A 144179-nucleotide genomic window follows, 5' to 3' on the forward strand; every position below is an offset into this window, starting at 1 on the left:
TTCTCAGTGTTCTCATTTAACAGGTACTGATGGTTCTTCTGTGAGTGGAAAATCAAAGCAGTCCATGGGACATCCTTTCTTTGGGGGGGGCATAAGGGCATGAAAAGAGACTGTCACTGTCATGAAAACTTATTTGAATACCATAAAATGCAAATATTCAATAACAGTAAAAAAAAAAATGCAACTAAGAGTAAAAAAATAATGTGCAACATTTAACTCAGTGCAAAATGTCACTTTAGAGTTTCTCTGTGTTTTCTTTGCAAGGCAACAAAAATAATGTACTACTCTACTGTTTTTCCTCACCAACCACTAGTATCAGAGAGAACAGGGCCTTAGTCATGTGCTTTTGATCACAAGAGGGATATTAGCAGTTGAAATAGTTGACAGAAGAAGGTGACTTAATATACAACCTTGATACCGGGCAAGAAACCAAAATGGAATTTTTGTAGAATTATTTTGATAAAATTAAATTTGGAAATACATATGATCCACATAAGGAGGGTAATGTAAGGAAGGCTTAAAAATGTTGTTCATCATTTAAACATGAATTCCAAACTATTTTTATGTAACGTGGTATTGTTAAACAGGTAATAGTATTCAGGACATATACTTTCTATCACATTTCTTAAATGAGGGTACTTCATATTTCATCAAAAATGTGCATGTTAACAGATGTAGTTTTAGCCTTTGTCGAAAGACATGCAAGTATTTAGTATTTACATTAAATGGTTTGCCTCAGAAATGCTGAATCCATGATATGCTCCCTTAAAAAGTAAAAAATATTTATTTGTAAGGTTAACTACAGTATCGGTATCTTCTGATATTTTAGATAGGATTAGTATTTTTGGACCTCTATTGGTTTCCACTCTATCATGCAAATTCTGGCTTGCTTTAGCACAATAGTCCAATTTCCATTGGCTATATAATAGGGTATACACATTTTAATTGCTCTTTTTGAAAATATCACCAGGCAGTTCAGAATACCTTTTATTGATAATATCGTGACAGTCAAGGACCTTAATATCAGCCAATGATAACAATATGGAATAGGGCATAATTGAATAATGGAATGTATGAGATTGTCATTTTCATTCAATCTTGAACAATTGGAAAATGTTTTCTATTCAAGCTATATATTTTAGATAAGCACAGTTAGATATAGATATCACTAATGTAGAAAAAAACCACTTCTTTTAAGCTCAGAATTCCTTAGGACTAAATGTTAATCAATACACGTTTTATATATAATATGTACAGGCTTTGTAACCAAGTGCCACGCAACTAGGGCACACATATTAGTTACCTTGGTTTTCAAAGGTTATGTGTCAACTCTGCATATTATGTGCCAAGGAGATACTATCAACATTATTTTTTGCATAATGTGCAAGTATTATATGGCCACAGAGTGTAAGACAAATTAGTGGCAAAGTGCTGAGGGAAGGAATCCATGACAGATTCAGATGCACAAGGTTGAATATTACCCGTAAACTACCTGACTCTGCTAAGGTCTTAACAGCACGAAGCACTATGTCATGCCCATCTTTTAAAAAGTCTCTGAAATACATGGACACAGTGAAGTCTGTTCAAGGAATTTTACCACAGTCTCTGGCAACACTGGGACTGGTATAAGCCATACATGACGTTGGGGGAGCCATGTGGAAGGTAACTCAGACAAACCTCTTGCAAAATGCGCCATCTTCCCTGAAAACAATTTTGCTCACTCCATCATGACCGTCATTGTTTATACACATGTGCTTTTTCTTTTTTTGGTTTAAAAAGTCATATTAGCAAGATGATGCTGCTTGAGTTAAAGGGTCTAAGTGAGAATTTTATTAGTATTGTCATGTTGATTTCTTACACACACTCAGCAACTCATTGAAAATGTTATTTCCAAAGAAGTTAGGAGGTTACTGGGAATGAGAAAATCTTATTCGCAACCCAAATTCTCCTTCTAAATGTTATTAAATCTCTGACACCTTATATTAGGTGTTGTGCTGGTGTAGGAAAAAAAAACAAACAAACTACCCTCTGCTCTAGGTTTTCCCTTTAAACTCAGAGAAAAGAAAGAAGATAGGTTGCTTTACTTTAAGCTTCCTGGCATATTATTTTATTTAATTATTATTTTTAATACACACTATCTAGTTTCTATTTTACCTCAAATTTCTTTTGCTTAAATGATTTTCTGAACCCTAGTAATAAGCAAGAATATTTCAAAGTTGTTCTCTCATTTAATGAATTGAAAACTTTTCCAATATAATTTTAAGTTTACAGCAAACCAGGTGCCTTTGAAGTAGTTCAGCTGTGCTTCAAAAGTAAATAGTAAATTTGAAAGCTGAATTGGGAGTTTTCAGCGATCCCATTTTATTTTCTTAAGTTCAGCATTAAAGCAGTCCAGTTACCCGCCGATGGGCTCATCAGGGCCCAGGGAAAAGATGGGCAGGAAGAGAGTGGGCAATTTCAGAAGCAAAGGAAAACAGACACCTGCTAACAAGTAGGAAATCTTAAAAAGCAGCAGCAAAAGATAAAGTGAATACGAAAAAAAAATAACCAAAAACTGGAACACTGGCCCCAATCCTTTTCATGACCATTAGCACACCTCACTTTATATCTTGGAGTTTACTAAGTTTTATGTTGCAAGAATTTTGAAGTGCGTGTTTCAATTCCAGGCATGTTATTCTTATTTTCTTCATGGAGGTCTTATAGTTATGACATACACAACCAAATGAGCTCAGAGTTATTAAGTTATATTCCATTTACAACTAAAAAAAAAATACATTGCTTACTAAGGAGTTTTTAAACAGAAGGTCCATTTTTTCCCCTACTTATGTTACTATTAATGGCCTTTAAAAATATTCATACATCAGCTTAAAAAAAGTGTCGCCATGATGGAAGTATTGTGAAGTAAATGCAGATGAATCCATTCTAAGCACCTATCTGCTAGAGACTGAATTGATGTCTTTGTTGGTGAGTCTTTTGACCATCCTCCTATCTCTGTTTATTAAGTAATATGTTAACCAAAAACAGGTTATCATCTTCATTGTTAAACTTAAAAAATGAGCATGTGTTTGTGATTTAAATATACAGTGTTTCAAGTGACTTTTCAATTGCTCTTTTTCAGATCTGTAAAATATCAAGAAAGTATTAACATGCATCTAACTGAGAGGGCTGTCTTGGACTCTGTAAGTTACTTCACATAAGCAGACAAACCCTACCATGTCATACCATACAAACAATTTTAATTGTGTAGTTACAGTCAATAACCACTCCTAATCAGAACATTTCTGCATAAAGAAAATTGTGATACACTTATAAAAACAGCCAGCTGTAACAAAATAGCTGGTGTTTTCATAGCCATAAACTCATAAAAAAGAAATAACACCTTTATACAGAAATTTTATACAGATGTAGCTTTAAAATTGATTGTAAACCAAAGGAAGACACATTGCAAACATCAATTATTTTCACATTAATTGCATAATTTTCTAAGGTGATCTATTAGTTTTATTTACCTAAGCTTATTTGCATGATAGTAAAAATTGCATACAACAATAAGAGTGAAGCTTATAGTATGAATTGCTTGGATAACATAGAGCACTTTTTATAGGCAACTGTGTAAAGCACATTTTATCTATTTAAAACTTTTAAGACACTTTGTTTTACTGCCCATCAAAATACATTTATAAATAGAAAAGAATCAGTATGGTAACAAGAGAAGGAATTTTACATTTAACGGAAACTTCCAAAAAATTAATTACAACATGATGCTGCAGGATCTACAAATAAATAATGAGGACTAAACTGTGTTTCACATTTTCTTTTCATTTTTTAAAAAATCATGTAACAATGAGAATGAAAAAAAATTACAGTGAACTTTTATTTCCAAAATAAAAACAAATTTGAATTACGGCAGTGCCATATAATACAAGGCATTTGTTGGCATATGTCATCTTTTAACTGCATTCCACAGTCTATAGTTCTTTTGTAACATACAATAGAGTAACAAACTCTTTTTTTTTTTTCTTTTTAAAACAAGGGGCGAGTTTCCAAAGATCAGTGTGAAGTGTTACAGAAATAATTAAAGGAAGGAAATAATAATCACAGAAGTTATAATGCTTGTTTGAGGCTCCAGAATAATAATTAAAAAAAAAAAATCACTGGTATCATGCTTACGGGGTACACACCTGGGTGTGTTTCGTGAACACAAATTTTCATTTTTAATACCAAACAATCCGATGCTTCACCTGGGGCTGCCAAGCAGTTTGTAAAAGAGCAAAACGCTTAGTGCAGTCTGTATCATCCTTTCTCGATTTTCCTGTTTGTGCAAGTTTCTGAAGATTCATTGGCCAAACAATGGACAACACGGTTTGCTGAGCGAGTACAGGGGTGGACCTTCCGTGTCGTTAAGTCAATTTCACTGGTGCTGATGGAGGAAAAGAAGACTTTCATCTCAGTCTTTGACGTCGGCGTTAATGTCTGTGTTCCCTTCCACCGCCAGCTCGTCTTCTAGTTTCACCGAGAAAAGGGTGTTAGCATTTTTGTCTTGGACACTCTCCTCCAAATCCTTAAGCAACTCCTCTTCCTTGTACTCGGCCACGTCCACCTCCAGGCCCGAGTTGTCCTTCAGCTTGCCGTGATGTTTGAGATAGTACCGCTGGTTCTGAAAGAACTTGATGATGGTGTACTTGGGCAGGTCCAGCTGAGCGGACAGAGTCTGGATGGCCTCCTCGTCCGGGTACAGGCCCACGTCCTGGATGAAGCTCTGCAGGATGCCCAGCGCCTCCACCGAGATCTTGGTCCGCGGCCGCGCCTTCTGCCGGCTCTCGTCCTCCGCCTCGGCGGGCGCGGCCACGGTGGGCTGCCGCGGGGGTAGCCGGGGCCCGGCCGGAGGCTGCTGCACCTGCGCCTGCGCGGGGGGCGGCGCCGGCTGCGGCTGCGCCTGCGGCTGCTGCAGGAAAGAAACAAGCACAGGGTCAGCGGCGCGCTCGGCCACCGCGCATGCAGGCTCGGCCACTGCGCTGCGGCCTCTCCCACTGCGCATGCGGCCTCCCAACGAGCGAGCACGTGGTCAGGCATCCCACATGCACCTGCCTGGACCGGGACGGGGACAGGGATCCTGGGCGGAAAGGCAAGCCAGCTAAACGGCCCACAGTACTAGGAAGAAAGTCAAAATGATCACCAGGACGGGAGGAATTAAGAGGGCTTGGGGGGGCTCCTGGGCTTCCTCGTCAGAGGTCAGGCTAGCTCACGGTAGCTGGAACTCAGCGCTCTGAAAATGTGAGCCATAAACTTCACCAGAAGGATACGCATCAGAGTCGAAGACAGCAAAGCAAATTATGATGTCAATAATGGACAAAGATTTTAAATGAAGATTGGGAAGTAAGGATTTCAAAGGCATTTTCGAAAGGTGAGCTGTGGAGCCGTGGGGAAGGAAATGTGTGTTTTGTCCCATTTCATTGGATGGGTAAAACGTTGAGCAAGCATATGCATACAAAGTCTTATTTTCGTTGCAAATAAAATGGGTAAGCCTCTGCTCTTCTGCAGCATAGCCCTTGTGAATCCAAAGGGTTTTTGAGATTCCCACGTGTGAATGTCCTACTACACAGTTTCAATCTAACAGACACACAGATTTCTTACAAAATTGCACTGGGCTGACACTGCAAGTTTTTTTTTTTACCGAAAAATAAAGGTTCCATCCATCCCACAACGGCTAGCAAATTGTTTTGTCTATACTAAACTCAGATGTGATTAGGATTTAAATTTAGTGTATACAGACACTTTTTCATAATTACTATCTGTATATGTGCTGTAATTTCCATACACAATCATACATAACAAACGTGTGACACATGCACATAATATACACACTCCATATCCAAAATTCTTATCAGCAAAGCAAATCAACCCGAGGAAGCCCAAAATACTAGAACGTTTGTACTGTGCCCTAAGCATTTCCTTAATCCCCCTAAGAAGCAATTTTATTAAAAACAATTTACATTTTCAAACAAGTACTATTTTTTTTAACTTATTTTTTTGTTTGTTTTTGCTAAACAGCAAATTTTTTAGGCTTTCGCGATTATTTTAGTGCTTGATACCCTAAGGGATTCTCTTTTTCAATTTATCTTTAATATACAGTCAAAGGTGTTTTTTCCTTAGTGGATGGATAACGCTATTATTGTGTACATATGTGTGTGTGTGTATGCCTCCCCTTCCCGCGGCCCCTCCCCCCAATAGCAATACCAAGAAATAATATGCAGGTGATTCAACAAAGAGAGCATAGAATTTTAGGGCTCTGGAAGGCAGTGGCATTTTCCCTGAAAGGGGAAAGCTAAAAGCGTCCCCTTAGATTTAACACAAATAATTTGTACAGCTCAAGTTCAATTTCAACACACTTCCTAAGCAATGGAGGCCAACGACGACCTGGACCCAGAGCTTCCCAATCTGAATTCACTGGGGATGAAGTTAGTGGATCCACTCAGTGGATGAGTGGACACAGGTCGCAGGACGTGACAAGCTGAGCCCAAGGCTGACTCTGCCGGCACAGTGATCTTCGGCCAGTGCCACGGTTAGCATGGCCTTCGCAAGGCTGAGCATCCTGACCAAGAGAGCAGGTCTTGGCGCCACCCTCTCTGCGTGTCCCTCTCTTGCTGGCATAGGTAGCTTGTGCCCGCTCACCTGCGGAGCAGCACCACGCCACGGTGCAGGGGTCGGCAGGCCTGGCAAGAAAACGCCTCTAGACTCTCCTTTCCCAGGGGTCTTGGGAGAGGGGCTCTAAAGGAAAGACAGACAGACGTGACTCACCCCTAACCTGTGCTCCCTAAGGCTGTGAGGATAGAGCTACAAAGTGAAGGCAGGGCCAGGGAGTCAGAAGCCAGAAGCCAGTTTAGTTTCCCTCCCCTCCTCTCTTTTGGACAGAATCCAAGGTATACAGTTGTGGTCCTATAAACTTCCTGTACAGAAACAGCAGTCATGCCTTTCCTCGGGGACAGTATTGGTACTCATTAAAAAAGAGGTGGCATTCTAAAAATTCTGATTTTTCAAAAGTGACAACAAAATTCTTAAGCTCTCACACAACAAAACAACCCAATTCTAACAAAGACAGACTTCCAAATAAGTGTAGAAGGGGGTTCCACCGCTCTGGGGGAGGGGAGATGAGAGGAGAGGAACACAATACACATGTTGGAAAACGTGTGTTCACTTCCCTTTTCTCCCCCTGAGTGAGCTGGCAGGGTATTGTTATCTCTTGCTCAGAAGCCTATGTTTAGACTGGCGGGAAGAAGAGAAACGCTCGTTTCCCTGCTAAGTTGAAACCTCTATTTACCGAGTGTTATATTGAATTGGCCAAGGTAAACGAACCTGAATCTGCTCTGCGGGCACGTGGATAATGTGGGGCGGCCGGTCGCCATGGTGATGCACCGCGTTGCTCTCCTGTTCATAAATGGCATCGCGTTCAGGCTGAGGGAGACTGAGGAACCTTCGGATCATGGAGAGGTTCTCCCACAGGGTCCTGTTTTCTGGAGAAGGATCTTCTTTCCAGCGTAATAGCTCACACAGCCACCCCTTAGAGACAAGGGCATAACAGGTCAGTTCAGGCTGATGGCAGGGGGAGGTGGGGGCGGGTGGCTAACATTTTCCATTAGGAGCTAAAAAGGAAGGACCCTGTGAAGTTAACTTTTTTCACAAGCTAAAAACACTCCAGGACTTTCCCTAGTGGCGCAGTGATTAAGAATCCGCCTGCCAAAGCAGGGAACACGGGTTAGAGCCCTGGAAGATCTCACATGCCACGGAGCAACGAAGCCCGTGCGCCACGACTACTGAGTCTGCGCTCTAGAGCCTCCAAGCCACAACTACTGAGCCCACGTGCCACAACTACTGAAGCCCACACACCTAGAGCCCATGCTCCGCAACAAGAGAAGCCACCGCAATGAGAAGCCCGCACACCGCAACGAAGAGTAGCCCCTGCTCTCCGCAACTAGAGAAAGCAACTACGTGCAGCAACGAAGACCCAACGCAGCTAAAAATAAACAAGTAAATTAATTAATAAAAATAAAATAAAATAAAAACACTCCAATTTGTTTAAAAAAATTTTTTTTTAACCTGTTAAGAGAATAGCTGTGGCTATCGCGGAAGCAGGCTCTGTTTCTAATACATGTTCAGATTTGCATCTTAAAGGAGGGTCCTATTTTTCAGACTCCAAGGGCAAGACCCATTTACCATGGAGTCTGCAGAATGTGTCAGAGGAGAAAAGCAAGGCTGAGTGTGCTTCTTGTCTGATGAGTGGCCATCTGAGGTTCTGAAGGTATTTAAGAAGGGCTAAGACAGGCTTTTAGAATAATTTTTTTTTCTAAAAGGATTCCCTAAGTTTATAATTTTTGTATTAGAAAGGCAACTCTGTGTGAACATGTGTGTGTGTGAGTGTGTAGGAAAGGGAGAGAAAGGACGTGTGCAGTTATGTGAGCAAGAATGTTGTCCAAGGTAAGGCACTGTATTTAGAATGAGCATTAGAAGAATTCTCCAAGATGGAACTTTCCAGAAAGACACCTCAGAGTCCTGCCTGCTGCTATGTACACACACATGTGGTTCATCAAGTGAGCATTTTAATAGAATTCCTGGGCTAAGAGACAAGGAAATGTCCAACGAATGCCAAAACCTGAACCTCTCTGATGCCTCCTAAGGCCCAGCTTCTTTTTTTTTGTTTTTTTAACATCTTTATTGGAGTATAATTGCTTTACAATGGTGTGTTAGTTTCTGCTTTGTAACAAAGTGAATCAGTTATACATACACATATGTTCCCATATCTCTTCCCTCTTGCATCTCCCTCCCTCCCACCCTCCCTATCCCACCCCTCTAGGTGGTCACAAAAGCACCGAGCTGATCTCCCTGTGCTATGCGGCTGTTTCCCACTAGCTATCTATTTTACATTTGGTAGTGTATATATGTCCATGCCACTCTCTCACTTTGTCACAGCTTACCCAGTTTCTGATCCTCAGATTCTCAAGAACCGAGTGGTCCAACAGAGTACGCTGTCTCACATTCTCATGTCTCACATTCTCTAATCATCATCTCAAACCTTCTTTATCTTGGCCGCCATGATGGACACTAAGCAATGGGGTGGATTGCAACGGGGTGGGCAGGAAGAGGGAAGAGGTCCCACCCACACCCCCCCCTTGACCAGCCAAGGCAACCAGCCCCAGCTGCCGTGCTGCCTGTCGTCGGCTCACAACCACACTCTTTTCTGGAGAAACGTCTTGGTGCCATCGCACCTGGAGATGCCCGGATGCTTACTCCACCCCCTCACCAGCCCCTTCACCCTGGCGTGACCAGTGGCCTCGCTCACCCACCCTCTTGCCCCACAGTGACGACTCACTCTACCCTTTAGAGATGGCCAGAGATGGCCCTCCCCCATCTTCTCACTGCCTTTCCCCATCAATACGGACTTTACCTGAGACCACATTCTTTCCTGACCTCTTCCTCTTTCTTGTCCTCCTGAACGCCTGCCGGGTCCCTCACCAAATCATGAGCCCCTGATTCCTTATCTTAGCCTCTGTTTTAGGGAACTCGACCTAAGACAAAGAGGTTTCTTGGAAATTCTAAGTAAAATGAGTTGGATGGGAATGGAAAGAGTACAGTTTAGTATCTGATTTTTAGAACTGGCCAAAGGGAGTTGCTTTTTTGTTGTTGTTACTTCTGGGTGACATCAGAAAATGGTGTGACTTTCCTTTCCTTCTTCTCAAACTGAACCACTGGAGAAATTCTCTTCTAACTGTAATCTACAGTGGGAGGAAGCAAGGCCTATTCTCCCGGAAATGGCCTATTTGAAACATTTTAAAAGGAAAGATGGAGACTGATAACACTAGCTTCCCAAGGCACACCTACCGCCCAGTCAAGGGTGACAGCTGCTAAACCTCATGACATCTACTAACCTTAACACTAACTAAGAGGCCTTTGATTCTCCATTCAACTCGCTGTTTAATTAAACAAATAATTAACCTACAGACGGTCACGTAGTCATGCACTCATTTGATGCTACTGAATGCATAATTCCAGGCTAAGAGAACAGACAGTAAACTGAAGATTTACCTGAAAGAATATTAGCTCAATAAAATATAAAAGTAATTGTGATGACGGTGTCACTGAACGTGCTTCTCTTCTAACCATGGCAGTTCTATGCTTCTTTCTGGAATCATATGGTGACATGTCACATTTCAGCTCTATTTATGTGACTGGAACATGAACTACAAAACTGTATTTGAGTATTTGAAATAGTTGAGACCCACTTGCATATGGTGCCCCAGAGATGTTTATTTAGCTCTTACTGACAAATATTTGCTCTCTCGATTAAGCCATGAAAATATTTTATATTTTCCTACATCTAAGCTATTTCTTTACACTTTACCTCTATGTTTCAAGGCAGGGCAGGTTTTAGATCTGTTTTCCTGAAGGCTTGAATATTAACTATGGTTAAGATTACCCCCCCCCCCAACCCTTGTCTCCATTCTTCAGCTATGGCAATTGACAGGCCCCCATGCCTAAACACAGCAAACTGCTACAATTTTATTTACCGTTCAAGAGATGTCAGAAGGTTCATCAAGAACAGAACAGTTTTTTTTTTCCTTTACTTAGCTAGAATTATACTATTGCAATAAGTGCTTAACATTGAGCATGTCTTTTTTTTTTTTTTTAGCAATAAATGCTTGTAACTAAAAATTGCTAAAAGTTAAATTAAGAACGATTCATGTAAGAAAATCTTCTCAGAGAAAGCTGAAGAACTCCAATAATTTTTCGAATCCTTTTAGAAACTTTTAAAAGTAACACAGAGATCAGTTAGCACTTGCATATATGTGGAAAAAAAAACAAACATGTGGGTCACAGATGTTCTTTGGAAAAGAAAATCATTAGTTCTTTTAAAATGGCTAATAATGATAGTTAATTCCTAAACAATCACACTCATGCTGGTTTCACAAATATTTCAGAGAAAGAGCCCTGACTCATTCAACAAATATTTTGCTCATATTGTCACTTCTTTGTCTCTATACTTATGAGACGGATTCTTATTTTTATTAATTGCGCATGACTAACATAACATTTCCAGTAGTTTGCTATTAACCTCTGCCCTTAAATAATACTTCTAATTCCTTATCTAAAAATAATGTGATGAATTATAAATCTGAAGCATGTCTCCGCTAGCCTTTCAAGAGACGTGATGATTTTAAGAGACTGAAATCAGATGCTTCTTAGAAAAATATTTAACGGTGCGTGCAGCTGGGAACTGTTAGTTCTACAAGGGTATTCCAAAAAACAAAAACGGGGGGAGGAGTGGTGTGCTGTGCGTCGCCCTCAACAAATAACGGAAAACAGATATTCTGACAGGCTAGTTCTTTGTCAGCAGAGAAATCAACTGGCTCATTCCCAATTTACACTGGCAAAAAGAAGATCAATTTATTATAATACCATTTAAACATGTCGGAATATTCTGACGCCCTCAAATCCTATCGATCGAGACTCTATTAATGATGACAGTAATCTGATCTATGCTTTGCAGAAAGTGATGAAAAAAGCCAAATGCTTTCTAATTCCCTAATACCTTTTCCTAGGTCACTTCTCCATAAGCCATATTATTAGGGCAAATAAAGACAATGATATGTCAGAATACTGGTAATATGTAACAAATAAAAATAATGATTTCCCTATGTACTAGATTGGCTTTTTAAATGATACATGCGTAGATTTACTGGGTGGAGGAGGTGAATAAGGTGCAGCACTTTGTTGCAAAATGTGAACATAATTACCTTTTGAGCCAGGTCTCTGGGACTTAAAATATCATAAGACCATAGGCGGGGGTAGGGAACTGCTCTGACAATTAAATTAGATCACAACTGTTCTGAACAGTAGAAAAGACAGGAGACTAACAGCCTTAAAATAATGAGACTGATCTATTCTCAGAAAACTAAAATGGCACAAGGAACAACCTAAACTTTAAATGTAGTAAATTTGCCAAGCAACATTACGCTGCATATAAAGAGGGCAAAATATAAACAGTAGCCACATGTAAATAAATAAGTAAAACTTTCAGGATGTTCCTACTTTTGAAACTGACAAAGTTGAACTTGACACCTTCTGTTCTAAACCCTTTGTTTCTATTCAAAGTCACGCCTTGAGCTCTTGCTATCAATCACAGCACTTCCCCTATTACTTAAAAAAACTGGCATGGACCCTGAACAAGCTGAAAATGCCATGCAGATGAATTCTGAGATAATATGTTCAAACCTGTTATATACAACACAAATCCTGTAAAGTTATGTATTGTAAAACCTACATTTATTGAGAACTAAAAGTCTTGAATCCATCTGCCACAGAGGAAATCCTGTTATGTACTTTATAGGAACCAAGAACCATCTGTAAATGTCTTGCCATTGTAAGCAAGAAAATGGTCAAGATGCTAAACCTCAGACTATATGAAATCAATAACATTCTTTGGACTGGTTTTGGTTAGGGAATCTATGAAAGACATGGAAGATCAGAGGGGGAGAAAAAGGAAAAGAGAAAATGCAGAACGACTGCCAAACCAGTAGTGAAAAAAAGCAAAACAAACTCAATGACAACACAATGGCAATTTATCATGGTCCATGAAACACATGACTGTACGCTCATTTTAAAGGAAAAATTAGCAGTTCTAAACTCAGTATTCTAATGATGTGCTTTACCGACAGAATCTTGTTGTACCACATTGAAATAAAAATCCTGGCACCTTCATCTCTCAGCTGCTTAATTTCCACCCAAACTCAATCTCTGATTTCCACTCCACTCTTTTTAGAACAGTTAATTCAAGTCAATTCACTGCTTCTATCATTTTAACAGATAAGGGGTGCACAGTGATTTTTAACTGAGTCAGGAAAGCAACCTCGTTTCACGAATGAATTTATTGTACCTAGGAAGCCTCACACACATAAAAAGAGAACCCTTACAAGGCCTGGTCTGTGACAGAGCTGGGAGCACGTAACACAACTAGTTTTCCAGGGGAAAAGAGACTTCAATGTTCTCTGAGAGAAAAAAAAAAGTCACTTAATACAATATACAGATATGTATATATTATCGTTATGTACATATACATTTTAAACCCAAGAGCTATAAAAAGAGAAAGAAAATGACAAATAATTCTCCCTGCAACTAAGAAGGAAAAAACATTAAAAAAAAAAAAAACAGAATGGGTAATTTGAGTTCTAAAAACCAAAACATTTCACAGTCTGTATTTATTCTCCCACCCCTTACCCTCACCTTTCATGTGTTATTTGCAGGAGTATTTTGTTCCAATCTCTGGGGCATATAGTATAATAATATATGATATTAAAAGAAATCAATCTAAATAGGAAGGTATTTGATACAAACATTCTAGTGGAAAGCTTGAATTACATTTTAGCAAGTAGTAGGAACAGGATTAAGTACATAATCCATTAAATAGTACTTCTCACACAAAAAAATTTCAGTATTGTAGACTAAACTACACCAGGCATTTTGAATGAGTACATTTTCAACAACAACTAACTAGAGAACTAGCAATTTATCATTCAGCAAATAATTTTCTACTTTTAAAAGAATCTGTTACTTATGTTAATGAAGACAGTTTTTAATTTGCCCACAAACATGCTAATAGAGGGCAATTTTTTTTTTTTTTAATTTACAAAGCTATCTGCGCTCATGGGTAATTTCATATCAATGTCCTATAAGCTGGGGTGGGGGGGAAATGGGTTCTAATTGTCAGAGCTACTGAATCTTTTACCCCAACATAAAGGTTGAAAGATATCACAAAAGATGCAAAGTGACTAATGATGTTTTAAACCACCCCTTGAACGTTCCAGAAGGGTTCCATTTTCACACTTTTTGTGCTTTATACACACTCTGCCTCAAATAGGATTAAAACATATTACTTCTTCCAGGCCCCTAATGCAGAGACACACAAGGCCTGATGGGGGTACCATCCCACTTCTGGGTGTGAGGCCTGTATCCTTCCTTCACACACCAACTTTAAACCTTTTTTCAAGAACAATCATAACACTTTGAACAGTGAGAAACAAAACAGCAGCAAAGCACTACTGAAAGCATTTTCAATTATTTACTAGGTTAAAAGGGTGAAATGATACTTTAAATACATCAGATTTCATCGTCTGGGCCATTTTTTGGTGGCAAAGTGGTATTGATCTTTCCAAATGCTGAAAATTAACTATTTTCCAGAAGGTCATTATTTGATTAAAGGCATTAAAGTTGAGGGCAAAGAAGCGATGCGCTTTTTTCTCCCCATTCAAATCATCATATAATTTAATAAAAACCATCCCATCATGTCCTGTAATAAAAACGCTTATCTTAAGATATTGTTCTTTACCTAACATATTAACCTTTAAATGTTATGAAGTTCTTGAGGAGAAAAACCTTTGCTAAAGCAGATTATTCTATAACATAATGAGAGGTCCCCACCATTAACATTAATAAAGATACATGTTCTCTATGGAATTAGCAGGAAATACATGAATCTTCCTTCCCAGTTTACTAATATCTACTTTGTGTAAAGAGAATTTCAGCAGGCACTACAAGTAACTTTTTCCTGCTAAGTTAACATTGGTCAGATTCAAGAAAACATGGGAAATAAATTTGAAGAGAGGCGCAGCAATAAATGCATTTGCCATTCGAAAAGTAGCATATTATACTCGCTTTATTCAAAGATGGGTTTTAAAAAGAAACATACTTAAATGGAATATATGTATATGTGTGTGTATCCCCAAATATATTTTATTTTCAAGGTATGGTTTCTGATGCTTGTATTTTTGCTGGGGAAAAAAAAACCCAATCATACTAGTTTTTTAAATTATTACTATTTTAAACGTCTAAACTGTTACTGTTTTAAACTCTCTCCAGACTCTACAGTTTATTTAAGGGACTCAATATCTTAGCCAAAAATCTGTGGGTTTCCATACTGCGGTAGTAATAGGACATAAAATGGCTACCCATAAATTTCTCACTTGAGTAAATCTTTGCCACTTTGTCTTTAAGAGGTTAATAAGCACATCTAGCAGAGTTCCTGGAGGTTTGGCATTTGCAAAATGTTTCTACAATCTAGGGGAAGCTCACATTAAAATTTAGTGAATTTAGAAGGAATATTCAGAATCACTGCTAAATGATTTTTATTTTTCAATTTTGCTTAAAATTTAACCAAGCCAAAAAAAAAAAAAAAAGACATCATTTGTTTTCTGTGGTTTGATTGTTCACCTCTTTTTTACCTTCTCAAAGCCACTGACTTGAGGGAACACGTAAATATGGTGTTTTATTTCTTTTCCTATAGATTGTTCGGTTCGTAGCAAGATTATCAGATGGCCAGGGTAGATAAAACCATAAAAATGGTTCTCACTTAAGACTGTCAGGAAAGTTTTAAAGAATATTTTCAAGAAGAATCTGAGAAGGAGAAAAAGGAGGACTGAAGATAAAACTATGAAATTCTAGACAACATATTAAACTAGCTGGCAAGAAGATAATCTCTTAATTCGACTGAAACAGAATTTCCAAAGAAAGCCTTCATTTTACTTTTAAAAAAGTATATATGGAAGATATCTAATTTACAGATTATTTTTTTCATAGGCTTCAAAGCTGCTTTCAGGATGGTTTCTTCAAAGTTTAAATGAAACAAATAAAAATCTAGCTTACATGTCCGATACTTGAATACAGACTTTGAAAAAGAATTTGTTTTTCCCTCTCAATCCAGGATGTATTTTTGACATTACATAAGTTTCAGTGATATGGTTTGGCTCTTGTTTAACATTTATACTCTCTGTCTTAAAAATCTTAAGGGAGGGGAGGGATAAATTAGGAGTTTGACATTAACATGCACACACTACTATATATTAAACAGATAACCAACAAGGACCTACTGTATAGCACAGGGAACTATAGTTAATGTCTTGTAATAACCTATAATGGAAAAAAATCAGAAAAAAGAATAGATATATAGATATTAAACTGAATCACTCTGCTGTACACTTGAAACACAACATTGTAAATTAACTATACTTCAGTTTAAAGAATCCAAAAAAATAAAAAATAAAATACCGCATCTGTTTGTTTAAAAAAAAATCTTAAGTTCTTATTCTCTCCTCACTCTTCACAGCAAGTGTCATTAAAAGACAGAAAACACCATACCCCCAAGGGTCATGCTGTAATACTTGGCAACAATTTTCACCTCTGTTTCTACCATAAAGAATCGTCTGCTCCTTTCCATTCTGCCCACCACTAACTTGTCAGCGCTGGGGTACATTTTCCTTGAATGATACTCTTAGGTACCAAACACTCTTTTTAATTATGTCCAATGGACAATTATCTTAATTTCTGAACAAAATAGCCTTTAAGTAATCACTCCTTTTCCTCTCTTAACTTAGGGGAAGTTAATGAAGACTAGAGCTTTGGGGAAGAATGAGAAAACAAGGGTTATCATAGAGAGTTGTGATCTCTACAAGAAGCAAATAAATACGATGTTTGACTTGGCCTGTGCAACTTCCTGATAGGTAAATACACAGGTTTAATTAAGCTTTCTTGAATCCCCTTAGTCCTCTTTGAGATGCCCTTGGAAAAGGGAGGCTGGGATGAAAATCACTGCTCTGGTCTTTGCTTTCAAACGACCCAAAGTTATCCTACTGGCTCAAAATGACCTTCAAAGCTTCCCAAGACAGAGAAAAAGGTCACCCTCCCTAGAGGTCACTGAAGGGTCCTTCAATCACACTTAGGTCCTAATTCATTGGACCATTTATTAACTGTTGCCCATTTCCCCACATTCTACTCCCATTCCCTATACTGTTCTCTCGAACAGGAAAGCGCTCTCCCCTTTTTTTCTGCCCATCCAAATACTAACACTCCTTCCAGCTACTCTCAATCACCTCAGTGTACCAGTTAAGGGTTACATCCTGTTATAGGCATTTACGTATGCAACCTTGAGCAAATTACCTCTCTGAGCCCCAGATCCTCCTCTACAAAGTGCAGATAATAATGGTATTCATCTCACAAGACTGCGGCTGGTACAAATGAAATAGGATACGTTTAGCCCAGTGCCCGGTCCCTGATAACTACAAAAAGGTCTGATGGACTTAACCAAAAACATTTCCCTCAAATGGCTCACAGTACATTTGGGAAGAGGCGACATTCAAAAATAACTACTAGAGCAAGGCAGTATGCAGTGAATGTCAGTGAGGGGCAGACATCCAGTGGGAACCAAGAGGAGAGGAAGGAGAGATGCACTGGGGTGGTCAAGGAAGTCTTTGCTGATGTAGAGTCATGTTGGTTTGGCTTTTAAGAATGGGCAGTATTTAGAGTGGGAAGAATAATGAAAAAAAAAAAGAGATGAATTAGCAATACGCTAGGAAAAATAGGTAGACTAGTTGCTTTGGAATCCATTCTTTCGCCATTGCTTTTTACCATACTTTCTTGAGGATGCAACTTAATTACTGTGACTTCATCTCCTCTTTATAATGTACTTCTAAGATCTATTTGTTAAGAAAGCCTGGATTTTCATTTTAACACCTATTCTACTACTGACTAGCCCTGTGACCTTGGTCAAGTTCCTTGAGTTCTCTAGACCTCAATTTTCTCCTCTGTAAAATGGGGGTAATGTTACCACCACTCACAGTGTTGTAAGAATTAGTGAGATAATTCACGCAGGGGGCTTGGCACACAGTAACAGTATGATGAATGTCAGCGGTTATTATTTTTATTACTGTTGTCATTATCACAAAGATAATGCAAAGGAATGTGAAATATCTAGGGAGTTAATGAAAATAATTCAGCTACCACATCCCAACCTGAACCCACTATCTTCCTCCCACAAACGAGGCTCCTCCTATATAGCTTAACTCAATTAACCGCATCACCACTCACCCAGTCACCTGGGCTGAAAGGCTGTGATTTGAAGTATAAATTGGTATATACTTTCTGAAGCATAAGGTAGAAATGTTGAACGTAGAAATGACTAGCAATTACCTTTAAAACACAAATGCCTTTTTTGATCCAATAATTCTACTTCTGAGAATTAATCATAAGGAAATAATAAAGATGTATACAAATATTTAACTATAATAATGTTCACATTAGCATTATTTGTGACAGCAAAAGTTGAATACAACTTAAATATACCTCAATAGGGAATTAAAAGGTGGGTATAGCATATGAATGAATGAAAGGCATATATATGCGCACACACATGTGCACGCACGTATATGTGTATACATACATGATATGTATACATACATGCATACACACATACACGTATGTGTATATGCAAAGAACATAAATCAGGTTATCACTAGTTAATTAGGATTATGGTTATTTCTTATGTTCTTTCCTCCTTTATGCTTGCATTAAAATTTTTTTTCTAAATTGGCTAGTACTGTTTTTTAATAAAAAAAAAAAAATAGCAAACGGCTTCAATTTAAAAATGTGATTTTTCTTCTTTGCTTCCTCCATAAGCAACAATCATGAATTCCTGTCAATTCTACTCCTTCAGAAGGCGTCTTGAATTTGTTCCTTCTTTTCCATTCCTACTGCTCTGGTTCAGGCCCTCAGCATTTCTTCCACGAACTAAGGCTGATGGGTTTCTTTATTCCAATCCACCCCCATCTCTGTTACCTGAGTTACATTTATCATAAACAAATGTCAATGCAAAGAGCCCCCTGAACAGCATACTCTACACTTTCCTTCACCCAAGGGGCTTGGAGACGCTTTAAGGCTCACACTTGAGTGAGTGAGTGTAAAAATATAGCAAAAGATTTCCTGCAACACTGAAGTGGCAGTAAGCTGGGGGATCAGAGGAAAACAGAAAAATGGCACAGTCTGGGACATTTAGTTAGTGGCAAAAAACTGTATACACCTCTACAATTCCTGAGGGCATTGTGTATTGTAGCAAAGTCCAACAACTTACATTCATAATAATGTTGCATTTCAAAGGAATAAGATTCAAAGCGAGCTGAAACTAGTAGGTTTAAGAGGCAGAGAAGCACTATTAAAGGCTTCTATCAAAGGCAAATACATTAGACTGTTTAAAGCAGAAGCTTCCTGGGAAACTTACCTTTTCCCAAATCCCTTGACCCCAATAAATATGTGTTCTTATACTGTAATATTAGGAAGCGAATTTCTTATCATGTTGCATTCTTAAGTCACTACTAAAAATTTACAATATTTTTCTCTTCAAAATTATGATAATCACTAAGAAAAACTGTTGCTGAATATCTGTATATGCCATGTGCAAAAAAAAAACTATAAAAATATGAACCCATAAAATGAACAGTTTTTAGGTTATGATTGACTCGATACACTGGTTTGTTTGCTGACAAAAATAATCTATTGTCAGGTTAATTTAAACAAATATTTCTGCCACTGCATTTTTAATTGATTTATATAAAACTTTTCAATATTGCAGATATCTCCTCAGATGAGCTATACTTCCCATTATGCATACTGAGGGGCTGGGAATTAAAAATTTAAATCTTCCCTCTTTGATATTTCAGGAGAGATAACAAAAGAATTTTTAAAACCAGGGGAAGGCAATTCGGGATTGTAAAAGTTATGGGGCTCATATCTTAGAGGAACAATCAAGCGGGCAGGGTCATTACAAGCTCCCAAGTTGCTTATGATTTTGCTGATAGAGTAACACCCATTTTGTGGCCAAAAACCGCATCATTTTACCCATTATGCACACCGACTCATCAGAAGTCAGCTTAATTGAGGGACTCAAATTTTGGGATTCACAAGTAGGCTTTAAAAAAAGAAAGCGTAAATATTTCTAGAAGCATCGTGGGGGTCCCAGTGATAAAGGGCAGGTTAGAAATTTACCAATGACAGGAGACAAGGGAGGCTGGGGCCACTCAGGTCGGCAGTTACGCCTCACAACCACTGGTCCCGTGCTACACTGGGGAGAGCAAGTCCAGAGAGGGGCCGGGGGTAGAAGGACAGGGGTGGAGTCTGGCCTTATCCTGTCTTTCTGAGCACAGGGTCCCCCCTTGCTGGGACTACCTTAGGAATATGCCCACTTTTGTGAGGGCAAAATTGTGATCCAATGAATTTGCTTCTGAATCATTCCATCCTTCTACAAAAAACTACAAAGCGCCATCTACGTGCCATCTACTGTGAGGCTAAGAGATGCGGGGGCAGACATAATAGGGAATTATTTCTCCCAGCACTTACTGTCCAGTGAGGTCAGAACAGCCTGAACTTCATGTGTAAGCTGATAGCAAAGGTGTAGTTTACCTGGCAAAAAGTTTCTAGCCTAAGGGCAAAGGTACTCTCTCCTCGAATTCCAGCACTATATGTGGGCATCAGAATGCTGGAGAAAGGTGGCCTGTAAGGTTTTTGTTGTTTGAAATGTCATTGCAATGATCTGATCATAACCCCTGCTTACACGCTCTGGAGTGAAGGGCACTTGAAAAATAAGCATCGAAAAAGTAATAAACAAATAACAATTCTTTCCCAGGCAAATTCAAGAATTCCTCAGCTAATGTGTTAAAAAAATATATAATTTTTTCTTCCAACACACAACTTATCTAATCATTGGTCTCATCTCTTTTTTGCCATGGACCCTTCTGGCAGTCTGGTAAAGCCCATTGTTTTCAGAAAAATGTTCTTATGTGCCTGAAATAAAATGCATAAAATTATGAAGAAAACCAACTGTACTGAAATACAGTCATCCAAATTGTATCATACAGTAATATATGTGCTTCTTTATTAACGTACCAAATAGCAAGATCTAGGAACAGATCTAATAACTACCGTAATTTCAGAGTGATGAGCAAAAATAGTATTTTGAGATATCTGCAATAAAAATGTGATATGAAAATATTTGTGATTTTTATTGGTGACAAATTCATACGTATTGCTAATACTACTGTGACTTGTTGCCTATATTGATAATTAAATAAAATGTCAAATTTCAGTAAGACATTAGTGAAAATAAAGTTTTTTTATTCTATTCAAGTTCATGCATGGACCCCCTGGGGGAAGATGGGACACAGGTTAAGAACTCCTGAAGAGGGTGCCCCCTGCAATATATATGTGTCTGTATACATACGTAGATACATACACACATATATTTCAAATATTATTCCAGAACTATCTTATATAAGCTCCTAGTAGATTACAAAACTTTGGTATTTATAAGTTCTTGGAACAGATTTGCTTATCATGTTTGTTTGTTTATTTGTTTTTTGTCACTAAAGGACCATGCCTCTTAGAGATGGGTTGGAGGGAAACAGTTAATCACTAGTTAATGGTTCCCAGACTGCGTCCTGAGGAGCCCCAGCTTTCCACCAGGGGTGTTTCAGCAGTGCCCTGGTTGTGTGTGTACGTAGGGTGGGGTGTTGACGAGAACGCCCCGCCCCCAACCAATCCTCAAGTCAATCAGAACGGGGGAAGACTTTTATCCCATTTATGTATTTCAGTTCTGGATGAGCTTTTGTTCATAAAACAACAGTTTTACAGCTTGAAATTTCTTGATTGACAATTGCACTAGCACATATATATTCCTCACTGTTTTTCCCTGGTCCTGTTACAAACTCAGTAAATGGGTTTACCACCTCTGAATAAAGAAAGCATGCATACTCTGACGTAGTTAACTAACGTCATACCACCCCAATAACTATAAAGGTAAGCAAGATTAGTAGATTATCCTTTGAGAAATGTCTGTATGTGCCAGGAGAGGAACACTATCAATTTTCCAAAGACACCTGGGTTTCCCAAATAGAAGAGGATAAAGTAGCAGGGCAGATACAGGATGCAGGCGGGGAAAGGAATGGAATTAAGGCAGGTGCTTGCTGTTGGGGGGTGGAGGTAGAGGGGGGAAGGCTTACAAATCAAACAATGGTTGATCTTTCCTCTCATCACCTCTTCAAAGAGCAAATGGTCACAAAGGACACGCCTTTAAGATTTGAGAACAGGGCAGAAGGAAGCTAGTCAAAGGATTAAAGAAAGAAAAGAAAGTGAGCAGGAAAGAGGGTAAAGGAAGTGGGGATAGGTAGAAAATGAGCACATTACCATCGCATCACTTTATATTATATATAACGCAATGCTAAGTTTATCCAAAAATATAAACACAACTTTCTGCCTAGAAATTAAGCTTGATGGATAAGGCTTTAGTCCTTATGGTTACCCAGGGTCCAAGTTATTTAGTCTCTTTAATCAAAATACTAAAATAAAATCATTACCCATTAGGCTATTACCCTTCCCCCAATCTCCAAACACACAAGCAAAAATTAATTGCAAGCCCGGAAGAAAGAAGGCAATTTAGACAGTAACAGCTTGGCATAGACTGAGCTGGATTTTCTAATAGCATTTGTCTGTTTGTGAATGTATATTTTATTTATAGCCTTCACTTTCTTGACCATATTGAAAGTAATTTATTTTTACCTAATCTGCATTGCATTTAAACCACCAAATACTCCATCAATGAACCCAGCCAAGTAACACCCTGACAAGTAGCCTAGTGTTGGTACCAGAAGTAAAATGGGTAAATATTTAAAGGAGACACTTGGGGACGGGCACTCCTCAGCAGCTATTAAACGCTTGTTACAGGTACCAAGTTACAAGCTGCAAATATGGGCTTCAAGATGTTCCTTCACATCAGCAGCCATTCCCTGCCTCCTCCTCCTGGTTTACTCTCCATTTCACGAACCTCTTCCAAACCTGTGATTTCTCACGGACTGAGTCTATTTTTTCCTCTTTGATGTGCTATCCTGCCCTGAAGAACTTTCATTAATCCCCCAAAATGAGAAGTTAAAGGTGGACTTCCAGGCATCAGTTAAAAACCCAAAAAAGACATGTTAAAGGGGGAAACTCTTTAGCAATCTCTAAGCCATATGGTGTTGGCAACCACTGTTTCACCACATAGTAAGCCAAGCCCACGCCCAACTGAATGAAGCTCACCTCCTCTCTATAGTGTCCTGACTTTGCTAGGTCCCTGATGAGAGAGGGGGATCTTCCAGTTTTCTAGCAACAAGTCTCAGATGAGATCGTATCAATCTTGAGCTCATCTCACACTGTATAACATGGAGTTCATACCCTGGATTCCAAACAATCAGTTCTCCTCACTATATGCCACTCATAAATAATCCTTTTGGGCTATAGACCTCAAAATAGCACTTTGTCCCCACAAACTAAGCCCTTCCATTATTCAAAACCTTGCCTCCTTTGTGACTCATTCCCAGACTAACACACCTGTCAGCAGGACCTTCAGTCAAAAGAGCATCCTTTTTCACACTTGGGCACCTGTTTCAGCAACAAACTCACAGAACCTGGAACTGCCTGGGACATTACAGAGTCCGACCCAATCTATGTCACCTTCCTGAAGGGAAAGTTAGAAGCCTGAAAGGTCAAGCAACTTGCCCAGGGGAATCCACAACATGGTAGACAGGAAATTGGGACCCCCCCCCCTCAACTCTCTGTAATCCTCAATGCTTTCTCTGAAAGATGCAGTTTATGTACAAGTTGTTATATAAACCATGTGTGACTTTATGGACAATCCTATTTCTGATGTAGATAATCAGGAACCATGCCCTCCCCACTTCCTTTCAGCTTGGAATAGAAACGTGAGCTACACTAATAGACGATATTGATGACTTCGACAATGCTGATGGAAAATGCAGACAGTGGGTCCAAAAGAAAACAGCAGAAAGTATTCAAAGAAACTAATTCTCCTTCCTGTACATTTTCCTAAGGATCTGAGGGCAGTGGAGAAGAGCAACTGCAGAGTGGCTGAAGAAGGGGGACTGAGCTGAAAGGCAGGATCAAGTCTATAAATTCCTTTTCAACCCAATCTTCAACCGGCACTTGCTAACAGATACATGAAAACTGTCCTTTCGTTAGACGGGGACCCAGCAGGGTCCGTAAAGAAAATTACAATATTTTCTTTGAATAATGAGATTCTTGTAGTCTCATTAAATTTAATGGAAAGACATGCTCTTCCCTCATACTCAAAATATTGAATATTCTCAAACTTCACACATACCCCAGCTTCCCTAAACAGCAATTCTTTTTTTTTTTTGGGTTCTCTTTCCTCTTCCCTTTTGTATCTACAGGTGTGCTTAGACACAAAGAAATCCTAACACATGAAAACTAAAGTTTGCAAATGTGGAAAGCCAGGGATGATTTTTCAGATTATAAATGAAATCTTTCACTTGCAAAAAAAACAAGGCAAGTTTCCTTTAAGTGGCGAGTTTTACCAATGACTGCAAAATGTGATTCAATTTGCATGCTGGCTAACCTATCTCGAAGTAGCTATGCAAAATCTTCAGGGTCATTAAAGCAAGGTGAGGAGCAATGAAGTCATAAGCTGTACTTTTTCTTAACCTCTACTTTTCTTATTTCTTGGACTCATTCCCATACAACTATATATATCAAACCTCTTCTTGGGAATCCTACATAAAAAGTGACAGCAAGCCATTGTGGGTGGATCTCACTGATTAGTAACAGGTGCTTTCACTTCTGTGCTAAGAAGGATTCTGAGGTTATATCTGTACACAACAGCGATGTGACAGGTAATGTGAGGCTTGAATCAAATCTTCCACAATAACTGTACCTTGCAAAATGATTATAAAGGTAGATTAAGACTGTCCAAAGAAACTGACCTAATAATTTGGTATTAACCATGTAAACTGCTTAGCAGCTGAGATGGAAGAGGGATTGTAACTAAAACGAAAATACCTTCTTTTCCTCTAAAGTGATATGAGGCCAGAAGAAAGTATGAATAGGCAGAAAAATGCTACATTTCAAAGTTGGAAGATATTATGGAGCAAACTCTAAGCAAACAGTGAAAACTTGGGAAGTTTTTTTTTTAATGTGAGGAAATAAGGAAGAGGGAAAAATGGTTAAGGAAAGGAAATAAAGGGGAAAAATCCACTATTCTATGGGAAACGGTACCTCTTATCAGTAATAGGAATCACCATGGAACTTTAGGAAGCTTCCAAACGAGGCTCGTAACTTTAGTAGTAAAACAAAAATAAAGATAAAAAGAGAGAGTGTATTTTATTTGGCATTAAAAGACACTTCACTATCTTGATCTATGTTTTAAATGTTCTCTAAAGGGAATGGTTGTGAGCCTTCTCTAGAGGTACGATTCTAAATCACCACTGATCCTATTCCTTTCTCCTCTCTTAATTTTAGTTTTCCACCAGCTTATTTGCCTTCTTATGGCTCCAATACTTTAATTTTCTTATGGCTGAATTCTTCTGAGACAGGTGATAACTTTGGCCTTATAATGGTTACCCTGCACCTGCACTTTCTGCCAGGGTATCTCCACTATTTCTGCAGCAACAGAATTCACTGGTTTTCAACTCTACCTTTCAAACTGATTCTTCAAATTAACACACCTAGATAGGAAATAAATTTTTTGATTGGGTCCATTTTTGTTTTGGGATTGTCTGGGATATGACCAGCACGCCTAAACTAACAACGTTTCATTAACAAAAATAAGGGAAACCGTCCATTAAAAAACTGCATATGCCCACTGTAGAAATTCTTTCAAAATTTATGTTCAAATAAAAGGCTTAACACTGACAAAATAAAAAAAGGCAGAGACTCCAAGGATATTATCCCTCCTATACAAAAAAAAAAAAAAAAAAAAAAAGAGAGAGAGAAAGAAAATAAAAGAAAAATTGTACCAAAAAAAGGAAACGGAGAGTACCATTCTTTTTCCCATTCGAGTTTTGGCAAAAGTGAAAACATGGAATTTGATGATGGTTTTCATAAAATCACCTGGAAAAAAACTAGGCAACTTCTCCATTTTTCTAGACACTTCATTCCACTGCATTTTATTTTTATTTAAGCACATCTCCAACACACACACATACAGACCCCAACTCTTAAAAAAAAAAAAAAGGGCCTGAAATTTTAGTTACACCACATGTGGTTTTCATTTGTGAAAAATGAACAAGCTGTTTGTGGTTAAACTGTCTAATCGCCTGTTATCAATCTAGCGCTGCATTCAAGATTTACAGGACCCATCAGCTTCTGTGCTACATTAGCTGTAAATTGAGGGCGGGGGGGCGGGGGGGAGGAAGGAAAAGAGGAGGAGGAGAGAGTTTATCCTGAGGAATAATATTTCCAATGCAGCCACACTCGCACTACATCTGGTTGTGCTGGTAGCGGCAGTTAAATTGAAATATTTCACAGCGTGTGTCAGAAACATGCAGAATGGTAATTATGACAGATCTGATTAAGCCCGAGTGCCACAAGCTCCCTGGCCAGCGCCGGTTGTGCAGGTGTGACCTTGTGCGTGCCTGCGTGTGTAAATAAAATTAATTACAAGCGAGAGGGTGAAGGCTTCGGTGACATCACAAAGCGGAGGAACTCCCAAGGGGGAGACCTAATGGAATATTTTCCCTCAGTCTAATAATACAGTTCATATTGACTTGAGGTAATTAGTGGGATCATTAAAGCAGTTTTCCCGGCGTATTTGGCTGCCTCATCAGATTAGTGAAAATGTTCTTCAGAACAAGCCCTGTGTGGTCTGCCAGAGAAGAGGAAATAAAAAGCAACAAAGCATATTTTGGAATGATAAGCAGCGCTGGACTTGTACTCTAGCAAAAAAAAAAAAAAAAAAAAAAAATCTCCACTTCTCTCTGGAGCCTACAGATCTAACATCCTGTCCGTCTTCACTCTGCTATTCAACTTGCGTATTCCTAGACACGCTCTCAACTATTCCTTTCGTTCCCCCTCTCTCTCTGCTAAATCTGACTGCTCCATCATGATGAGCCAGCCCAACTCCCCAACAAATCTCTTTTAAACAAGGCAATTTGAAAATTGGGGGAATCAGTAATCGCCTTACTGACGATATGGGGCCATTGGGAGAGACAAAAAAAAGCCCAAGGGAAGGAATGCCACTTAAAATTCACCTGCTAAACAAAAGACTCCTCTCTTTTGTAACATATAACAGAGGTTTAAATATTTCTTGCCCTTTGGATCTCAAAATGGGTTTTGGCGTAGGCTGAAGTTGGGGCAAACATTCTGGAGTTGAACAGAACACAGAGCCCTCGTCAAGAAAAGGGCCATTTGTTTGAAACTAGTCTATTGAGCGTGCTCTACCTTGCCACCGGAATACGCCAAGCGCTGTCACAGATGGCAGGCTCTGACAGTTCCCACCCGTAGCATCAAGACTCGACAGTTCAGCACAAGATCAGTGACATTCTGTCTCATTAGAACCACGCTAATTATCACAGCTAGTTTCAGGGGAAACCATGTGTTGCAATGGTCAATTTGAAGGAGCCTGTGCATCAACAAACTGGTAATAAGGATCAGACACCTTATTATACGACAGCATGCTGCCTATGATCTGATTTACGGAATCAGAGGCACCGAGGCAGCCGAGGAGGCTGGCGGTTTATGAAACAGTGTGTTTCAACCCAATTCCTGAGGCATACGGGTTGAAAAGGGGATTGTTTAAAAAAAAAAAAAAAAATTACACAAAAGGCCACTGGAATGGTTGAAGCAAGAAATCGAAGGAGAACAGATTCTCTATGACCAGACAACAGAAGTAGATTAAGTCTTAGAAAAAGGACAACTTCATCAATTTAGCGATTGTATGGCGACGCCACCAGCAGATTGGAGCTTATATTTTTACAAGGTATTTAATGATAAATTATAAAGTGGCTATATTTCTAGTAATCTCTAAAATATATATATATTTTATATATATAAAATATACATATATATTTTATATTTATATATGATATATAAATATATTTATTTGTTTTATGTATTTATATTTATATATATATTTATAAATATGTTTATAAATATATTTATATATATAACATTTTTAATATGTATATTTTATATATTTTTTTTTAATATATAAATGGATGGTCTATGATTTAGTTGTGTCATTTTGTCACGCAAAAGAACTACATGTGCAAAAGCCTAACAACTATAGTTATAAAAATGAATAATCTCAAAAGTTACTTTTTAAGGTGCAGGTCTTGCAAGGCCAAAAAATTCTACATCAGATTCCTATTACCAACATAAGTTCTTCCATCCTTCTTTTAGTACCTTTCACTGATGTGAAAGTTTAACAGTGCAGTTTCTTCCAGAGCTATTTTTCTATTGTCATTTTGCATAAATGCATTTTTAGAGCTCATTCGTTTCACGGGGCTTTTATTTTCATTTCTCATATGAGGGAAAAAGAAGATAAAGCTAAAATAAAACCTACCTTTACTACCCAAACCATAAAAGACAACTGTTGAGACTTCTGAGAAAACACTTTGTCTTTTCACTTGGTAGTTTGTGAAAGAACGAAATCAGTGATATAATTATGTGTGAAGTTTAACTGAATGATATTCCGTTTTGAAATTCATTCCTACTTAAGAGTTAAAACCCCATGGGTTTGGTCTCTTCCCTACTCCCATTTTGTAGATACTGGATCCTGTCCTGAAGAACTTTAACTCTTCAATTGTCAAAGATGATTATAGAAGGGCTTCCAAAAAGAGGAACTTGTAGGATATTTTGAGTCCACACTTTTCAATTTATACTACATTTTACGACAAAAGGTGGCCTTAGATTAAAGCAGATTCTACGAATATGTACTTGCTATACTCATGCTTTAGAATGCATTACACTGGCCTGCTTCAAAGTGGACCACTCCTGTGGTCACCTTCCTGGAACTTCCTCATGTGATGATCCTCTTTAGAGAGTTGGCTCAATATTCACAAATTGCTTCTTTTCAAATCTTGACTAATATTTTCCTATGACATTTTTTGAAAGATGGAGAAACTGGGCTTAATGAGTTTTGACTATACTTGTTACAGTGAACTTATTAAATGGGAGAATGAGGAAGATGCATTTGTATCACTCTAGTTACCGCATTTTAAATTTTAGAGGAAAAGAAATTTTTAAATGATTTGAAGGTGGCAACAAGATAAACCAAGAAGTTTCCGACTTGCTGCAATAGACAATATCAAGTGCCTTGGGGAAAAACACCCCTTTACGTGATTTTTTTTAGCCCAAAATATGATCGGCAAGTAAGTGTTCTATTTAATAATTCTGAACCTCCTTGATCAAACCCTAGATTAATTAAAACATATGCTTGTTTTTATAACACAGAAACGTGGAAAGGGCTCATATTCAGATTCACAAATTTAGGTCTTAAAACATCGTATAACATACAATCATGTACCTTTAAACTGCCAGATTATGTCAATGTTTATGTATTTAAAGCCATTAATTTCAAAAGTCCTGTTGAGCAACCACTAGGGACATAAAGATAGGTCTACACTGTAGAAAACTAAATCCAATATGGATTCCCAATATTTAGACAGAAGGGATTTTTAGAGATGGCTCCCACAGAACAGCTGAAATAGGAGATGGACGGGACTCCAGGTCCTTATCAAGAAGGCAGCACCGGGCCCTCCCCAAATGTGGGTTAACCTGAATACAGGCAGGTCCTGAGATGCTACACGCTGGGCTGTCTTACTTCTCTTCTCCCTTCAAGCATTCCTCTGGCCTCTTCCGTCTTCCCGGAAGCTGATCCAGGGAAACCTAACCTGTATCTCCCCAGGATCTCCTCCCACCCAGTGTAAAAAATAAATAAATAAATGAATAAAGTAAAATAAAATAAGGCACTAGATGGAAAATGTATGAAGAGGCAGTTCTCTCCTTAGATGCTGGCTGAAGGCAACTCTATTAGCCCAAGAGAAGGGGCTCTGAGGACACGATGTAAAGATCTTCCCACAGGCTGCTAGAAAAGCATGTGGCACCAGAAAGAACCGGAACCGTGACTCGCAAATCTGCAGGGGCCTCCTGTGGATCTGAAACAGGAGGTTACACAGGTGAAATCGTGTTGCAGCGAAGTCTGTTATGTGAACATTCCAAAAGCATGAATCAGCACAGGGCTTCAAAGTGTAGTTTCCGTGAAGTGTAATTTGATGCTAACAAAATAAAAGATGCCTTCGCTGACATGTTAGAATACACAATGCAGTCATGGTGCCGTGATTTTTTTTTTCCTGGATTTTATCACTGTAGATTCCTATAACCAGCAATGAAAATGACATTCTTAGCCCTATTTCTACCTCTAATGATTTGTGACATATCATGTCTTACTCGTATTTAAGGCATTCCAATCACCATCTAAGAATTACCAAATCTGAAGATGCTTTTTTCTTTTTTTACCTACAAGCCCAAAGAGCACTAAAGCTTTCTTCTTTCTCCTTCACTCTCCCCTCTCTCTCCCATCCTAGAGGTCTTGAATCTCAATGACAAAAGTGTCTGAAAAGTAGATGGAAGAAAGCAAAAGGCTTCGAATTATTTGGTCTCTTCTACTGGTCGTGCTATCTTCACAGAGGCAGAAATTCTTTTTTTAGTGCAAAAAACCACACCTATCAAGCAGTCGAAGTTGTTGCAGCCAAAGACTCCAGTAACTACAGGACTGGTAGGTAGAGATTGCAAAAGATTCTACTGAAAAGCATGTTCAGTCAAATAGAATTTCCATCATCTAGTTGCTTTACCTAAAAGAAATACCCTGTTCAATAAAGCACTAGAGAGAAATCATTTTCTAAACGCAAGTGGGGATGCAGCCGCTCTGGAAAAGCCCTTTATTCTGACTGCATTACTGTATCTGCAAGCTCCACCTCTGCAAACATGAAAATCAATGTAACAATTCGACGTACAAGGCAAGGCCTACGGCACTGCTAATGTCCCCTTGCTGGACACACACCTTAAGTCTCGGAGCTCTCAGGAGGTTTGCTGTGGAATAAAATTAGATTCCAACATCTGCCACCATTAAGGAAAAAATTCCATTTCCGTCTCCCATATGAAAACACTATAACCACTGAACAGTAACTGAACCTTGATACTGTAATGGTTATTACCCAAATCAACTATTTTTTTTTTTAAACAGTAAAATTAGCGAATTCTGCTCTCATAATTATTTGAATGTTATCAGACTAAATGTTTGATAAAATTCTAGTATGATTCATTTGGAAAAACGGCTGCTTATTTGAATACCCAGAATATACAGTGTATTCATTTGTAGCTATTCACATTATGTTTAAAGCATATCATCTTTTTAAAGTTTGCATTAGCCTGCTTTCCTACCCAAGCACAAAAAGTGGCCTACCTTCAGTTTGCACTTGCATACTTTACCCAGACATTTCTATTAACGTTAAAAACAATCTCATTTCTATTACTCATCGAAGAGAAAGTATAATACATGCGAAATGGTGGGATCTGAAAAGTTGGTTTCTTTTCCTGAAAATACTTTGTGCGTTAGTCATTGCAGACCACAGCTACACATGTCTGGTTCCACCACATTCTGGGGCTGTACTATCTTTTCAAAATAATTCTGCTGCCTGCACATGACAGCATGGGACCTCCTCCCATGTTAAAAGAAATCTTGGGCTCAAAAAGGTTAAATCATTTCCCAATACCAGAACAGCCTGGACCATAGCCTCCTTTGAGTCTTCCACCATGTACCCTTCCCTACGCCCCAACCCCAAACAGACATGAAAAAGCTTGGCTTCTAAGGGCTCTATGTTGGCAAGAACCCATATACCATGAATATGTCAATGAAGAAAGGAAAGCCCCTCCCATTTCCACTATCAATTAGTCCAGCATCCTTAATTCCTCTTTCCTTTGGTCCTGATGCTGCCTGGAACCCTGAAGAGACACTAAAATAGTGATGCAGAGATGCAGAGAATTTGGGGTTGGCTCTCCTACTTTTTAGTCAAGTAACCCTCGTGTAAAATGAGGAAATCAATGTTACGGCCCACAGGGTTACTGAGAACTAAATGCAGATAATATATAATGCATGACGGGGTCTAGCACAAAAAAGGTAATGAATGTTAGGTCAACACAGAGAATCAGGGCGAGATACAGAAGCAGATGGGGCTGGACCGGCTGAGATAAAATTGGCTCCAGCACATCCCTCTGTACACGTGCTTCATTTGGGAGGACCTCTGCCCATGCTGACAAGCCTTGGCACCTATCTCCGAGGCATAAACAAGTCTTGCACAAGTTAAGAATTCTGACCATGAGAAAGGTCCGTCGGATTTGAAGATTTTTTTTTGGTTTTGGTTTGTTTTCTAGTTTTTCTATTTCCTTCACAAAAAATCATGGCAGGTGAACAGAACTTAAGTCAATGGACTACCTGCCCTTGTTAAGTCAGATCTCTTCTCTTAGGGATATATACAGTTTTTGGACTGTCTTATTTTTCAGTAATCATCAACTTTTAGATTTTCATCAAGAGGGCAGTGCTAACATCTAAACTGAACAGCTAAGAGAAAGCTACAGAAACGCTTTTTAACGAAGTTCCAGTAAATTAGTAGTTAGGAATAACTATGTGAGGGAATGAAAGTTAACAGTCTGCTGGACCCCAGTAGTCTACAACTGGCCCCTTGGATTCTCTTTCAACCAGGAATGAGCTAGCAGCTTTGGGGGTTCTGGGGAACACACCATCATGGCAGATACACAGAAGTTGGCAACTGACATCTTTGCAAGTGACTCACAAGGAGCTTCGTAGGACAGGAATCCAAAGAGAAAAGATGTTAAAAAACCCCCTAGAACATCACTCACATGACATTATCAATCCATTGCTACCACTGTCTGAATAGCTCCAAAATCAGAGCTCAGGCCAGGAGGGGAGAATTGGGGATATCATGTAAAAGAAAGAAAGAATGAAGGTAGCAAAAACGCCGCTAGCCAGAAGGAGCTATGCTCTCGTCAGAAAGGAGAGGGAGGGTGGTGGTGATTATATGACAGATGCCAACTTACCAAAAAGTTTTAATATTCTATTTTTGTTTGTTGGTTTTAAGGCTGCCCCTTATCACAATAATGCATGTTTAGTTTCTCTGTTTATCTATTCTGGAGATTGGGGGAAAGTGTTTGGCCTTGTAAGAAGACAGTCTGTTATTCTTGATAATTTAATTGGGAAGGTCAGAAGAGATGCAGAATCAGAAAGAAAAGCAGGATAAACTATGTTGAAATATGAGATCCTCATCCTAATTAGACTAAATAGCCAAAAGAAGACGGTGCAGGGTGGGTGGGTGAGGGGCGACGTGCGAACAGGACATTTCTCCTTAATGCCTAGTCTTGGCATGTAAATGAAGACATCTGAAGAAGCACACAGGTTTGAAGCGGCTCTGACATTCTATCATAATTAGAAACATTTCAAGAGCCCTGTAATTTCCAATCAAAATTACAGTAATTTCCGATATACAAGCCATGATTCATGACAGAATTTTACATTCCATGAGAGATTACAGTGGCCTGATGTATGACACGCCGAGTATGGCACTAACATAAACAATTCAGTTTAATGTTTAAACAGCACTTGATGTTTAGAATCTCACAATAAAAGAAACATATTATTGTAGAAATTATCACTTTGACAGTGATTGAAGGGTACGCAGGCATGTGGCCTATAAAGCTATAATTTTTACAGTCCACAGCTTGAGTTTAATCATTTTTATATAACATTTCCAAGATATCCCTTACGTATTTCCAGCCAGCCTATAACTTAAACAAGAACAACCTTTTCTCAAGCAAAACTCCCAGCAAGGACCACTATTAATGTCGCTAGAGTGAAATTTCAGAAAAACCTAATAATGAAAGTACTGTATTGTAAATACATCATATTGTAAATAGTCTCAGGACTGTATAATTTTATCAGAGGCTGACAGCAGACAGGCTGTTTTACAAAGGAGAGTCCATTAATGATAATGAAATATATTTGTCTAAAATTTCCTTGATTGCCTCTCAATCTCACTTTGATAGTGTTATCAAATCTTTCTGCGAAGGGGACAAGACTTATACTGGACAAGACCAGTATTCTTCTGGTCCTTTAAAAAGTATTCCTGGCCTTGAACAAGGGTTTGTAGATAACTGTGAGCTTGTTCATGTAGATGACTCTACTTCTGATGAACATAAATTATCAATATATGACAAAAAGACTGCATTATCTATTCTTCGTTATGTCTTGTAGGGATTTGTCACTTTCCCCATTCAATTCGATTCATTTATAATTCAAAAGAGTTAGACAATTTTTCTAAGTGTAACTAAATTTGTGTGTCATATATAGGTATCCATATATATATATATATATATATATATATATATATATATATAAACTAAAATCATTACTTGGCAAAGCTGTCTGTGTGTGTGTGTGTGTGTGTGTCAGTTTGTTTTAATAAGCACACCTAACAGTTGTAGATGCCTGAGTTGGAACAGAAAAAAACTACAATGCTCGTAGTATTTTAGGATGGAAATCAAGGTCACCTACGTACTAATGAAATAATAATAATTCAAGTTATTTGTTCCATTACAATAGACCAGATGGAGAAACCTCCTATACATTACAGTACTCTTCTGGAAACAACTATTAACTGACTCAGGGATTTCCTGAGAAATCTGTGGTCTGGACAGTAGATGTTGGAGGAAACACAACCAAGTGTCTCTGTTCCCTGAATCTGAACCCTCTGTTTCATCATGAGCTCTGTCAATAATCCTGGAAACCGCGACCTCTCAGGGATGCAAGTTCAACTTGCAAATAGACATCCCTTCGAATGAACTTTCACAGGCATCACAGATAAACATTCTCCATGCCTAACAGAGGCTCTTACCTGGCTTTTGGTTGCTGCCACCTTTGCAAACAGAGCTTGGGAAACTTTAGCGCGCTTCATTTCCTGCTGAATCTCGTCGTAAATGGAAGCATTAATGTTCATGGTATTGTTCTCTGGTTTCCCATTCCTCTCAGTGGCAATGGTAGCTGTTTTCACCTACAAAACATTTTGAACATGCCTGTCATTTTCCACTGGCCAAACTGTTTTGAAGCTTCTCAGGCTCGGCATCCAAACTGGACATTGTTGCTCCTTTTATGATCAAGGTGATCAACAATGCGGTCATTCAACATGAGTTCTTAGCTGGAGATCAGATTGCTTAAGTTAAGGAAGTCATACTGTCACAGGTGACTGCAGCTGTAATAAGACAGCAACTGCCAGCTGACAACCAGGAATTATAATGCCATAAAGTAAGTTTTCTGGAAAACAGAATAGTTTCAAAGACTTGAAAACCCTAAACTAATTGTTTCCCAATTACCTTCCATTGCAATTCTAACAAAGGAAATTCACAATTAAAATCATAATGTACAGTGCTGTATCCTCGCTGGGTACCCGATGTCTAAGAGACAATTGCATCACTAATAGCTATTACATACTACGGCCTTTTTAATTTTAGACTCTTTTTTTTTAATGCCTTTTCCTCTTATGTTTCATTTAAAAAATCTTCCATAACAAACCCATTTGCAGAGCTGCACATTTAAATCTTCTATCCATCCATGAAACAGGTAGAGTGCCTTGCTTAATTATCATAAAGGCTGGTTGCATTTTACACATGCATGTCCAAGCTGTTCTGTATAATTATTTCATCATTTCCTGGCACCGCTGTATATAACTCTTTCCTTTTGACTGGTGGAACCAGACAATAAGAAAATAATAAGAAAATGTTTCACAATATTTAATAGAACATGACTGCAAGTTACACAAAATATATAAACAGTAACTTACAAATATATTCAAAATGTATAATCTTGAGTGAGAAATTAATAATGGTAATAATGATAAGCAGATATCTGCAGAAAAATGCCACAAAATTTAGGGGGAAAATCAACCTCAAAATTTACTGATATCATGATTAATCTTCAAAACTTAAAAACAATCTTTAAAACTTTAAATGTTTAAAATAAAAATTTGATCTTTATTGAGCATTTATAGGAACCAACCAGCCTGGGAAATTCACATATGAACCATGTAGCTGCTTTTTACTGGGAAACTGATGAAAACATAAATGAAAAGTTGTCCAGATGCAGGACCACATTTCTCCCAGCAAAGTGATTCATCAAGGACCACGTTTCTTAGGGTCCTTTACAGAATCCAGGTTTTCCTTCTCTAGAAACTTACCATCTTGGACCATTTCTCTCATCCACTAGGAACAATAGAAAATGAAGCTCATTTTAAGATAAACAAATGATTTTGGGGCACTAAATGACATACCTTCCTAGTCATACAGTAAGTCTTCTAATGTTTATTTCACCCTGCCCCCAAATATTTGGTATCAAAAGAGGGGCAGAGGTTATCCTAAGCCATTTAATCCCCTGCACTTAGTAAAGCTGAGTCTCCTTTACAACGTGCCTTCTGACTCGTAACTTCTAGCTGGTGAGCAAAATAACTCACCTCTGGAGGATGCAGCTAGACTCTCCCACCTGGACACTACCCTTGGGAGCACGGAAAGGATAATGCTGGGAAACGGTTGGACCACAGGCCCCCAGTGAGGACACAGAAGGTGAGGCAGGACAAGGGACCCACCGGCTGGCCTCAATGGCCTCTCCTAAAGCATAATCCGCAGACAGAAACGGCAAGAGCAGAGGCTGGATTTCCAGCCTTCCCCTGCCAGCTCTGGACTCCAGTAAGCAAGGGCACTAACTCACCGAGGCATCTTAAGGACTGGGGGTCACTAGGCACAGACACAGGGCTTTGAAGCAGTAATCTGCTAAACACCACTTTAGGAGCCAGAAGAGTTAATGCATTACCATAAATTGCCTACAAAGTTGCTTTGCTGAGATTCGCAACTTTGCTCTGGGGTGGTCTTGCTTTGAGGCAGAAGGATAGATTTGATCACCACATGGGGTCCCTTTTAACACCTATTTTTTTCACTGCTTAAATGAAAGAGAAAAGAAAAGCCATTTCAATCGCTTTGAACATTGAATGTTATGGAAATGGAGGCACGAAGTCCAGGGCATTGGAAGAAACAGTTCCTTGGTATCATCTGCTTAGCAACAGTTAAGAGGGCAGGCTTTGGAAACTTGGTGTTTCAGTGTGTTTTGAAAATAATTTTCATTCTTTTGTAAAAATGATGTTTAAGAATTTATCTTCGAGGTGGGTTATAATCATTTGTTTCAACCCTGTGATTTTGTTTCTAAAAATTTCTTTGGTTTAATTTTTCTTTTTTTAATAAAGCAATTACAACTTGAACCAAAAAGCAAACATTTTAAATCATAAAAAAAAATCAAATAACCATTTCCTAGTAGCCAACACAATCAAAAGTTGAAAAGAAGTACTTTAAAAAAAAAAAAAGTACTTTTTAAAAAAGTTCTTTTTAGAAGTTCTTTTTTTAAAAAAGTGAGAGCAACAACTTTTAAAAATATTAAGAAACTGTATTACTCATTTAAAAAATATTTAGAAAAGCTCTTCCTTACCATCTTGTTGGCTCAGATATGCATCTTATTAGAGATAAGCTATTAGAATTCTGGAACCACATTTTTCTCTAAACACAAGTTATTGCTTAAGGGGAACTGACTTGGACAGCTTTTCAAAAATATGAAAGCTGAAATTTTTCCCCAGGTAAAAATGGAAACAAAAATCTTTTATACCTCACTCTACTAAGTACTATTTTAGCTTAGCACAAAAAAAATCTTTAATCCTGGTTTAGCTTTTAATATTATATCACACATTAAAATTCATAAAGTAGTTCATTCCAGGCAAAACAAACTACTCTTCAGCGCTTCTCTGCAAATAGCACAGGAGGTAAAATAAATGCAGTTGCTTTCTGAATAGCATTTATCAAGGTAGCGTGTACCACTCCATCATTACGGTGACACCAGGGAAGTAGTTAAGAATTGGAGCTTCTGCTATTTACCCTCCCACATGGGGAGAGGGTGTAGCACTAGGGTGTGCTTTTTATTTTACTACAATTGTGCAGTAGAACACAAATTTTTCATGAGAATTTTTTGCTCCTTTACCGCTGCTGAATTCATCAACCCATACTACAAAATGAACTATATAAACTACATACATACTACATATGTACTACATACAAGCTACACAAAATGGACTCTGCTGTGGTCCTGATTGGTGTCTGTGCTCTTCCTTGATGCAAGTGGAATTGCCTGCAAGCTCATACTGCACACATGCATGAGGGCATGCCTATATGCAATTAAAGTTTGATGTAGTTTTAATAATAATTATAATAAAAGAGACTCACATTTATTAGTTGTTTATTATGAGCTGGGCCTTGTGTTAACATACATTAACCTGCATAATAGCCCTGAGTAGGTAACGTCACATTACTGCCCCATTTTTAAATTGAGAAAGCTAACAAAGAGGTTAAGTAATTTGTCCACAGGGCAAGGCTGAGAACTGAACTTAAGTCTAATACCAATGCTTATCTTAGAAATCACTGCAATACACTGAGTACCGGTATGATGTTATATAGGACTTCTTTATTTGGAAAAATTCTTGTTTTTTAAGACGTGCTGTACCTGCTTTTTGGTGGCCCTTTGTTAAATCTAGCTCATGAATGTCTACTTTTTAGTAGTGAATGGTTTTATCATTAGTTTAAAAAATCCGTGCTATTTTGAGGAATTCCTAATTGGTGATAGAAAACAGTCCCCATTTTCATGTTTTTATATATTAACACTGTTTTGAGTATCATGGTTCTATCTTTTTACACTTTTCTTCCTTTTATAGAAACAATATTAGTTATTTTCCAGATCTGGACTTTCAAAAGTCCTCTAGCTTTTAAAAGATGACCAAGAATGAGAAGCGTTTTCCAAGCACATACGTGATCTTAAAATTAAGCTGGTCAAGGGATTCATAACAAATAAAACTTTTATCAAGTGTGAAGTTCCTGCCCATAACTGAACCTATGTTTCATTATACTATAGAAGAATGTGTTGTAAAGAGACATAAGTGTGCAGCTACCAGATTAACTTAATTATATATCGCTCCTATTGATATAAACTTTGTACATTTTCTAAAACATTGTTATAAAATGTCCCATCTTCAGAAGAAACCAAAGAATGCCATAAAGAGATGTTAAAAAAAGAAAAAATATTATATAATTCATGTAAAAGTTATAACTTGGTAATTGTAGGCTTTCAAATGGTCCTTATGAAGACAGAAATTGCTAATTTAACTCCACAAGTCACACATCTTAAAACACACAAATAACTCCGTAATAAGTGCACACCTAAATAGAAACCATCAACTTAAAATGGATATGTTTAGTGCAACAGACAACTTCCAGAAAATAATAATTAATTACTATTAGTAAGATTCATCTTGTAAACTCATCTGGAAAATTTGCTAAGCGATAGTCAGAAAAGAAATCTTTAAGGCCATGGAGCTTTGGAGGGACTGGTTTCTCCCAGATACTCCTACTACCAAAGTTTGGAAAGGGCTCTTTCCTCTACAATCTCAGAAATGCCCAACTGTCTAAAGTCTTCCAACGTGGATCATTTGTCAAATATTCAATGTATTCTATCAGAAGAATATTTCACATGTGTTCCTCTTTCTAACCTAACAAGAAAACTTCTCATCCTCTCTGACAAACAGAAAGAGTCCCCAGGTTTCATTCTCTCCTTTCTAAAATGTCTGTCTTCTGGGAAGTGGCTTGAGGTAGGGGAAAGAGTATCAGACTGAATAGGGGATTTGAAAACTTAAGTATTTGACTTTTCTCATTTTTCTCCTACCAAAAGGTTAGTCTAATGATTCCATGAATTCATGTACGTGAAGGTGCTTAGAAAACTGTGAATCATTATCAAGTGCAAGGTATTCATATTTCTTGAATTAGAGCATGTATATTGTGAAAATATGCTTTCAACAAACAGGTCTGGCCTGGAGCCTACTGCCCCAGCCAGAAGACAAAGCCCCTGGTGTGGTTACCCCTACCGAAGCGTGAGGCACAGGACCCATCTCGCCTAGGTAGAGCCAGCCGAGAGCTTCTTGAGGCTGGTCTAGGTTTTCCCTGGTGAGGTTCTCCGAAGAATAACACCCGGGGCCTGAAGGAAGCCCCTTCTTGAAGATGATTTATAATCTGAGTTCCTCAATGGTTTAGGTCCTTGGTCTGGCAGGACCCAGGGACATCCCAATCATCTTCCATATGACCTAAACTCTTCAGAGAAGCTGTTAGATAATCCAGTCTCTCAGGCCTAAAGGTGTCCTGGGTCTTCAGCGAGCCCCAAGGGACCTCTGCCTTCAACAAGCATTAGAAAGAAATCCTGTTCGGGTCCAACCCAAGCCAAAGACTAGTCTCAAAACAGATTTCGAGTATCTTCATTTGGCAGGGGGGGGCGGGGAGGGGGTGGAAATGAAACACACAGTGATTTCACACAGATTCCTCTCTGGCAAAATATAAAATTTAAAAAGACAAAATCCTGCAGTCCTTTTCTATACCTGTGGTCTCCTCCTTTATTCCCCTTCCATTTTAGTCATTTGTAAATAAGCACATGAAAACCTTATGTGTGGTATACTGGTTCCAGGTTAAGCGCTGGATTTCAACTGCTGCAAAACAGTACTAACTCAACTGCTCTGTAACCCGTTTTTCCAAATCCTAAGTACTCATTTTACATTGATAATACATTTAATACATTAAAAAGTCCCTAAAATTTAATTCATTGAATCACTGTCAAAGGGTAAAAGGTGAACAAACTGGTTGTGAGCTCTGTTATGATAAAATTAAGGAATGCAAAGGGATTCTCTATGAAGCAGTGAAATAAAATTATTCACACATATCAGATAATCATTTCAGAATGTGGTTAGATGGCCAATAGTATTGTGTTAATAGAAACTTCTTTTCTTTGAAATAGCTTCACTAAGAATCTACAGTATCTAAGTACATTCAACATTGGCTAAATATCCGAGCTAAAGGCTTGGTCTCAACCCCCTCTTGAGAACAAACACATACAGCTGAGGGTGGCTCAACCAGTTTATCAGTAATTCAGGCCAAAATAAATTATATTTTCTACCCCAACTTATCAGCAGGTATAGTCTTTAGACATACATATAGGAAAGCAACCCAGAGTATCTTAATAGTATACAAAAATAAATATCACAATTAAGAATTAATGTAATTTTGGCTAAAAAAAACAACAAAAAACTTGATGAGTAAGGAAAGCAGAATCATATCTGGAAAACAAATAAAAGCATTAAAATCCTAGAAAAATTAGAAAACAAAAGCTATATTAAGGAACTACTAAGTCAAATATTTGGATAGATTAAAACAAAAAAAAAGAAGCAGCTCAAAGCTTAAATTCACACTGGTCTTAAGTAAGCCCTTCTTTTGTTAGTATTGCAAGATTAAGTGATAAGTAAAATAACTCTGCCCAGAGGCTTTCCAATGATGACTGCAACAGCAAAATTAACTAATGATGGTACATATGATAACTCTAAACAACACAAACTCAGTGTTCAATCAAGTCCAAGTACAGTATTTTTTGTTTCATCACTCTTACAAAAGTCATATATGTATATAAAGAGTTCCTCATTCTTTTTGGTAAGAAATATTGTATTGAAGGCTTAACAGATCAAATTCAGTTAAGTGTGTGTGTTGGCAGATGGATACGTATGCATGTATTTGGGTGCCATTCTTTTCTGCTAGAGAAACATGTCCTTCTTACAATTATAGCAATGCCTTCCTTATTGTCTGCTCCTATAGACATCAAGACTTAATTGATTTTCATTGAATAAAATGGAGAAAATGGACCTTTGGGATGTTTCTAAACAATAAATCATTTCAGAACATTACAATATGCAGTTTAAGACCCTCCACAAGTGGCTGTATATTATGTCTATTTCTTATTTATGGAGTATCTATGGCAGTTTCATTTTTAGTGTTGAGTTATAGCTCTATACTTGGAAATGGATGACCATTTTTTACTATTGATGAAACTAACATTAAGAGATAATTTCATTATGACATTATGTTACATAAGCACTTTTAATTAGTATTCCATATTTACTTTCCATCGTTTTAGCTGACCTCATTTTTAAGAGTTGCACAGGCCACAAATTAAATGTGTAAAAAATATATTTGCTTGTGGATCTTACATCTAATCCACTCTCAAATTTGTATCTAATAGTTGTACTGAAAATTAACTTCTCAATTCTTATAATAGTTATGAGGCTACCTTTTAAACTTGATTAAAAAAAAAATACAGATGCGCATACACAGAACTACCTGGCAGATGACTTTTGTCCTTCCTAAAAAGTGCAAAAATTTGGAAAATAGAAAATGTGCCCATTTCTGGGAATATGGATGGAATTCCTTATCAGCCCCATTTAAAGCTGCCTTCAAGGATTGTATTAAACTTAATTATGAAAGATTACAAACGAGATGATGTGTAATTGGTACCAGCTGCAGTTGGTATTGGAAAGCATAAATACAAATGGAATTATTTATTTTTATTTATTTACTATTCAAATGGTGGTTCTAAAACACGCAGGGATAAAATGGACTTCATTACTTTTTTTTTTCCTATTGAGTTTAAAATAACTTTTTACTTAATAGTAGTAGAGCCAAGTATCCCATTTAAAGATGACTTTTCACCCCCAAAGAACCCCCCAAATGAAGCACTACAAAGCAATTTTTTTCCCTCTATCTAATTAGTAGCTGCTTGTTTTTATATCAGAATTAGTGAGCTGGGACCAAATTCTCCTCAAGCAAGTCTGTGAATTACTATCAAAAAAAAAAAAAATCCCTATCCATCTACCTTTCTCATGCTTGTTGAGATTCTTCCTTAGACTTTTTCTTTTTAAAAAAAACAAAAACAAAAAGCAGAAAGGTGAGGAAGAAAAAGAGACTTCACCTGGGGAGGGCGGCTGGGCGGTGTGCTTATCAGGGGGGCAGGACCCATCGCTGAGGCTGCATTCAAGCTCCTTTCCCTTTCATCCTGGTAAATTCGATCTCTCTCAGCTTCCGGTAACTGCAAGAAATTCTGCATAGCCCGAAGGTTTACCAGCAAAGACTGGGATGCAGTCTTGGGGTCCTCTTCCTTTCGTAGGATTTCTGAAAGCAAGCCCTGCAGGGAATAAAAGGCACAGGATAAGCTTGCCCCCATGCTCTGCCCAGCCCACGGTGATCCTTTCCTTTTCTTCCCCACTCTGTTCAGAAAATGAACAGTCAGAAGCATTAATTCCACATAGGAATATATTAGTTACAATTGAAGTGGTAGAGAAGAGAGCCTCAATTGTATTCTTAATTTTATTAAGCGTCTGCTTTACATATAACATAAACTGCAACTGCCTAATTGGTCTCCTTCCTTTGAGTAGCTTAACTTGCCATGAAATCTCACAGAGAGAGGATTGAGGCAAGTTAAGAATAAATGAAATGCTCATAATACGACAGCACTGAACTGTATAGTTCTCAAGCTGCCTAGACAAAGGCAGTGGAATGCCAACAGCCCAATATGTAAAGATACAAAGCCATTTCGAGAGAAGTAGGATTTACAAAGAAAATACTCGAAAATGAATAGTAACATACTAGGAAAAAGAGTATCACTAAAGCATCATCTAAGATTTATGCTATGTTTTTGCAGGCAATATTTTACATTATTCCTTGGTTTTCAAATTATTGGAGTCAATGACGAGTGATTCTTTCTATTTACCGCTTAAGGAAACTATACTGCATTGCTTGCTATACAATACCTCTGAGTAAAAGGTTGAAAATTTGAACTTCAGAAACCATCCTTTAAATTTGAAATACATAACCCCTTTTCCACACTGCAAAAATCCATCGTAGCATGCCAAGAAAAAGAATATTATCAAATTCTGTAATAATCAAATTTCTTGAGGAATCAACATTTTTAATAGTGTTAGAAGAAATTCACAAACCATTAGTAAACTTCTTTATGGTGTTCCTCCCCAAATAACAGAGAATTGTTAACTACTTCTTTAATTTTTGGAAGAATGCATTTTAAAAATGGGTGTTTCTCCACAATTTTGTTTAAGAGCTTATATGAAATACAAGGATTAGAAACATTTTCTGCCCATTTGATAAGGACTGAGCAGGCCTTACCTCTTCAACCTTCTGCATGAAAAAATGCCTGGAATGCCAAGACATGTTTGCTTTCTACATTTCAGTTTATCACAATATGGCTCAGAATAAAATGTTGTGGAGATCTCTATATCATTTGCAAATTTCACTTTCTAATAACCCTGCAGAAATGGCAACAGGGTACATTTAGGAAAGGGAGGTAAAGTGTCATGTCAAAACAACCAAGCCCCAATGTTATAACATTGGGGTTTTTTCATGGTTTCCTGGAAGCACAAACCTGGCTTTGTTCCCAATTCCTCAAGGAAAATGTAGCATATTGCCCCAAGATAACAGTTGGGTACAGACAATATAAAAGCAGTGTCCACTTCAAAAATGATCTATATAGGCTGCTATTAAAAAAGATCCTCCAATAGGCTCGGGGGCTTAAGAGTACATTTTAGTTTCTCATTTGGTCTATGCAAGGGAAGCCAGTTTCACCCTAAGAAATGTGACTGAAGAATGAAGGGTACTTGTCCTTTCATTTATAATACTGACAAATAATGTTGCAACTGTGTTTATACATGAGCAAAACATCCAGTCAATTTAACTAAAATTCAGTCAAACAGGCAGTCAATCACCCAGCTATTTAATCTGCACAAGGCCAACTAATTAGATTGACTGTGTTTTTGATGTGTCACGTTGCAACCAAGAAATAGAGGTCTCAGAAACAATGTTTGAAAATAGGTGTAAAAAAAATAGCCCTTGCTCTATACTCTTCCCCATCAAATGGGGATAACAAATTTTTAAAGATATTAAAAGATGTATTTCGCAAAGCAATGTATCTTAACTCTACAGAAAGAGATAGAAACATACAGTACACATAAATACATTATAAATTCCTTGAGTAGAATAGTCTAATATTCTTTTTTGTCATCCCAGCACAATGCCTACCATGTAAGTGTTTGATAAATATTTACGAAATGGATTATGTGTATTCAGACCATAGAAGGAAAAAATTCCAAATGGGTGACAGAAACTTAACAACAAGATATGCCCCCCATGGAAAAATTCTAATGGTAATTAATAATGTACTCAAGGTGAGCCTTCAGTGAAAAGTTGTGTGGCACTTTGTAAGACGTTTATCTACACTAATTGTTCAGTAACTAAAAAAAAATTTTTTGCAGCAACATGGATGGACCTAGGGATTATCATACTAAGTGAAGTAAGTCTGACAGAGAAAGACAAGTATCATGTATCACTTATATGTGGAATCTAAAAAAATATACAAATGAACTTATTTACAAAACAGAAATAGACACACAGACACAGAAAACAAACTTATGGTTACCAAAGAGGAAGGGGGGGGAGGGATAAAACAGGAGTGTGGGATTAACACATACACACTACTATCAATATACATAAAATAGATAATCAACAAGGACCTACTGTATAGCACAGGAAACTATACTCAATATTTTATAATAACCTATAAGGGAAAAGAATCTGAAAAAACATATGAGAATATATATATATATAAACTGAATTACTGTGCTGTACACCTGAAGCTAACATAACATTGTAAATCAACTATACTTCAATAAAAAAAACAAAACACTTTAGGTCAAAAGAGATCCTATAAACAGATGTTATTATATTTGGGAAATTTGAAACTAGACATTCAGAGATCTCAGATAACAAAATATCATCTCTTTCCATTAGAAATGTTTCCCAAGACAGCAAAGAACTACAGTGAGAAAGCCAACACATGAAAAAATACATAATGATATCAAGTGTTGCTAACATGAGACTGAGTCATTCCTGTATGGCTTAAAGTAACAGATAGAAGGTCACTTGGGAGAGAATTTAGCAATTTCTCTACTCATATTTTGACGTTAGCATGACGTCCCATTTGAGCATATGAAATGTTTTCTGGGCAAAGCATTTTATTTCCACTTAATTATTCTAACTAGAGCAAGTGCAGGTTTTCTGCCTGGGATGTGTTAAAGGTCTAGACTGATATTTCAAATCCTGGGACACTCACAGAGCTCGAAAGCAGACAGTGTAGACAGTCTCAGGTGTTTTACAAACCTTTGGGTTTTTGTGGGGTTTTTTTTTTTTGGCCCAGGCTTTCAATGAGGGGAGTGCCCCCTGGTGGAAATGCTTGAAAATATTATTAGAAAATGTTTTGATTAGAATGTGTTAATTACTTTTTTAAAGAGAATGATGTCACTTGAGAAAATTCTGGATGCGAAATGACTGGCATTAGAATCCGGATATGGGAATGCACGTTTTGGTCCTGTTTGGGCTGTTATTTGAGTAGCTACATTTATGGATTCAAGATGTATGTGGCCCTTGTTTCCCATTTTCCATGACTGAAAATCCAGTTAAGACTTGCCAAGTTAGGTCAAGGTCATTTGTAGTAATCCCCCATGGTGGACAGTAAGAGAGCTCTCTTACCAAAAACTTTTCTTCATGCTAAAAAATAACATGTCAAGGTCATCATGTACCATACTTGCTATCGCTGAAATACCAGGACTAAAATATTTACCAATATTATGCCCCATAGGTGCTCAATAAATTTGATGAATGAAATTAAACAAAATTATTAGTCATTTTTGTTTCCAAAAAGAACTTGCGATTTTGTATATTATGTAGTATGTTACCAGCACCTCATGGATATCAATTTTATGGGAAACGAGAAGCTGCTTTTCATGGCACTTCACATCTTCAAATTGTTCAATATGTGCTCTATACATGAAAACGTAAAGTTATTCTGCATCGCCGTTCCATAGTGGTTGTGAGATTTCTAATGTTTTCAATTAAAGAGTGAACTTGCTGATGAATTCCTAAACCTTTTTTACATTCCAGAAAGAGTTTACAAGTAAAATTCATTAGTATTGGAAAAGAAAGAAAAACCTTCAATAAATATTATCAGTACTTCCAAAAGCTAATTATGAATTCTTTAAAACAGCAGATAAGCGAAAGAGACTGCCAATATGAACAAAAAGCCTGTCTGGCCTCCCGTTTGTCTCCTCTTTGAACATAATCACTGATTCAAATAGATTTTTATCAGCTTCATGGAACTTCAAAGCCCTCAGAAGGAGAATATGATTTGATGAAACCTCCCTCTGAAAATAAAACATGTAGAAGATTCTTCAAGGCTACCTGCCTCTTGTTTGGTGAATTTTTAATCACACGTCCAGGTGAAAGACTACTTTCAAACTCCACCTCCTACCTTGGACTCAGGCCAAGCAAGTTATAAGCAGACACATTTATCTCTGTCGGTTGGGAGGCCAAACAAGAGCTGTCACGTTGGGGTAATAGCACCTTTTTACCTTTTATTCAATAGTGATATGGAGAGTGGACTTTTCTTAAATTACACGGTGAAGAATTATAGGAACACAGTAACAATTTCTGTTATACTTAAGCAGGCAAATTTCTCTCCACCACATAATTTACAGAACTCAAATTCAATAAAACATTACATGATGGTCCATTACTGTTATCAGTTTTGAATAATCCATCTTCATTCTTTATTTTACTGGAAAATAAAGTGTGCCAAAGACAAGAGGAGGGGTGAGAAAAAAGGGGAAAAAGCCACAGAATGGGATCAGAGTTAAACTATGGGATTTATTTTAAAAAGGGGGGGGGCAGCACTAAAGAATATATTTTCTTCTATCATGACCTTTAAATAGCAATAATACAGAGGAGTGAATTGAAAAGTATAAACCTAGAAGCTTCAGCAATTAATTTTAGCCATGGGTTTCCATTAAAAAGACATCAAGTAGGCATAACTGAATGAATGACAGATGCTAAAAGCTGGTACCTTCCGTAGCAATTAAAGAACATATGCCCATCAATTCAGAAGGGGGAAACATCCTTAAAGCAAGGAATTATATAAATTTCATCACAAACTTTCAGAAAAGGTAGACTTTTTTTTCATCTTTTTGTTTTCTTTTGTTTTCAACTTTTTTTAAAAAAATAGTGATACAGGAATGTCTTAAAAGAGAGGGTATGTTTTAATTCAGGAGACCCAATTAAGCTGATGAGAAAATTCTCCAATGAAGAGTTGAAAGATGAGACCCAGGATTTTAAAGTTATACAGAGCTGTCGATATTCTCAACTCACAACAGCACTATCTATTACATGAATGTTTTAACATACTGTTTATAGGATGCCAGTGTCTTTATCCGATCACATCAGAGAACTTTGCATTTGTATGTACATATTTTACATTAATTTTTTTAAAACCTGGAGCCGGAATTGCACACTGTAATAAGTACACACAAATGTGTCTGTGCGGTTTAACTCTGCAGAGCTCCTGCTCTATACATATGCATTAGCATGTGTATTTTCACCCTCCACACTCACACCATACACTCTCACGATGCACCTGCTTTTATTGAAATGCATACAGTTTGAAATAAGCATACTACATACATGTATATGAATGTATAATCATTAAAATAAATGCAGCTGTGTGTGTACGTGTGAGTGTGCACAGCGTTTTGGTATGACCACCGAAAAGGCATGCATGCTTGCGTGTTCCAAAGTGAATTCTCCCAAAGTGAACTCTTAAATATACATACACAGACAATGACTCTCATTGAAATCAGACATCTTCAAACATGGCCCATCATCCACTTCGACGGAGGAGTCCCAATTACCTCTATACAGGTTTAAAACCAAACCCCTCTGTCATCCGGGGCTCCAGACAATTTTTCGGTAATGACTCTTTCTCAACTGGCTATTATTAATAAAGAGATGGGTATCAAGCTGCACCCGGGTTTCATTCTCCTCTCTCCCTTGAAAACATTAAGTCACTGTTTTCAATGTTAACCACAGAGATAACCATCTTTTTGAAGAGATTGATAGTGTATAAAATAGAGAACTCTTGTCTTTTTTCCAGTAACAAATCCTATTGATATCTGTGGAATCTGTCCACGTGAAAACCCAAGGACAACAAATGGTCACTCTCCAGGGTGATGCCTGGGACATTACAGCCCCACAGAAGAAAAAACACACTGATGGGTCGTGACCTTACCCTTTTCACCTTCAGCTGGACTCTCTTTACTACCTAAAACACATTTTCCTTGGTCCTTTAAGAAATAACAATTTGCTCAATTTCCAAAATGCTTTCCACTGAATCTGTGAGTCATTTGTGTCCATGTCAATGCTTGTCTTTGTGGGCTTTCAATTCAGTTCAACAAGCAACTTTTAGGCAGAGACCTGCCTAGTTTTTGCCCAGTACTGAGAACTACTGGTAGTTACTGCTAGTTACAAAAACAAAGGATGTTGCCAGAAACAGGAGTAGCTAGAAGGCTGACTTGATTCTTTCATCCATTCATTTTTAAAATTTTTTTAAAATAACGACCCTCCAACTGAATAGGGGTGTCATATTAAATTTACCAGCTAATAATGAACACATTTTTAAGTTGTAAAGATATATTAATAAAACTAGGTAAAACCATACAATTTTAACCTGAGAAATAACTTTGCAACCACCCTTTTAAACACAGACAAATGATGTACAAAAAACAGTTAAAGAAACTGAAAACACTGAGTTAAAGGCTTTGTAAGGCCTCCTAAGTTTCAATCCAGTGAAGGCAAGCCAAAAATAAGTCACAGCTGGGATTCTCCTAGGTATGGAAACTCTGCCAGCAAGGAATTAATACTAGATATTTTTGTACCCGGATTTTATTCTTATAATCATGTAATAAACAAAATGATTTAAATACGAAAGGAAAGTATGAGTCAGGCCAAAAAAAAAAAAAAATTGACAGAAGAAAGAACAGTGGTAAAACAAGAAAGTTAAAAGGACATAATGTCCTCATTCTAATCAAAGTTACATGTTCTTCTGGGGTTTTTCTGGTGTGTGTGTGTGTGTGTGTGTAATAAACGCCATGTACATATCATACTAGTTTCCAAAAAAAGACATTTAAAAAAAATCCTCTCATTCAGTGTTTAATGGAATCAATTTTTTTAGGGCTTTTCAGATGTCTTTATCTTAGGTCTTCTCCTGTATATCACCCTTTCTCCACATCCTGCTAAACATCTTCCTTGCTGATAATATCTTCACAGGAATTTGCCCAGGAGGACAAAGGTGTGAACACAAAGGGTATATGCAAATCTCAGTGAGAAGTCTCAAGCTAAGGCCTCCAAGGCCAAGCCTACCCCAGGGCCTGTTTTGTAAAAAGTTTTATTGAAACACCATATCCACACCATGCATTTCTGTCTATGGCTGCTATGGCCCTCAAAGACTAAAATACTTACTATCTGGCCTATTACAGAAAAGGTCTACTGATCTCTGGTCTAGGAAAGGTGGATAGTGGGCTAGAAGCCTGGAGCCCTACCAACGGCCTTGACCAAGTCCTGAAACCTTTCTCAATCTGCTACTAACAGTCTATAATTCCATTATATAAAAGCATAGGTAATGTCAGTTTGAAATATTTTCAATATTTATTCTTTCAAGGCCCCTGAATCAGGATTGATTTGTACACAGCTTCCTCTTGGTAGAAGAGGTTTACGATAAGGAGAGAAATGATAAAATGTAGGCACCCCCAGATACAGAAAATATGACCACAGGGAGAGAAGGAAAAAAATGTTAGTACAAAGTAAGAGCATAAACATCAGTATAGATGGGATGAAAGAAGGAAGAGAAGAAGAGAGAGAGGAACCATTTACACATAAAACAAAACTGACCTGAGTTCTGTTAAAAGCCACACGTGCAAATACTGCCTGGGAGATTCCTGCCCGTTTCAGTTCGTCACGTACCCACTGGTAGATTTCGGAAGACACCTCTGTGTTGGTGGAAACCTGTTGCTCCAAAGGCTTATTCATAGATCTACTGACAGGGGGAGGGTGGTTCAAGTACTGTTGGTTTAAGGACTGCTGGGCTAGAAGTCTGTTCACTGCATACTGCTGGTTCAGCAGCTGAGCCATCACCAGCTGCTGGTTGACCAACTGAGGACTGATGGGCGTTGACACGAGCCCAGGGTGCAGGTTGGGAAGAGGGGTCCGGACAGAGGGTTGGCTGCTGTGGGAGAGCTGCGCGGGGGATGGGGGCTGCTCCGCGGTGTTCCCTGGGACCGGCTGCTGGCCAAAGTTGACGTGGTTGGCACCTTGCTGGGACAGTTCAGAGAGAGTATCCATTTCCACTGAAGTGGACGAGAAGGAAAATCACATTGAGCCAACAATGATCTGCATTGATAAGGATCTCCCATCATTCCCTAATACAGACAGAAGGCACAGGGCACACCCAAGGTCCGAGGAAACTAAGAACATCTCAAGATGGAATGCAACTGGCTATGTTTTTACTTTTGTCTTCTGCACCATGGCACAAACTTTGAAAGGGGGATAACACTTTCTAGTTTGATAATGTGGTTTACATTTAAGGCCGGAAATCAATTATTTTCAAATTCTAATGTGACTAGTTTGGGGGTCAAACGATTATTCACTCTTACTTCTTATAAGGCAACATTTATTTTAAAACAGCTTCTAGGGAATTCCCTGGCAGTCCAGTGGTTAGGACTTGGCGTTTTCACTGCTGAGGACCTGGGTTCGATCCCTGGTCGGGGACCTAAGATCCTGCAAGCCACGTGGTGCATGCGGCCCAAAAAAAAAAAAAAGTCGCTTCTAGAAGAACACTATTTGCTTAATGGCAACTAGAAAGAGTGAGCGGAGCTAGGAAAAGATCATATGCAACTGTAGGAAAAAGAAATATGCAAGTATTTTCTCATAATATATACATTAACCGTTACTACTCTAGGCAAAAAGTTTGCAAGAAAAAAGAGTACACAAATGTTACTTATGTTCAATTTTAACCTAGCCGTTAATATAAAAAAGTAATCAATATAATAAATAATAAAAGTGGTCATAATGATCAGTAATGATAACTCAGTGCACGCTGAACACTGGGCTGGGTATCTTATACGTCCTGTTTTGCTGAATTCTAACTATCATGTTAGATGACGGGTATAGCTGCAAATATTTCTTAGAATGAAGCAAAGCACTTAATGTACTGCAAGCCAGCATACCCAGTGTTGCTAAGACCCAAATGCTTCTTGAAGAAGCTGTGACCATCACCAGATGCTATGACAATCTTTCAAGGAAGGGGTGGGGAGTCACTCTGATGCAATGGTGATACTGTCACCATCTTGCAATTTATTAGCACCCACACAGGACGAACATTTCTGCCTTGGCTAGATCCCTCACAGGGACTGGCTGAGAGTGAACAGTAAGTGTGTCAACTGCTTTCCTGCTACAAGGAAGAGACTGCTTTGATGCTCTTGACCTGAAAGGCTGAGGATGGTCAGTAGGTGAGTCTTTCTAAATAGTACACCATGGGAATTCCCTGGCGGTCCAGTGGTTAAGACTCCGCACTTTCACTGCTGTGGGGTCCGGGTTTGACCCCTCGCTGGGGAACTAAGATCCCACAAGCCATGCGGTGCGGCCAATAAATAAATAAATAGTACACCATGCTTCCCATGTGTGGACTCTGGGTTGATTTTAATCATCATTTCTCTTTTTATTAAATATTCAGGCTTTATATTTAGAGGAACTTATCATATTGCTATAGTCACTGATACATGCAAAATATAACTAAGCATTGGGGAAGAAACCTTCCATTTCTACCAGTGATATCAGCCCAAGTGGGCCATTCATAGGGAATAGTAATTCAAGCAATTATTCCAAAAAATGATGCATTGTCTTCATTACAGCTCTAAGCTATAAACGGCAAAGAATCTGTTTTGGTAGATGGATGGTTTTGCTTCAAATATTAAAAGCTAAAACAGGCTCAAAATTCAGGTTCTCTTGCCTCTTAAAATCTTCAGGAGAAGTTATTATTGTTTTACTAAATGAATGTAATGGACGTAAACAGAAACAGACTTAAAACACAACATAATGCTATGCATATTAAACATCCCATTCCTATATTATTTGAAAATATTTTATTTGGAAGGTATAAGTATGTGAAAGAAAACCTTAATAGAAATGAAAACATTAACCTTAATCACAGTGTTTGCTTTAACGAACACTAACAAATTCAACAGGGAGAAATGGCATAATCTAAATGCTAGGGTACAACACACAACTTTTATCTATCACTTCACACTGCAGATAATTTTAATGTATTTCCTGCGTAACAAATATTGACCTAAAGTTACATGTTAAGATAGGATGCCATGGCATTGAGAGTCTAGAAGTGATGCAATGGTTCTTTGGTTACGGATGGTAAAGCAGTAGCTCAGCAAAGTGCCTGTCTGGGGGGGCTGGAGACTATAGCTGTAAACATCACTTGATTTCAACTGTGGAGACTATAAATACAATTGGATACCCTCAAAAATTGGGTGTAAAAATTGGCACTTCCCCTTTCTCTCAAACAAAACTCAAAAAAACATAAAAGCATGATTTATCTCCGAGAGAACCCACAGCCAATATTAGTTATTCAAGGCCTGGTTAGGTCTTCACTGAGATGTTAAAAAATGACAGCTCCCCCCGCCCCGCCTCGCCTCCATCTCCTGCATGTCTGACAACCAAGTCAGTTGGGCTGATTTAAACACAAACATTTATTGAATTTAATTATCTCATTATACTCAGACCCACTCCCCACCCTCCAAGAAACATTCTAAATTGATCTCTAATTGGGCAATCACAAGACCTGGCTTTACATGCAACTTGGATAAACCCCCAAATGACACGTAATGGTATGTACCCACCGCTGCAACGGTTTTCTGCTTACCCATCATATCTTTTGTCTTCTTGAAATGTTTGTACCACCTTCCAAATTCTTGACATTTTGCTGCTGAGACATTTGCATAGTAAGTGCTGTTCACAATGGAAGAAATCATACTCTGCATGAAGAGGGGGGATGGAAACAGTTGTAATACACAGCGGCACAAGACAGAACACAGACATGATTTCAATTGTGGAAACTGTAACTTATTTTTCATCCACTGAGTACCAATACATTTTTGTTTCACACTGTAGCCTAAAGCCATGACTTCTTCAAAGTCAATAAGTAGAGCATCAAATGCTTTAAGTAGAAAGCAACAGTCCACTGAGACTGGTATAAAATGATCACACCCACAGACTTTGTTCTAGTATGTATGGGACCTACACCAATGTCATCTGTTCCAGGGCGGACAAACTTCAAACTTCCACCGATCCCAATAAATCCAAATACTTGGAGACGACTTTCTGATTGTAATTCATAAATAAATGCCACTTTGTGGTTTCGTGACTAAATTCTCCATCCTTGCAACTCCCAGGATGGCCCAGGGACCATAATATCAGCATCATCTGGAAGCTTATTAGAAATGCAGAATATTGGGTCCTACCCCAGACCTGGTCAAGCAGCATCTGCATTTTAATCAGATCCCCGGGGATTCGCGTGCCCACTAAAGTTTGGGAAACACCCCTTGCACTTTCCACTCACAGTATCTGGGTTTCACTTGGAGGTAAACTAACACTGTTGCAAGCCTGACTGACCACATTTAAGAAGAGAAAAACTATTCACAAAGATCCTCTAACAGAAGAAAAAAATATGCTGCAATCTTATTGCTAGCTTCATATATAGTAAAGCTTGGGTTTTGAATTTCAAACTAACTGTATCATTTTTAAAAATACGCATTTCATGGTGACTCATCTCTCAAGGATACCACAAAAAAGAAAACGCCCTATTTTGTCATTTGTCTGAATACTGCTTCTAATAACAAAAGCTTGGAAAATGGAGTCAACAGTTTAACATAGAAAAATGAAGAAAGACAATGATTTTGATGTATTACTAGTTTTGTTTTTTTTTTTTAACTCATTTTCAACAAAGAAAAGTATTTCTTCCCAGGAAATTTTGGTTCTGGTCATTTCAGTGACTTGATCATAGTTACTTCCAGCCACAACACTCATTCTCTAGTAGCGGCTAAATTAATTTCCAATTGAGTCGTAGGAATAATTAGACTTTGCAGAGCCAATCTGTCCTCCACTCCTGTGTGTAGAAACATGAGAACTTACATTTCAGACTTCAGGTGGTCTATGGTGAAACGGTTTACAGAAGGCGGGGAACAACCAGAAAAGCCAGTTTGGGGACAAAAGGATTTTTACATCGTTATCTTCTTTAAGCTACTTCTAATGTAGAGCTCTTTTGATTTTCATTCTCCTGACATCCGGCATCAGTGTTAATTTTATAACATGCACACATTCCCGTAATATGTAAACCTTGGGGATCTTTGAAGAACTTCCAATGAAGGATAAGCTGGAGTTACATTACTGATGTAAAACATGGCTATCTTTCCTAAGAGGCACTATGATTATCTTTTTTTTTTTTTTGACACTTTCTACTACATAGTCATTTTTACATTTCTCTAAAAAGACATTCTTAATGTGCTCACGATACTCTGCCGTTAATCCAGACCTAAGAGAGTCCCTCAGTCCAAGGTACAAAAAGATACTTAGCAAGGTTGCCAAAACCAGACCCAGAAGATTACCTGATCCAGTTAACAATCCGTCAGCTTCAATCACACTTACTCTATTGTAACGATGGATCAATAACGTCAGACACTAACAAAACTACTGAGATGGCTGATGGATCACTGTGATTCTGCAAATGGGTGAGAGCCCATGTTCTTCTACTTTGGTCCAATTTTTTAAAAATTATTACTCTTCAACTTAGACATGCTGGCAGATTCTTAAATGTTAACATAATAGTACATGTAAATTTTAGATGTAGCTTATGTCTTAGTTTCCAGAAAAGTCTGAAATATCAAAATTTTGCTGAGGTTTCTGACAAATGTCCAGGCTACCTGACTTTGCCAATGGTTCCATCTATGAGATTTGCTCTTTGCTGCGCACCTACTACGTCCCTGGCTGGTACTAGGGATACAAGGGCAGATAAGATACAGCCTCTGCCTACAAGAAGTTTACCGTCTATTAGGAAGACATATGTAAACAGATCATTTCAATTTAATGGGATTCAGTAGAGCAAGAGTGGAAAATATATGGGGGTGGGGGAGGAAGAAAAATATACAATGTGTGGGAAAAAGAAAAAAAAAACATCTGAAATATTTTTATAAAACTAGAGCCCATATGTAACAGTGCTATGTAGTTCATTATTACCCATATGTGGAAAATAATATCCATATGTGCGTGTTCATCAAAGCTTCCCCCTGCCCTCGTTTAACCCTAAATTGGTAGGCTCTGTCCTTAAGTGACTTTCTGGATGCTTTCTTCTCTGTCAAGTGGTGTGTGCTTAGGGAAACTCTGAATAACGTAAATATTAGCCTAAGTGAGACATAAGTCAAAAGCTAATCCACAGGTTATGACGCATGCCAAAGCAACTTTCTAGATTCTCTATCTTTCTGTGCTTTTAGGGGGCCGGGAAATAGTCCATAATTCAGGTAACTTGGGGTCACCTCTATTTTTACTGGAACAATATGCAGTGATATGTCCAACTAAACTGCTCAGACAGCCACTGCATGAGACATTTTTTTTCCCTGTGGTAAAATCCCCACTGAAGGCTTAGGCATGGCATCTAACTAGGTCTATGAGTTTTAAAGGCAGGGAAGAGAGATTTCAGAATCTTGGGAGGCACATGGTATTTGAAAGATCACATTCAGTCCTGTATCTTAAATTTGGAAAATCATAAAGAAACACCTCTTGTTTTGATAATACAAAGAAGAGAAAGTCAAGATTGATAATACTTTCCTACAGGCTGAGGATGGATGGGGGTAGGTAAACAAAGATCTATGTTTCTGAGAAAGAGGCTTGGGATTCTTCTGTCAATCAAAAGGAGACACTATGTAGTTTAAAAAGATCACTAACTAAAAAGATTACTCACTAAGCTATGAGTCCATGCAGGTCTGGGGCTCTGTATTACTTTCCAGCCCAAATGCCTGGCATGTATTAAATACACACTAAATGTTCATTTGATGAAGCAGAATCAGCTAAACCTGCATTCAAGTCCAAGATGTATCACATACTGGTAGTGTGACCTCGGTCAGATTAATTGACCACTATGACAATTCCCAGTAATAAACGGGAATGTCAGCAGCAGTCACCTCTTGGGGCTGTTCTGAGAACCTATTCATATGGGCATTTTTTTTTTTTTTTCACTCATCCAGCAAATATCTATGGAACTCCTGCTATGTGCCTGGAACTCAACAAGTCACTAGAAAAATAATGACTTGAAGAGACATACTATCTCCACTTGGACTGACAATAAATAAAACAATGAATGTGATACAATTAGCACAGAGCCTGGAACATACGGAGTATGGACTTAAGAGAAGTTAATTACTATGACAACCCTCCGCCTCCCTCTTCATTGGCTTTTATTATGTGATCACATTTCAGATCAGTCGAAAGACTATGCTTTAAATAACATATGAGTCTTAGATACAATTTTCAAATGATGTATTTTAAGTCAAAGAAATTTTCTTATGAAAGAACAAAGAGGATACAAATTAAATGATTCAATAACAAGTCGGGTCAAGGGATAACAAGGGAAAACATCAATGAAAAAGAGCACTTCCATTTGTTTCAATATTGCAATTTGGTGGTATCTTCCAAAGCTGGCCAGTAGGTACCAGGTGGTGGCTGACATCAGGAAGATACACACCACTCCTCTGACTTATTTGATCCATGCCCTCTTCCATCTCTAGCTAACAGCTGCTCACCCAGGATACAATTTCAGTGCGGACTCCTGCAAGGCTCTTCCTGACAGCCCAAACATCCCGTACATAGAACCTCTATGGCACCCATCACGCTGTTTATTTCCTACTAGGTGGGTGAGCCCTGGGGCTTATTTCCATATAGCCTGGACCTATCACAGGGCTGGGCACCTATTTGGTGATCGATAAAAGGTCACTGAAATAAGTCATTACTGCAGGCTACCAGAAAGTCCTCCTCTCTGTTTTCTTAAAGGTCAAAGGTAATGTTAGATTAATTGTCACAGGGAATCTTTTCGATCCATCAGTTTTAGCCGTCAAGCTCCAACTCAAAGAGTTTGAAGAACCTTTGTTCTTGAATTTGCAAGAGCTCCCTTCCAGGTTTTTGAAGCTACTTCCTCACAGATGTCTTGGAAGTCACCGAGCTCTCGGTGCTCGTGTTCTCCCAGATCTCTGGGTGTCTATTTATACGAGCTTCTCCAAAGCACTGGGAAAAGGGCACGGCTTGCCTGGCAAGTCTTCTTATTTGGTGGCCAGTCTGTGGAAAGCATCCATGTTCAGGGACTAAAATAACCAGGCTGATAAAACTCCTTCGGTTTAAATCCCAAGTTCAAACGCTACCCAGGAACACAAACCAAGGAAGAGGCCCCAGCTTCCAGCGTCAGGAAATACAGTTTGGAAGTCGGCAGAAATTGGCTGTGGGTCTCCTAACCCCAGTGTGACACAATATTCTCATCCCAGGAGCCAAGTTGTAAGCTTTTCTAAGATCCATAAAGCACATGTCTGCGCCCTATGAGGAGCTCCGGCTCTTTCTGAGAGTCTGCTCGAGTTCCGATCTGAAAGAATGCCATCTTCACAGAAACCCTGGTTCTCTAGAATGATACCATCTGCCACAGGCTGAGCTTCCTTTTCAGCCAAATACATTATTTATAACCTTTCTAATTGTGAAAAGGTAAGGGTGGAATTTTTCTACAGCCTGACTTCGATATGGTTAGAACATTCTGAACCTTTGCTCTCAAATACTGCAGGTCTTTGCATTTGAAAAACAAAAAAACAACCCCCAAACCCATAAGGAATTGGTGAAGGTTACATAATTTTTTTCAAAATATTCTATCCTGTCAACTCCCCGCTAGAATAGGACGTACACTGTTAAGTATGTATTTATAACACACTTAGAAAACCGAAGGAAGAGAGTTTTTTATTTCTCTCCTTGGTCATCTTAGGAGCCAAGGAAGAGGTTGGGGGAGAGGTGAGCCCTTCTGAAAAAAAGGTTCATAACTGGGGAAAGAGAGTGATCTGATTACCCTTATAGTTGCTTTGCTGTGCCTTCAACATCAACAAAAAAACCCACCCCCAAACAATGCTAATCAGGTTATTCAATCATTTAAACCAAAACTGTTCATGCTTTTCTGCCAAATCAACCAACCACAGCAAAATCTGTTATCTCTGATTGCTCAGCTTCCAGTCAAAAAACCAGTTAACCCCGACTATACCAAAAGTTTTCCAAAATACCCTCAAAGCGCTGCGTGCTCATGGAGAAGAAAGAGAAAGCCATGCCATCTTTAAAGGGTAATTGGAGCGCTGGACCCTACTTGCATATTACAGTATACTCTAATAAAACTACACAGCCTGTACCGGAAGCCGGCAGCTCCCTAGCATTCATGTGATCTCCATACAGGCTTTCCGTGCACAAATTTTTTTTTTTTTTTTTTGTAACAGGACTGTGATATCATGATCAAAACTTACTAAAGACTTGTGGATGGTCTGACTGAGGTGGGAAGAGGCGCCAGGGCCTCTACAAAATAGTGGTTCACCCAAGTTTAAAGCTTTCGGGCTCCATCAGCAGAGAGGGCAAAAGCTACAACATCTTATTTACACAATTATCTAAATACGATTAAACAGCTGATGGACAAATATTAAACTGGAAAATGTACAGTCATTTCAGCTTAATGTAATCCTCTTTCTGTAAACACCCAAGATGATTTTTTTTCAACCAGAACAGTCCTGACATCTCATAAGCCTAAGGGTGAATAGCAAGAGATTGTTTTTGATAGTTATAAATATTCAAAAGACATGCAGACCATCTGCTTTCATAATACAGGTAAAGCAAGACTGAAATGGGGACTGCTGTATAAAAATGATTCTTTTAACAAAGTCTTCCTCTCCTCGAAAACTATAAAGACAGATGTCAAAAACTGTTTACACAGAGCAATCAGGAGCGTGCAAAATGTAATATTCCTTTTACACACAGTGCTTGCTAAAGAGATTTTTTTTTTCCTTTTTCTTCCCATCTGTGTGTTGCAACACATTTCTACAAGTTAAAAACATTTTTTTTTTTTCAAACAGAGATCTCATGAATACCCAAAAACATGCTATCTGGTTTCTGAATGCTAATTAATTTCAACTAAGGAATCTGAATATCTTCTTCTGTAGGAAGGAATGTATGTTTTGAATCGGAATACTCCAGAGACACAAGGGAAATCATCTTGCACAGGTTTAATTCTGTAAGGCGATTTTTCATGGTTCTACCTTGTCTGTAATATATATCTGGTACATCCATGTCTTAAATGAAAGCACATCACTGCTAATGTCTTTGGCATGAAGTCTAAAATAATTGTTTTCTGAAATAAATGTCTGTGCGTGCAGAATGTATATACAGAAACCTTTAACTTCTCGGGCGACACACAGTGATGCTTTATAAAGCCCCGCAGTTAATTTTCAGGGCTGGAACACTAATCTTGACAGTAACCTTTTTATGTATTGTATTAATGGCACAGAGACATTAAGCACCTTTTTATAATTTTCAATAAAATGAGCATTTACTGAACAATCTGTCAAACTGCTGGCTCTCTATTCCTTTACATTTTTATCTTTTGACAAGTGTAACTTCACACACTCAGCTGGCCCTCCCCTTTCTCTAGGTCCGGCCTGCCTATGGCCTGAATTTTCACAGCAGGGTTTTAGATGCGCGTGGGAAACTTAAAAGGTCAAATTTTAACTTCAGGTCAAATGGAATCAACTCCACATTCAAATACTGTTTTAATAGGGATTCTCAGAAAATGGGGTTTTCTTTTCATCCCAAAGGATATCAAATACTACAAACAAGGCATCATAGGAGATGGTGACATGGAACGAATTTGTTGAAAATTCACAGGTAGTCCCCATCTGGTATTGAGGGAGGGGTGGGGAGGGGAGGAAGGGAATCAGGTTTCAATTTATGGGAAGCAAATGGCAGGATTTCTAAGTGTCATATTCTGTTTGTGATGTTAGCTTATGTTCCCCAAATCTTTCCCTCTGGATCCTTTATTGCTTTCTAAGCTATTCTCTTGGGAGATACAACTGGGGCATATTCGGCATCTCAATTTGTTGAGAAGAGACTAATCACTTCTAAATTTTACTTAAACTCCAGTTGTCATAGTTATGGCTCTTGCCATCTTGATCAATCCCGGTGCCTGAAAATGGCATCATCACACAAAGTCACCCTAGTATCGTGCTAAAAATAGAAACTCGGTACAAAGCTCCAAAGGAATACAAAAGGAAGCACAAAGAGAACCTGGGCAATTCTGTTTTAATTCTCTTACTACATTTCCTAAAGATGAAAATGTGACCGTTTCGAAGCACAGGAATTTTATGTAATGGTTTAAATAGCCAATTCATCATTTTTAAACGAAATGCTGGCTCACAGTTCGTATGGCTTTTCCGCATAATTAAAGTAATTTTACATAAGGCCCAGATAATATCTTTTGACCAGATTCTCTATTCTTTTTGTGTAAGTATCCGTCTAGATCGTTCTTAATGCTACTGAAACCTCCTTATTCAAACGAATTGAATACGTTGGTAAAGAGCTTAAATTAGAAAATATTTGCTAAGAAGTGTACTGTTACTAAGGGCATGTAATATTTCAAATTAACTGCACATAGAGGCTTAGGTTTGCTCATCTGCAATATGAAGGGAAATGAACTAGATAATCTGCAAGGTCCCTTTTAACAGCTTGAAGATTCCATGAGATCTGTATGCATTCCCAGACACAGGTCCTACAGGGTCTTCTTTAGTGACTAAAGAAGATGCGATTGTAATACCCATCATCCATTCACTGTTCAGACATCCCCAACTACAGTTTTATTTTTTAGGAAGGTTGGAGTCCCTTGGTATCTTGCTTATAATATGATTATTAAAAATATACTCACTATCATTAAACATTATGCTACTCCAAATAGAATTTTCACAAGTTTTTCATTAGATAAATCTAAATCTAATGAGTTTTATTTGATTTTATAGCAAAAATCATTTCCTAAGATTCTAAATCTTGAGTGCTGGGAATGCTTGCTTCTTCTTGCTCTGATGGCCCTTGTGTGGTTAAATCTCCCATTCTCTATGGAGATTAAAATTTCTCATATCTGTACTTAGAAATAGCAGGAAAAGATACCAAATTTGTATTAAATTCCAGAGGTCCTAAATAAAGCATTTTGAGAAACTTCAAACCACAGAGTGAAAAAAAGAACTAAAGTAGTTTGAACAATCCATTTTTCCAAAAGTAAATACTAGAATTAGACTCCGTAACTCTTCACAGATTTTATATTCCTTCCTTCCTTGTATGAACGCTATTAGATTTTTAAGCCACACTGCCTAAAAATTGGGGAGAAAAGTAAGACTGCTTTTTAGCTTTTTATGGGGCCAAAGACTTTCTTTGGGAGTCTCATGAAACCGATGGAAGCTCTCCCCACATATATACTCCCCAAAAGAGGCTTGGAAATTCTGGGTCTGCACAAACCCTTGGGAGCCCACTGCGTGGGCAGTGGATCACACCCAGATCTGATCCAAGATTTCACAGGAGACTGAGGGCTAAATCATGTCCTTGATTTCTGTGTTTTATTAGTTGTTAGTTGTTAGCCAAGATTTCCCACGTCTACTGAATATAAACCAATGTCACCTCTGGATGAGGTCACAGAGAAAAATCAAATTAACCTAGCTCACCTCTATCAGTATTATGAAAATGCTTTACAGTTTAGGAAAATGCCATATACTGGTAATCACCTCTTTGGGAGTTACGGTGAAATGGTAAAAAGAATGTGCTGGATGGGCTGTCCGTCATGAAGTAAGGAGCTCCGTCCATCACCGGGGGCGTGAGAGCCAGGCTGAGCTGGTGCTCCTGCAGAAGGGTGGACAAACCAAGCCCCTGAGGCCTGTTCTGGAATGGCTCAACACTTATCTCCACTTGCAGCTCTCTCTAAATTCAGGTGATTCTGGACCTTCACACAGCTGACTTTTACACATTATATATTTATAGCCCCAAACGGAGTCTCCAATGCCAAATGTGGCCTCTGGAACCTCAGCTGAGGGAGGGACATTGTGAGCTAACACGGGGTGGTACTAACTGCTGGCATTTCCAGCTTGGCGGTATCAGCATCTTGGTCTATAAATCATTTGATTCTGCTATTGGTATTCCCCCCGCTTTTTTTTTTTTTTTAAACTATGAGAAATAGACAAACATAAATAAATAGACTAGTAGTAAAAAAGCATGGATCTCAAATATAACGCAATTGAGACAAAATGAAACCTATTAGCCAAGCTGAAATATATAGTTGATTATAAAAGAAAAATTTTAAAATGTGCACAGAAATATGTTGTTAAAGAGTGTGCTTAACAGTGACGTATAATTAGGTCTTTTATAGCAGTTTTTAGATCTCTGGGTCCCTTGTACCTCCCAAGCCTATTGTCTGCTTACAAACATAGAAGTTTTGTACATATACTCAAGAACATTAACAATATAAGCAAAAGTATGGGACAGCTTGGAATATCAGTAGGTTTTCTTAGAGGAAAATGTAGAAGTAATTTGCTCTTGGTAAGGTAAATTAAAAATTCAGAATTAAGAGTAATAGGAAAAATATTTTGTGAAGTAGGATATTATAGATAAGACTACATATAAAATACTACTAATAAAACTACTGACATAGTTTATAGGTTCACAAAATAAACATGATGAAAATTCTATGAGGCTGTTTAGGTCTGACAAATATTCCTGAGATCCTACTATGTGTCAGATCCCTGAATGTGATGATGAATAAAACTTAGTCCCTTTGTGACCATCAATTACAGTGTACTCAGAGAACGGAGTTAGTCCACAGATAATTACAAAACAAATTGGAAAGTGCTATTGGGGGGGGCATAAAGGAGGGACAGAGCCTTGGATGTAGGGAGGGGGGGGTCAAGGGTAGTTAAAGGAAGGAACACTGGGAAAACTCACATCCAGAGGACAGTCCCCATCAGGCATCTTTGACACTATCCAGTCTAAGATACCACATCTGCTTAACTTGCAAATGTGCTTATTTAAAGCATCATGCTTGCGTCTTCCCCCACTTGCATTTTAAGATGCATCAGACCTTTACACTGACTCTAAGGACGGCGCTAAAAGCATTCCTTAAAGGTGAGAATGAGTTATAAAACAGCCCTTTAATTTTTTCACAAATGAAAAGTTCTTGGTTGTTTCCATAAAAAAGTGACACTTGTATCAAAATCTTCTATGTTAGCAACAAAGTTTCTTAGACCCGCAAGTGCCATTTCAAACTCTCAATCCCCACGCTGTAGAAAAACAAGTAACGTTATACTGTACTTTAGAACTGAGCGCTGTTCTAAATGCTTTACGAGTATTAACTCATGTAATTCTCCAAACAATCCTGAAAAATTGGTACTATTATCTTGCTACTTTATAGATTTAAAAAATGAGGCATGGAGAGTCACTTGCCTGAATGTACAGAGCGGTAACGACAGAGCTCACATTCTTGACTCCCATGGAACGAATGCTATTAGCTTACTAATTATGTGATGGCAAACAGCAGTTGCTGATGAAATATATCACTTCCAAAGATAGTTCCATTAAGAAATAAAAAGAAAATGAGATCAAGCACTGCCCTTTGTTACCATAACCGAGGAGATTCAATACATTTGGGGAAATATTTATTGTGACGTTTCATAAAGTTAATACTCGTTTTGGTTTGCTCCACGTTTTTCACTTGCATAGGAATAAGCGCTGGATTGATAGTAAAATGGGACAAGCCTAGGACAGTCGGGTGGCACCCAATGAGGAAATACCCTGTCTTGTCATCTAGATAAGAATGTGATCTCAAACGGTGCTAACAATTAAAGCTTTAATCGTTCTTAACTTTCAACACATCATTTGCCTCTTTAACCTCTTTGAGTAAACTAAATTAGACTAGCATTTTCATGGGGAAATACTGCCATACAAGAGAACAGTCTTTTGAAAAGGAGAAAGAAAAAGATGATGACTAAAGAGGATGAAGTTTTAGAGTAAGAATGAGAGAAAGGAAAAAGATTCTTAAGTCAGCCACTTTCTCTACAATGCGGAATTCTGCAGCCTCCTGAATTGTCCAGAATGGAACTCCAGCACCCCATAATAATACTGCATATTAGAACCCACTACAATCTTACATTTCTGTAGCGCCCTTCATGCAAGGATCCCAGGGTGCTTTACAATCATTATGAGTTAAAATTAAAACTAAAGCACATACAATTCCTAATAGAACCATTTTAAAAATGCTAAGCAGAACAAATAACTTTTAAGTCTAGATTTAAAAGTCCCAACAGCAAGAGCGTTCCTTATTTCAACTGGCAATGAACTGCGGAGCCTGGCTGATGCTCTCTCCTGTTATGTTAAAGCCTCTGTTATGTTTTTTAATACTCAGAGCACCTTACTATCAAGCAGTTTCCAAAGAAAGAGGAAAAAATCGGGTGCGTGTAGTATCTGTTTTGATTATTCTGAATTTACGGTTTTCTGTTTGTTTGTTTATGAGTTTGTTTGGGACCAAAATCTGACATGAAATAGAACAGGTTTAAAAAGCGAATCCAGATAAAGCCCAACTTGAAATTTACGTAGTCATTCCGACAAAAGACACTCCAAAAGCACTTTAAAACTAGCTCTGTTTGAGCAAGAAAATCTGATTGATTAGCATGATTTGGTTAACTTTTTAAAAGAATTAGAAAATAGCATTTAATAGGCTTTCTCTCAGGCCATGTCTTCTCCTAAGCCTTGGCAGTATTTATTATTCTGCAAATCAGAAAAAAATAGGGGAAATGCACTCATGATATGGTAATTTTCCTTGCATTAGTGATTTTGAGGTCAGAGGAAACTTGTTCAGATCTAAAACAAAGCATAGGTAAAAATCTATTAAGTGAAAATGAAGTGCTTACACATTATCAAAGCACCCTCTAAATTGGCATGGCTTAAACTCTTTTATGTTTTACTCTTGTGAAAAGATAGTGGCCATAAAATATCTGAGATCAATCCATTTGAAGTTAGATGCTTTATTAAGTTTGGCTTTTTTGAAAGGTTACAGGGAACTAATATCAAGCTACAGTAAAACCCTTATGTATATAAACTGGCTAAAAATGAGCCTGATAGATGAGACACAAAAAAGAAAATTTGCAATTTGAAGGACACGTCTATCGTAGATGCTACGTTATTACATTATTAACACAGTACAGATATCTCACTGTCTAATCTGAGAGAGGTACTAGAGTGAAGTAATAACTGGTTCAAAAAAGGAGACAGAAAAAGTAATCTGATGTAAGTTTAGCAATTCACACAACTGCCCATATAAGACTGGTTTATCATTTCCTTTATGGATCTCGCCATTAATACAATTGCTGAAAGTGGTAATAAAATCCAATTAGTATCAAGTACTTCCATGCCTGGCAAAGCAGATATTCATAACCTCGGACTCCCTTGGGCAGTAGGGTAAAAACTGGGAGAAGTTTTGTCATTTAAAAGAGGAAAGAAAAGCTCCTACATGGAGCTTTTCCTCAAAATATATGATATTTAACGACAAGATTTACAATAGATTTACAATATTATGCTAGGAAGGGGCAGGTACAAAATCCTACAAGCACATCTCAAACAGGAGACTTTAAATAGAGCTGCCAGTTATACCCTTGGTCATCACACTGAGCCAGTGAATGACTAAGGTCTATATTTTCACATAGACTCGAGAAATTGCCCACCGTTTCCCATGCAAATATCTAACATTGTCTTGGGGGTCAAAACAAAGGGCTATTAGCGCAATTATACCTACTGATCCAGACAGGATGTAAGGACGGGGAGAAGTGACTGCCAACAGAGTTCTTACAGTCAAACTTTTTGGAACCTCCCAAATACCAGATTATCCCAGGAATCAGTCCCCGTGGTCTAAATCACCCTCGAATACTCTAAATTAGGGGCATGACGGTATTTTTAAAGCAAGTCAATGTAAGAATGACAAAATCAAAGATACAAAACCAAAACATACGTTAAAGAAAAATTTCAGCAGTAAGAATAAATACAGTTGGAAAACTGTAAGTAGTTATCAGTACTTCAGAGAAATCTATTTTATAAAACATCAAATTAGTTGGAGAAAGGTTTTTTAAAAAGGTCTCTGTCTCTATCTATCTATCTATCATCTATCTATCTATCTTTCCTTCCATCCATCTATCCATCCGAGAATACTTGATTAAGCTCACAGGGTCTGGGTATGAATTCTCGCCCCTCTGCTTCACCTGCTCTGTAACCATGGGACTTGCTTAAACATTCCATGGCTTGGGTTCCTTAACTGAAAATAGGGATATAAAACCATCTACCACTTAGGGTGATAGACACACTCTTGATACTGTAAAAGTACTAAATGAAAGTTACTATTATTTCAACTACTAAGATGTGTCACCCTTATTACTCCATAGGAAATAGAATGCCTGTCACACAGCAGACTGTCAGTACATATTTCTGAATGAATAAGTATGTGAATATGTGAATAAGTTTCATAGGTTAGACTCTCATGTGAAATACAATATTTGAATACTGATGTTGGATATTCTCTGGAGAAAATGTGATTATTGTTTATTGGAATTTTTTTAGAAACGTCATTTTGGTCCAAAAATTATGGAAAAAATAACATAAAGTGCAGTTAAAAAATATATATATCTACAGCCTAACAGATAGAGATTTTTTAAATTGGTGCTTTGTATAATACAGACTGAATACCAGCTGAACACAGGGGTTTATTAATGTCTATGGAAATGATTGTCAAGTTTCAGAGAATGGGCACGGTTAAATGCCAAGCTTCAGCAGGGAAAGGTGGCTTCTTTTTTCGCCTGTTTTGCCAGTACCTAATGAAAAGTCTGACACATTCTACATCCCTAGATGCTGTCAGAAAAAGGAAAACCAAAATATCATTTTTTTCCACGTTACTTCTAAATGGAATGTTCAAATTTAAATTCATTTTATGTATCTTTTGCTACTTGAAAATAAAAATGACAGTTCCCACTTTATGGAGGGCTCAGGCTTGGAGCTACTTTTCCCAGGTGAGAAATGAAACAGAAAGAACCAGCACCTTAAAAATATGAAAGTGGTAATGTGTGAGTGTTAGTGTGTTTGTGTACACAAATGTGAATGTGTGTGTGGTGGGGAAGGGTGGTAAAAATGCACATATATCAGATTAAAATCCCTTAGGAATATGTGACCTAAACATTTTTAGAAGGAAGACACTAGTCTGGCAGAAGTAATAACTGACCTTTTACTTATGATACTTTTAACAAAATGAATCTATCCTTGTACTGAATGTATATATATTTATCTAATGTTCAAGTTCAATTTCTAAAACTTCAGGGGAAACTTAAATCCAAATGAAATGTATTTTTATTGTACATCAAAATATTTACTTTTTCAAATCCCAATTTACCTTCCAAATCCATACCCTCCAAGTTCCCACGACGATAAGCTTTCTTATCCCCACCTCAGACTTTATCCTCCCTTCCTTACTTGCAGGTCAGAATACAACACCCACCTTACCTAACTACATCCACTGAAAAAAGCAAGAGTAACAACACAGCACCCAACCTCAGATCCATAATGAGCTACGGGTTTCTTATGCCTCAGAACAGTTTACAAAAATAAACAAACACGTGGTAGAAAAAAAACAATAAATGGATGTCAGTCTATTTGGGCAGATTTATGATAGGAAATCAGTCACAGAAATAAAGGTCTGAGTTATAAATCAAACCCCACGCCCACTCATGGAATTTCCGCGGCTAGAGAAAACCTTGCAAAGATTATCCAAGAAAACATTACTGCAGCAAAACCTAAGTCTTCATTTTAAAATCAACATGTTAAAACGCATCCTTGGGAAAGGACTTTGGGGTCAGTCACTAACCAGCATTTTGACTTTAATCTCTGGGAAAGATAACATCTTCTGGTTCTAAGATTGGAAGTGCAAACTGGACTTGCTCTTTTCAAGTAGGGGACAACCCTCCTGGGAGCACTGGAGGCGTGGCCTGCCAGACGCCACAGGCAAATTCCTGGGGCTGCCCCTCCCCTTCCCTCCTGGCCGCTCCTCAGTAAAGGGAATCTCCTTGCCCACAGGGTGGACATTCTTTCTGCCCAGCTTATCATTAAGGGACCCAATGGCCATATTCAAGACTGCGCTATTTCACCATATTAAACAAAACCAAACCCTTACTGTACAGCAAAATGGGCATGCTGAATTCTATGCTAAAAGTTCTCACGTGAATGAATCAAAACTCCACAGGAGGGGAAAAAGTCTTAAGCTGTAGCATTTCTTGGGGTTAGGTCCCATTTTGTACAAGACTGAGGCCGTATTTATTTGCTAGGCATTTTTCACCACAGCACCTTCATCACCGAATCTCACCAGGGAGGAAGAAAAGAGCAGTTTTACCAAGCTCAGCATATATTTGGGGCTGAGGCCTCAGAGTGCCTGCATTTCCTCTAACTAATAACTTCTGACAGAAGAGAAAATAAAGAAGCAAATGGAAAACAGTCCATAATTAAAACATTCCGAATTGAGTATCAGATTCACGAATTCATTCTAGAGAAATAGAAGATGATGCAGCAGAATACAAAATAACCCCCTCATTTAGAGAACAAGTTGCGCTTTTTCATAATATTAAATATTAAATTAATTTCAAATAGTTGCTGCCACTGCTGAACGATGTATACTTTTTTTTCAAATTTTTTTTTTTTTTTAAAGAAAGGAAGATTGTAATTATAACTGATGTTGAAGTTACAGCCTAGTTTCACCACTTAAGGATGACAGCAGGGTCCCCAGCTACCCAGGCCCACATGTTCCTCTCGAGGCCTCTCTATAGAAATTCACCCATGTCTGACTCCAAAACCAAGTCCTGAATTTCATTTTGTCAATTCTGTTTAACATTATAATAGTCTGTATTCAATTCATTTCCCATGATAACATTAAGTAAACTCACAATTGTATTTATAAGCTATAGTGAGGTAGAGTTTATTGGCTGAATGTTGATGTCATTTAACAATTAGTTTTCACTGCCTGTTTCAATAAATACTTATGCTAGCATCCTCTTCTCCGGCTCACAGTAAATGCCTTAAATCTCTGCCTTCCCAAATCAATGGGACACTTAGTAACATGAAGATACATGAGATTCCTATACTGGGTATTTATACATATTTTAACGCTGAGTTAAACGAACAAACCAACCAACCAGCCTTTAATTCTAGGACATTTCAAATTTTCAAATGCTGAAACCAAGTGACAGACTATCTGGAGTTGTCTGCAAAATCCAAAGCCCCAGAGGTTAAGAGTCACCTGCTTCATTATATCATCCTATTGATTTAACTGTGTTTAATTAATTTAAATTACTTTTATTCGATGGTTATAAATTCACATCCTCCCTACTCCAAGGGTGAGAGAGAGAGAGAAGAGAAGATCAGCTAAAATGACAAAAAGACTTTGCTCTGATTTTCAAGAAACGGACACTTAACACCAGAGAATATTTTACCTGTGGCCATAGCTTACCTTAAAAGAATAAAAAAAGCCATCATTAATTGTAAACTTAATTCATTTGCTTCATTCCTATAATTGCTAACAAATAACAAAGTAAAGCTGAGGGACTGTAATGCAGCACACCTGCAATGCATGGAGTTTCCATGAAACGGCGGCACAAAAGGCCACAACCTTCCTTCCTAAGGTACCCATGTATCTTCAAGGCCATCACATTAGAAACACATTTTGAGAATATCTCAGTTGCAGAAATGTTTACAGCACTCATACAGTTCAAGTCCAAATGACTGACAGACGAACATTCACACTTACATTTTAAACTTGCATTGAAAGAAAAACATTAAAAATTTAGTAAAAATCTAGTTAGACCAGCACTTCAACTATACGCTATGGTGGCATGACCTTCACTGGTGTGGGCACTGAGAGATGGCATTACAACACAGTTACGTCGTGACCACAGGAGCAGCCCATGAAGAGCGGGTTCACGGCATCCTTTCTTTTTTATTTGAATCAGCTCTGCATCATCAAAAGTGATGTTTGGCTTTACATTTAGAAACAGAGGCAATCTCTCAGTAGAGTTTTAATTGCCCCTCTACCAAAATTCATTCTATAAACTCGAGTACAATAATAATAAATCTTTGTCTCATTTCAAAAATCCCTGATGGTATGACAGGCGTCTCAGAGGAAAACATATGATCCCACTAAAAAAAAAAAAAAAGCTGGGGCGGGGGGTAAACCAATGCCATAAAACTGGTGACAAAATCCTGATGAATAGTAACTATTTAACCTTTAGTTACAGGGAAGAGATTTCTGTTTTCTGTTCTTACTTAAAAAATTTTTTTTTTACTAAATGCTATTTTTTTTTTTTTTTGGTAATGAACAAAGTATCCAAAAACTATACTATACTCTTGTTTTATTGAGGTAGCATGGTGCAGTTTTCAACATTAACACTTCCAATGCCCTTCCCACTCACCTAGGGGTGCCTGGAAGTTATACCACCTTTATTGCCTTAAATAAGGGCTCTCAGGACAATGTAGCTTCCAAGCTCAGAGCACTCAGAGGAGGAATCGACAATCGAGCTAGTGTAGAGTTCTGCTGAGTTGTTTTTCCTCCGCTCTTTTCCCCAAGGGAGAAAAAGTGTAAAGGCTCTGTTCAGGACGAAGAGGGCATATTTTTGAAAGTCACCAGTGGTCAAGTCACTTGGCCTTTTGGGGAGATTCTTGCTTCCGATGCCAGTTGCTTTAGACTATGGAACCCTATTACACCTTCAACTAGGGCTTCCCACAATGTCCTATCATTTAGGACGGGCAATGCCAAGTACCTGTGAGAGGGGGCACTCCTTGGCCAAGGAACTCTGATTCATATCCTTCAGTAAGTCCTTCAGCGCGTTCCTGACGGTGGTGTGGGACCACTGTTCCGGAGGCAGGTCTTCTAGTTTGGGGCAACTATTGGACACACAGATTAAAAAGGGGATTATGACCAGATCGCATCCTGCTGCAGAACGTTCCTTTAAGACAGACAGATTTCATTTTGCGCATCAAACAGATGCATCTGGAGATTGCTCTCGGTCTCCTGATTGTTCCGATTAGTTAATTACTTTATACAACACATCTGCTGTATCGATGCATGAATTATACATCAGCTGCCTGTGGTGGCTATTTTTTCACGTTACTTCTACCTTCCTGCTCTGATGTGCTTGGGAAGACAATTTAAGGTGTGCTGCTTTCTCATGAGCTATGGTGAAAAACGGGAACGTGGGAACACTTTCCTTTCAGGACTCTGTTCATACGAGTTAAAATGGTAAAAAAAAAAAAAAAAAAAAAAATACATAAATGAAGAAGAGCTCGGCAATAGCGAATAAGGCATTCTTTCACAAAATGTACACAGATGGCACTGTTCAAGATATGCAAAAATATTTTTCTCTTAAGTAAACTTTATGTAAAATGCCTTCTTGTCATGCATCATTTAATCCACTGCACATACAAAGTCTTGTCATCTGATAACCTGCACAGATCGATGCATTTGGGGGGAAGGCTGCTTTTTAATGATAGATTGAAGTTAGGAAAATAAAGCAGAAGGGGTAAGGTAACAAAATCAATCTGGGTTAACCTTCCTGAAACACAGAGTAAATCACAACTGAAGGGTGACCAGAGATGCTTTATTTCAGATGATCAGGTGAGTAGAATGTTCTGCCCTATAGTTGCTGTCCTGACTCACCTGTGTAACTGAATTTTCAATGTGACCACATGATACACGTCTTGAAGCATATCTGCTACCGTAGCATCAGGGGCATCAGTCACATAAGACAGTGGGACTGGATTCCACTTTCCAACCTGGATTAGCCCTATTCCAGATAAAGAGAATATGTCACTAACTATTTTACCCTTCAAATAACATACCTAGTAGAAGGTATGTTCTTTTTCTTTTTTAACTGCCCCCACCACAAGCAATATTGTTATTTGTCTGAATGATTCCCTTCCCTCTAAAAGGCAGGTCAATGAAAATATTCACAGCTTAGCTTTCCAAATTGTGAAATTATGTAAATGACGGTGGGGGTTGTTTATTATTTTGGAAATAAAACCCCATCAATAAAACCTAGGCAGAGGCCACATTTTCCTAACTTGCAGGAAGTTCTAATAAGACATAGCTGAACCAGTTGTAAACGGCTTTACGATTTAGATAAGATTCTCTACTGCAATGGGAATCAGCATTGAAAAATACTTTACAGCCCATAAAACCATCAGAAACAGAATAAAAGAAACAGAACTAGATATTCAGTCATAAATGCAAATTGACTCTCAACAGTCCATCTGTTCAAATACGCTCCTCACTTCCTTGTGGGTCCTCAGTGGAGCAGATTATTAAGGTCAATAAGCATACTAATGATTCAGCTGAAGTAATTTAAAAAAAAAAAAAAATCTACCTCGACATTCCACACGAGCAAAATGTGTGTTAACTAAACCAAACTGAATTAAGCCAATTTTTCAAAGCCACAGTCTAGAAGGAACCCATGTAACACACAGGCTACAGTTCTTTGAATGAAAATATTCAGTTGCTTTCTCTGCAAGGTAAACAAAGGATGCCAAGCAATTTTTCCAACCCCACATCTGCATTATTTACCTTTGGCCTGGGCAGCAGAGCTATGCGAATAACCCAGAGACAGCAAGGCCATTTCAATCAGCTGGTTGAAAAGCATATCCTTCCTCACCAACACAAATTCTGCATGCTCCTCCTTGCAATCGTACTCAATGGCATTTTCATAATGTTCCACCACGCAGAAAACCGGTAGCATGGTTCCTATCAAGGACACAGAGGAAAAAGAGACGCAAACCAACGATCTTCAGAAATACAGTCTGGGGGGAGGAAAAACGAAGCCGTGAAAATAAATCTTCAACACAGTGAGAGAATGGGGTGGCTGTGTTTCCAAGGCAGACAGGGCACAGAGATCCAGGTGCGCACACACACACACACACATACACCTGCCTTTATTTTTATTTTTTTAAGTTGTAAGAGAAATATTGAAATAGAATGTGAACTTGGCCCTGAGGTAACTTGGGCTCTGCTTTAATTTTAACAGCGCGTTTCCCCACATCAATTAATGCAGAACTACCTTTTTGATCAAACCGTAAGGCTGATGAGAGAGGAGCCAGGGTCTCGTCTGATCTGCTGAGAGTGGTACCCGGTGTGCAAACGCAATTCACTACACTTGTCCTCGAAAGAACCCACCTTTGTGCTTCCTACACACTTTTGTTAACATTAAATGTTCATTGTCTGTATCCAAACAAATTATATTTGATGATAAAATTATTAGCATTTTCCTCCTTTTTTAAGACCTTGACTCTAACGAGTCCATAGAAGAAACATAAAACTTAACCAAACTGATGTTCAAAACACACGATTTCAATATGTGCATAATGTAGATGAGTAAGATTTTACTCTGATGGCTACTCATTTAATCTACCTGACTAAAAAGATATCACAGTAACCACATGTCTTTAAAATGAACCATCTTTGCTATGGCAAATGGGATAAAAATGAGAGGAAAGGAAACTGGCCTCATCAGGGCATCTTAGGATACAGGAATCTGCATAGACTTGAGGTGTTCTCTATTTACTGTAATCCCACGTAATAACTCAGTAGCCAGATGATTAATAAACACAGGCCACACCACTGTTAGCAAAGAGGCTTCTAGAAACAGAAATCACGGGACGTGGTAGTACTCGAGGTGTTTACGCAGCACACTGTCAAGACGTCCAGTGATAAACGGAAAAGGGTTAAAAGCAGATGCATCTGAACTGTACTGTGGCAAGCTGCCAGGAGGGTATCATCTTTAGCATAAATGATGACTAGGGTTACTTTAACAGGGCACCCAGGATCCCCAATTACTCCTATCACATTAATGCCTCTATAAGCTCTGCCCTCTGGACTCACAGAATCCAACTAACTTCTGAAGGTGTCGAGTGCCTGCCAGGCAGAGATAAAAATCAGGATTTCCTCCTGACACTAGGGATGCCCTTTAAAAACGCCCTCTTTGCTTGTTGCTGCTGAACAAAGCCGGCAGTAAAAGCAGCTACATTTTTCTACGTGTGCATCTACACCACAGCTTCAGTGAACTGTTCACAAGAGATTCTAGCTCTGACAAATAAACCCCTTTAGGTTTACTTAGAAAGGCTCGCAAACTCATTTGGAGGGACCCAACAGGCTAGGGATGAAAAAACAAGCTGCGGAGCTTGCCAATATTCATGTCACTCATTCGGCTGTTTTATACCAGAGAGAGAACCCGTCAGGGATCAGAAAGAGACTGGGGGAGACCACAGCAAAAACAGCAGTATGCAAACTGGTGATTTCTTCCTTGGCTGGAAGGTACTTTGGCAAAACCTTCTAAACAAATAAACAAAAACCTCCAACCCCTTTTCTTAAGGTGTGCTTTCTCATCCCGGCCCCACTTTTTATCTAGCACCTGTCAAACAGAAACCCTGCACTTGAAAAAGAAGATTAAAAAAAATACTACCACCACCACCAAAAGGCTGTAGGAATTTTTGTTGCTTGAAGTAAGCAGAGAAACTTCTACAATTAAACTGCAATTTTAAAATGTCACTATGAATGCAATGCTTAAAAAAAAAAAAAAAAAAAAAAGCACTTGAGCAGGAAGTGAAATTACTGTACTTTGGTTTCTCCTCCCCCCTGTCCTGAGGTCTTCAAAGAATTGGGTTACTAATACAACAAAAACATACACATTGATTTCTCCTCTTGTAGAATGATACAGACCTGTTCTGCTCTTTGCTTCTCCTGAGACCTATGAAATAATTGTAGGTTTTTCAAACTGTTGAAATATATGAGAGTTGTTTTGGACTTTATTTAGAGGGACCCTGTAAGATCATTAAGGTGGCTATTGATAAAGCGACAACAGCAGCCTTTAATTCCCAATCTAGCTGCTGAATCTTCCAGCAAACTGTCACACTGTCCTCCTGATGCTGGGAGTCAAGCTGAACAGGGGACTTCTCTGAACTGTCTGATTATTTGTGTTAAGTGCTGGACGAGGCTTCCAACTCCACCAACTTCATAACCTTCCAGCATGGAAAGGGGAGTGCGCTGGTCACTGCTGACTGCTAAAAATACCCCATGATTTAAACCTGAAGGCAGTCTTAGGAGCTTTTGCTGAAGGTTTATGAGCCTGTGTAAACAGCACGTCTGCCATAAGGAGCAGAGAAGTCTGTAGAATCCTTGTCTAAAACTGTCCTGGCATTAAAGTTTGCTGTGCAAATATCACATAATACCAGAGACAGCTGAAATCTCCTATTTAGGAATTTATGGAACTTACATGTTTGCAGGCGTCAGAAAGTCTTTTTTATAGAGCCCCAGTGCTTCGCAGTACAATATTAATGCACTCTGTTTGAAAAGCCATAATAAATTATATTTTTAATGCTCTTACCCTGGCTTTCTTAAGATGCATACATTCTTGGCAAACAATCAATAAATAGGGTAATCATGAGGCGAGGCCAAAGAATTTGCTGAAGTGCTGTTTTTCCATTTTTAATAGATAAAGATCTAACAATACGGACTGCTGTGTCTGTTCATTTCAGGATCAATATATTCTTTGTTTTCGCCAAACCAAGGAAAAAATAAATGATTGTATGATAAATGTTATGCATCAAACACAATGAAATTCCTCTGCCTGCTAACTTTATCTACTTAATATTCTTGGTTGCTACAAGATGGCATTTTTATCCTCTGCTTTAGCAAATGTAAGGAAAATCTGAATCCTATACACAGTTATTCAGAGACAAATAAAGACCTTCTAAGGCCCACACATTATGCCCAGGATAGGCAATGATTTATAGAAACAACAGTGCTGAACGCAGTTATTCAACTGCATCAATGGAATATAAAATTGGTAGAAAGGAATCACAGTTACATACCCTCTCCTTATAAACTTGTCTAGATCTGCCCTTCTTTTATCAAAAATACCCAATTACAGCAAAAGGGAGACACTAGAATCATCAGGTTTTTCACTACTAAATAATGAATTTGCTCTGAAGAAAACAAACCACCAAAAAAAATGACATCACAAAACTTTTACATCATATTGCAGAAGACTTCCATTATCTGTGAAACTGCCTTACAACCAGTAATCCTATGAAAAAGCTAGGTCGGTCCTCAAACAATGGAAATGTCTTATTCTTTTTTTTTTTTTTAGTATTTATTTATTTATTTATTTAGCTGTGTCGGGTCTTAGTTGCAGCATGTGGGATCCAGCTCCCTGACCAAGGATCGAACCTGGGCCCCCTGCATTGGGAGCGTGAGTCTTAGCCACTGGACCACTAGGGAAGTCCCAAATGTCTTCTTCTTAATCAGGGTTAGTTTCAGCAATAGCCACCTCTGTATGCTCTACTACAATAACATCTTCTCAATGGAAGCCTTGTGTAACTGAGACAATGACATTTAACTCAGTTCTTATTGTCCACGACATCCAAAGACTCCAGTCTATAGGGGAGTAAGATGCTCTGCTCAGGCACGGAGCCTACATTTTCAAACGTGGCTGACCCTACAGCCAGAAAAGTAACTAACTTCAGATCAGAAAGAGAATCAAGGAAAAGAACGTAACAAAGAAGCCTTCTGCCTCTCCACCCCGATACCAAGTGGCCTTGGGTGAACACAAGGGCTTGCAGCTTTCCAGGATTTGGATCGAAAGTATTTACCTTTCCTAAGGTTGCTTTTCATCAGATGACCCGAGTGTTTTAAAGGCACTCCTTGCATTTTTGCACCTGTGCTCCCAAGCCTTCCTCTTCCCAGCGGGCTCCCGTTCTGCTCCAGGCGAGCAATCTTGGCTGGTGGACCCTTCGGATCGCTCACATTGTTAGACATTTCTGAATGTTCTTTCCCCTGAGTTGCTTCGTTCAAATGATCCATACTCAGTTACTCTCTAAAGATCACCTGCCAGAATTTAAAAAGAAGACATGTTATAATTGGGTAGGTGTCTCCGCATCTCTCTTTCTCTCTCTCTCTGTATATATAACACCATGTAAATGTTTTATCCCTGGATGCTTCTCTCTTATCTGTAAGATTGCTTAACTGGACATATAATATAATGCAGACGTTACTCTATTTCTAGATCACAGCATTATATTTCCATTCAAGGTAACAGAATAATTTGCGGAAACTGTACCAACACACATGAACAAAAAGGTAATTTGTCACCTACCAGCAAAACTAACTGGGGAGGGGCTGCGGGGGAATGGGCTTACTTTTAGAACAAGAATTTACAAGTATAGCTAAAGAGAAAATAACAAATTGTATTTATGTAGTCCCAATTTTTAAAAATTAGAAACTTAATACAGAACACAATAACAACACTTTAATCAAAGATGGAAAGATTATCACAGTCCAAAATATTAGTTAGATCTGATGTCTTTGCTTATATTTTTATATGCAGTTTCTCATGAAGAAAATATATCTACATACATATACACCACCTCAAAAGAAGGTAGCAAACGTCTGCTTTTGAAACTCTCTATTGGCTTTACAGTTAATTTGTAGAAAAACTTTTCTACTGTCAAAGTATCAAGAGTTACATGACCTGTTTTAAAGATTTAGTCAAGTCTTGTCTCAAACATGTGATTGAATCATTCCACCCCTAAGCAAATGGACAGAAGTGGAGGATTTCTTCAAATAGCCCCGGTACTGAAGTGTTACAACTCACATGTCTTAGGGTTAATATTTAGGGGTCCTTTAGTAATAAAATGCTGTTAACAATTTAAATAGCAAAAATTTTGAAAATATTTCATAATATACACATTAGATTGAAGCGCTAAACTCGCTTTGAAAAAAATCTTGATAATTTCGGTAAAACACAATTGCCAGTGTTCAAAAATAATCTCAGCATGCAATGAAGTCAACATCTCAATTAACTTCAGAAAAAATTAACACATAATTATTTTCAGTTGTATCATACATTGGACATCAATTTTCATACTGTTTTTAAGAAAGCAGTACATTATCAAACCCACTTCTAAAATACAGTTTTAACTAGCATTAATATGAACAGATGAGTAGAATTCTTTTATGAACTTTCATGGTACTTGAAGTACTGACTTCACCGACGCTAAGGGAGAGGGGAGCATATATAGAAAAACCAGAGACAATATGAGAATTATCACTTTTCTCCAGCTGTCTGGTAATTCAACATATCTTTCACTTAAAAAAAATATACATATACATACATACACACACACACACACTATAACGAAGAAGCTACTCAAATCCAGATTTGAAAGCCAGCTTGTATTATTAGCATGGCCTTTCTGTAAGCATTTTTTTTCCCCCTCTGTTTAACTGTAGATTACTTTGTCCATTATAATCAAGGAAAGAGGTGATGGGGAGGGGAGAGCAATGATAATCTGTAGGTTTAAAAGCAACCTTAAGAATGTCAATTGAAGAACTATAAAGTTAGAGAAATAATGGCTATTTATCCTTGTACTCCAGGGTGGCACACTGAGACCAAAGGTCTACCGTTGATCGAGGTCCCATCTGGTTTTGGTTATGAGGTTCATTAACAATAAATGTGCCTCTTTTAACCACTTTATCAAGATTACTCTTTTCCACTAATATTAAACTGTAGTCTAAAGCCAAAATTAGTGATTATTAACTTATTCAAAACACACTTTATAATGCTTCATATGGGTTACAGTACAGAGCTGCTTCTCCTGAAATTGGCTGTCTTACCCTAAAGCGGAAGATGAATTTTAAAACATATGACTTGAAAAGAAAATACTTAACCCGTGGGGCAATTTAAGAGCAAAAAAAAAAAAAAAAAAAGAGGGGGGAGTAGATAAAAGCGTCAAAGTTAATGCTACAAAACATATTAAGTAGTCATGAGGCTTAACAGCATTATAAACTGTACAGTAAAGTGTTAGATGATAATTTAGTTAATGTATTGACAATCAAAACGTCATATAGGTCATGCAAAATTGTCCTTCGAATGAATACCCACCTATAAGCAGCTATCAAACTCAGTCATCTTGTAAAAAGCTCTACATTATAAAGCAAAATTACATGCACATAAAACGCCCAATTTACTCATTTAAACTCTACGCCCAAGGCTAAAGTTCACCAAACCTGAGTTTGGAATTGCAAAGAGCAACCTCCATGGGGCCCGCTGGACTGACAGCACGGAAACTAACTACAGTCTCAACAGATGCCAGGCTGAAGAGTTTCTTTTAAGTTACACATTTAAACAACCCATTTTACTGCAACGTCTGGCTGGCGCATTGAAAGCAGGCTACTTTCTCAAAACCCCATTTCCCTGTCCGTAAACCAAGTCCATATATGATAATCAACGAAATAAACAGTGAACTCAGACACAGCGATTACTTCCTTTGAAAAGAAAAAGCAAAGCCCGAAATTCCGGTTTCAAGAACCTATTTTTTGCAGCGTGGGAGCCTTTTCAATGAGTTCCGTGCTGGATCGCCTCCCTCGGCCCACAGAACCTCATAATCACATTTTAAGAGATTGTGCCCTTATCCATTCCATATGGCCGGCACGATCCAGGCCAAGCTTTCACTGTGACCTTTTAAAGAGACAAAGAAGCAAAGTACTATCTAGAAACAGAAACACTGCAGTTTTACTGAGTGAAATTAGCAAAACCGACCTGAAACTCACCACTTCAAAACTTGACAGCATATAAATAACAAAAACAAAGGAGGTTTCCTTTGCAGCCCGGGTTCTTGAAGAGAAGTTCAAGAATGATGTTTTCTACGTCCTTTTTTTTTTTTTTTAATTAAAAAAAAAAAAAAAAAAGCAGCAGACCTGAAGGCGACTTCCCCTGAAATTGTATTATTTTCTCTTCCCTTACCCCCGCCCCCCTAAGCGGGGGAAGGGCCGATAAACGTCTGGAAAAGTAGCCATGGGAGAGAGGGGTTAAATTAAAAAAAATCACAATTCGAAAAACAACATATATGGTTTGTAAAATGTCTAACCTCAGAGAACGGGGTTTTCGATGGGGGAGGAGGGGAGAGTGGGAGGAGAGAGAAGATAAAATTGATCTGACAAGTGATTCGTTCGCGGGGGGAGAATCGTAAAAACAAAGCAAAACCCGTTAAGAGCAGTACACTGTGGCGGTGCTGGGGAGGCGAGGTGGTGACTGGGGATTCTCTTAAAAAGAAAAAAAAAAAAAAAAAATCACTGGGGACAAGGTCTCCAGAAAGGCAAGAAAGGTTCCCCTCGCTTCCCTCCCTCCCTCCTGCTCGCTGGGGTTCTTCGGTGTGAGGACAGAAAGTCTACTTCTGGCTGTCACTTGTAATCTTATTCTCCAGGCACCCCGGAGAACGCAGGGAGGGGAAGGCCGGCTCGCCTCCCCTCCGATCGCCCCCGCCCCCTCCCCCTCCCCAACAATTGCTCCTGATAGTAACAAACCTTCAACTTTCTTCCCACAGCCTCGCGCCCCCGACCAGGGCATCTACCGGGGGGCCGCGAGGGTGGGGGGCAGGAGGTCGCGGAAAAAGCCCCGGCAAGGCATTAAAATGCCACTTTTGATTCGGCCCTCGCTGACGACAGCCCCGAGGACCCCCTCCCTGCCCATGGACGCAGGGCTGCGAGCGTCTGGGGAGCCGAGAGAGTGAGGCCGAGGAAGAGGGTTGGGGGGAGGGGAGGGGGGATCGGAAGGCACCCCAGCCGCCTCCGCCGCCACCGACTCCCCACCCCCTCCCCCCAAAAAGTCGCCGAGCTCTCACTCAGCCGGAGTCCGAGGTAAATAAACAACGAGCCCCACAATGGCACTAGGACTTGGGGGGAAAGGAAGCCAGAAACCCCGACACAACTGAGCAGGAGTTTCCCGAAAGCGGAGGGGGAGGGGGGGGGAGGCGCCCCCCCGGAGTCGCCTGGGCCCCCGGGCGGGCTAGAGGGCGGCCACGGCTGCTGCGGTGGCGACGAGGCCGGCGGTCGCCGGGTGGCCCCGGGAGCGGCGCGCGCGCGGCGGTGTGTGTGCGTGCGGGCGGGCGCGGGTCCCCGGACGGGGCCGCTCCGCTCTCCCCCTCGCCGCCGGCGCTGCCCCCATCAAATTCGGAGCGGACTCCTCCCGGGCGCGGTGGCCGCCGCCGCGCCCCGCTCGGCTCCGCGCGTCCGGCCGGGCTGCAGCCCTCCGCGCCGCTGCTGCCGCCGCCGCTGCTGCTGCTGCTGCCGCCGCCGCCGCTGTGGCTGCCTCTTCTTCCTCCTCCTCATTTTAATACACAGTCACCCCGCTCGCAGCCCCAGCCCCGAGCACGCAGCCTCCTCCGGGCCGCCCGCCGCCGCCGCCGCCCCGAGCCCTTCCCCAGCGGGGCCGGCTCCGCCGCCGCCGCGTCCGGGGAGCGGGAGCGAGCAAGCGAGCGAGTGGCGGAGGCGGCGACGGCGGCGGCGGAGGGGGAGGGGGCGGGAGAGGAGGAGGAAGGCGGCGCGGGGGGGGCAGGGTGCACGGAGCAGGCGGAAAAGGGATGGGGATTAAAACCCGGGCTGGAGGGCCGGGATTGGGGGAGGGGGAGGGGGCGGGGGCGGCGAGTTAAAAAAGCAGCGAGACAAGTAACTAGTGAATGAGTGCGGGGAGGGGGGAGCGCACGATTTCCGGCCCCGGGCGCGCAAGAATTTGTAATGAGCTTGATTAGAGTGAGGCGGACCGACGTTTATTACACACAATACCCAGAATAACAGGGCGCCGCGCGCGGGCCGGCGCCGGCCGCCGGGCGCGCGGGGAGGGCGCGCGGGGAGGAGGAGCCGGGCGTGGGGGTTGCTGCCCGGGCCGCGGCCGCCGGGAGCGCGGGCAGCGGGGGCAGGTGTGCGCGGGTGCGGGGCGGGAGAAGGGACAGGGCCGGCGGGGGGTGTCGGGGGAGGAAAGTGATGGGGAGGAGAGGGCGAGGGCCGGGGGAAACTAACCACCGCACCCGCGCGCCACAAAAGCCACCGAAAGGAATACGTCGGGAGCGTAGCGGGCGGGCACCCGGGGGACTGGCGAGGCGGGGAGGGCGCACCGGCCCGCAGGAGAGCGGCCCGGGCGGGCAGGTGACGGGCGCCGAGCACCGAGGCAGGGGGACTTCAAGGAAGTGGCCGAAGGGGACCATCGGGAGGTGCAGCTCTCCGAGGCGTTTGCAGAGAAATAAAGGCCAGGGTCCCTGAAACGCTCTGGCGACTATTTATCTTCAAAGGTGGGGGAATCCTAAACTATTAAGAGCCAGCGATCAAAAAAGATGAGTAAGAGCCTTTCTGTACTAGTCAGAGGTAGATTCAAAACTCCGTCCCTTCTGAGCCAGGGAACACGTCGGAGGAAGAAGTACGTGGCCCACGGTGGCCGAGTGAAACAAAATTTAGGTCACTTGAAAGAGACCTGACTAGTTAGTTATTACAAAAGAAAAGATGCCACCATTCTTAATTTACCTCGGTGAAAGACAAGAAAGTTGGGGTGGTTAAGAACCTCTGTTGTAGCAATAAATACTTCTGTAATTTACGGTGAATTACCCAGGTAGATAAATGGTCATTAGCACATAAGTATGATCCTCTTATTTAGATAATCTATTAAATCTAGTTCCTGTAAAAATGAAGAACATTACAGTCATGCCCAAAATAGAGATGCTTAGGTTTTAGTACTAACACCTTAGAACCCTGAAGGCAGTTAATCATTAAACAAAACCAAAAATGTTATAAGAATCATTTTTCAGAATACACTAGGAGGGAAAAGAGAAAAATCAGAGGAACATTTTGTTACACATAAAAAAAGCAACAAGTTAGCACAAGTACCGAGATAAGAGGAAAATATGCAAATGAAGCTCTTTAAAACTACAAATACACTCTTAGTGTGTACATTAGAAATCTAAGAAAAGCAGAAGATAAAGTATAGGAAATAATGGCCTCCCAGGGAGGATAAGTTTAGGAGAAACACAATGAAAATATATCACTCTAATGGCACCCACGTTTCACCCACAAACCAGAAAGGTTAGTGAAAATTGAGGAAGGCAACAGTGAATCTTGGCGCATAGAAACCCAAGCCTAGGGCAAAAGAATGTGATAATAAAACACAAAACCCAGCATCCAAAACAAGAAAATAAACATAAGGCAATCTTCACTAAAAAGCTCAAATGATAACATATTTTCAAAAGTTGAAATGTGGGGAAGTATGGAGGCGGGTATTTTAATTAAAGTATAAGAAATACAGTCAATAAGGAAATATATAAACATGGCAAAACACAGCACTGGTGTCAGAGTTGGTATTGTGGATGGATGTACGTAAACTTATTTTTTTTTAATGTTTGATATTCAAAAAGAAAAACATGGATAACACTCAATTATCCTTAGAATGACAATGATTTCTGCAATATGGTAGGTCAAATTAGGAATTTCCAAGTTGTATATTTTAATAGTTGCTTCAAACTGGTGATGCCTGACATGTTTCCCTGAAACCTGCCTGATTTTCAGTAGGGACAGTGCATTCTAGCATCACAAGTGTACAAATTTACAAACAATAGCAAAATTTAAAAATAGAGGAAAAGTATAGTGGACTGCAAAAAATCATTTATCCATGCAAATGCAACTCAAGTTGAATGTTTAAAAAAAGAAAGAAAAGGCAGACAGCTGTTGGGCAAAACAAAATTTGAGCAAAGAGAAAAGGAGACTAAAAAAGGGTGACTGAAAATATCAATATTAAGACACATTGGCATAAAATATTGTAAATGATGGTTATCCCATTATTTACACAAATAAACAAGACAAAAAGTTTCCTGATTGCCTTAGCCTCCTAATGATGTGGGGATTAAAATATTAATCTTTAAATTTGAATAGCACCTTTTATCCAGGAATTACAAGCTAATTCTCAAACACAAAACATAAAAATGTGTAGTAAGGATGGACGTGGCCTTGGAAAATGATAAACAGAATAAATGAGGATAAAGACATCTAATAATGACTTTACTATTTAAAAAATATATATAGTACAATTATAAATCTGTTAATCACATATACATAACTAATTTCCCCCAAGCAATAATTTCTTTATTTAGGAACTATATAAGAAGTGACATCAGTAAAATGGCACTGAGGTTTATGTCCTCCAAGTGATACAGTACACTGATGAACTTCCTATATATTATCTACCCCTTTAGAATACTCATTGTAAAATAAAGAAGAAGAAAAGAAAGGTAATTAGGAAAATACCACCTTTCCAGGCATATGTGAAAATAAACTATCATAATAGGGGGGCATCAATTTTATTCTACACAGGCATCTTAAATTTGGCAACAAAGATGCAAGAGAGTATTGAAAAAAGTTAAACTTTATAAATCTAGCTATGAAAATAGAAAACCTCAGGAACATGAAATATTGCAAGTCAAATACATGAACTATTTAACATGTGGGTGTACAGTTAAAACAGAGGGCATCAATTTTTTATCACAGAAGAAGGCATTCAGACTGGCTACACAAAGGTAGCAGAGAGAAAATATTTTAACAGATGACAAGATTTTTTTTTTAAGTTGAATAATAAAAGGACTACTGCATGTTTCAGATGGCAACATATTAAGATAAATATGCAGGCAGATATCCGAAAGCATTAAAACACATTCAGAGTTCTGAATAGCACATACATTTGTAATAAACAGAGAAAGTATTTAGAATTTGAACGCTTTTAAGATATGGCAGCTCCGCCAGTGACTGTGTTAGCAAAGCAATGCTTACCACCATAGCACTTTCTAAGGACATGGTGGGGTTTTTTTTTTTTTTTTCAAATTTTTAAATTCAAATACTGTTGGCTATCTCTCCACACTCTTAAAACAGCACATTTTACGTGGCATATTGCTCTTTTTGTCGTGTCAACTCTTTGTTTTTTGGCTTTAGCTGCAGGTGGTGTTTTCCATATATGAATTTCTGGGAATACGGTCTGTGTTGGCCATATAAGGATGTCTCTTTGAGCCATATGTTCTGCTGTCATGTGTCTCATTTTGTCTGTCTGGGATGTCAGGACTGATTTCCACATCGTTTCTTGAATGGACCAAATACAAATTTGTAAGAGCAGAGAGGAAAAAAGAACTGGGGCTGGAGCCCAAACAACTTTGTCAAAACATATATAGGAGAGGAAATGCAATATCCTGTAAACATCTGCACCCTTCTTCTCACATCTTATCTGTGACTGACATCATCACGACTGCATAGCTTGGGAGAGGATCTATTTGATCAAGTTCAGAAGTTTGCAGTGTGTGTGTGTGTGTGTGTGTGTGTGTGTGTGTGTATGCAGCTGAATCAGATAGACCCCGCATCTCTGGAGGTCATGGCATGGCACATGGTAGCTGCCCTACTCTGAGGGCTCTGTGTCCTGCAGTCAGCCTGACCTAGCCTTGAACTTGGGGAAGGGAAGCCGCCTCACGCTTTCCTCATTTAGTGAATAAACAGAACTCCTGATTAAACTTTCTGACTAATCTTACAAGAAGGTCTGGTCCCCATTTTACACTCTCATAGCCTCTGGCAATTCTCCTTTGTCACAGTTATTGTGGATGAACAATTTGGATAATTACTGGCTTAATAAATATCTCCCACACTAGACTGTAATCCCTATGAGAGCAGCGGCTGCGTCTTGCTTACTGCCCTATTACCAGGGATTTGTACAGCTGCATCTTGCTTACTGCCCTATTACCAGGGATTTGTACAGCGTCCTTGCAATATTTACATTCTGAATAAATAAATGAGAGCCAAACGCTCACAGTGTCACTTGAAACCAAATTCCACTGCTAATTGCAACAATTCCTTTTAGAGATTGCGGAAGTGAGATGGAGTTAGCAGAGGGGAAAGTGGCTATATCATTGAAATGTGAATTAATTGAAATTATATAACATTTAGTTCCTCAGTCACATATCAAGTGTTCAATAGCCCCATGTGACTAGTGGCTATCCTATGGGACAGTGTAGATTATAGAACACTTCCACCATCGCAGAAAGTTCTATCGGACAGCATTTATCTGGTGAACTTCTATCAAAGATGACTAAGTAAATCCAGGACCTAGCCAGGAGGAGTCTTAGAGGTGCTGAATGGCTTTCAGACATTCTAATCATGTCCAAATTGAAGTCATTTTCCATTTTAGAATGAGCCCATAGATCTGTAAGATTGCATGGAATAAGAATTGGGTACCGCTGCACACAGATTTAAGACAGCTTTCTAGAACTGTCTGTATGTGAAAGGGTCCTAGAGTACATTTGGAATAATATGCATTTACCCCAAATGCTGCTTTCCATGAACATTTAAATAGCTCACAGGTGAAGCTAAAAACCACAGACTCACCCGCCATCCTTTCTCCCACCCCCATGTTAAATAAGCACAGTTGCCATTAGAAATGGCTTTTTTGGAAGCTTTAATGTAGATACCTACTCAAACCGGGAGGGCATCCAAACACCAAACAAATAATGGTGTACTGCAGAAAGTCGTAGCAAAAGGCTTGAATATGTTTCCGGAGAGATAAAGGAGAAATAATAATGAACTCTAAATATGGGGCCTAAGGTTTTTTGTTTTTGTTTTTTCCCTAATACATGGGGTTTCAGTTATAGCCAGACTGAGAGTGATCAAAAGTTGTTTCCTAATTACTTTAAGGTGGATGTAAACACCCACTGGTAATTTGGATTATGGTTTTAATAGACAAAGGTCAGTGTTAAAGCTAAGCAAAGAAAGGCCAATGTTTAAGCTAGTTTGGAGAGAGTGGGCTAAGGGAAATGAGCAGCCATTATAGTTGGATTCTAGAACCTGATGGGCTATCGGGGCCTTTCACCCAGAAATATTACCTTTTTTTAAAGCAAGAATTTATTGGACAAATTTTTTTAAAAAGCTACCTTTCCTTCCATAGATGTCAGTGTGGAGCATAGCCTTGGCAAGGCACAATGGTAATAATTACATGAAAACTGGCATCTCCATCTAGACCTAGCTCCAAAATTGAGTAGGGAGGGGGCCAGATTCCAAAAGCAATGCTATTGAGACCTTCACATAGCTATGTAGCTATCGCCACCAAATTACTTAAGAGTTTCAGGTTGCCTTGTCTTTTCCCCATTGCTTCTGAGTGCCTGCCCTCCCACTTCTCCCTCTGCCACATCCTTTAACATGCAGCTTGACTGCACCTCTTCTGTCCAAAGCCTCCTCCAGCTATTAGCTACTTCCTTCTCGATGCTCCATCCCACCCCCTGTCCTTCAGTGTGGCATTTCGTATTCACATGTCTGCCCCTCCCAAGTGTAAGTCTGTCAACATCTTGAGGGTGGACTCCTGTCTGTATTCCAGGAGTGTCTCACAGTGCCTGCCATCTCAGGGAAAGGAATCCAAGAACTGCTCTTAACAAGTGAATGCTGGTGAGAATCTTAGAAAGATTCTTGCAATCTTGGGCAGTAAAGCCAGGTGCAAGATCAGAAGTTAGTTCGGTGGCTCCTCAAATCTGCTGCATGTTATCACCTGCGAGCTACTTCAACAACCCAGATGTCCAGGCTGCACCCCGCTGCCACAGGTAGGAACCAGGCACGCGGTGGTTGACAGTTACCAAGGCGATTCCAGTGTACAGCCAAGTTTGGCATCTATTGGATTAGGTAATGTTTTGAAGACAGGAAATCAAATATACCTGCTAGGACATCCTCAAGTGAAGTGAAGATCCTGGGGTCACTTGGAAAAGTGAAGGCTTTTCTAGGAACCAGCACTCACCCTCAAATTTAAGAAATATATGTGCAGGCAAGCTACTTGCTTCAAACAAAAAAAAGGTAGGGGGCAAGCTATTAGATCATTGATTTGGTGAATAAAAGTCTGCTGTTTGAGGAACCATGATAAATTAGCATTTGGGCACCTCCGTGAGACTTAACGGGGGTGCCAGAAATTCTGTGCAAGTATATCATTTATCATTACAGACATAAGCGACTAAACACAAAATTACACGTGGAAGTAAAGTTCCAAAACCAGTCTATTATTTACTGGAGCCAGAACCATCCCAGTTTTCTCTAATTCTTTTTTTTTTCTTCTTCAACATAGTCCAGCAGGCTTTTTCTCCCAGAAAATTTCAACCTGGAGTGGGATTCCCTCTGCAACAGTTGAGAGCTGTTCAACTCATTTCTGGACTTAGTCATTGCACTTAAGCAGAACTGAAGTGTTCACGTTGTCCGTGCCCAAGAGCTAGTGGCAGGGCACCTAGCTGCTGTGTGGTACTCTCGGGAAGCTCAGGGGATTTGAATTCCAATGAAGTCAAACAGGAACTGTTCCCAATCAACCTTTAGCCAAGACATATCAACCACATCTTCTTAGTGATGTGAATGCTATTTTAATCTTTCTCGGCTTACTTAAAGGGAAAAAGAGTTTGAGGTTAAAATAGACCTGAATCCGGGTTCAGATTGTTTTGGGGGAGAGTACCAGGCAAGGGCAACATCTGATTTTGTACCGCTGTGCCCATCGCCACAAAGCAGTGGACAGGGGTTGTTCATTGGGAAGAAAAGCCACCACCAGAAACAAGTGCAACACACTTGGACAATGATGAAATACCCCTATAATGCTTGAAATTTGTTGAAGCAAAGGAGAAGTGTAATTCAAAACTAAAGCACATTCTCTTTGGGATGATGGCAAAGATTTGGAAGAGACTGTGGCACTGAGTGCACAACAGTGTGAATGTAATTAAGGCCACTGAATTGTCCACTACCAAACTGTCCAAGTGGCATATGTTATGGTGTATATCTTTTACCCCAATTTAAAAAATGTAAAAACGACAGAACTAAAGCAAAACAATCTTTCATCTATTCCCAAGATTGGCAGACGTATATTATCATGCCACACAGAAAAACAATAAGCTACAACCCACTGACAACTGCCTCCTTGATGCCAACCCTCCACTGCTTTGTCCTTACCCGCCGACAGCACGGTCCAGTCTATGCTGGATAATTAATTCATGTGATGATTACCTGACCCAAGGATAAGTAACATGGACTGATAATGAGAGACCAAGATCTCACCCAAAGTAGGTAATCTGATGGTCCTCTGATGCAAGAAAATGGTTCTCTTTTCAGATTTTCTTCTATATTCTTGCATCTTAGCAAAAGAAGAGGAAGGATAGACAAAAACCAAACACTCCAAATATCCAACATTCAAATATCCAAACATTCTTTTTGGATATTTTTCAAATGAGTAAAAATTAACTATACTCATGAAACAGTAGACCATCCCAGGGGAACGTCTGCAGGACACTTTCATGCAGTCCAGCCACAGAGGTAAAACAACTGTATAAATGTAGTCAATGTAATAATTTATAAACTGTCTCTATATAAAGATTCTAGATCCTATTTACTAATAAAAGAGTATATTTTTTGTTATAAAAAGTCCAAAAGGCTTTCAAATTTATTTTTATCAGTCACTTTTTTGTGATAGTAATTATGATTGAAGTATTTATTTCTGCATGCAATAATAATCATCTTATTTTTACATAATATCATCTTTTCTTTACAGTATATTGTCTGATATTCTGTTTCCTATCATCTATTCTTACTGATTTTATATTAGGGACTTTTATATTAATGATGGAGTTTTTTTTTAATGTACTGGAAATTCATATATAAATTGTGTCTCATTGAAGTTCATTCCTACATATATGTATTTTTCTGATGCATGACTAAGGAATATGATTACATAGTAAAGCCAAAGTAAAATTACATATTTATTGGGTATAAAAGCCTAAATAAAATACTAAAAAATAGTTTCACAGCATAACTGTAGCTAAAGCATATCCAGTTACCTATTTTGCAGGTGTGGCCTTCTTTATTAGTGTGTTTATTGTGGAATTTAATTCATTAGATAACTAACGTGGACTATAAATACACATGCAACTTTCCAGCTGATATGAAGCAAAAAGTTGGTAAATAATGCTGCAGTATAATTTTAAAAACAGAACTAGTGAGCCTTCAGGCTATTTTTTAATCATTTATTTTTGTTTATTCTGTAAAGACTTTTCATTTGTATTTTTTTATCTATATATAAATACACTTGGAAGAGAAACAAACAGCATATTTATGAAAATCTTTGATGGGGACCAGCTTGTAACTGTTTTGAGACTGTAATTGCTTTAAAGATGGACAATACCCACTATTTTATTACTTCTGCAACTGAAAAAAATACTACACATTCATATCATATTTAATGAAAATTAAACTTATCTCTCTGTGGAGGTAACAAGACTCTCAAAAATAACTTTTAGGTTCACTTTGCACAAAGGGGTTTTGTCACTAAGAATTTACAACACCGCAAGCTAGGGTAAAGGCATCTTTGTGGCTGGCATATGCTGTAGTTTCAGATATAAACCAAATCTTGGGGCATCCTCAATAGATTTGAAAAATCCAACTGTTTGGCCAACAACCTGGTATGAATAAATGTACGTATGATATACATATAGCATAACATGATATATACATTCACAGATACTATTTGCATGTCATACAAGAGAATATCACACAACTTAAAACTAGACAACCACAATTTTCATCAGAAATTCTTTAAAACCCAGAGCTAGTGTAATAGTGTTCTATCATTAGGCAACTCCTACAAAAAAGGATAAATGACGTAGTGGGAAAAGAAGTGGAGAAAAGGTAGGAATCCTAGATTCAGGTCTTGCTTCTTCCTCTACCAACTAGAAGAGTTACCCTTCATAAGCCAAGCAGAACCCAGTTCTGTATCTACAAAGTGTTGGAAAAGAATCTGATCATCTTTAAGACCACAAAAAAAAAAAAAAATTCTCTGCCCTTAAATTCAATTTAAAAAATCAAGTTCACTTTAAAGAGAATACAGAGATATATAAGGAAATTTCTCACATGCTACATTAGATGTTTATCTATATATGAGACAGGTGTCAAACAAACAAATTAAAAAAAAAAAAAAAAAACCACTAAGGCAAAGGGAAACTTTAACTCACCAGATTCCATCTGTTACATCTGAATTCATGCATAATTGATTATCCATGACTGGTAAGTTCTTTTCTCACTAGCCGACCACAGTTTTTTAAACATTATGTATTAAATCACTAGTAAAGTAGACTACATTTCAGAAACAGCAAGGGCAGAATAAGAATATTTTAAATGAAAAATTACATGCCAGTTAATAATAATACAGCTGACCTATGTTTAAGGGAAAGAAATTTTAATCATGTGCATATTAAATATTAATAACCTATTCTGTTATTGTTATAATAAGGTTAAGTAGGCTTCTCCATGCTTAAGGAAAGAGGGAGAACTAGGAATGCACAATAGTGCAAAAAGATACAGAGACGGGAGACAGACATAAGGAAAATGTGTCAACAATAAACAAGAGGAAATGAAAAAGAAGGAAAAGATGAAGGTGGAAACTAATCTCTATGTGTCATTATGACTGCCAGAGTACTGGCAAAGAAGCAGCATCCTTTTATTTCAATTTTAATCATTTCTGAATTTTAATACCCGGCTCCTTTTGTAATTCTCCTGGCATTCCCCATATGCCTCCATCCCAGCCAAAACACCAGTGTAAATGAAATGGCAGGCAACCACAACGCTGATATAGCCTCCCCAAAGAACCTGCCAGGTGACCAAAAGCAGAAAAAGGTATGTCTACCTTACATCCCTGAGGACCTCCAGCCAATTAACTGGCTGAATGTTCTCTATGTTCTTTCATTTTGCCGAGAAGGACAGTAGTTGGGTAATCTACAGATAGAGAATCATTAAAAAAAATAAAACAAGCCAGTAGTAATACAATAATCAGTGACCATCAGGGCCTGGAAAAATGAGTTTGCTCTCACTGGCACTAAGGAGCATCACATGATTATTTAATTACAGCTCTAATTTTTGTCTCGTGGATGGCAACATATCAACAATTAATAGGGCAAATAAAGGAGACTGTTTTTAAAGAGACAGAATGTGCATGATAATGGAATAGGTCACACAGCAGTGTACTGCTTCAGGAATACTTTTCTTGGTGTAACTAACACTATCTTGTAAAGAGCCACACACATGAAAATAAATTTAAAGAGGAAGTGTCTTTTTTTAAAGATAACTTTCATAGAATGGCCAGAACTTTTCAGAATGTTTTAGATGCACCTAACACAACCTTTTAAGGAATGGAGTGAAATCTTCATTAATATAAACATCCTAACTCTCAAAACATTTTAAAATAATGGATACAGCTACAATTAAAAAAATCTATTTATGCAATTAATCATGGCTGATATTTATCCAGTGGGGTCCTGAAAAAAGTCATTATTGTAGAAAAGAACAGATAGAGGTCAATCAGACTTGGGCCACATAGTATTTTTGGCCCCAGAATATCAGAAAAACCATTACATGGTAGCCTAACTGCAAAGACCTGCAGGGAGTGCTCTGTGCTTATACCAGAATAGGTTGTTCCCATAACTGAACACCAAAGGACCATGAACCTAATCAGACAGACTTTGCCTCATCCTCAAGGTCAGTGCGGATAAAACAAACCCCAGTGCTACTGTCCAAAATGACAGAGCACAGAGAGAAAAAAAACACTCAGTTATCCAGAACACGGGCATGTGTAGATTAAGTGTGCAGATAACCCCAGTAAAAACAGAAAATTAGAGAGAAAAGTCTTTTCCCATTAAACCATATCAGCACAAGCTAAATTCACTATTTTATTATTAATTTAGTAAATCTTTAACGAGTGCTCTCCACGCAAGACAGAACGCTAACTGCGAAGCTTCTACTGTTTTCTATAACACAGACATGTACCTGACATTGAATTTTTTTCTTGTAGTTGAATACCTTGTAGAAATAAATAAGGGCAGCACCTAAAAATTTGTAAAGTGGGAATCCTAGTGCATTTTTAAGTGCTGTATTACAAGGTTACAAGGTCAACATATCCAGATTAACCAAGGGAGTTCAAATAGTTAACCAATTTGATAGAAGTGTCTAAGGCAGGCTCAGTCCAGCTTTAAACCTCACTAGTTTCAGTCACGCATTGTTCTGCCATACCAGAAGCCAAAGCAAAAACCCAGGCTTCAGATTTGGAAAATAAAATATTCTTAGAACTACTGCTACGATCAATTGCTCAAATGTATCTTAAATACCAGGTTACAGAGAATTGTAGGAAAACATAGCTTGGCTCAAGAAACAGTGACGAAACCGATTCCACAATGAGAAGTACTAAGAGGTGCTAAATCAACTCAATAAGCTTTTAATGGCTTCTGTTGGCCAAAGTCATCACAAAACAAAAATGTAGGCATCTCAAAATACAATGTGGGAAGGCTAAAACTACTGAGGGACACTGATTTCTAAAGCCACTGGCAAAAGTGATCAAGCCAATGCTAATTACAAAGAAAGAAAGAAAGAGAAAAAAAAAAAAGAAGAAAATTGAAAATCTTACATCCCAGTGAAAAGTTTTAAAATAAAGTTGCTTTAGCAGAAAACATTCTGATAATCTGGACCCAAAATCTGACTCCATACATTCTAAAAGACTATTTTGAAAAGCGTCTAGCAAGCAGCAGCTTGTATGTAAGAGTATACATCATTCTTTTTTAACATGACTGTTAATATACAGTTAACATGTCTCAGAAAAGGCTGTAATTAACTGTCTACTGCTCCAATAACACTAATAAGTGTACAGTATTATTAAAATACAATGACTCCTTACAAAGTAAGACTGTCATTTTTAAACTTTTAAGATAACGTTCTAAATTGTTTTTGAGTCCTCTTAAACCACCCCAAAGAGAGCCCACCTCTAAGAAAAAAATTTTAAAGCATAGTTATTAAAATATTGTTCCTTCCTCTCACAGCCTGGAGAAATCTGTCTACTATTAGAACATCTAGGTATCATTTATTTCAGTTGGTGAAAATATAGTGAGAAACACTTGGATTATTTTATTAATTCTAGATATTCTTTTAAAATTTAAAACTGTAAGCATTTGAACTGAGTGCTTTCTTTACTGATAAAATATTTTTATCAGTGAACAGGAAAAAAAGGTCTGCTATATCAAGAATCATCACATAGCCCTGTTGTTAATCCCCAGTGATTTCCATTGTCTGGTTCACTGGAACAGGAAAACTCAGTTGCATTCAACATCAAACAGCTAATTATGGGCACACTATATTCAAGACTATCTCAAGTTTAAAAGATATCTGCATATACTAGGTTCTATTTTATTTACAGTATTTATTACGATAAAATATTTACAACAGAAAACCTCTTTTACCTTAAAGTCCTTAACATTATAAACATTAAAAGGCCAAATTGTCTTTTGCATGCTCTTAACGGCATATCAGAAACCATTGAGTAAGACTAGAAAAGAACCTCTAGCAATCAACTCTACTATATGCCCAGCTTCCTGGAAAACTGCATCTAAAGAGTTCCCCCTCTCACAGATTAGACTACCTTTTCTTTAAATATCTCAGGGAAAGAAGATCTACTAATTTCTCCTGGGAGCTTTCTACCACATTTCACCACCCACAGTAGAATTCACACTGCAGAATTTCTGTCGGTATCTAGTCCCAAATCATCTCTCGCTGAGAAAAAGCAACATCCCAACACAGAAACCCGCCCCCTGGACACTAAATGCTGGTCTCTCCCTGTGGCTATAGCCCTGATTCCCCATATGGAACTAATAGGAACTTTTCTGCCACTTACCCTCCAAATATCAGAGGCTGCTCTCCGAATCTAGCCCTACAAGAGAGCTCTCAAGTAGTCTTTGACGAGGTGACAATGACGAAGTTCTCTCTGGCACTGCTGGCAAGGCAGAAGCATCCCCAAATGAGGTGGTTACCAGTTGCCTGTGAAGCAGCTGGACCATTGCTGCAGTTCTGAGGGTACGTCACAAATCAGGTCATAGCTCTGGGTAGGGTCCACCCACTTCACCGGGTACAACGCCCTCCATTTCCTGCACACCTGGGGGGAAGGGGTGCCGAGGAAGGGGTGGAGGGAAATGCAGGTCCACAGACATCCTAGCAAAGGCAGGACCAAGTGCAGCCTGACATCTGCTTCTTCTGCAAGCATCTCAGCTTCATTTGGGGGACCTGCACCCCTAAGGTGCAGCAAAAAACTCGTGCCACAATAAGCAGGCTCTCAAATGAGTGATGAGTGTAATAAAATATTGCACAGTTAAATGTTTTATCCAGCAAGATCGTTTCTCCGCTGGAAACTGAACCAACTCTTAATGTTTGATTACAAGACACTTCACTACCAAATATCAAATAACTGGACTGAATAAATTTCAGCTGAATCTAGGGACATAAATGCTGGGGTACCAGTTAACTAATTTTCATCTCTCATAACTAAACTGGATCACCGCATAAGCTAAATTACATCCTTGAGAGTCCATTGAAAGAGGTGATGAGAATTTCTATTTACGAACCTTCAGACAGCAAGAACTGTGGAAGTGATACAGAATAACTTGAAAGAATAAAAATAGGCCAATATGCTGGAGAAATGCTATGCTACTAAATCTCACCCTGAATATATATACACACAATCTGTATCTATTTACTCTGAAATGAAATATCTGATCTTAAAAAAGACTTAAAAAAAAATAAACAGCAAAAGGTACCGTTGGCATAAGTTCAAAAGTACTAAATAATGTGTGTTAATGTGTTGATCACACTCTATGAAGACATCAAGTTGAAATAGACTTACCATTGAGAATAACACTTAGGAATGATATATAAATTACCATAGTAGACACTTTTTCTTTGGGAGAGAAAGAGAAGAACCTTGTGTAACAGATTTGATTTACATGCTGTATTAAGACCACATTCTGCTCTGATGTCAATGGAACATGTGATTAGAGATTAACAACTGTGTGTACAGGATGAGTGTAAGAGCTACTTACAGAGCATACTCGAAAACGAGCACTTTCTCAAGTTAATAATAAGTTTTGGAATTCAACTTTAACAGTATTTTGAAGTTTCTAGGGGTCTCCAAAGAGAATGGGCTTTCAACTTAAAAAGAAAAACAACAAATGCATTTAGTATTGTAAAAAAGTTGAAATTCAAGGTTGGCAGATTAAGCAAAAAGACAAAGGAGGCAAGAGTATTTTCAGAGGAAAGTTAACAGTATTAATCAATCAATCAATGTGTCCCACTTTATACTCATATTTGCAGACCTCCATTCAAAACTGGAGCATTCCATCTATGGCTTGGAATAGAAGACACTTTATCAAAGTTATTATCTAAGAAATCAAACAGTTGAAGTTATCTCTTTGGAACTTTGTAGAGAGTTTAATTTAGCAAATGTACACTTGAATGTGTCTGAACATATTTGTCTTGAGGTTGCTCTAAGATGACTATTTTAAGTGGCACGTGGATTCTTTGGGGATTTGGATATTATAGTTGAAGTATGCAAAGGAAAAATGTATAATATTCCTTTCAACTGATTCTCGCAGGACAAAAATGAGAAGATAAAATGACTCTTTTTAAAACTTTAGCCACTGGGAAATGATAAGAAAACCCCTCTCGACCCCTACCCCTAACCAGGAAGAGTCTAAAGCCGTGGATTATAGTACAGGTAGATATTAAAATGGAGACAGAGCCGTTATTTAGTGGTGACAGGAATATAAATATGTGCACTAACCTATAAACTGGTATTTACTTCAGGAAGGTAAGTAATATTTTTCCTCTGATTGCTGAGCTGTCAGTTTAATGCAGCGTAAATAAACAGTAGGTGCCTGCTAGCTTGAAGTAGGAAGTGTTCATTCCACACGAGGAACAGATTACTGAAGCCTGATGCTCATCGTGCTGAAACATAACTTTCATTTTACCAGAAAATACACCCTACCGTGGAGGATTTTCGTGCCTGATCTATTAATTAACTTAACTCTGTTCTGTCAAAATGTAAACCAATTTGTTAAAAGCATCCCAGAGTTTTGGAGTTTGAAAACCAACTGGAAACGCAAGAAGGATGACTGTTCTGTAATCTGATCACAAATGCTAAAAATGACTACTTAAGATAATAAGCAGAAACTATACAAAACCAAAAAAGACAAAGAACATATTTAAATAGAGAATTTAATCATCTCAGTTACCGAATTTACTCAAAATCCTCCTCCTTTGCTAATTAAAAGCAACTGGCACCTTTCATATTTTGCAACCTTGTGCTACTCAGGCCTGAACTTCAATATGTATGCTTATTCTGCTGTCTGAATTATCTAAAGGTAAACCATTCATAAAAATCCAATCACATTCTTTAATTCTAATCAAAATATTACTGAACTCCCCTGAGAGAAGTGGCAAGTAGAAAGAGCAAATGATGATACCCTTCCTAACAGCATTCATGTAAAATGTGGTTTTCTTCCCATTTTCTATATACCACAAAGCTCTGACAGTATAGAGCAACTCATGTTCTCCTTATATATAAGCACCAAGCAAAATATCTCCTGGCATCATTTAAGATGAGAACTTACCTTATCTAAAAAGTATAAAAGGTAATTTGGGGAGGTTTCTATTTAAAACCTGAACAAATTCTGATCATTAATCAGTGGACTGTAAAAGTCAAATGCAAAAAAACCCAATATTTTTGCGTCTGACTACAACAGGTCCAGACAGTCTGAAGATCGATTCGGTCATATGCATTTATTTTATAGACTTCATCAGTCCCAAGTACAAATATGACACAAGAGTCATCCGAGACAACACGTCTTGGAAGAAAAGATGTGTTTGTGTAAAGGGCATATCTGTGTATGGCCCTTTTGGAAATTTACAGAGCAGATGAAAAACCACCAGAGTGCTTTATAGAGTCCCTGCTGTATATCCATGTTGTATTTAGCTTAACAGTGTTTGTAACCAAAAGATTTTAACAATAATGAAGAACAGGTGCCTGTCACCTGACCTTTTAGGCCTAATTTACAACCCGCAACCTGTCACGTGAAAAAAATCATCAAAAATCTCTCCCAGATATTTCAGTCTTTGCTAATTTAATGCAGACTTGCCTAACCATCACTCAGCACATCATCTTATTCAATCGCAGGTTCATATAGCTTGGCAACAGACTTCTTTGCAGAAATAAACCATTATTCATTTTGTTGTTGTTCTTGTTTAAGATGCTGAGAGACAAAAGAACTCCTTTTGTAGATTATCAACCAAAGAATATATTAATTTATTACAACAACTGAACAAAAGGCATTCCTTTGGAATACTTTTACATACAAAGAACTATTATTTATTACATATTTCAGCTTGTGGGAAAATGAAGAATGCATTGATTCTGGAAATAACTATTCAGACTTTTGGAAGTTCTTTAAGTCTTCTTTCTCTGCTGATCTTTTTTTTTTTTTTTTCCTGCTTCTTCCCTTCATCCCCCCCTTGTCCCCCCATACCCACCCCCCCACACATTTTAAGTCACTAGTACTTTAGGAAGGAAATCCCTATTTGTTCTTTTTTCATCCATCATTTGTATTCATTATTTAGAAAAGAATACAAAATTGTGCAGTGATTCTTATTTCTCTTGTATAATCTTGTTACATGTAGCCATACTCAAATTTAACCATGCTTTGTATTTTATAGCTACTGTTTACATATTATGTATTACATATGACTGAACGACTCTACATTTAAAATATTGTTTCCATTAGGAAAAATATGAAGTAATAAGTGTCAAATGGAGATGAAGAATAAACATGCCTGGTATATTTATAAAATGCATAGTCATTTAAAATGTGCACAAATAGGATACATATTTTGCTACTGTTACATTTTATATAGAATACATATTGTCTAAAGTGTATTTAATAATGTGCCTAACCGAGTTAAAGTATTTATGTCTGGTGATTGTGTTAAACACTTGGAGAGGTAGTGAAAGATACAGCCAGTTACTTCTGCTAACTAAAGTTGAAATTATGCGCTTATTATAACCTTTTCTAACAATGTGAGAAAAACAGAGTAAATATATTAAAATTGTTTCACAACAGATGCTTAGGTTGTTAATATTTAAGATGCCTATTCATGCTATTCCTGTCTGCACATTTGTCAAAAATGTAAGCCTGAATGCTAATGTTTGCCAGCAGACTGGAGCAGCCAGTATACGAATGAACTACTGCTCTACTAAAATAATATTCAATAGAAATAAAGGACCGCTGCTAAATCATAGCACGAGTACCACACAACAGATTAAAGGTTTTTAGAGCAAACAACTCAACCTTGGCTTTCTCCAGTCTTACTTTTTTTTTTCCCCCAGCTACTTTTGACGACAGAATAAATCTTAATTCCTGACATCTCAGAAAAATCCACTTTAGATTGGGTGTAAATTTCAAGAAAGTTTCAGCGGGATGAGTTATTCTGTCAGCAGCACAAACACGGTAGATTTCAGGGACTGCTTAGGACAAATCCTGACACCCAGCAAGTCGCATTTTACTCATTCTTACCCCCTCTTCTGTCCTCTTGGGAAACTCAGGTCCCCTGGCCTCCCAGGGTGGAACCCCAGCCAGTCGGGGCAGAAAGGTTCTCTCCTGAGAACAGGACGTCTTTCGCTTTTCTCTGTCTCTTTACAACCATGTGGGGTCCAAGTCTTAACAGCATTTGCCTGGAAATCCGGAATGCTGTTGAGAAAGTTCGCCCAGGAAAGGCGCAGAGGTCCAAGCTGCCAACCGGAGCACTTTTGAGAGGCGATCCGGTGGTTGACGCTTGTAAGTGAAATTTGCTACGCTCTAATTAAGGTCAGGGCCAAAATCTCCAGCAAGAGCCCTAAGCCCCTCTCCATCTTCTGGGGTCGCCCCCAAGAGTCCAGCTCAGTGGATTTCCCCGGTACGCGCCTGTCACTCCCCGGACCTGCCACCCGCCTGCTTTGTCCCTCTCATCGTGGTGGTCCAAACCCACGCTCCGCCGCCTCGGGAGCCTCGGTAGTGGAGCGCTCAGAGAAGGCCGCCACGCTCGGGTCGGGGCCGCAGGAGGGAGACACGGCGCGGACCCCGAGGCCGCACCTGTGATGTCTCTGTCTCTGCAAAGAGGGCAGCACCTCTTCCGGCCTCCAGCCCAACTCCAAACCCACATTCCCTCCAGCAGCGCCTTCAGGACCGACCTCACTACAACCGGCGAGGGCTCGAAACGCGGACTGCCGCCCCTTTCAAACTCCCGGCTCCAACTTGAGCACCCCGGGGCCCGAGTGGCTCCCGGGATGGAGGAGTTGCCACAAACTTCCCAGGCCCCTCTCCGCCACTGCTCCCAACCAGCCGCGCCGGCGGGGGGCGGAGGAAGGCGCAGATGGACCGGGGAAGGATGCTGAGTTTAACTTACGATCCGGCGGGGGAACGTTTCCACTCCCCAGCCTACTCCGCCCGGCACCTTTCTGCCAGCCCGGCCCCGGGGCGCACAGAGAGGGTCTCCCTTTCCCCGTGTGCTTCCTTCGGTCTTTTCGATCCCCCTTTTCTCTTCCCAAAGGGGTTCTACCGATGACCTGAAGGAGTTTGTTCAGCCAGGGTCTGTGGGGCAGGTGTGTGTGAAGGTGTCCACACCCCGAGAAAGAACGAATGGCATCTTCAAGTCCCCCGTCCCGGGTGCTCTCCTTCACTCTCCCGGCCACCCCTCCGGATCCGGCCGCGCGCGAGAGAAGGGGCTCGGAAGACCCCTGTCCCCGGGCGCCCACGAGAGGTGAGCCGAGTCGCCCCAGCGACGGGCACCGCGGGTAGGTGGGCGCTACGGTGAAGTTTAGATCGATTCCGAAAAAAGAGAGACAGAGATAAAAGGGCAAGAGTAGGGGCCAAAAAGAAAAAAGAGAGAGAGAGAGGCAAAGGAGCAGAACTCACTCAGGCATGGGCGTTGGGGGCGGCGGTGGCTGTCGAGCGCGGCCCGAGACCAGGCGCGGCTTCCCGGGCGGGCGCGGCGGCGTCGGACTTCCGAGGCGGCGGCTTCTGCCTCTGGTGCCGCCGCCGCCGGAGCTGCGGCTGCCGCGGAAGTTAATTGCAACTTGACTTTAAGTTGTCTTCTTTTCCCATCCGAAGTGGGCGTTTAAAGGGGAGAGAGAGGCGAGGAGCGAGCTAGCGAGCGCGCGGGGCCGAGGGAAGGAAGGGGGGGGAGGGAGGAGATGTTAACGGGGGAGGGAGGGGGCGGCGGCGGGGGCGGGAGGGGGAAGGGGCCGGCGGGAGTCGCTCTCTGCTCGGCGGTCGCGGCGCCCGCAGTCTGGAGGCGCACGGGGCGGCCGGGGCGCCCCCCGCGGGAGCCCGCAGCAACCCGGGCGCGCATCCAGCCGCAGCTCCCGGGACGGGCACGCGGCGCCCTGGGGCTCGGCGGACCCCGCGTAGCCGCCGCCGCCGCCGCCGAGGAGCGTGTGCGGCGCGGGCTGGCCGGCGGGGCGGCGAGGGCCCGGCCCGCCTCCCCAGCACCCGCCCCGGCTTCTCCCCCTGGCGGTGGAGCCTCGGCGACCGCCGGCGACACTGGGCGCGCTGGAGCCCGAGCTGAGCCGAGCCCGAGTCGCCGCCGCCGCCGCCGCTCCCAGGCTTTCTCCCAGCGCGCCGGCCCGGGTGTGGGGGGCAGCGGGCCGGAGGGGCGCGGGCGGACGAGGGGCGCGCGCTGCGATCGGCGCCGGAGACCGGACCCTCGGCCGCGAGGGTAAGTGTGGGCGCCTGGGGGAGCGCGTGGCGGTGCGCGGCGCGGTTCTTGACGCCCGCCAACCACCCCCCCCTCACCTCTCCCGGGCCCCCAGCGCGCGCACCCCTCCTCCAGCTGCCTGCGGCTTCCTCTTGTTGTTCGTTGTTTGGCTGGGCTTTTTTTTGCCTGGGGGGTGGGGGGAGCGGGGAGCGGGAAGGGGATGATTGTAGCTGTGTGCCAGCGGAGGAGGAAGTCAGGTGAGAGGCCCCGACGCACCACCCCCCCCGCCGCCCCAAGCCAGCCTCCGTGGGGTGGATCGCTCCCCACTAGGGGCATGTGGGCCAGCTTTTTTCTCTCGTCAGTGTTCGGTCGAGACGATCTTTCCTAGAGGGCCTCCTTCCCTTCCAGCCTGCTCGGTGCACCTCTCTTTACCCCACCCTCGCCCCGCTCAGCATCCCATCCAGGAGCGCTGCACCCCAACTGCGGAGCACGTGGCGGAAGGAGGAGGAGGGGGCCCTCTTGCAGACCCCCCACGCCGCGCCCCTGCTCATTTATTTAATATCCTCCCGTCGGCAGCTGTACTTCTTTTCAACCCATTGGCAAAAGACGCCTAAACTGAGGTCCAATTTCTCCAAAAAGCGGGAAGCAAAAAGGGCGAGTGAGGAGGATTAAATGACAGCGGACTCGGAGAGGAGAAGGGGCGAGGAAACCTTTCCAAAAGGGGAGTGAAACTCCAGACACCTCTGCAAGATCTGGGTGACTGGAGATTCAGGACCCCAGGCTAAGGAGAAACTGGAACTCGGTCAACTTTGCTTTCTTTTCCTGCCGTTCTTACCCCCAGCTCTAAGGGAGCTAACAGGTCTTTTGTGTTGTGTTGTCTTTGGGAAATGCGCACTGAGTATGACAATAGGAAATTACTACTGTTTACTCAAAGTTAAGAGAATCGCAGAAAGAAAAAACACAGTCTTTACTTTCTCTCTTCGTGTGTGTGTGTGTGTGTGTGTGTGTGTGTGTGTGGTCGTTAAGCTCGAACTGCAAAACGTCAGTTTGTAACAATAAGGACGGTAGAGGCGCCTCGGTGTATTTTTAGAAGCTGCACTTTGAGTTCCTTTCACACAAGGCTCGCTCTCTTATTAAGACCCCATAAATAATTGTATTTAGAGAGCAGGAAGCTATGGGAGCAGGAGAGAGATTGCTAAAATCTCCATCCCGCCAGCGCAGAGCACTGTTTTGCAGTGAAGTTCCTGGAAAGTGGCAGTGGGCTGAGAATTCAGTTTTTCCTCAAAGCTCTGTTAGGTCCTCTTCTGTCAGATGTCTATGAATAAAGCACGCTGGGAAAATCCTGATATCTGTGCCCTCTTATTTTACCTTTTACGCAGTGATTGATTCTACGTTCAAGTCCTGGTGACAGCACATCAACTGTGCTGTGTTTTTGTGTGGTTTTTCTAAATAAAGGATAATACTGCCTGTATTCACTCTGGTTTCTGATATGCCTGTTCTTTTCTATCAATGGGTATTGAATTCACTGGAATTTATCCGTCTTTTTCAGTTGATTGTCATTTTATGCAGAGTTGACAATTCCAAAGACGTAAGAATGTAGAAAGTTTATGAATTAGCGTTCTTTTAGAGAACTAGCCCCTCGGTGTTTTTTAAGACACAGGTGCCCACCTCAGCTTCTGGTTCTAAAGCAAAAAGGTATAAATGATTGCAATGGGCAAAACAAAATAAAACACAAGTTTTCCTTCCTGGACCACTTTCTGTTTCCACAGGGTCCAAGAGACACCAAATCCTCCTGCCTTCATTTACCAAAATGCTGAATTGCCTAACTAGTACCAGTATCTCCATCTGGGAATGACATCAGGTTTGGAATGGAAAGAATAAATTCTCAGTCTTTAATTACTGCTTATTAGCAATTTCTTGAAGCAGGCAGCTGATTCTCCAATTCTGAAAGCCTGAAATGAAGCTTAGCAGAAATCGAAATATTAAAAAAAGATTGTTTCTCCTCCCTTACACACTCTTACGTACTCATCTACTCCCCCAAATTATCAACCAAGCCCCCAGAATTTAAGGTGTGATATGGTCCTCTGCATTAAACCAAGGGAACATTTTGCCCCAACCTTTTGAATTTGCTTTCCCCCAGGGAAATAGTCTTATACAGAGAACTCATAGGCACCGTTTTAATATAGAATTATGTAATGATGGGTACAGTGCATGAAATAACATATCTTGGTAAACTCTATGTAAACCCTGGCCCCTGGCACATAGTAGGAATACATTAAATACTTACTGGATTAAGAAGTTAATGAAATATTGTAATTGGGCACAAATTCAATAGTACAGGGCTAAGGCTTTTTTTTTCAGAAGGAAAAATCATCTTGCCTGAAAGTTATTAGGGTAATACATTTGTGCTCCTAGTTTTTTTTTTTAACAAGTCCAAACCTAATTTAAATGGTTGAAAGACAACTAAATCTGAAACATATCAATTGGTCAATAATAATAGCTAGTGTCAAAAGCTCATTATCTTCCTAGGAGAACAGACAGTAAAATATTACCTACTAAATAATATGAGAAAGATGCAAAGGAAGAATAAAACAGTATTGGCCTGCAAGGAACTTACTTGCTGGGAAAATGACATTATAATGTGAAAAGACAACTCAGCAGATCAGTAAATGGTTTGAGTCAAAGGCATATTTTTTTTTAAATAGATTTTTTTTCCTTTTTAGACTGGAGGAAATAGACATCCTGAAGTTCCAGGTTGGAAGGCATTTTTAAAGTTGATTTGTTGAGTGAAAACTTTAGGGGCCATCAATACAAACATCTTGAGTGAAGGGAAACTCACCACTTACCTCCATAGAGGCAAGGATTTTATCTACAGAATACTTATCACAGAGTAGAGTTCAGTGTACACTGTGTGAATGAATAACATCCTAAGTAGTTAATTCCAGCTTTGTACACTTTATGACATCTTTTTCTTAAATTGCGCAGAATCGGTCTTCCTAATACTTCCAGCCTTTAGTCTTAGTTCTGCCACCTGCTGCAAAGCAGAGCAAATCTATTGTATTCGTCAGGATAGGCTATGTTATGCCAGAGTAACAAACAATTCCAATTTTTAATGACCTATAATGGCAAAGGTTGTCTTCTTGGTTATGCGATGAGTCCACTGCAGGTCTACTGGTCTGTTCCATGTCTCCTCATTTAGGGTGGCAGGCAGGTGGAACAGTTGCCACCTTGAATGTTTCATGTTGCTATGGTAAAAATAAAGATCACTCTGGAGAGTCTCCTACTGGTATTTAAATGCTGCGGCCAGAAGTGACACACATCATTTGGACTCACAACTTATTGTCCAAGACTGATAACGTGCCTCCATGGAATCATCACAACAAGGCCAAAGAGAGCAGCCTACCTTGTGCCCCACAGTGGAGAACTACGGTACACAGCTCGAAAAACTGATATATTCATAGTGACTTGTGTCCCCATGATCGCCTCCAGCTAACTGATTTCTTCCTGCCACTTTGTGGCCCAGATGTTCCACTCCTCAGGGTAAACGCTGCCAAAGAGACCACCAGCTTAAAGGGAGACATGCTCTGATTTCTTTCACCATCCACTCTCTGAATGCATCCCTATAACCCACCCCTCCCCCACCAAAATGTGGCGCCCTATCAATTTTAAGTCACTCTTTATACATTTATTAATATTATATACACTGTATTTTCTCAAGACTTGTTTTCCTGGAAAGGGTATAATGAACAGGAACTTTTAAGAACTGTTATCAGAAGATGTCATGATCATTATCAAACTTTGAAATTTGGTCTCGAACTGTTATCAGAGAAGATGTCATGATCGTTATCAAACTTTGAAATTTGATCTCGAGTCATTACTTCCCTTATTTTAAATGTCACAATCTTGTGACACACACAAAAAAATTCTCTTGGAAGTATTCATTCGTTCATTCATTCATCCATATTTTTGTTCATTCAGTAAACATTCATCATGTACCTACTAGATGCCGGGCACCCTATTAAGGGTTGGGGATACAGAGGTGGGTAGAGTCCTCCTTTTCAAGAAATGCATTTTCCAATTGGACAGATGCAGAAAGAATTTTGAATTTTGAATTCTATTAGAATTGCAATGCTAGTAAAGGCACAAAGTGCTATAGGAACACTTGGGTAAAAGCAAATAATTCTCCGGCAGGATTGAGGAAAGTTCCATAGAGGAATTGAACTAAGTCTTGAGGATATATGAGATTCCTTTAGGCAGAAAAGGAAGATGGAAGGAAGATATTTCAAGCAGAGTCCAGCAGGAGTCAGGGCACTGAGGATGACAAAGCTTGTCATTTAGGGGACTACAGGGAATTCAGTGTGGCTGGGACATGGGGTCTTTGCAAAGGATGAAACCAAAGAGCTTCAAATTGTGAAGGACCTTGAAGACATACTCTATAGAGTTTAGGCATTATCCCATCCATCAGGGGATTGCAAACTCTTACATTTACCTTGGTCCAAGCACGAATGTAAATGAGCAAAGCAGATGGAGTTGAGACCATAAGCATTGGTAGGGACGATGGCAAGCAGGAGAGAGATTTTCTGCCTAAATGGAATGGAGAAGGCCAATGGCACCAAGTGTCAGATCTTCCAGCTTTTAAAGAGAAGCTACTGATTCAGATTGCTATGAAAAATTGAAATCTTAAATGTTGAGGACTTATGCACATTTTAAAGAACACATGTGGGGGGAAAACGTCTACAGGTCAAAATCAGCTTAAGGACCCCCAGTCAGTCGCATGTTTCCTACTTCATGAGATAAGGAGTCATTAAAGCTTGTAAGGATGGGGTAACACCATCAGATCTCTTTAGAAAGGTCACTCTGGTGGCAGAGTGGATAGGAAAAGGCTGGAGCCGGGAGGGTCTAGTTGATACCACATAACCATCTGAGCGATGATGCAAAGCCCTTTATAACACTGCCCATTTTATAGGACACAACTTCCCATGTATATAGGGGGTACCCAATAAATAATTGCAGAGCTAATGAATGAAAGAGAAGAAATCTGAAGTTTTAGAAGGGGGGCACATATTTTGAGTACTCCTTATGTTATACACTTCCTTTGCTAGACTGTTTATTTTTCAAGAGCAAAACAGTCTTTTTCTTAATGACTTTTTTAAAAGTTTATTGGAGTATAGTTGATTTACAATGTTGTGTTAATTTCAGGTGTACAGCATAGTGATTCAGTTATACATATACATATACTCATTCTTTTTCAGATTCGTTTCCCATATAGGTTATTACAGAATATTGAGTAGAGTTCCCTGTGCTATACAGTAGGCCCTTGTTGTTTATCTATTTTATATATAGTAGTGTGTCTACATTAATCCCAAGCTCCTAATTTATCCCTCACTGCCACGTTCCCCCTTTGGTAACCATAAATTTGTTTTCAAAATCTGTGAGTCTGTTTCTGTTTTGTAAATAAGTTCATTTATATAATTTTTTAAAATTAGATTCCACATATGAGTGACATCATAAGATATGTCTTTCTCTGTCTGACTTACTTCACTTAATTTCCATTGGCAGATGAATGGATAAAGATGTGGCACATATATACAATAGAATATTACTCAGCCATAAAAAAAGAACGAAATAATGCCATTTGCAGCAACATGGATGCACAATGATCTTTTCTTGATCAGATGTAATTTTTCTGTATCATTCTCTGATACATATTATTGGATTTCTAAAATGTGTAAATCATTCAGTGTGGGACACAAAGATCAGCAGACATCAGAATATGTATTGTCTGGGACTAAACTTCCTGATCTTTCCACCTTATTGAGGAATGCCAGCTAAACAGATGGATTTTGTACTGGGCCCTAAAACTGTATTCTCAGGCTCTGTGGAACTACAGAGACCCATTTGTATAGCTTATGTATGTTTCTAGTGAAAGCCAAATTCTTTATGACTGTCCATCAGAGTACATTATAACTCAGTCTGTCCTATATCCATGTGCCTAAGACTGTCTCAATGATGTTAATTTTTCAATTAAAAAAACTGAGTGCACTAAACCCTCCTTTTTCCCAGCTCCTTTCCTGCTTTGAAACCATACTTGCCTGCCATTCCACAGTCAGCAGTCTGCAAGAACACCCCACACTCTCCCATAAACGCCTGTAAAACTTTAGCAACACTAGGTATTCTCTCATAAGGTATGTGATTGGTTTCTTGTAGGTTCTGTTCCCATGGGCACATCCAGATTCTTAAAGCCACTCAATTCACCAGGCAATCAAATCTTTAAATTCTCAACAGCTCGCTCTACAGATTGTCATTTTTTTACTCAGCTTTCTTGAGGTATAATTTCTATACAATAAAGTTCACCCGTTTAATATGTTCCATGAGTTTTGAAGACAAAGGAGCAGCATGAGCAAATCATAATATTTTACGTGAATTTCAGAGTAAATTAATAGATACAGGCAAAGCAGCCTTGGGTGTCTGACTGCCTGGATTCTAATCCTGGTTCAGCTGCCTGTATGACCTTGAACAAATTTCCTAATTTTCTGCCTCAACTTCCTCATCCTTATGATGGGGATAATAATTGTACCCACCTCCTCTAGAGAGTAAATGCCCAGGGTTTCAAAACAGCTAGTACTCAATAAAGGCTAACAATTGCTTCTTCAACAACATAATGTTGTTGTTGTCATTATGATTCTAGTAGAAAAAAAATCCTGGGATCTAAGCAAGAATAGAAAATGAATTGACTGGAATGTAAGTGGGGTAGAAGCAAGTCCCTCCTGGGTGATTTGCTGCTGTGCCAGGGGCACACAAAGCCGGAGAATAATGATGGCCTCTATTTCTGGAGTACTTATTTTTTTACTTAAAGATTTTGGAAGAAATTCTTTTCCTTTTAAAAGAGTTATACATACACTGGAATTGAACGCAATGTTTTGCATGCGTTTTGTTTTTTTTTTTAATAAATTTATTTTTGGCTGCGTTGGGTCTTCGTTGCTGCACGTGGGCTTTCTCTAGTTGCAGCGAGTGGGAGGGCTGCTCTTCGTTGAGGTGTGCAGGCTTCTCATTGTGGTGGCTTCTCTTGTTGCAGAGCACGGGCTCTAGGCGCGCGGGCTCAGTAGTTGTGGCTCGCGGGCTCAGTAGTTGTGGCTCGCGGGCTCAGTAGTTGTGGTGCACAGGCTTAGTTGCGCTGAGGCATGTGGGATCTTCCCGGACCAGGGCTCGAACCCGTGTCCCCTGCATTGGCAGGCGGATTCTTAACCACTGCGCCACCAGGGAAGTCCCCTTGCAAGCATTTTTAACGAAAACAAGAATCTTTGAGACTTGGAAGGGGAGTGGGGAGGACTGCCTGGAGACAGCATTTGCTTAGTTCTACAGCTTCTTCTCCTCCTTCGCTTTGATGGAAATGTTTCCAAATTCCAGACCACCCACACTAGTAACACTGACCTAAGATTATTAAAGCACCTCCTATTTTGATATACTGTGAATGCTGCCCAATGTTCCCATTTTAGATGAAAAATATGTTGGAATAGGGAAGCAAGGTATTAGAGCAGAAGCTTGGGAAGGTCAAAGTCACCAGGAAGACAAGAGCGTAACTGAATTCTAGTTTTGATTCTATAACTAATCAGCTAGTTTGTTGACGTCTTCCCACCCATCGTTCCCACCTACCTAGAATAAATATGTGCTGTTGAATGATCTTGGGAAAGACACCTAGTCTTTATTAGTCTCAGTTTCCTAACCTATCAAATTGGAACAGTAGATCTCAAACTTTAGTGTGTTTCGGAATTAAATAGAATGCTTATTTAAAATGCAGATTCCTTGGCTCCATGTCTATAAATTCAAATTCGGTAGAAAAAATAAGCTGGGATCCAGCAATCCACATTGATTTGAGAAACTTGGGCTGCAAGGGGCAGAAATCCAACTCAAAAAGGAAGGTTTGTTTCATTGTTTATTCTCCCTGCTACATACACATTCTCACACATACTCACATAAATTGGAAAATACAGTGTAAGGCCTGCTTTAGGCATAATTAGATCTAGCTGCTCAGATAATGTCACCAACTATCTCTTGGTCCTCTTTTCTTCTGTTTTCACTTTATCCTCAGTCTGGTTGTCCCTTTACTAGAGTAAGCTACTCCCTCCAGGCTTCCATTCTTCTGACATAGAAACCCCAGCACAAAGAGCATTCCTCTTTCTCAAAGTTTCCAGAAATTACACCTGGTTGTGACTGGATCAAATTGCATCCTGTACCCAGACCTGCACTGATCACCCTGGTCAGGGGCTGCAGTTCTTTAACTCACCAGCCTTGGGTAACATGCCCACCTTGGATTTGAGAGTGTAGCCACACTACCCAAATCAGGTAGTCAGGGAGTTCTCCAAGATACATTGGGGATAATTTCCCAGAAATAGGGAAAATGGATGCCTATTGGCCAAAACTGTAGATTTCCATCCACTACTGTACATTTCCTAGAAGTACTTAGATGAGAATAAGCCAACTGCTCTGTTACAAACGGATGACCAGTGTACCAAGATATTGAGGCCTTCAACTTTTCAGGTGACCCAACAGGGCCTGAGAAGGGCTTAGGATGGTCAAAGTCCCTGAGCCAGTTGCCTCAACAATTTACCCCAGCGTTTTTGGCCAATATTAAGCACTTTCTATGTGCACCATGAAGATGATTTATATGCAGCTCACCTGTGACTTGCACGTTGAGAATCAATGGATTCTGAGAATCATTCACACTTTGGGGTCATCTCAAACACAATAATATCATTATTCTAAGATCTTTATGAGATAACTTGGAAGTTGGCTTACGCAAATGAAAGGACAATAAAAGCTCCAGTTACGGTGCAAAAAAGTGGGACAGACAAACAAACAAGCAGGACCAACAGTTATGTCCTACTTTGAATTGGTTTTCAGTTTGGTTTTATTTAATATTCTTGGGCAAATGTAGTCTGTTCCATCTAATGGTTACAGTCCTAGTCTAGATCTCAGTTAATGTTTAGAACACGAATGGATGCACATTATACAGACAGTGTAAAGGGTTAAGCTGGCAACAACATAGAACAGAAAACTGAGTTAACTATTGGTCATCAGTTATGTTTTAGGTGCATTATGCGCAAGTTCATGGAAAAAGTGAATTCTAATAAATGGACTGTCAGCCCATTCTTTTGTTACGTGAAGAGGCTACTATGTTTTCTTAAACTCATTAATAAGATTAGTAAAATAAAAGGTCTACCTCTTCATTTTACTATTAAGTCATTAGTTTAGTTTCAGATGGCCTCTCCATGCCCTCCCTCCCCATTTTCATCTCCTCCAAAGCAACCCAATGTGCCAAAGAAAGTATTTTCAACACATGGTGCTAGAATGACTAGACATCCATAGAGAAAACAAACAAACAAACAAAAAGCCCTTGATCCCTTCCTCACATCATACACAACAATTCATTGGCAATGGATTATAGCTATAAATGTAGAAGCTAAAGCCCTAAAGCTTGTAGGGCTTTATGTTTTAAAACGTAAGTTGGAGATAGACAAAGGTTTCTTAGAGAAGCCAAAAAAATCAATAATCATAAAAGAAAAAAATAGATAAATTACATGTTAAAATAAAAAATTTCTCCTCATCTAAAGGGAAGAGGGGGAGGAGTAAAGCCTGGGAATCCATGATCAAACAATCATTGCCATCAGGAGGATTTCCTCTCTTGTGCATTAGTTCAAGTCATTTTGACTTGTAAGTGATAGAAGCTGACTCTGAGCTTAAGCAAAAAAGGAAAAGCAGACTGGGGCTTTTCATGGAATCCAAAGTCAGTGGTGCAATGCGGCCTCCCAGAACAGAAGTCCTGAAGTGCTAGAGGGAACCCAATCTTTTTTCTCCATATCGCTTCTTTGGCTCTCTTCCTTATGACTGTCCAACTGCTCCTCTCCTCAGTTATGTAGCAGAACATGGTTGCAGGTTGTTCTTGAGCCATGGATGTTCCAATGGAGCCATCCAGAGACAGGACCATCTTTCTGTCTTTCACAATTCTCAAGGAAGAGTCTGATTGGTCCACTTGGGTCCATGACCACACTTAATCCAATAAACTGACCAGAGGAAGGACAATGTTTAAAGAACATAGCAGCTCCTTTCATCTATGAGAATGTAGGGTGAAAAGAAATTGCATTCTAGTTGATATTCACTCCACATTTCCTCTTTATTAGACAAGAGACAGAGTTGATGAAAATTTTGTACTTGGTCAGTTTTTAATGGCTACAAGTATTGATGTATTGATGTACTATGTCTTTGGTTATCTAACCTCAGCATCTCTGCATTTCTGCAAGTTGACTGATATATATTAAGGACCATAAACAAAATTAGTCCATTTTTAAAATGGGCAAATTTATTTGTGAATTATTAGCCAAGATCTATCCAAATGCAGACATGCCTTGTTCTAGTCTGAATATACAATAAAATTAATTTAAATAACTTTAATCAGCTTCAAAAACAGCAAATTTCAAGACAATTAGGTTAACTTTAAGAACTCATATTTATTGAGTTAACAGATGGTAAATTAAAAAACAATGAAGTTAATTTTTTAAATCATTCATTGAATTAGAAAAACAGACATTTAACAAAACTGTTTTTAAGCTGGGTTTTTTTTTTTCATCCCAATATGCATATTTTAAGATTCCAATTTGGGGGACTTCTGCAAAGACACTGAATGAGCTGTAATGTATGAATACACTCTTCCACCGAATTACTTTTTTAAAGGCTTTAAAACCATCTGTAGAAGAATTTTATGCATCAACAGTAAAAATATGAGAACTAAGCATATTCCGGATATTGGAAGGAATGAAGAGTCTACTTTGTCACATTCATACTGTAACATGTTTCTGTGGCCTTCAGTGTTGCTGGCCCTGACATACCTTGGGAGTTTCCTATGCTATAGCAGAGTAAAAGTTACTCCTGGGCAGAATTGCATTTCTGCATTTTAATGGTCAAACATAAGACTTCCCTTTGATGGTTTCTTGGGCCTTGGGCACCAATCACTTGAAATATACAAGCATCACAAAGTGTTCTCCTTTGTTCCTTTTGTGTTCTCTCCTTTGCTTTCTTGGTAAGTGCTAGAAGCTGGCTCCGTAAGCTTCTAAGAAAAGGGGAATTTCATGGAAGTACATTGAAGGCATGGGAGCTTTTCCTCTGTAGATGGAATTGGAGATAACACCACTGATAAATTAAGATATATCGAGATAACACCACTGATAAATTAAGATATATCGTTTGCATTTTACTGGCTATTGTTAGTTTTAACATGATGGCCTATCTTGAACTAGAGTTATACATGTGGAAGCAAAATTATTCCATAAAAATAATTGGAATAGATTTGTTTGAATGGCTGGCTGCTCAGTTGGTGTTGTAGTCCTTTCCTTACCTTGGATAGTTGCAAGCTGTAATATAATTTATTTCATGGTCCTAAGAACTCCTTGTCTAAAATGTGGTCTTACTTTACATTGTAAGTCTAATATTACTTGGTCAGTAATGTGGAGCACTATATTTATTGATTTTGAAAGAAAAATTTATTAGTTGTAATTTGAGTTAAAAACAGATTTAAAAGCACACTTATTAAAATTACTGTAGTAAAAATTATTTTATTATTGTGCATTTCAAACTGTTTAGCCCCTAGCCCCTTTTCTCCTTGAAATAATTGGTTTTTTATAATAACCTTTCGATAATGCAATGTGTCTTAGGAATGCAATTATAACAATATAGCAGGACAGGCTGTATTGTTTTTAATTTAACAAGAACAGGTAAAAATAAGAATAGATTGTGACTAAATAAAAAATTCAGTAGGTGAAATTTCTGTTTTGCAGAAGTACAAATGAGGGATACAGAAGATAAACCTCATAACTAGTCTAACTATCCAAAGAAAATGAATAAAAGTTAAAAGGATAAGAGGAAAATGGGCAAGTTGTGGAGCTCTAGCTTAGATTGTAAGCTCCTTGAGAACAATAAACATCTTATTGTAATCCTACCCCAACAGAGTGCTTAACACACAGTATATACTATCAGTGTTAGATAAATATTTCTTGAATTTATGAAAAAAATAATGAAAATAATTCATTTATTTATGAATAAAATAAAATTTATGAATCAAATGATCCACCTGAAAATAGAGCAGGTGGATCAGACATAAAAATCAAAGCTATAACAGAAGAAAACTTTCTACGTATAAAAGCCACAGTGACATTGTAAGTTTTCTTTGGGGCAAAACTAAGGAATAGAGATAAATGTCTGGTCATAGGCTGGTAAATTTTTAAATTTCTAGGACAAACAAAATTCCTGAAAGTATCTAAGAAAACATATATGTGCTCTTGTAGATTGCCTTCATATTTCTAATATAGAACAAGAACTTTTTTAAGACCATAGTTCAATTTCTACACAATTTTAAGAGAAACAAGTTTGATTCTGCAAGTTAAATGACTACCCAATTATTGGCTTATATGTATAAACAACAGAAGAACATTTTTAAATCTGCAAGGTGTCAAAAAATACAACTAAGAGTATTTTCTGTAAAAGTTGCAAAGAGATAGCTTCCAGATCACTAAGAGGTGAGACAGTATAAAAATTCAAGAATAGGAAATTTCAGGGAAAAAGATTAGTGCTAATTTAGCATAGAAGGTAAAGACAAAGTAATAAATGAATAAAGTATAGTGAACATTGAAGTGACTTAAGAATTGATGCTGATGGCTAGGTTTTTTTTTTTTTTAATAAAGAAGCAATGTTTTCAATAAGATAATCCTGAAAAGGATGTTTTAAAATTTTTAATAAAGAGTCTGTAACTTACGATCACAATGTAAAAAGAGAACATGGAGAAAACAAAAACAGCATTAGAAGTTTTGTTTTACTTTTTAAATCATTAGGTAAGAATGCACTTAAGGTTAATTGTGAACAATTTAATATAGGTACAAGTTGAATGGGAAACAGAATATATGTTTTATTAATAATCGTGGAAGATAACAGTAAACAAAACATAGTCCATGCAAAAGACAAGTTGGAAAGGAAACAACGAGGAATTATTGAAAAAAAGAAACTATAAAGTCCAATTACGTGAGGTTAGTAGCACTATTCTTCCATTTCTTTTCTTCCATTTCTCACCTTCTCAAATTTTTAATAATATGTGTTCCTTATATTCCATTATTAATAATATGGGTTCCTTACATTTAAAAATGTATGCCATTATTTATATATAAAAATCTTATAGAGTTTATTGTGTAAGAGCCTGTGCTCTGAAGCCAGGCTGCCTGTGTCACCACTTATTAGGTGTGTGACCATGGGCAAGTTGTTGAACTTTGTTTCTAAGTTTATCCTGTAAAATGATGATAATTATAGTACTTACCTCATTGGGTGATTAGGAGGATTAAATTAAATGTATTTAGAACACTGTGTGGAACTTAAATATGTAAGTATCATCTAGTACTGTTACTGTTATTTTACAAACAAACCTCATTGCTTTACAGCTCCTTAGTGACCAAACAAAATGACATTTCCCTGTAACTGGTCCTTAGATAGCACACCCATTAGCAACAAGTTTCACTTCTATATATAGATTGTACTTTGTCCTTACTATGAATTCCCCAATGCAGAGATTTCTAGAAACCTACCTACTATTGGTTGAAGAGGCACTTCTGAATTTTTTCCAAGAAGCACTGACAAAAATCAAACGTCTATGTTCTTTATTTTCAAGAAGCTCAGTTTCCGCTTGTGTCATATCTCTGAGGACATGTACATGAGCGACTGAAACTGCCCATTGAAGCCAATATTACATTAATTTTCCCAGCCCTGAATTAGAGAAAATATTTATCTACTTCCCCAATTTTCACCTTCCTCTCGATGCATGACCTTTTCCAGCTCCCTGATCTGACAATAGAAAGCTGTATAAGAAAGAAGACATTTGTCGTGACTTGATTTTTCTGAACTGAACACCCCAGGAGGCCTGAAGATGTGCTTTGAAACTTTATTCCACCTGTCAGATCCAAAAGATATGAAGATTTGGAAGATTTTGGTAGAATTTCTTCATGATCTGAAACAGTTTCAGTGAAATGAAAACAAAAACAAAAACAGAACAAAAAACAAAGCAAAAAACCCAAACAACTGTTAAGATGCTGGGATTTATTGTTAGCTGTCTTAATGGCTAATGAAATGACAAGACCTTCTAATACCCCCTGCCAATTATACTGACAGGTGTTTACCAGGTAAAATATTGCAGTACCTGTAAGAGGAAAGGATGCAAATTGGTATTTATACATTTGGAAGAACAGTCACCTTTGATGTGCCTATTTGGTTTTCAGGGTGTTGCTGGCCTCTGCTCTTCTAAGACTTCAGCTGCAGAACCCACTCGTGAACCTTCCTAGGTGAGTTAGCTGTCTCCTTCATGCCATCTGTCTCTTACCTGCCTCTCTCCAGGACCTATGACATTCATTAATAATGTCCTTTGGTTAAACTCCCTAATAATTCTCATCTCTATAAAATGGTAAATATCTAACAAATTGTTTTAATGTCTGAGTTTTTCATTTTTGCTAAAGTTATTATTCCTCTGGGGGTGACTCATGAAAGCATCTCTAGGTTTATCCACCCCCACCCCAACTTTGTTCCAGGATTTACCCCAAATTCTTATGCTCTCGTCTAGTCATGTTCCGTTAAAACACAATACCACTTGTTAAGACAGATTTACTAAGTCAGAAGGCAGCATTTCACAATTAGTGATGACTGACCACACGAAGAATAAGAAAATAGTAATAGCAAGGGTAGTAGTGAAATTCCTTTCCTCTTTTGGAAAAGTGGATCAAAGGATTCACCCAACAAATGGTGAATCAAGGATGAGTCAATAATACTGTGAGAGACTATGTTACTAAAAGGTGATCTCAAGATTATTACTATAATTTGAACTAATTTCTTGTGTAGATAAATGCTGGACAATTTCTTATTGTTATAGTAAAATTGGAGGTGATTTCATGTGCTCATGTTACCACATGAGGTGAAAAGGAATTGAGTTTGGTCACCTCTCTAACAAGCCATCAATGCCTGAACTTGGGGAAAATTTCTAAACAATTCTGGGCTTCAGTATGTCCACTTGAAAATAGGAACGATGGTTTTTATCTATTAGGTTATGAGAGCAAAATGTCATAACATAAATCACCTGGCATACAGCAGTCACTTAATTAATGCTAGTCCTCCCCATCCCTGTTTATGGAGATAATAGACAACTCTGCTTTCATCTTCAAATATATTCTTCATTGATTATCTTATGAATATAACTACTGACTCAGAAAATAGGTGAAATTTTCATCTCCCCAAACTTCATTCCTTTATTCATTTCTCAGTGCTTTAATGAGCATCTACTGTAAGATAAGAACTGACTGCTTTGGGAGACCAAAAGGAGAGTGAAGTATTAATCCTATTCTCGAGGAGATTGGGGTCTATCTAGAAAGGGGGGTTATATATATATTTTTAATGCCAGTAGAGAGACAAAATAAAGTACTATCTTACTTTATGAGAAGGAGAAATTATTATTTTTTTTAATCGAAGTATACTTGATTCACAGTGTTGTGTTAGTTTCTGGTGCACAGCAAAGCGATTCAGTTATACATATACATATATATTCTTTTTCATGTTCTTTTCTTTCGTAGGTTATTACAGGGTATTGAATATAGTTCCCTGTGCTATACAGTAGGTCCTTGTTGGTTATCTATTTTATAGTACTGTGTTTCTATTAATCCCAACCTCTTAATTTATTCCTCCCCTCCCCTATCCCCTTTGGTAACCATAAGTTTGTTTTCTATATCTGTGAGTCTGTTTTTGTTTTGTACATAAGTTCACTTGTATCATTTTTTTTTTAGATTCCTCGTATAAGCAATATCATATGATATTTGTCTTTCTCTGTCTGACTTACTTCACTTAGTATGATCATCCCTAGGTCCATCCATGTTGCTGCAAATGGCATTATTTCATTCCTTTTATGGCTGAGTAATATTCCATTGTGTATACACACGACATCTTCTTTACCCATTCATCTGTCGATGGACACTTAGGTTGCTTCCATCTCTTGGCTATTGTAAATAGTGCTGCTGTGAACACAGGGGTGCATGTATGTTTTTGAATTAGAATTTTCTAGAAGGAGAAATTATTTTAACTAGGGTTATCAGGGAAGGCTTCGTGGAGGAGGTAGTGTCAGATTGGGCTTTAAAGAAGGGATACAGTTTGCACAGCAGGGAGTGAGAGGATACAGTGAGCCAAGACTGAAGTTGTGGAACTGAGTGGAAAAAACGCTGGCCTGGGACTGGGAAGACCTGCGTTGACATTACCTTGGGTGAGCCGCTTTCCCTTCAATTTCTTCATCTGTGAAATGTGTAAAACGATCTGTGCCCGTTGGTCTTTCAGGGCTCCGGAGAAGATCTAATGGGAGATTGAGTGTGGAAACTCTTTGGAAACCATGAAGCACTCTGTAAAAGGGTAAAATTTCTCTTCTCTTATACCATAAACTTCATGAGGGCACTGGACAGGGCCAGTCGTGTTGGTCTTTAAAAAATGTTTGATGAAAAAGTTTTAAAAATAAAGAAATAAATTTGCAAATGCTAAAAAAAATGTTTGAAGACGTTTATCAAAAAATCATACTGTAAACCTTAAGTATTTACAACTTTGGTCAATTATACCTCAATAAAACTGGAAAAAAAAGTTTGATGAAATAATGAACCACTGATTGAATGAATGAATCCATGAGCGTTCTGGATTGAATGTGTGTCCCTCGCCAAGTTCCTATGTTGAAATTCCAACCCCCAGTGTGGTGGTATTAGGAAGTGGGGCCTTTGGGAGGTAATTAGGTTTAGATGAGGTCATGAAGGTGGAGCGTCTTAGAAGAAGAGGAAGAGACACAAGGATACAGTGAAAAAGTGGCTGTTGGCAAGCCAAGAAGAGTGCCCTCACCAGGAAACAAACCTACGGGCACCTTGATCTTGGACTTCCAGCCTCCAGAACCGTGAGAAATAAATGTCTGTTGTTTAAGGCACCCAGTCTCTGGTATTCTGTTATAGCATCCTGACTAAGACAATGAATGAGTGAATACATGAATGAAACAAAACAAAGGCACAGAGTAGGAAAGCATACAGTATGCACAGGGCTATCTTTGAAAACATGTACTGTAGCTGGGTGATGGCAAAGCAATCTGTGGCCGGATGGAAGGGGTCCACTAGGCTGGTGGTTCTCAGAGTGTGGTCTGTGAACCAGCAGCATCCAAATCTCCTGGAAACTTGTTAGAAATGCAAGTTTCTGGGTCCCCACCCAGGCCAACTGAATCTGAAACTCGGGGGCGAGACCAGCAATCAGTGTTTTAGCAATCCCTCTAGGTCATCCTGATGCATCCTAAAGTTTTGAGAACCACTGCTTTGTTCTAACATGGAGAGTCTGGAAATGATTCTGCTGGAAATTCAGTGTTAATGAAGGTGTTTAGCTGTGGATGGACATAATCAGAGCTGTATTTCTACGATGATGAAGCATGAAGTTGTGCATGAAAGAATTCATGGCTTCAACGTAGAAAGGACAATTGGAAATACTGGAAAACATGTATTTGCCAAGCCTCAGAGTTGAAGATTTTGTTTTTTGTTAATTCCAGTTAATATCCACATCATCACCTAAGAAGCAAAGCAGAATATGCATTGCTCCCAGGCACTGGGCAAACCTGCTTGGTCTGCAGAGACCAGGAGGAATGCGAATGTTTATGTGAAAGCACAGGAGTGAACTGTCAAATAGGGGCCCAGCCAATCTCAGAGAGGCCTCTTAGTTCTGACCATCTGTGGGGAAGCATTACATGGAAACCTTCCAAACCAAGTTTAATGGGCAGCTCTTCCAAAGAATGGGCTAACTAACTACACAGGGTGCAAATGCAGTTCTGTCTTCAGGGCCAGTGGAGACAGGTTCGCCAAGGAGAGGGCATCTCATGGAGGAGAAATGAAGAGCCTCAAGGGAAAACATTTATCTTAGGAGCCAAGAAGCAAAAATCCAAGGGTCGGATGGGGAGGGAGTCGGGGAGAAGCAGAATGAGGGCTCTTTAGAGTGGTTCGGGGCTGCTGGGATGACCAGTTATCAGATTTGCCCAGGACTGTGGGGTATCCCAGGACACACGGTGTTGAGGACAATCCCTGTCAGACCAGGACAGCTGGTCACCCTGTGACGACACTTCCTCACCTGTGTTCAAGACCTGGGGAGAAGACGTGGTGAAAGCAGAAAAACCCACTGCTCTAAACCTGTTTCTCAAAATAACTGTTTGCAGACTGGTAACGGCAGCATCACCTGGGAGCTTGTTAGAGATGCAGCTCCTCGGGCCCACCCTAGACCTGCAGGATCAGGCCTGTCCCAGAACAAGAGCCCCAGGTGATTTGCATGCACATCAGTTTGAGAAAGATGGCCTTAGAAGATCCTGTGAGCCCCATATGGCGTCCCCCAGAAAGAAAATGCAGCACTGATGGAAAGCAGAGGGAATTTCTTGGCTTGATATGGCTTATGTCCAGGTCAGCCAGATTCTAAGCCGAAACCATATCTGGGAAGGGATAGAAGCATTGGAGAAGATGAGATGCTAGGGGTACCCGGAATAGACAGCAGAGAGGGAAAAGGATGGAGAACCCAAAGCAGCCAAGAGGGGCCTCCTGAGCTATTAATAGTGGTAATTGTAGGGAATGCGAGGAAAGCCAGGAATCCAGCAGTTGTGTGGTGAGAGCAAAGCTGAAGAAAACACTCTTTTGTTCCTATCGCTGTGACCCTTTTTGGTAAAAACAGGCTGCAGTGGGCTGGGGAATGACTGATGCTTGGAAATGTGGAAACACAGCCCTATGGGTAAGCTTGTAGAGAAAAATAAAAAATCATCACTCACTAAGAGTAGTTGGCTTTAGCATTTGCGTATCATTCCAATATGCAGAGAAAGTTGAGTTTTCTTCCTTTTTCCGCTACCTGGTCTGATCTTTTTCATGGGCTCCAGCTCTGCATACTAGCAGGGATAATTTGCACTTAATTAATTGTGTTTCATTTTCCTCCAGCTTGAACATGATTCTTTCACTTAAAACATTCTAACCAGTGGTTCTTAAATGCAGACGTGCAGCAGAAACACCTAGAGGGCTTGTTGAAACACAGATTGCTGGGCCCACCCCCAAAGTTTCTGATTCAGTACATTGGCTGGGGACTTAGAACTTGCATTTCTAAGGGGTTCCAGGGTGACGCTGAAGTTGCTGGTCCGAGGAACACAACGCTGACAACCTCTCATTCAAACTACTCAGCATTTTATTCCCTTCTAAAGGTGATGATTTCAAAACCATCCCCTTTGAGATGAATGCTTCTCAAATTGATTGATCTTTCCAATGGATCATGGATCCAATACATGGTCTTCCTGTGTAGGACTAGGTTGCAGCTCGTGCCACAAGCACCTGGCCATTCCAGTTCAATGCACCTGAACTGGTCTATGTCTTGTCCAGCAAGCCCCGTCTGCTGATCGCATGCTAGGATGTCAAGGCAATGTCAATTTATGATAAAAATTTCTGAGCATGAACTCACCTGTATTTATCTCACCTCAGATCAGTAATAGTTAGTGGACTGACACGCCCATGGACTGGATTTTGAGTAGCGTGACTTTATTTTATTTTATTTTTTTATGAATTTGTTTTATTTTTGGCTGCATCAGGTCTTTGTTGCTGCACGCGGTCTTTTCTCTAGTTGTGGCGAGCAGGGGCTACTCTTTGTTGCGGAGCACGGGCTCTAGGCATGTGGGCTTCAGTAGTTATGGCACGCGGGTTCAGCAGTTGTGGCCTGTGGGCTCTAGAGCGCAGGCTCAGTAGCTGTGGCGCACGGGCTTAGTTGCTCCGCAGCATGTGGGATCTTCCCGGACCAGGGCTCGAACCCGTGTCCCCTGCATTGCCAGGCGGATTCTTAACCACTGTGCCACCCGGAAAGCCTGAGTAACATTATTTTAGATGACTCAGTCTATCTGAAATTCTCTTCCTCCCTCATCCTTCTCTTTCCCAAGATAGCATCTGGGTATACGAGGTGGGTCTTTTCGTATCTTTGTGGTGCTCTTGGATCATGCACTGTTTTCTGGAGGCTCTAAATCTCCTCTATAGAAGGACTGGATCCATCTTCTCCCTGGAATTGGTATCACTGAAATGTGACTAGATTCCATTGATCTTTCAGGATGATGTGTGCTGGCCACTTCTGCTGCCATAACCCTGAACATTTCCGCTAGTATCAGAGTTCCACACCTCCCTCCACCCAAACCCATGGCCTCTTTCCTGCCCCTTGACCTCTGCTGGTCCCCCAGCAGTCTCACTGGGGAAGTGAGAAACTCCGGAGAACTTTGCTTCCCACACAAAGGCCATGAGGAGACAGGACTGCTTTCTAAGTGCTGTACACCTTCTGCGGCCGCCTCTGCATCCTTGCTTCTGGTCCGCGTGGGATGTGGTACTGGACCAAATGCTCAGAATCCCCTAGAAGCAGTGACATGCTAGATGGAGCCCGTAAAAATTTTTTTAGGAATTTTGCACTCTAGCTGTTAAACAGAGCCATTATTATAAATCAAATAATATAAACATACCTTTAAACAAATTATATTAACAGCCAAGGTAATTGATACTCAGAATCATCACTTCCGATTTATTTTACTGCATTTTACTATTATCTATGTTTGCTATAGATGCATGGTAGAAATACTATATAACAGTGAACTACAACATAGTTCTTCCAAATTCTGTTCAGTAATGTTATGTTGATTGATAGTTTCAAATTGGTCAAGGCAGGAGTATTTATACCATGGAAATGAGCAAACTTTATAAATCAGGGCTCCACCCTCCCACACCTCTACCCCACCCCCCTCCCCCAAAGCCAGTTATTAAACATTTACCAGCACATCACTGCCTAGAGCCTAAATCCGGGGAAGTGAGCCATCAACCCAATGGCCTCTGGTCACACTGTACCTATCTAGATGTTACAAAGCTGCCCTTGCCCTGAAGATTTGCCCAAAGAGTTGTGTGTGGAAGAGATCCTGAAAACTAGACCTCTACTATCATCTTATCTACTTGCCCTGCTTCTGTCTCTTTTCTCTCCCTCCCATCTCTTGGGACCAGAAGGAGCAAACTTCTGGCTTTTTATTTTCTCCTTGTCTTATCCTCATACATTAAGGATACCATTCATGACCTAACATCACCTTTCTGGTGTTCCTCCTCAAAACATAAACATTTAGTCTTATCGTGAGAAAACATTAGATAAACTCAGATCGAGGGACAGTCTCTTCAAAACTGTAGAGATCATGGAAGACAAGGAAAGACCACGAAATGATCAGAGCTTGGAGGAGACTCATGCACTAGATTCAATGTGATATCATGGATTGGGCCCTGGAAAAGAAAGAAAATTAGTAGAAAAACCGGGGAAATCCAAATAAAGTCTGAGTATGGTGCCAATGTCAGTTTCTTAATTTTGATCATTATGGGAAGCTGGGGGAGGGGTACACGAGAACTCTCTGTACCATGTTTGCAGCTCTTCTGTAAATATACAGTCATTTCCAAATAAAACCAATGAAGGGAAAACTTCACAGTCTAGGTCATAGGTAGAATAGAGATCGTTTCTATGCTGCGGAAAAAACTTATGATCTGCATTCACCTGCTTTGTGATATGACAAAAGGGGGAAAGACAGGACTAGTAGAAAATCTTCTCTTAACAAAGCTTGGCTTTCAAATCTTTTATCTTTTGCACAATAAAACATTTTATTTTGGATGTTGTAGGCTGAACATTAACTCTTTCCCTTTTTCTTTACAATCTTGCTGTAACAAAAGTAATCCCCATCACCTGAGAGTGGATTTCGTCAGATGAAAAACGTAAAAAGTAGATTGATGTAAATGCCCAGATGATGCTTTTCTTTTGGTCTCTGAGTAGCAAGAGTCAGGGCCCTTTCTGGGGTATCTCTTCTTTCCTTGGCACAGAAAACATCAGGAAAATGCTTACTGGCCAGAGGCTTAAAGACACAGGAAATGCACGGTACCTCTGCAAGACCAGAAATAAAACAGACAAGTTAAACAAAGAAGAGACACATGAATCAAAATATGACATTATTACACACACTGAGTTGGAGTGAAAGACGGACCATCCAGGCATTCACTGGATATTAGTGAAGCTGTTCTTGAAGTTTAATTTGAAGCCCCAAATAAGAGTCATCGTACCTAGTTACAGCCTTTCACTAGAAAGAAAAAATTCAACATTCTCTATTAAGGAGGAACTAAAACTCAAAAGTACTGAGTTGTAAAGTGCCAATTTACACAAATCTCTTCCCTCCTCCAAAAGTTTCTAATGATTATGGTTTCTGGAAAATAATGTATCATGTTTTCAATGCACACTCAATCTACAAAAAAGCCCTTCCAAAACTTTAAGCTAGAAAGACAGGTAATTTTCCAGTATCAGAGAGATAATTCACGCCAGTCACAAGATGTACATTTTTAGAATTTGGAACATTACAAGGAGAGTAAAGCGTTTTGCATGCATATGTGCATACCCCCACATTATTAAAAGCTTCCAAGGTGTGACATGCATTTACAGAGCCACTCCCCTAGCATTTAAACTGTGAGGCGTTTTTCTAGAAGATTCGCTCAGTTGTCCGGTAGGCACTTTGGCAATCTCATACGTGATTTTACAAACATTGTGATGTACTTGCCAGAAGTAGACCCGACTTTGCTAATCACTTATCAGTTCTTTTACCCACTATGCCTTTGTTTAAGAAGCAATGTTGCTTGTCTTACCAATATATATTATCCAGTTTGCAGAAAATATAAATTAATATTGCAAACAACAACAGGAGATCCTGGGTGCAGATTCCTGTGTCCTGGTGGGCACAGTTCTATTTAGAACTAATAGCTTTTTCTTGCACTATTGCCACTGCCAAACAGACTGCTTATGTGATCTTTGGCTTTCTTCACGTCTCTTGGGGGAATCAATAGAATGTTTATATTTTCCTAGACACCAACTTTGTCTCTATACTTTAAGAATTCAGTATTAGTTTAAGAATACTTCAAGAATACAGTATTAGTTTAAAGGACTTTTCAATTTAAAGCAAACTTGTAGAGATTTAGTCACCCACGATTGACTGATGTTAGGTGAGTAGAAAAAAAAATGTAGGTTGATTTCATCCTCTGCCTTTCAGATCTTTGAAGGGGAAATAAAGTTTTTGAAAACTGTTCCAATTTTTGAAAGTAACTTAAGCTACATTGCTCTTCTGTTTTTAGCTATAGAAATGGGGAAGTGTATATATCAGCTACTATTTTCTTTAAGGACTTATGTGAATTTTTCTCTTAGCATAAACATTAATAATTGGAAATTATTGAATTGTCATCTTAATGTTGCACATGAAATAAATCTGATATGTGTATTAGCAACAAAGACTTACGTCCCAAACAGGAAAGAATAATTCAGGAAACCAATTTTGAAGTTGAAGCAGAACTGTGACGTTAACAAATTTGTATTTCCCTTTTTCTTGGCCCTGTTGGTCTTTGTGCAGTGTATAAATAACTACAAATAAAGAACTAACGATCACATTTCTATTGGGAAATTTATTTTAAATGTGACAACTATTTCTCAATTGTTTGTGTACATACAACTGATGGCTGATCCAGATTCTTTTTTATAAGAAAACCTGGTGAATCTGAAATAAAAATGCAACATATTATCTTTCATGTAAATATACTAGTAATACCAAAGAAAACAAGAAAACTTACTTAAAAACGTAATTGTCCTTGACAAGAGATTTACAAATAGGAGCCTAATTAATAAATTTCATTTTTGTTCTTCCTGCTGTTGCCGTGCTCCCTTGAACTTCTTTACTTCAGATGACCTTGTATTTTCTTTGCAACTCACACTCAATAGTGCGTGTTGTTATGCATTTTTTAATAGCAGGAAGCAAACTATTAAAAAATTAATCAAAGTTGCAGGGAAAAGGGCACTCTCATACTAGAAAAAAGAAAATGTAGCTTTATTTCATCATCTTTTTGGAGACTCAAGAAGGGAGCAAGTTTTCTTTGAAAATATGAGGTGATATATTATTTGATAGTTGCCTTAACTACTGCTGATTGAGATAGTAAATTGGCACAACAGGTGGGTAATGGTCTTCAAAACAACAAAAAAAACCCAAAACCTTAAACTGTGTATAGCCATTCACACAGAGAAACTCACTTTTAGAAATTTGTGCTAAGGAAATATGGATGTGTTCACAGTTAAGTGTAAGAATGTTTGTTGTGGCATATATTGGGGGAAAATTGGAAGCGCCTTATGTCAAAGCATAGAGACTAGTTTAATAAATTATAATACATCCAATCTATAAAATTCCATTCACTATCACAAGGGAAATGGTGTAGAAAATATTTAATGATGTGAGAAATAGGAAACATTAAGTGAAAAAAAGTAAGTTACAAAGTAATTTTTGTAAAATGATCACACACTCCATATATATATACACATATGGCATGTTATAAAACGTTAATGGGTCAATTATATCAATAAAGCTAGAAAAAATGTTAATGGTATCTGTTTCTGGGTGTTGGGATTATGAGATTATTTAATTTTGCTTATCTATATTTTCTTAATTTTTTCAACAATAAGTACTATTTTTAATATGAAAAACAATGATATTTATCTTTTAAAAAATCAATGAATTTTATTAATATGCTTCCATTTGTCCTTTGAAAATTTGATAGCTTTGTATATTAGTAATTCTGTAACAGATACTTGATTTTAAAAATGGAAATAGATCATACAGTTTTTATAAAACAGAACAAGAAAGGGTCATATAAAATACTTGCCTTATTGATAGGTAAGCCATACAAATACTGATGAATTATTTCCTGGTGAAAAATAAGAATTGCTCCAGCTCAGGGTTACATTTTCTTGGAATATCATCAAAGCCATAAGCAATTCACATAGCTATTCTAACTTTGCATCTCAAGGAGTAGTTTTTAACATTCCTGCATAGATAAGATGGCTCCTGGAAACTTCCCAGTGCTCAACTATTTCTTTGATGACTCAACATAGTGGTTGATTTATTAATATGAGTATTAAAATGGCATATATTTATTAAATGCTTATTAGGTATTTAGAGATTGTTAACTACTGAACATACCAGAGAGTGTGAGGTCTGGCCTCTGACCTAAAGGAGCTACAGTATTTTGGGGGAACAAGTAATATGAAACAAATGGAAAAAAAAATTTTTTAAAGAATATAATCCAAACACCAACTGACTGGAGAGATAAGAGCCATGGTATTTGTATAAAGCAAATGGTAAATGTAGGCTGAAAAGGTGCAACTTGCCCTGCTTTGGAAAGATAAGTGGGATTTGGGTTGGGAGAGGAGGGAAAAACATTTCAGTTAGAGGGATGAAAGACTAAAGTCCATTGGCTGAATTTGTTAGTTGTGGTTATATTTACTGCTGATTCCTCAGAGTTGGGGATTTGGTTCACCCAGGGCAATAAAGCTATCTGTCTGGAAGAGGAAATAGTGAGATAAGGTGACAGGATCAGGTAGGATGCTCTATGAGGGTGTCTTTTCATGGCTTCTCTGACATCCGACTCTGAGTGTACTCTCACTTCTCTGATAAGACCTTCTCTACTCAAGCCCTGAATGCTGGGCTTCCCCATGTTCCTTCCAGCTTCTTTTCTGACTCTCTTCTCTTCCCCTGGATGAAAGTGAAGGGTTCTAAACTATCCACTCCTATGATTTCAAACTTCTATCCAGGTCCTTGGAAAAGTGATTGATTCTAGGACTGGGGCAGGGATGATAAAAGATGAGCCTGGAGAATCTTGTAGTACCCAAGGCTAAGGAAGTTCTAAGGACGGTGGCACGTTGAAAGGCCACAGGCGCCAACCTGAAATTGCTCTCAATGGCCAAAGCCGGAACCATTTCAGTAACAAAATAAAATATTGGTTGATGAAACAATGAAATAAATATTCAGAAGTCCATACTGACATAAATAAATGATTGATTAAGTAAATGGTAGAGAAAAGATAACTCATCCTTACAGAAGAATTCCAAATGATAAGTGTAAAAGGAAAGAAGGAAATAGCAAATCATCACTAGACCTCTAGAACATTAGTAAAAATTGTTGTAGGCAGGATCCACCTATGTATGCTAAAATGAGTGGGCAAAAGTTTAAGGAGAAAATGGATATTTGCATAGCCTCAAAATATTGCTCCTCAAATGTTTATTATTTACAAAGAGAGAAAGAATAACTTTATAGAAACTACAAACACAGTAGATACCACCTTAACCAAGTGATCAAGGTTAATATCACCAGTAATAGGATATGGAACCCTGATATGATGCACTGGGAAGGGCCCCCAGCTCTGTGATATCATTCCTATTAGTGCACAACCTTAATCTGATCATGAGAACCCCCAAACAAGTGCAAATGGAGGGACATTTTACAAAATACCTGACTAGTACTCATCAAGAGTATCAAGGTCATGAAACACAATGATAAACTGAGCAAATGTCCCAGATTGGAGGTGACGAAGGGGAGACAATATCTAGTACAATGTGGATCCTAGATTGGACCTTGGAACAGAAAAGGAAAATTGGTGGAAAACTGATGAAATCTGAATAAAGTCTGTAATTTAGTTAATGGTACTGTACCAGTGTTAATTTCTTACTTTTGACCATTGTGCCATCATTACATAAGACGTTAACATTAGGGGAAGCTGGGTGAAGGGTATATGGCAACTCTGTACTATCTTTGCAGGTCTTCTGTAAATATAACATTATTTCAAAATAAACAATTAAAAAACAAACAAATAGAACATGTATATACCGAAGAGAATTCTCAGTCCTCTGTGTCTCCGGAAGGATCTTATTTTCCTTTTTTAGAACCTTTACACTCTTCCTGTCCACAGTTAAAATCTTCATCCTCTTGGTCCTCACATGTTTTTATGTCCTCACCTTAAACACAAAAACCACTGGGTCTTCTGGAGAATTTGTCTGATGAAGGTGCATGGTAAGGCTCCCTTTGCCCTCCAAGTACAGAAATGTTAGACAAAATAGAATTTTTTAGATGTGTGAAATACGTAAATAAATGGAAGGGCAATCCACAGTGATGGAGCAGAAAGCAACGATCCGTGGACATATGAGACCCATGGACTTCCATCAGGGGCTGAAGTCATAATGTCATTCCTGGGACAGGAAATGAAGGTTTAGGCTTATGCCAGGTAAGGAGCTGAAGGGACTAGAAAACTCTAACCACCAGCCTTAGGGAGGTGTCAAGGAAACATGTGTTATGCTCAGGGCCATGAATGGGAAAACAATTGCTCATAAGATATCAAACTCAAGCCTGTACTCTTTGCGGTTGTGGGGTTTAAATTTATATTACTCACATGGTATAGAAACTAAGAAATTAACATAGAAACTCTTATGGAATGGGTAAAACCCCTATGGGCTTTGCAGGGGTAAATGCAAAACCGCTTTGTAGGGACACATTCATAAAGATCTCTCAGGCAAAACCCCCAATTGCATATGCATTTACTATCAGAAATTATACCCTTCTCAGAGAAACAAAGCATCATAAGCAACAAACAAGAAAATCCACACCCTAAAACCCAGAGAAAATAAAACAATCTAAACTATTCTATAAAGTAAGTATATTTAATTTGTTTAAAGAGAAAAATGAAGGTATAATATTGCACTCAAAAAGAGGTCATTATGAAACTAAGAAAAGAAGTTAAAAAAAATGGAATTCTTAAAATAATAAAGAGCTCAAATATCAATATATTACAATCTCAGTGGAAGTGTTCCACAGTAGATTAGACACTATCAAGAATAAGAACTGGATACTAGAAAATAGATATGAGAAAATTATCCAGAATAAAGATCAAAGAAGTATTGAGAAGAATGATTCCCTCTCTTCCTTAAACTTGTATATCATTGGATCTGAGCCACCCAACTAAATACTTAATTGTGTTCTACACCTTGAGCTGGGAAGCTATGGCTGCGAAACACATCCTGCCCACTGCCTATTTTTGTATGGTCTGCAAACTAGGAATGGTGTTTATAATTTTAAATGGTTGGAAAAAACAAAAAACCAATAATATTTCATGATGTGGAAAAATTACATGAAATTCAAAATTTAATGTTCCTTTCAGTGTCCAATAAAGTTTTATTAGAACACAACCATGCCCATTTGTTGTCTGTAGCTGCTTTTATGCTGCAAGAGTTTAGTAGTTGAAACAAAAAACACACATCCTGCAATGACTGAAATATTTACTTTCTGGCCCTTTAGAGATGACGTTTGCCAATTCCTGTTCTACACTACTTGCTAACTCTGTCATACTTATGAATCTTTCCTCTCAAATTTGCTTGAAAACTCCTTGAAGTCAGGAATATTGTCATATACTTCTTTTGTCTCCCAGACACCTGGTCCATGTAGAGCAGCTATGGATTTTCTTTAGCAAATTTTGGTATGTCAAGTACAGGATTTCAAGAAATGAGTCAGACTTCAGAATGCAGAATAGACAGAAAGAAAGAGAAGTGATAATAACTTACATGTATTAATTTAGGTTTGAAGGCAGATGCTATTCTATTTTGTGACACTTGTGACTTGGGTAAATGCTGTGGTGTGAGATAGGGTGGTGGAGACAGGGACCTGGAATGAGATGCTGCCAGGTGGATGGCACAGGCCAGGAAGGAGGAGACAGGAGGAGATTCAGTCTGGCAGGCAGAACGTGGGGTCCACAGGGCTTAGCCTCACACAACCCAGAAAGCACTGGATAACGGAGACCAAAAACCACTGAGGAATAAAGGGGGAAGAGGACAGAGCCACAAGGCATCCAGAGGCCTATGGGGTGAGCAGGTAGGGCCCAGCCTGAGATTAGGAAATAGAGACATTAGCCCAGCTGGGGCTGGGAGAAAGAGACCAGAGAATCAGACATTCAAACTATGGTGCAGGTTTGAATGGGTCTCATGGTTAAGTTCTTGACTAAACTAGGTATAGAGAGATTTAAATGCCAAGTCCTAGAATATTAAGTTGGATGTTAAAATCTTTCTACCTAAAATCAGATTTGTTTTTAGAGACTAAGGGGGCTAAGGCAACATAAGAATACCACAGACCCCCAAATATGGCAGCACCCACCTTCACACCTGTGTGATTGCAAATAAGCTACAGAGGAGTTGCCATGTAAATGTGGCAAGTCATGCTAGGGAAGGCAAGGCCTCGGACACAGAGTCCACCACCAGTGGCAATGGAAGGAAAGAGCTGACTGTGGGAGATATTCGAAACAAAAAATTGATTTGTCACACCCTTCCAAGAGATCAGGAAGAGACTTGATATAAATGACAATACACAGCAAGATGGCGGTCATACACCATCAGCAGATGCCATCAGTGCTCTGCTCACATCCCCTTGACATTCACCTCCACGTGCAGAAGGCTTCTTACTGTGAGCGGCTGCACCTCCCTGCAAAAAACAAAAAGATTTGTTCTGGTTGTAGGCAAGCTCGGTCGTGCACACAGCTGTCAACAGCCCCAGAAACAGCCGTTAGCCAATGATGGCCCATGAAGAGGATAAATGCCCCAGCCTCTTTGCCCCTTGTGTAGAATAACTCTGGGGCATGATGTCCAATACAGCAGCCACTAGCCACATGTGGCTACTGAGCATTCAGAATGTGACCAGTGTGACAGAGGAACTGAATTTTCAATTTTATTTGATTTTCATTACGTTGAAGTAAAAAATGATAACTCTCCAGTTACTGGAAGACCTTTATATTTGGAAAAATTTGGCTACATAAATCTACTTTCCAACTGTAAATTTTACAAACTCTAAGTACACATCAGGATGAAACTTTAGTGTCCAAATCCAGTAGTCCTATAAGTATAAAATTGATTTCAAAGATGTAGTAAAAAATTTAATATCTCATTAATAATTTTTAAATGTTGAAATGTAATATTTCATTTGTAATATCTCATTGCAGTGGCTTCTCTTGTTGTGGAGCATGGGCTCTAGGCACGTGGGCTTCAGTAGTTGTGGCACGCGGGCTCTAGAGCGCCAGCTCAGTAGTTGCGGCACACGGGCTTAATTGCTCCGTGGCATATGGGATCTTCCTGGACCAGGGCTCGAACCCGTGTCCCCTGCACTGGCAGGTGGATTCTTAATCACTGTGCCACCAGGGAAGTCCTTATTTTTACTTTTTAAAATGTGGCTACTGGAAAATTTAAAACTGCCAGTTTGGCATGCTTCACACATCTACTGGCCAGTGCTGGTACACTACCTCCCTGGGTGCCCCAGTGGGATTGAACTCCTGGTGCCCACCGTGGTAACTGGCTTGATAACACACTTTTTACTGACTTTCTTTCCTTCTAATTTTCCTGCTTCTCTGCTAATTTTCCCGGGATTACCTCCTAGGTTGCACTAGAATCCTTGTCTCAGGGCCTGTTTCTCAAGATCCAAACCATGACAAACAGCATTAAAAACAGGAAAGAATATACAGTTCCCTGTGCTATACAACAGGCCCTTTTTGGTTATCTATTTTATATATAGTAGTGCGTATATGTTCATTACAACTTCCTAATTTATCCCTTCTCAACATTTTGTAATAACCTGTAGGGGAAAAGAATATAAAGAAGTAGATAGATAGATAGACAGATAGATAGATCAAGCAATCGATCTGAATCACTTTGCTGTAAACCTGAAACTAACATGACATTGTAAATCAACTATACTTCAATTAAAAAAAACAGGAAAGAATTTTAAAGATTAACTATTCTAACCTCTTACATTTATAGATGAAAAAAAATGAGGTCAGAGAGGTTAAATGATGTCACCAAGGCCACTCAAATATTTAGCTGTGAATTCAGAATTTGATTTCAGATCTCACAGTTACAGATGCATTTATTTTCTCACTGTATTACATTGCCTTTTAAAGATTATTGACAAGACACTGATGACAGAAATTAAAGATGATACAAACAGATGGAGAGATATACCATGTTCTTGGATTGAAAGAATCAACATTGTGAAAATGACTCTACTACCCAAAGCCATCTACAGATTCAATGCAATCCCTATCAAACTACCAATGGCATTTTTCACAGAACTAGAACAAAAAATTTCACAATTTGTATGGAAACACAAAAGACCCCAAATAGCAAAGCAATCTTGAGAAAGACAAATGAAGCTGGAGAAATCAGGCTCCCTGACTTCAGACTATACTACAAAGCTACAGTAATCAAGACAGTATGGTACTGGCACAAAAACAGAAATATAGATCGATGGAACAGGATAGAAAGCCCAGAGATAAACCCACACACATATGGTCACCTTATTTCTGATAAAGGAGGCAAGTATATACAATGGAGAAAAGACAGCCTCTTCAATAACTGGTGCTGGGAAAGCTGGACAGCTGCATGTAAAAGTATGAAATTAGAACACTCCCTAACACCATACACAAAAATAAACTCAAAATGGATTAAAGACCTAAATTTAAGGCCAGACACTATCAAACTCTTAGAGGAAAACATAGGCAGAACACTCTATGGCATAAATCACAGCAAGATCCCGTTTTGACCCACCTCCTAGAGAAATGGAAATAAAAACAAAAATAAACAAATGGGACCTGTGCTTTTGCACAGCAAAGGAAACCATAAACACGACCAAAAGACAACCCTCAGAATGGGAGAAAATATTTACAAATGAAGCAACTGACAAAGGATTAATCTCCAAACTTTACAAGCAGCTCATGCAGCTCAATATCAAAAAAACAAACAACCCAATCCAAAAATGGGCAGAAGACCTAAACAGACATTTCTCCAAGGAAGAAATACAGATGGCCAACAAACACATGAAAGGATGATCAACATCACTAATCATTAGAGAAATGCAAATCAAAACTACAATGAGGTATCACCTCACACCAGTCAGAATGGCCATCATCAAAAAATCTACACACAATAAATGCTGGAGAGGGTGTGGAGTGCAAAAGGGAACCCTCTTGCACTGTTGGTGGGAATGTAAATTGATACAGCCACTGTGGAGGACAGTATGGAGGTTCCTTAAAAACCTAAAAATAGAACTACCATATGACCCAGCAATCCCACTACTGGGCATATACCCTGAGAAAACCATAATTCAAAAAGAGTCATGTACCACAATGTTCATTGCAGCACTATTTACAATAGCCAGGACATGGAAGCAACCTAAGTGTGCATCGACAGATGAATGGATAAAGAAGATGTGGCACATGTATACAATGGAATATTACTCAGCCATAAAAAGAAACGAAATTGAGTTATTTGTAGTGAGGTGGATGGACCTAGAGGCTGTCATACAGAGTGAAGTTAAGTCAGAAAGAGAAAAACAAATACTGTGTGCTAACACATATATATGGAATCTAAAGAAAAAAAAAAAAAGGTTCTGAAGAACCTAGGGGCAGGACAGGAATAACGACGCAGACATGGAGAATAGACTTGAGGACACAGGGTGGGGGAAGGGTAAAATGGGACGAAGTGAGAGAGTGGCACTGACATATATACACTACCAAATGTAAAATAGATAGCTAGTGGGAAGCAGCCACATAGCACAGGGAGATCAGCTTGGTGCTGTGTGACCACCTAGAGGGGTGGGATAGGGAGGATGGGAGGGAGACGCAAGAGGGAGGAGATATGGGGATATATGTATACGTATAGCTGATTCACTTTGTTATAGAGCAGAAACTAACACAACATTGTAAAGCAATTATACTCCAATAAAGATGTTAAAACAAAGTTCCTTTCTAAGTAATAAAAAAAAAAATTAACTCATCATTGGTGAGTGATTTTCCTTGCTTGGCTAACATATGAGCCACTTGGAACTTACTTTGATTGTGGCTTCATTTCCCTTTCTCATTTTTGTGAGGAGATTGTGCTGTGAGGAGATTTGTTATTTCTAAATTTTCTAGTTCATCTGACCATTGCTAGCTCACGAATGGGGAATATTGTGACAAATGCTTAGTCTGGTAATGTTCACACATATTGTATTCTTTTCACACAGTTATAGTGCCATTGCCTAAGAAACACACTGTATTGCCATCTATTTGACAAAAAAATAATCCACACTCCACTGTACCTTAAAAAAATAAATAAAGATTATTGACAGTTGTGGACAAAGTGTTTTCTAGGAGCAATGGAGCATTTAGGGCTCACAGGACGAAATTACAATAAGCAATCTATACGCCCTTTAAACCTTCTTGGGCAGGTGGTAGCCTCTCCTTGCTCCTGGTTGGAAACATGGAGAGGCTTCTTGACACTTCTGGTCCTTCTCATGTAACCACAAATCCTCTGGTTACCTGTAGCCACAATCTCTTCTCAGAAAGAAGAGTATCCAGTCCTGATGTGAATCCAACTGGATTGAAAGTTAACTCTTTCTTGCCCTGTCCTCTTTCTCCAGATGACTAATCGCAGTTTGTGAGGAACCAGGGGCTGGGGCAGAGAGGCAGAAAGAGAAGAGACGCAGGAAACTCACTTAACTGGTCCCACTTCAAGATGATGTGGGACCATGTATATGCCTGGCAGATGTTTACCACTGTCACTTTCTCTGTCAGACACTTTGGGAGGTTTTCAGAGTTTCCTCTGCTGGGCCTCTCTGACTGAAACCCCCTTGATGTGGTAGCTTTCCTTTAGCAGTATCCCACTCTCCCATCCCCCCACCCCTACCCCTGGTTCTCTGTCAGTCCGCTCAGCACACACTCTCTCTGGGGTCCTCTTGGGAAGAAGTTCGAATTACTCCAGTCTGATCACCTACTCTGGGACTTATGCACATTATACCTATTGTCAGTAGGCAGTGAAGTTATCTCCCAGACCAGCAATGGCCCTCCCACTGGCCATCCCCAGATCCTTTAGCTTTCCCATATAGGAGTTCAGCAAAGGTCCTCTGGATCCCCCAACTGCAAAGAACACATGTCAAGAAACAGCCTAAAGGGTCTTACTGAAGCCCCTCTCATTAGGTTTGGGGTAGTGGGTAGTGGTGGGATGTCTCCCTCCCCCTTGTGAGCTGGACTTTATAGAGTTCTCTTCAAAGTTATTCCCGTCAAAATTCTTCTTTCATCTCCCACACCTGACCCCCTTTACAGCCTTGAAGTAGGTGAGGGGTTCCGGGAAACATGTAACAAAGTTTCAACACACCTCTTTTGTAAATTTCTGTATGGTCTAGCACCTCCTTTGTCACCTGGCATTACTCTAATGTGGTGACTCATCTGACACTACAAACTTAATATTTTGATTGAGCTGATATATTACAAAAAGTTGAGCTGGGAATAAATGAAATTGACATGGTTAACGTGGATCTTTTACCATTGGAGCTTGGCAATAAAAGAAAGAAATAGGTCCGTGGCCAGGTAAGTAGTATATAAAGCAAAAATTTAAGTTTTAGGGTTTATAATTATTTTGTAAATAAGATATGCAGGCCTTCACATGTTTGAAAAGATCCTGGGTGAAGCTACAGAGAAAAATTGTGTTTATTGTGCTATCTTGTTTTTCTTTCTTTTGTTTTTACTTCAACTGTATGGTTTTTAATGAAATAAATAAGTATTGGATGTCTTGAGAGCTGTGTGATTTCCTTTGATAACTGCTAAGACAACAGAGGTTTCAATTGCTTTTGATCTGCTTTGATCTCTCTCAACTACTCTGTTTTCAGTATTGTAGCATTTTTGCAATTTTTATAGGAGAATAAACAATAAAAGTTAACACTGTCGTTATAATTAATTGAAAAACATTGCTGCATCTACACAATAAAATCATTTGCAACCATCATCTTCAACTTTTTCTCCGTAGATTATCGTTTTATTTGCATGTCTACAGCACAACTACAGCCAGAGCAAGCAAATATCTTATTTTTCTTCCAAAAAGAAATAATTTTAAAATTTTAGACCATTTCACAGTCTCAAAGTTTAGTGTCAAAGCATTTCAAACAGCATTTCTGTTTGAAAACTCATCACGGTCTCTTATAGGAACAAGAGAATGTTTAGTTACCAAACTCCAAATATACCAAACTCTAAATTTCTTGTTTGAAAATAAAAACATAAAATGCCCAAGCTGGCAATCTTTAATGGGTCCTTTCCAGGATTGTTTAGAAAACAAAATAGCTAGGCTTTGTTTAGATGGGTAATTCATCAAGGATTTTCACTAATGATTGTGTACAGTGATATCAGTGGGAGCACACTCAATTTTGATGCCATATAGCATAAGTCATGACAGTTTTATGCAATTTTAGCTTTCAGTCAGCATTAGCCTTGTTTTAAAATGAACAAAGAGGAAAAGAAAGGAGAAAGATGTAATGTTAATAGACTTCCTTCTGTGATCTCTCAGGGAGAGGTCTTTTTAAATAAGGGGCTTGAACTTGACCTTCTTCAATGGCACAAAGGTCCAATGCATAGTTTTTAAATTTATATTTAAATTTTAATAATTTTACTCATTGGAGGCAGTTAAAAGCAGACTCTCAAAACCTAATCCTCAATCTTGTAACAGATAGCCAAAGAAAGGAAGCTTAGGAAAAAAGTCTGTAAGAGGTACATAAATGTTGTATTGATTCCTGTGTCTCACGCAATCAAAGCTGCTTTAAGGTCATTATCGCTATGGTATTTGAATTTGAAAACACAATTTAACATAGAGTTAGAATGGAAAAAATCCTTAATTTCATGATAAATCTAGTTTTAGGGACCTAGTATTAAAAACTAGATGAAAAAAATTATATTCTCAGTGCTGGCAAAATGGCATGGAAAGAGACACTGTCACATGCTGTTGGTGAGCGTGTAAATTTTTAAAATTTTTCTGGAAGGCAGTTTGGCCATAGCTATTGAATGCCTCAGAATTTTGCATTAAAACCTTTAAACCAGCATTTTTACTTTGGGGGATTCATGCTGAGAAAATAGTCATGGATGTTTGCAAAATTATAGCTACAAGATTTTTATGGAAGTATTTTTGATAGAAACAAGAACTGAATGAAGCATAAATATTTTAAAACAAGGCTTTAGTTAGCCCTTAAAAATGATACTAGAGAAATATTTAATGCTATGAAAAGGTGGGAAAAGCTGATTAAAAACAATATGCACAATATGATTCCGTTCCATAAAAAAGCATATTTGCATTAAAAAATATTGGATAGGACTTCCCTGGTAGCGCAGTGGTTAAGAATCTGCCTGCCAATGCAGGGGACACGGGTTCGATCCCTGGTCCGGGAAGATCCCATATGCCACAGAGCAACTAAGCCCGTGAGCCACAACTACTGAGCCCACATGCCACAACTACTGAAGCCCGCATGCACAGAGCCCGTGCTCTGCAACAAGAGAAGCCACTGCAGTGAGAAGCCCGCGCACTGCAATGAAGAGTAGTCCCTGCTCGCTGCAACTAGAGAAAACCTGCACACAGCAACGAAGACCAAAAGCAGCCAAAAATAAATAAATAAAATTTAAAAATAAATAAAGTTAAAATGATACTTAAAAAAAAATTGGATAAAAACAAATAGAAATACGAACAGCAATGTCTCTATATGATGGACTTATGCACATCATTTTTTTCCAACGCAGAAATAGCTTTTCAAAAAATATTTTTAAAATTAAAATGCATACTAGGCATAGAAATATCAAACCATTGGAAAGTAAACAAATAAATAAATAAAAATTTGTGAGCCCTTTTCCTTGCAATGGCATCATTTGGTAGGAACACACACATACAAACACACACACACATACACACACACACATCTTGATTTTATTCAGCGTATTCAACAGTATATCTTGGGGGAGTTTTACTTTTTAGTGTACATATATCTACTTCATTCTTTAAATTGCTGCATAGTATCCCATAATAGAAATATGTAATAATCTTCCTCATCAACTCTTCTCAACTGGACTTTTCTATTCCAACAGCAGGAATAAATTAGATCATTGACCTATTTCCTCTCCTCTTCACTTCTCCTCTTTTCCAACTTAAATAGTTATTTCATTAGACTCTCTCTCTTTTTTTCTATCTGCAGACTCACAACTCTCAATGCCCTAGGAATTGTGTACATATTTATAAGTAGTATTGCTTTAATGGTTTTCATTTGTATACATCCTTTTCATAGTCAATATCAGGGTTATTTTACTTGATATGTAGAATGAATTAGGGTACTTTCTTTTGTTTGTTTTTTCCTTTTACTAAGAGTTCTTACCATATGATCCTGCATTCCTGGGCATATATCCAGAGAAAAAGGTAATTCAAAAAGATACATGCACCACAATCTTCATAGCAGCACCATCTACAGTAGCCAAGATATGGAAGTAAACTCAATGTCCATCGACAGATGAATGGATAAAGAAGATGTGGTATATACACAATGGAATATTATTCAGCCATAAGAAAAGAATGAACTAATGCTATTTGCAGCAACATGGATGGACCTGGAGATTATCATACTAAGTGAAATAAGTCAGACAGAGAAACACAGATATCATATGATATCACTTATATGTGGAATCTAATAAAAATGATATAGCCCCGAGGAGAGAAGATGGCGGAAGAGTAAGACGCGGAGATCACCTTCCTTCCCACAGATACAGTAGAAATACATCTACACGTGGATCTGCTCCTACAGAACCCCCCCTGAACGCTGGCAGAAAACGTCCGACCTCCAAAAAGGCAAGAAACTCCCCCCGTACTTGGGTAGGGCAAAAGAAAAAAGAAATAACAGAGACAAAAGAATAGGCACGGGACCTGCACCAGTGGGAGGGAGCCGTGAAGGAGGAAAGATTTCCATGCACTAGGAAGCCCCTTCGCGAGCGGAGACTGCAGGTGGCAGAGGGGGGAAGCTTCGGAGCCACGGAGGAGAGCGCAGCCACAGGGGTGCGGAGGGCAAAGCGGAGAGACTTCCGCACAGAGGCTCAGCGCTGAGCAGCACTCACCAGCCCGGGAGGCTTGTCTGCTCACCCGCGGGGGCGGGCGGGGGCTGGGAGCTGAGGCTCGGGCTTCGGAGGTCGGATCCCAAGGAGAGGACTGGGGTTGGCGGCGTGAACACAGCCTGAAGGGGCTAGTGCGCCTAGCCGGGAGGGAGTCTGGGAAAAAGTCTGCAGCTGCCGAAGAGGCAAGAGACTTTTTCTTCCCTCCTTGTTTCCTGGTGCGCGAGGAGAGGGGATTCAGAGCGCTGCTTAAAGGAGCTGCAGAGACGGGCACGAGCCGTGGCTATCAGCGCGGACCCCAGAGACGGGCGTGAGACGCTGGGGCTGCTGCTGCCGCCTCCAAAAAGCCTGTGTGTGAGCACAGGTCACTCTCCACACCGCCGCTCCCGGTAGCCTGTGCAGCCCTTCACTGCCAGGGTCCCGTGATCCGGGAACAACTTCCCCGGGAGAACGCACTGCACGCCTCAGGCTGGTGCAACATCACGCCGGCCTTTGGCGCTGCAGGCTCGCCCCGCCTCCTCCGTACCCCTCCCTCCCCACGTGCTGGGTGAGCCAGAGCCCCTGAAGCAGCTGCTCCTTTAACCCCGTCCTGTCTGGGCGGGGAACAGACGCCCTCAGGCGACCTACACGCAGAGGCGGGTCCAAATCCAAAGCTGAACCCCAGGAGCTGTGCGAACAGAGAAGAGAAAGGGAAATCTCTCCCAGCAGCCTCAGAAGCAGCAGATTAAAACTCCACAAACAACTTGATGTGCCTGCATCTGTGGAATACCTGAATAGACAACGAATCATCCCAAATTCAGGAGGTGGACTTTGGGAGCAGGATATATTAATTTTTCCCCTTTTCTTTTTTTTGTGAGTGTATATGTATATGCTTCTGGGTGAGATTTTGTCTGTATAGCTTTGCTTTATAATAGCTTTATTTTACTTCACTATATTATAGCCTCTTTCTTTCTTTCTTTCTTTCTATTTTTTCTCCCTTTTACTCTGAGCCGTGTGGACGAAAGGCTCTTGGTGCTCCAGCCAGGCATCAGGGCCGTGCCTCTGAGGTGGGAGAGCCAACTTCAGGACACTGGTCCACAAGAGACCTCCCAGCTCCACGTAATACCAAACGGCAAAAATCTCTCAGAGATCTCCATCTCAACATCAAGACCTAGCTTCACTCAACGACCAGCAAGCTACAGTGCTGGACACCCTATGCCAAACAACTAGCAAGACAGGAACACAGCCCCATCCATTAGCAGAGAGGCTGCCTAAAATCATAATAAGGCCACAGACACCCCAAAATACACCACCAGACGTGGACGTGCCCACCAGAAAGACAAGATCCAGCCTCATCCACCAGAGCTCAGGCACTAGTTCCCTCCACCAGGAAGCCTACACAACCCACTGAACCAACCTTAGCCACTGGGGACAGATACCAAAAACAACGGGAACTACGAACCTGCAGCCTGTGAAAAGGAGACCCCAAACACAGTAAGATGAGCAAAATGAGACGACAGAAAAACACACAGCAGGTGAAGGAGCAGGGTCAAAACACACCAGACTTAACAAATGAAGAGGAAATAGGTAGTCTACCTGAAAAAGAATTCAGAATAATGATAGTAAGGATGATCCAAAATCTTGGAAATAGAATAGACAAAATGCAAGAAACATTTAACAAGGACGTAGAAGAACTAAAGAGGAACCAAGCAATGATGAAAAACACAATAAATGAAATTAAAAATACTCTAGATGGGATCAATAGCAGAATAACTGAGGCAGAAGAAAGGATAAGTGACCTGGAAGATAAAATGGTGGAAATAACTACTACAGAGCAGGATAAAGAAAAAAGAATGAAAAGAACTGAGGACAGTCTCAGAGACCTCTGGGACAACATTAAATGCACCAACATTCGAATTATAGAGGTCCCAGAAGAAGAAGAGGAAAAGAAAGGGACTGAGAAAATATTTGAAGAGATTATAGTTGAAAACTTCCCTAATATGGGAAAGGAAATAGTTAATCAAGTCCTGGAAGCACAGAGAGTCCCATACAGGATAAACCCAAGGAGAAACACGCCAAGACACATATTAATCAAACTGTCAAAAATTAAATATAAGGAAAACATATTAAAGGCAGCAAGGGAAAAAAAACAAATAACACACAAGGGAATCCCCATAAGGTTAACATCTGATCTTTCAGCAGAAACTCTGCAAGCCAGAAGGGAGTGGCAGGATATACTTAAAGTGATGAAGGAGAAGAACCTACAACCAAGATTACTCTACCCAGCAAGGATCTCATTCAAATGTGATGGAGAAATTAAAACCTTTACAGACAAGCAAAAGCTGAGAGAGTTCAGCACTACCAAACCAGCTTTACAACAAATGCTAAAGGAACTTCTCTAGGCAAGAAACACAAGAGAAGGAAAACACCTACAATAACAAACCCAAAACATTTAAGAAAATGGGAATAGGAACATACATATCGATAATTACCTTGAATGTAAATGGATTAAATGCTCCCACCAAAAGACACAGGCTGGCTGAATGGATACAAAAACAAGACCCATATATATGCTGTCTACAAGAGACCCACTTCAGACCTAGAGACACATACAGACTGAAAGTGAGGGGATGGAAAAAGATATTCCATGCAAATGGAAATCAAAAGAAAGCTGGAGTAGCAATTCTCATATCAGACAAAATAGACTTTAAAATAAAGACTATTACAAGAGACAAAGAAGGACACTATATAATGATCAAGGGATCGATCCAAGAGGAAGGTATAACAATTGTAAATATTTATGCACCCAACATAGGAGCACCTCAATACATAAGGCAAGTACTAACAGCCATAAAAGGGGAAATCGACAGCAACACAATCATAGTAGGGGACTTTAACACCCCACTTTCACCAATGGACAGATCATCCAAAATGAAAATAAATAAGGAAACACAAGCTTTAAATGATACATTAAACAAGATGGACTTAATTGATATTTATAGGACATTCCACCCAAAAACAACAGAATACACATTTTTCTCAAGTGCTCATGGAACATTCTCCAGGATAGATCATATCTTGGGTCACAAATCAAGCCTTGGTAAATTTAAGAAAATTGAAATCGTATCAAGTATCTTTTCCGACCACAACGCTATGAGACTAGACATCAATTACAGGAAAAGATCTGTAAAAAATACAAACACATGGAGGCTACACAATACACTACTTAATAACGAAGTGATCACTGAAGAAATCAAAGGGGAAATCAAAAAATACCTAGAAACAAATGACAATGGAGACACGACAACCCAAAACCTATGGGACGCAGCAAAAGCAGTGCTAAGAGGGAAGGTTATAGCAATACAAGCCTACATCAAGAAATAGGAAACATCTCGAATAAACAACCTAACCTTGCACCTACAGCAATTAGAGAAAGAAGAGCAAAAAAACCCCAAAGCTAGCAGAAGGAAAGACATCATAAAGATCAGATCAGAAATAAATGAAAAAGAAATGAAGGAAACAATAGCAAAAATCAATGAAACTAAAAGCTGGTTCTTCGAGAAGATAAACAAAATTGATAAACCATTGGCCAGACTCATCAAGAGAAAAAGGGAGAAGACTCAAATCAATAGAATTAGAAGTGAAAAAGGAGAAGTAACCACTGACACTGCAGAAATACAAACGATCATGAGAGATTACTACAAGCAACTCTATGCCAATAAAATGGACAACCTGGAAGAAATGGACAGATTCTTAGAAATGCACAAACTGCCGAGACTGAACCAGGAAGAAATAGAAAATATGAACAGACCAATCACAAGCACTGAAATTGAAACTGTGATTAAAAACCTTCCAACAAACAAAAGCCCAGGACCAGATGGCTTCACAGGTGAATTCTATCAAACATTTAGAGAAAAGCTGACACCTATCCTTCTCAAACTCTTCCAAAATATTGCAGAGGGAGGAACACTCCCAAACTCATTCTACGAGGCCACCATCACCCTGATACCAAAACCAGACAAAGATGTCAC

General features: G+C 39.2%; 1 protein-coding gene across 5 annotated transcripts; it reads right to left on the reverse strand.

Moving 5' to 3' along the window:
• Positions 1 to 3473: 3473 nt before the first annotated feature.
• Positions 3474 to 82110, reverse strand: SATB1 (SATB homeobox 1). Of its 5 annotated transcripts, XM_059920395.1 has the most exons (13): positions 80432 to 82110; positions 77976 to 78045; positions 77473 to 77707; positions 73394 to 73570; positions 72491 to 72617; positions 71595 to 71718; positions 53543 to 53654; positions 50503 to 50957; positions 42635 to 42847; positions 34617 to 34772; positions 7354 to 7557; positions 6673 to 6768; positions 3474 to 4945 (listed from the first exon to the last, which is right to left on the reverse strand). In XM_059920395.1, the coding sequence occupies exons 3-13, from the start codon at positions 77681 to 77683 to the stop codon at positions 4448 to 4450; spliced, it is 2373 nt and encodes a 790-aa protein (XP_059776378.1). In that variant the 5' UTR covers positions 77684 to 77707; positions 77976 to 78045; positions 80432 to 82110; the 3' UTR covers positions 3474 to 4447. The 5 variants fall into 5 exon arrangements, with proteins under 5 accessions (XP_059776378.1, XP_059776380.1, XP_059776379.1 ...); XM_059920397.1 differs by lacking the exon at positions 77976 to 78045 and having other exon boundaries at positions 81185 to 82110; XM_059920396.1 differs by lacking the exon at positions 77976 to 78045 and having other exon boundaries at positions 80421 to 82110.
• Between the last annotated feature and the right edge of the window lie 62069 nt (positions 82111 to 144179).

This window comes from Balaenoptera ricei, chromosome 4, assembly GCF_028023285.1.
Source record: "Balaenoptera ricei isolate mBalRic1 chromosome 4, mBalRic1.hap2, whole genome shotgun sequence".
NCBI lineage: Eukaryota > Metazoa > Chordata > Mammalia > Artiodactyla > Balaenopteridae > Balaenoptera > Balaenoptera ricei.

Excerpts from the sequence above, each read along its gene's own strand:
- SATB1 (XM_059920397.1), bottom strand. The coding sequence starts at position 77,683 with ATGGATCATTTGAACGAAGCAACTCAGGGGAAAGAACATTCAGAAATG. Across the intron at positions 72,618-73,393 it reads CTCTGCTGCCCAGGCCAAAG|GGCTAATCCAGGTTGGAAAG; the intron begins GTAAATAATGCA and ends TATCTGGAATAG. Across the intron at positions 42,848-50,502 it reads TGGCTTTTAACAGAACTCAG|GGCTTGCTTTCAGAAATCCT; the intron begins GTCAGTTTTGTT and ends TATTCCCTGCAG.